Below are 121,828 nucleotides of genomic sequence, written 5' to 3'. Positions count from 1 at the left end.
AAATAATGTTTTGACGGTAAGTAGTTGTAGAACACTGAACTTATTGTCACTGCAGTGTTACTTCTGTTTGTAAAAAGAAATAAGGTTTTAGGGGACCCTGTGTTTGATGACAGGTTCATACAGAGGTAATCAATGTAAAATTGGAGACAAACACTGAAATACTCAAAGATTTCTGTCATCAACCCCGGATTTAGGCGTAGACTTACTGGGATGAAGCCCAGGACCTTACACTAATTAGGGGGCCTCAAGCTGTGAATGTAAGTGTAATGCACGTAGAGTTTCTGTCTCGTGGGGTCTTCGTAGGTTGAAAAGCCTAGAGCCAATAAACCCTTAATCCGGCCTTGCCCGTCATATAGATCTACAAACAACTTGTGTACACTAGATACGCGGTGACTTTTTAAAGTACGAGGACATTCAAATGCATACTTCTATCACAGACGCCTGATAAGGCCTATCGCTAGTACCCAAGTTTGTTGTATTGGCTGGAAATGTATCAAAGTATCAGTCAAAACAGTGTATCAGTTATAAACGTAACATCATTTATTAAGGCATTTAATTTAGGTGTAACATTTCCAGCCAACCCATAAAGTAAGAGTAATGAACCAGTAAAATTGTCATAAGTTTGCAAGTTAAATAAACGTCTTTTTCCAGGATGATAGATGATTTACATATAAAAGATGAGGAAAATGTAAAAATAAATAAATACAGAATTAATGAAATGGTGTTTCGTGGTGTCTGTATCAGGTTTAGCCATTGATTACATGTTGAGACACGTTGATCCACTTCGTTGATGTCATGGCAGCCTAGTAACCAAACCACAACAACACGTCTCCTGGTTAGGAAAAGGTAAAAAAAACAGTATAATTAAATAAAGAACCAATGAATTAGCGTATTATACCGACTGTATTAAATTTAGCCATTGATGACATGTTCAGACACGTTTATCCACCTCATGGACTTTCCTAACAACACGTCCACTGGTTCCACTTCGTGCAACTATGATGTCGACCATGGTGACATCGATGCATGACATTAACTGCCTCTGGTGCTACTATGTAGATGCCATTCTTTCCTTCAAATCCGACAAGTAAGTTTAAGAGTTAAGTGTTCATTTACTTCGAAGTTTCTGTTGAAACATTTTTTGAAGTTAGCAGTGACTTCAAGTGGGTACATCCTATAAAAAACACCTTACCAAATAAATCGTTATTATTATGTGAACTAAACATGCATTATTTTTACTAAATAATATAAAGAATATACCCAACAGTAAAACACGTTACAAAATCTTAGTTGCCCAGTATTTCTGAACAATTCGAAAAACCATCTAGATAATGGAAATTATTTAAGACAATTAAAAGACCAAAAAACAAATGATGAGAAACGTCATATATTAGATTGTTAACAAGACTAACATAACCAAACGAAAATAAAATCAAAACTAATTTTTAAGGTGCATCAGCATGATATAAAATAGTAAGACTTTACTTTGGACAGATGTCGAATATTTTTAAAATTATAATGGGGAATTTGATTGAAAGAATGAAAATGTATTTTTTAGCACAGTTCATTCAAATTATGTGGTGAAAATAATTCAGTGTTCATTGAACTAGTAAATGTAAAGATAATAAATTATTTTCTATATTGATGATTCTACGAACTTCGTAAATTTCTTTAGACCTATGTAACAAATAGCGTAAATTATCTCAAAACTAATTAATTTACTTATACAAAGTAACTGCAACATGTAATACACTGACTAGTTCACTGTTTATCTTAAAATCATTCTTCACTCTTTTAACTATCTTGTATTTGTAATTTAATTTTGAATATGCTAGAAAGCTTTGTTACACTCTTCGAAATTTCTGTTAGGATTCTAGGCCTATCTTATTACTCCTTTTGATCTCAGTGTTATCATTACAAATCTACAAGCTAAAATTTAAACTATAATATCAACAATATAACATAAAACATTGCTCTCTTCCTTGATTGTAAAGTCCATGGAACAATCTTTATAAAAAAAAATTATAAAACGTTACAGTAAATTGTCCATTCACTAAATTTGTTTTGGTAGTACATTCTCTTCAGAGGCCTATGATACATAAATGGAATGACATCTTGCTCTTTATTGTCGCCCAGGTGTGAAAGGTAAGGGTGGAGGCATTCCTGGTTAATGATTGGGTGAATCCACTGGTAACACCAACTTCAATGGTTTCTTGGAAGAAGTCTCAACAGGAACCCCAAGCTCTTCAGTTTTTAGTTTACACTCACAAATCTCTGGAGCTATCAAGATGACCATTCCCTCACCAAAGATGGTCAAGATGGATGACTATTTCTTGTATTGCCTAGCCTTCTGAATTCTGTAAACCACATCATTAACTATTTTCAGTACACTATATAGCCTCTTTCAGCTCCTGCTTAACCTTAAAGTTTGTCCTTTCTTGCAGTAGGGATTCTACAACATGTCTTGTCACCAGGAGAGAAATCAGTCATAGCAACATTACACGATAGCAAATTTTATTTTATCACCGTCTAAGTTTTCTCAGGTAAATTCATATATGTAAAACATCAAGCACTCTTATTTTATATTTCTTTATTTCAAAGGAATACCTATTTTTCCTATATTTTACATACTTAAGAAATGAAATAAGCAAGATGTTAATATATTTTAAAAAGTGAATATACTTAATGCAAATATTTTGCAGAAAAGTTTTTAAAATTATGTCTTTTAAGTCTTTACATTTCTGCACTTGACCTCATTATATTTTTATGTCTTACAAGTGTGATGCCCCTTCCCAGCGCAATCAATAATAGTCTCAGTTTTTGTACATATATAACTGTCTGGATCCATTCACATTTTCCTTTTAAATGACTGTTTTTGTTTTCTTTTGATAGAAAAATTAAAAACATTGTTATGATGATAAATCCATCAGCATGGGGAAATGTGGTATTAAGTTTCAATGTGGTAATAACATAATAATTTGTTTAATAAATAAATTCTTCAATATGCATCATGATCCTATTATAAACACCAAATTAGACAAAACTAACATTTAAAAGTCAACCAACCACTGGCATGTTAAAGGAAAGTGCAAGTACAAAGTTTGCAGAAGAAAAAGCAAGACCTTTTAATAAGATATCTGGACATTGAATTGAAAAGAGAAATTCACAATTCTGACTTACACTGTTAAGAGAGGATACCTTGTGTGTGAAGGTTATTTGGGTAGCAAAATGCGCAAAGTCTAACAGAAGTTTTAGAGCTAGTGATGGTATTACTGACATTTTTAAAGAAATGTTAAAATGTCTAACAGCAGACAGTTACAGTATGAGCAGAACAAAGTTATCTTACCTGCTATCAGATGGCTTGGGTCAAGGTTTTACTTCTGCTTTGATAAATAGTATAGGAAACTCAATAAACTCTTTTTTACCATTAAAGTGTGATGAAACAACACAGGCGTAGGTAAAAAAACACATGGATCTCTTGATTTGATATTTGTCATCACTACATATATAGTTAATTTATTTAACAGTGTGGTTTTATCTTTCTACTAAAAATCAGAATATGAATAAAAGGCCATTATATAACATAAAATTTTGGAAAAACGTAGGATCTATTGGTCAATCTTAGCTATTTTTCTCCTCTAAACTAAACCAAAACTAATAATAATAAATTTAAAAAGGAGAAAAATCTTACATTTCAGTCCTTATCATCATATAGTTATCAACCTTTCTGGTAAATACACTTAAATGTACTGTCTCTATAACATTCAAATACAACTCATTTCGAAGATAAATCACTTTTTAGAAAAATAAAACTGTCTTAGTTGAAGATATCTACTACCCTTGAAAAATCTATACTCGTGTTCCTGTAGTCCTACTATTGTCATTGTCAAGTGTGAGAAAAGATAATGCTTTCTGTATATCCAGATACACCAAATCTATACACTTACCCTCATCCATATAAGCAGAAACTTTTTCAAAGAATGTTGAAAGATTTGTAATGTAAGACTTTGCCCTGGTGAAACCATGTTAACTATCCAGTAAAATTCTAAACTTTATTAAGTGACTTCGCAAAACATCTTTTATCAGACTTTCTAAAACGTTTCCCACAACTGATGTAAGACTAGTAGGTCTATAATTGCTGGGACAATTTTTCTCACCTCCTTTAAAAGAGAAATTACAATACCTAACTTTCAATCCTCTTGAATGTGCTCATTTTTCAAGGACTGGCAAAAAGTAGTAGTAAGTAGCTCACATATCCAATGTTGAATTTATTTTGTTCTTTGAAACTTCATTCAACTTCCGGTAATCCAAACAGAACTTTGTGGATTGATCATTTTGCTTTACAAGTATAATATGTAATGTCCAAAGACAAGTAGTTGGTTCTGTCACTCCCCGCTTCTCATGGCTCCTATCGCTTTGAAAATCTCAGCCTGCTTTGCAAATAGAAGCTGTCTAGGTAAATGATATATTGGGATTACACCTCTATCTTTAGTATTAGTCTTGTGTGCTATTTTACTTGCCTAGCTTTAATCATGAGGTCCACCAGAAAAGGTGTCTAGATATTCCATGAGCAAATTCTGTAACTGCCAGCATTGATCAGCTGTAATACTTCTTCAGTTTCTGTCATACATTTCTTGTATGTGAGGTTATGGGCTGTTCTTATATAAAAATTTGACATTTTATATCCCACATCTTTTCTTATAGGTAACCATTACAGCTTTACATTCTTGAAATATTATATTCAGATTTTACTCCAATCTTATGGCTTGCTGTGTTCATAGTACAATCATTAATTCATCAGGTACTTGGTTCTATTATGGCCCAATCGCTAGTGTCAATTTAGTTTTTAACAAGCTATGGTGTAAGGACTTGACTTTTCATTGGTACAATGACAACATTCTTCGCTGTTACGTGAAACTCAACTTCTGGTGTAGTAATTGCCATGTTAATAACAAGGATTTATTGGTAATAGACTGTACAGTTATTCATATTGAGCCTAGTTTTACATCCATCCTTCTCATGAAGTCAATTGATATTATATGTTCTTCTACAATACCGATTACCCACACACCGTGAGAAGCTTCTTACAGTAAAGGCAACTTCTAACTTTTCTCCTTCTGCAGTTATGTTTACTCAGTATTTGCACCACTATTATTCTATCTTTATTCCTGGAGGTAATTTCTCATCTTTAATATTAAATCAGGGTAGAGTATCGTATGTAGTAAACGCCATTGATCAGCATATTGTGAATTTATTTTCTTATTTGGGGAAAGTGGAGTATACTCAGCTCTATAAGTCCAATAAGCTCCTTTTTTCTCAATCTCTATAACCTTTTGTTGTATCTTCAATGCAGTGAACTCGAAGGTTCATCCTTGAAATACTGTTTCTTTGGTGTCTTAAAGGCTGTTGATTGCTCATAGATTCACCTGTAATACACAGGTCTCCCATGTATATAAAAATTCCAACTTTCTGGTATTTTCGAAGAGTTATTATTTTCTATAATTTTTTTGTGTTCAAATCTTGGCACTATACTTTCAAGTTACACCTGAAGTATCTATTTTATTGTGGTTTAGTCCCTCCGTTTATGTGTGACTGTATGTCAAACCAATACTTTCAGTTATTCTATGCTATCATCAGTAGGATTCATTTTTTAAACTCACAATGAATACTTCATCTTAAGTGTTAATAATTAACCATGCTGGCTTTCATGTCTTTAACTTAATGCTTCCGTTTGGATTCCATTCCACTTATGTTTTTGAGAAGAGAAAGAGCAAATGTCTTCATATAACTGTCAAAATGATCAAACACCAATAAAATGTTTATTTTAGGATATTCCGCTGATAATTGTAGATCTTGCGATGGAAACAGCTATAGCAGAAAGTAGATGATTGTCTCAGCTGAAGATGACTCCTAACCCTGTCAAAATGTATATTTGTGTTCCCTAGTTTTACTATTTTCAATGTTGAATATGAAAAAGATGGTTTATCAACTCTAGTAATTCCTTTATAATCTTAAACACCTCAACCAGAAACCCCCTAGCTCTTTGAGTGATTTCAGCCTTTCCTCATAAAACAACCCCTTTATCTCAGGCACCATTCTAATAATTCTTCTCTGAACCCTCTGCACAAGTTCTTCCACAAGAACTCAATAGTCTTCTTATTTTCCTAGAAATTGATACTTAGTTCGCTTGAATTTCAAAGTTGTCTTCCATCTTTATAAAATGCATGTCTTAATCTTTCTAAGTGTTCTTTGAAAATTGCTGCAAAATTATTATATCATCTAAGTAACACTTAGAGTCTTGTAGTGCTCATAATACTACATCCATTAATCTCTGTATTGTTGAAGGGGTATTATATAACTAAAAGGTTGAACTGATATTTTCTTGTTTATAATATAAAGACAATTTTAGCTTTATTTTCCCCAATATCAATTAATCGATAGCCAATTTGCAAATACTTTTCGCTCAAGTTCATCACCTAAGGTCTCTTGTATATTTGGTAACAGACATGAGTTCCTGGCAATTACTTGATTTAATTTTCTAAACTCATTATTCTCATCAAGACCACATCAAAGTCGGCAGTGATAAACAGAAGTTTATATTGCTTTCAGATTAACGTTGGCACGGCAAAAACAACAAACATCGCAAGAATGTTTATGCCAACTTTAACTGAGATTGAACTTGAGAGCTATATCGACAAACCGACACCAGCACAGCAGAGAGAAAGATATGAGATATGTTTACATTAGCTCGTAGAAAACTTCCAAATAAGGGGTAGTCGAGCTTTAATGTAGGATTTTTGTTCAGAAGACGAGGGTAGATACATGTAAACAGGTAGCCGAGTTATTGTCTTCTACTACGGCTAGTTATTGAAGTATTTTTGTTTTTGGTTTCGAGAATTATGACGAGTTGCGAAAAATCATCCAATTAAGTGACAGGTTTACTTGCGGGTGGACATGTAAACTATTTAGTTGGTCCAATTTCTCCTTTATGGCATCCTCTCACCACAGACTGTTGAATTCTTTGGGTATTGACAGATAGTATTATTTTGAATTTTCCTCCATTATCTACAGTTCCCATATTTTTTCCTTCTCATCAGGATCCACTTTTTTGTCAGCATTTTTTAAGCACGTTTGTATCTCTTGCAAAATCATACTATCAAACATGCACTCTTTCAATTTTCAGGATTTTCTCCTGTTTTTTCATTGTTTTTAGGAAGACTAATGATTGACATCCAATTACTAGTCTCTTTAACCTAACCTGTTTCATTGATTTTCCTCAATTCACCCTGGAGTCTTTTCTCAACTCCAGATGGTCATTCACTCAAAAATTTTAGATGATCAAGGTCAATGTTTTAAATGCTCACTTTTATATCACTATTTTTTAGTATTCAGACATTATCTTTAGATTGTTTTTTGGGAGACAGGTGTTTCAATCATGCATACAACCATACTTTTCTTGGCTCCATACATCATCAGTCACATAGTCAAAGCCTTTCTTCATCATATTCATAATATGGGGCTGCAGTTTTACCATTAATGGAGAACTGACTTTTTGCGCCTTCCCAGCAAGCTTCTCACAAAGATACCCATCTTCTTCTTCAAAAGGTGGCTCGAGGGGGTAGGTTGTCAAATTGAGGAAATTATATCTTACCCTTGCTCAATACCAAGTGGCTTGACAGAAACACCACCTGGATTAGTGTTCCTCCTTATCGCCTAGATCTTCAGCTCTTTATGGAAACATCTATGATTGTGTGAGTGGAGTATGTTTTGATTCTCAGGAGCTTGCTGGTTATTGAATATACTGACTCAACACATCATCTTTTGGGATTCATGGCTGTTCAATGAACACTGGATCATTTCCTTCGGCTGTTGTCTCTTATATCAGTCATTAACTTGTTTACTCTTTTTTGGAATATTTGCTCTCCTTTTCTGAGTTCAGCTGCATTATAATGGTTTATTGATTGTTTCTTCATTCGTGCTCTAAATCATTTTGCAGATTAGTTTTCTCGTTTTGACAAGATTCTACTAACATGCTAGTCTCTTGCTCTTCAAGTATTCCAGTAGTTATACTCCAGCTGATATCCCTCTTCAGGATACACTTATTAGCCACCTGAATGTTAAATTTCTTTTGTTTTGGTTACCCGCTCCACATTCTTCTGCTCTTGTTATAGATGTGTTCAATAAGTATTGGTTCAACCTTTATCTGTATGCTTACCCTTCTATCTGTCTTTTTCCCCTACTCCTGTCACTTATTCAAATCGTCTGGCCCTTCTCAGCACTCTGTTACTTTAGTCAAGCCATGGTTCTCAGTTTGAACCTTCTTCAGTCATTTCTTCCCCTGCCACTTCCTCTTTTTAAATCTCTTCTTTAGCAACCTCATTTATCCCTTCTTCATTCAAGCACAACTTTTGTCTAATCTTTTGCGAGGAGTTTCAGACTTTCTTTACATGGAGCCTTTTTTGAGTCTCATTCTGTTTGTTTTAAGGTGGTATTATCCAATAGTTGTCATTTTTCCCTTGTCGTTTTTACTCCTGTCCTTTCTCTCGTTTTTATTCTCCACCTTCTTTGTTCTTACATATAAGTTGTTCCACTATATTGCAATCTCAATGTTGTCTATCAAGCCCTTATCCTTTCTCTCTCTTTCAGCCTTTAGCTTTTATTGTTTCTACCATAACTTTCTCGTTTTTTATTGCCATGCTTACACTACATTCCCTCTTCGTGGTTCCAGTTACCAACTTTTTATTCCTTGAAATTTCTCTACCCGTGATATTCTTCTTTACTGGTCGGCTCTGTCAAGTCATCATATGGCTTATGTTTCATTAAATGAAGATTCATGTCACTCCAAGTTTTCCCTGAGTGCTCACTCCTGCAATCTCATAGAGGAGAGAGGTCATGTAGGCTGGTATGTGGACTATTCATCCCATATTTGCATACTTTTTAACATGTCAAGATCGTCAGTCAAAACCTTCCAGTTTAGTGAAATTATTGCAACAACATTTGAAATGAAAGAAGGAAAGGCAGAATTATTTTATTTTTAGCAAATGTTAATCCATTGTCATTCCTGGTTTGTTTTGTTTTGAATTTCGTGCAAAGCTATACGAGGGCTATCTGCGCTAGCCATCGCTAATTTAGCAGTGTAAGACTAGAGGAAAGACAGCTAGTCATCCCCACTCTCCGCCAACTCTTGGACTAATCTTTTACCAACGAATAGTGGATTGACCATCACATTATAACGACCACACAGCTGAAAGGGCGAGCATGTTTGGTTGTAATTACTGTTCGACCTTTATAATATTTTATAATTATGGTATTGAATGAAAGAAAATTCTTGCTCTTGATGTAATCATTAAAAGGTTTGTTTAATAAGATTCTAAACTTTATAGACTGTGGAAGGTACAACCCTAAGAAAAGTAGTCTGTTATTAAACTAGGAAGTTAGGTGTAATTATTGTGTGAGCGTGTAACTCAAAAAATGTTTCGCATAATTTTAGTAGTCTTTTTGTGTTTATTTATTTATGTACTATTCTAATTACATCTACAAGTCCTAAATCACTGTATTATGTAGAAGCTGCAAATAAAGTACACAGTAGTCATAGCTGTTACATTCCCTTCTTGTCCTAAAATGTTATATGTATGTCAGTTAATACTTCTTACCAAATGTTAACTTAAATCATATGTAATTTTATTACAAAACTTTTTTTTTTTCCTAATAGGTGCATGGAAAAAGAAAAGAAATATGATCAGAAACCAAACAGAGACTGCTTGTTTATAAAACAAAACTTTCAGTTGCCTTGTGGAGAAATGAAGAAAAGAAAACTTTGTCTCCTTCAAATGGAATGTTCTTAATATTTTTAATTTGGTCGAAGTTAATGGATTATATGATCAATTATATTCTGTGTGTATCCTTTCATCACTTTGCACAGAGTTGTATGTGAAAAAACTTAAAAGTGCTCAAGTTTTATCTAGGCAAATGAAGGCTTAATAGTATTCAGACTGTTAACAATTAAGTCTCGCTAGTCTGTAATAACAAGAAACCCACTTGTAGTAAAAATGTATCTCAGGACTACTAGTCTGGATATTAAACACGTTCACGAATAGTGGGATTGACCGAAACATTATAACGCCCACACGCCAGAAAGAGCGAGCATGTGTGGTGTGATGGGGATTTGAAACCGCGACCCTCAAATTTCGCGTCGAGTGCCTTAACCACATGAAGTTTGCCTCTAAAGGATAAAGGTCCACCCTTCGAAAGCGCTCAGGTTATAGGGTTTTTATTTAATTTATTTCAAGTTTCAAAATGTTCCCCTTTTCTAATAAAAACATTAAATGTGAATGTGTATTTACGGCTTATAATGAAAAGCACCATCTTATGTTAATATAAATATTAACACATTTTTCTACTTACCATATAAGATTAAAGATAGTTCGTCGTTAAGTTAGCAAATTAATTGTTTTAATTAAAATATTTAAGACTCATTAGACTCGTTTTATGGATTTAACTTTGGTTAATAGGAATTCTGCCTTTTGTTTCCAATATTTAGTCGTCAGTAGATAATTTCCTAGAGTGGGCTGGAAAAGGAGTTAGTAGATGATCGAACACAGGCCTGATTTCGAAAAGTTTATAATGCCTAGCATCAATTTTAAGTAGATTATTAATAGTTATTGAAATGCAGGAAACAAGCGATGCTTACGAATTTTTCTTTAAAAATATTGAAGAAAACCACAGTAAGAGAAATGAAGGAGAGATAAACCAGTAACCTGTAAGTGATGGTAAGCGAGATATCCTTATAGCAATAGTTATACTAATAAAAGCTAAAACTGTATTCAGAATTTTTCTTTTATTTCTGATATTCGTGCCTCCTTTGCTGATGTGCAAGTCTATTTGTTTCTTCAGCAATTCAGGTAACAATACCGATAGTAAAAAAATGGTTCGTAGAAATAGAGAAAAGTCTGACACACGTTGTCATTGGATAAAGTCCCTCAACAGTTTAAGCTGCTCATCTTTGAGAACCTACATGCCATAGTCTTTTATTGTGTCTTTACGCTTCTAGCCATATTTGAAATTAATGTAGTTCTAGTTATTGGAGAACCAGTGACAGTATCTTCAGATTGGTGGACACTTTCAATAAGAGAAACTGAATCCATTAATACTGGTTTTTCTCGAAAGACTGTTACAAACGTTGTTGTTTCCTTCTCTGAATCGGAAGGAAAAAAACCTTTTCAGAGGAAGAAACAAGAACAAAACGTGGTAATGCTTCATCCACAGAAAGGTTATTTTTCTTCTTCTTCAAAAAATCTATCATATCTCTAGAGGCCATCTGGGATAATTTTAGTATGTCATTAATATTACTGAAAGAAAAATATATGGTATACATATCCATTTGAACTATTCAACCTAGACTTTAAAGTTCTAAGGGTATATTTAATAAATTTAATTAATAACTAAAGTTTTACTTTTTGTCACAGCCAAAAGTAAATAGACAGGCTAAACAAAATGTATCAGTTGTTACAAACTATCTATTATGTATAGTCTGATAGAACGGAAGTATACATAGTGTACACATTCTGTCTAAAACTCGACCCGGCATGGCCAAGCGTGTTAAGGCGTGTGACTCGTAATCTGAGAGTCGCGGGTTCGCATCCCCGTCGTGCCAAACATGCTTGTCCTTTCAGCCGTGGTGGTGTTATAATGTAACGGTCAATCCCACTATTCGTTGGTAAAAGAGTAGCCCAAGAGTTGGCGGTGGGTGGTGATGCACTAGCTGTCTTCCCTCTAGTCTTACACTGCTAAATTAGGGACGGCTAGCACAGATAGCCCTCCTGTGTGCGAAATTCAAAAAACAAACTGTCTGAAACATAAATTGTAGTAAATGATATTCATAATGTCTGGACGTTTATAACGTGTAGGAAAGACAAGTACGACATTATAAAATATAGAAGTTTTAGGAATTAAAAATAATTTTACATTACAAGGCTTGGAAACCTCATCCAACAAAAGTATACAAAATGCGTTTTCTGTATTAATGGTTATGAATATTCTGGAGAATTGATAAACACAACAAATTAATATTTTGAGTGAGTGCCAGGTACAACTAATATATAGGAGTAACTTATTCATTTTGTCGTTAAAACTGTAAATGTTTCATCACGTTGTAAGTTATCACTCCTGATACTTTTTATGTGAAATCACAAAATACACTGAAAATAAATTTCAATGAAATTAGACCAATGGATCCTATTAAACTAACAGCTGAAGTGCCCCACCTATGTACGTGATTAATGAAAGATTATCATAGGACATGATAAGTTGCTACCTTTAAATACAATTGCAATAAATTCAATAAAAAGCCCATAAAATTTGCAAAACAAAAAATGTGAAACCAAAAATTTGTATGTATCTCCGTATGCTCCTAATGAGCCTCATACCAAAATCGATGAAGGTCCATCAATAGGAGGTGACGTAATGGTAAAAACCGCAAAACAACAACAACATTCATCACAATCACAAAACACAAAATACAAAACTGAAAATTTATATGCACCTCTGCATGGGCTTAATTTAATTGACCTCCATACCAATTTTGGTGAAGTATATAATTTAACTTTTGACTGTTTACACTCTAAATAAAAATTCTTTATTTGTTATTGCTATTCTGGATACTTAATAAACACACGAAATTAATATTTTGGGTAAGTGTCAGGTAGAAATAGAACAACATAAACCTTTTCTTTGTTTTGTATATAAAATTGTGAATGTTTATGCCATTATACTTCATTGAAGGGTATCACTCCATGTATGTTTGTGATACATGCGTTTATAGACTAAAACTCAGAATGTACCGAAACTTAATTTCAGCAAATGAACATTCTTTAAGTATTCATGATAAGAAATATGAATATATGAATATTACACATAAAAGCATATTTTACCTTAGATAGGATTTCAAGTACTTAGGTATGTGTACCACAGGCTCTCAAATAAAGTTGGTATAAAGTACGGTTCTTGTAAAAAAAAAAAAAAAAGAAATAAGCTGGAGACGAGCTCTTTTAAAAATCAAGTTTGTAGGACTGGCTTTAGTAGACTAAACGTGTTCTTATACACATAGTTTGATAAGAGGCATGGATATATTCGAAACTTATGCTGCATGTGAAAACATATGTTGGTTGTAAAAATACTAAACACATTCGTGTCAAAAAGGAAGAGAAAGCTTTGAAAGAGTTCTTTAGAAGACCATATACACTGTATATTTACACAACAAAGTTGAGAATACATAAGGGAGCTTGGGTTTTGAATTCTAGTGCAAATATTGCCTTCGGACAGTTTGACCTCAACTTACCTTTTAATTACCGGAAAGTCACTTTCTTTGTAATTTATTGCGAGTGTTTCCTTTAGTAGGCTGTTGTTACATTATGTACGATGTACCCAGAGGTCAGGCGGTGCTGTACAAACTTTCTGTGCTGTGAACTTTGATATACATTCACTAGGAGCAGTAGTTTAAGTTGTACTTTGTATTGTAAGACCACATACATACAATCACGTTTGTTAAACAAAACTTGATTGAAAGTTCAAACAAATTATATTCGAGTACCGTAGACACAATATCATACGTGTAGTTTCTTATTATTATTTCTAAATTAATGTTCTAAAAGTGTCCGTGCTTAAGTCTGTCAAAGGAGATGACTATGGGGTATGTTGTTGTTTTGAATTAAGCACAAAGCTACACAATGGGCTATCTGTGCTCTGCCCACCACGGGTATCGAAACACGGTTTTTAGCGTTGCAAGTCCGCAGACATACCGCTGAGCCACTGGGGGGCCTATGGGGTATGATTCCTTAAGTTAAATCGGTTATAACAATGTTGATATCATGATTTCTTCGGCGCAACAAACAAAATCATGGGTACAATGATACATAAACTTCAAATAAATATAAATACTTCTATCAAACACCATTAAACAAGACTGAAGACAAAAAAAAATGTAGGTTTAAGGGAACGATTACATTTTTAGAGTTTTTTTTAGAATAATGAGCGAAAATATAAAAGTAAGAAGCTCAAATCTTAAAAATATTTATTTCTTAAGCTAATGTACCACGATTTCAAAGACAATAATGTATAAAAATAAAATTAGAATATTTTACTATTCTGAAACTACACGTTTTATGGAATGTTTCTATCAAATTTTAAATAATCGAATTGACTGGTTTAATTTTTGGAACGAAACGTGACGAAAACTACATTACCCTCGCACCATGTACGTAGCCGAGTTTATAGAAATACATCCAAAGTAGTCAGGTCTATAGGGATTCGAAAAATTAAAATACATAGTAGGAAGAATATCTCTTCACTCATAAACTAATGAATAAACATTAATGCTAAGCTACAACACATGGAACGCATGCATAAAGATATCGAAATACGCTTTAGTTTTCTCCGAACTGTGATTATTTTCAAGAAGAAAATGGTTGTAAGAAAAGTCTTAATTCTTTAGTTACAACATATTTCCGCTGATGTTCTTGACAAAGACTTTAAAAGTCGTCCAAGCCTAGTTTTTCACTGCAGTAACTTAGCCAGCAGTAAATATCTGTGCAACTAAAGCCCAGTCAACATACTGTAACAAAATGATCAATTGTTGTACTTCAGAAAACTTTCTTGTTACTTTATAACCATTCTTAATTGATATAAACGATGAAAGAAGGGCTCGATGTCAAAGAGAGTTTTTCCTGCATTTATGTCTTGTAGGGGAGCGAGAAGATTGAAAAACCCATTCTAGCTTGGTTTCTTGAATACAAAGATTCTCTAAAAAATGAGATCGAACCCTTATGTTTTCGATATACTTATTTCATGCATAGAGATTTTAAATGTTACACTGTGTCGAATGCAGTTAAAGCTCGGACAGTAGGTTAGAACCTATCAAACAACTGTTCAATGCAGTAGAGTTACGTCTGGTATATTGTACTAAAAATATGTTTTACAAATATTTGAAGTGTTGAAGGTTACTGATTTGATAAATTAATACAATAAAACTGAACCTATATTGTTATCAATTTAAGTGCTGTTGTTCCACAACGAGTCTACTACGATGAATCGAAATCTGTATTTTAAGATACAGAACAAATTTAGTAATGCAAAATTGTGAACAATTTTCTTATAATGCTAGATCACGACAGTCCAATACCAGGTGCTAAACACCATAAGATTTCTTATTTTTAAATGTATTTACTTTGGAATATTTGAAAGTCCAAATCAGGTTGTTCGACGTGTTTTATTTTATTTTTTGGAAACAACGTTTAGAGCTAGTGTACAGCAAATCTTAATGGTGAAACTCAAAATATATCAATTTATCCAAAACGTCTTGGTATGACTGAGGCCCGTGGTTATCGCGCCTGACTATGGATTGGTGTCCACATCTGTTGCAATTAAAAGTAAATAAACGCACTACACACTTTGCGCCTGTTGGTGCTTTATATTAATGCTAATCAAATCCCACTTTTTGATAAGACAAAAATAGTCCCAGCCCAATCTCTTGTTCAGCAATTATAAAAATAAAGTGGAGAAACTGTTATTTACATAATTAACAAGACTTTACCAACACCAAATACTTTATTCATAACAGGTCGAATTATTTGCAGTTGAAGCTCTTTGTTGATTGTACTTATTATTTTGAAATATTTTAATGTGACAAGCATTTCATATCACCTCAGTTAATGTCAGTAATGTGAGAATTTGACTTTGATATTAATTTAGATGTTGAAGAACAGGCACATTTCTCGTGAAAGAGCATATAAAAATATACATGAAAATTGCAAACTGTATTAAAAACAAAGGTTTAGCTTTATACTTAATAACAAACAACAACACAAAATACGAACGATGAAACAGCGGAATATACAAAAACTAAACTGCTACAGAAAACGAACGTTATGCAGAAGACGATTTCCAAGATTTAGAAGAAGATAAAGAATTACGCTATGTAACACAAATTTTGTTCCTGGATAGTATGTGTTATTTCTTAATTGCTTATATTGTAAAAGTACAGAAAATGGCCATTATTCCCTTCAAATTTTGCTTTTGTGACCTGGATAATGAAATTTAGAAATTAACCTATTTTCTATGTAAAAACGGACAAATTTGCACATTTTCATTCACATAAGGTCTGAATAAAACAACATATGAATCAAGATTTACATGTATTTATACTAAAATTATACAAAAATGAACAAAAATGTTTAGAAGTGAGTAGTTTTTCGAGATTTGCGACTGTAATGTAAATCACTTTCACGTATCGGCCCCCAAATATAGTTTCCCATCATGTTTTCGTTATACGCTCCCAGGTTACAAAAGCAAAGTTTGAAGAGAAAAATAGGTCTTTTCCATTTACTTTAGGCATAAGCAATTGGGAAATAACATTTTCTACCCAGGAACAAGAAAAAGTAAAAATTTTGTTACATAGTGAATTATTAGCGGATAATTCGATCCATGGCCGAATATTTGTAACAGAAGCATACACAATTATCTAATATAAAAAGTACTTGTTCAGAGTAAGTATGTGTTTTTCTTATAGCAAAGCCACATCGGACTATCTGCTCAGCCCACCGAGGGGAATCGAATCGATGATTTTAGCGTTGTAAATCCGGAGACATACCGCTGTACTAGCGGGTGGCTTTGAGAGGAAAGTTAAATAATTTACACAAAACGAAAGATTAATATTTTACTTGTAAGAATTAATTTTAAAACCAAATAAAATTTTTATCAGACTATGGCCAATCTTCTCGAATCAGAAAACAAGGTGTATAGCTTTTGCTCTAACCTATTCCTGCCGTTCAATTAATTACTCTATCAATAACTCTTATTGTTTGTTTGTTTTTGAATTTCGCACAAAACTACTCGAGGGCTATCTGTGCTAGCCGTCCCTAATTTAGCAGTGTAAGACTAGAGGGAAGGCAGCTAGTCATCATCACCCACCGCCAACTCTTGGGCTACTCTTTTACCAACGAATAATGGGATTGACCGTACATTATAACGCCCTCATGGCTGAAAGGGCGAGCATGTTTTACGCGACGGGGATGCGAACCCGAGACTTTCAGATTACGAGTCGCACGCCTTAACACGCTTGGCCATGCCAGGCCCAAGAAATCTTATCTGATTGGCAGAATTTCATTTCTTGAATAAAGAACAGAAAATTCAATTCTTCATTATAAAGAATGAACAGAAATGGAAAAAATGTTTAACAGAACATTCAACTCTTTAAAATGAAGTGAAACCATAATTCAAACAGAGCAACAGGGTGTGAGGTTAAATGTATGCTTTATCGCAACTTGACTCCTGTAAAGTCTAAGCAATGGCAACTTTTAAAACAAATTGAAGAATTGAAAAAAAATTAATTCTATAATGGAAAGAACGCTTAAAAATGAATTAAACAAACAACCACAGTCTATGATCATTATTTAGCACATTATCTTTGTCTAAAAAATAATAGGAAGATTAATTGTCTTCGCCAAGGAAACATAAAACCCTTCTGTGGCTTAAGGTTGCGTAAATTTTATCCATAGGCAATAAATTATCTTACATCTTCCTGTTGGTCAACACTAAACTCATGAACTCTGAAGTTTCTGATAGTGTTGTAGAGGCCACAAACATACTATATAACCATTTATATTTACTTTTATAAGTGAATAAAGAAAGGTGAGCGACTTGGGCTTAAAATGCCAATCTATGAGAATGCGTTAAACAGCAACAAGGCTTAGATAGGGAAGAGCATAGCTGAAAAGTAGAGAAGAAAGAATTAACGAAGAAAATGAGAGAGAACAAAGAGACTGGAAATAGAGAAAATAAGAGCACAAACTGAGATAACCAAGTTCATGCAACAGAAACATGGAGAACTCGATAATGACAATAGGTTCACATCCAGTCAACCCAAGTTGCCCAAATTTGATACACAGAAAGAGGGCTTAGATGCTTTCCTGTGCAGAAATGAAAGTCGGAACTAAGACAAAGTGACTAAGCAGAATATCTCAGCCTCTTCTCAAAGAAAAATGCCTACAAGTGTATCTGGCATAATATCAATAGATATCAAGTTAAGAATAGTCATGCTAAAATGCTAAGGGCTTACTGAAGAAGGTGTTCATTAAAAGTTCAGAAAACTCAAACCTGACAATAAAGAAACTGTATTTCAGTTTATAGCATGCCTACAGCTATATTTCATAAGGTTGATTGACATGGTCAAGTGTGAAGATAGTTTTGAAGAACTGGCCAATCTAATAATATGTCACTAAATAAGAGAGTACCAAATGATCAAACTAAGAGAACAGCAAGTGAAAGCCCGTGGAGGGAAAATAATTGTTAGGCTCAGCAATACTAGTTAAAATTGAAACCAGGGAAGGCTGATCAGAAGCAAGGTGCTATCAAAGGTGACAAGAAATTAAAAGAAAAAAAAGAGAAGAGATATTATGCTTGTAACAAAACGGTGTACATTTTGAGTTAGGGCAACTGCATAAATATTATCTTTAAGCAACTGAAGCTACCCACATATTTGGTGATAGCAAGACAAAAAAAAAAAAAAAGAGTGAGTGTTCCCACTAATGCTGCTTGCCAAATGAAACAGTATGCAGACAATTCGTTAGGTCTACTACAAGAAGGATATTCTAACACTACGATTAAATAGTGTATGATTGATGGTAACTCAAATTATAAAGTGGGAAAACAGTACTAGTAATTATCAGAGCACATGACAAACATCAAGAAATGGCAAATATCAACATCATGCCAGTAGGTGAGGACTATGTTGGGGATAAGAAAGTGAAAGTCCTATAAGACACTGGGTACAGTAATGTAGTAGTAAAAAGCAGTTTGGTACCTGATGATCAGATGATAGGCAGAGTACATTTCTTTGTGATGATTGATGAAGCAATAAGAATGTTTCCCACAGGAAGTATAGAAGTGGACACTCCTAACTACGTGGGAGAACTGAAGGCCATATGCATGAAGACACTCATCCGTGATATGGTGATTGGCCATATATCAGGCAGTAGAAGTTTGGAGAAGCCAGACGGAAAGAAGACTGATGAGGCATCTGCCTTCACTATTAGGGCTCAAAGAAACCAAGCAAACAATATATCAAGTTCCAGCAAGTCTCAAAATGTTATATCCTAAATGTAGGTATTTGGGAACGCAAGGAAGCACAGAAGAAATAACCTTCACTATAGAAATTTTGGGACTGCGACTGGGAGATAGTAGAGCACTGGAAGGAAGTGCTGTTCCGGATCTATAAAGGCAGTTCTACTGGGGTGTTAAATAAATCTTAGTCGCATCAGAATACTGAACTCAAGTGATGAAATTGACTAATGCTTTAATTGTAGGAGGACATCTAGAAGGAAAGAAGATGGTAGACAAAATAACAAGCAACTTCTATTAGCCAAGAATCACTGGAGATGTGGCAAGATTCTGCTGGTTACGTGACATTTTGCAAAGGACAATATCTAGAGAAAAGGTAGCCAAGGTGCCACTGGGTGAGATACTTCTCATAGAAGTGTCATTCAGCAGAATAATTGTGAACTTGACTTGACCACTAGCACTGTACCTGAAAAGAGCAAGTGGTATATACTGACAGTAGTCGACTATGCAACGTAGTATTGTCGAAAATAGAAACAGAGAAAGTAGCAGAAACTCTCTTGGAAATGTTATATGTCGTAGGCTTCTAAAAGAAGTATTAAGTAACAAAGGAACCTAGTTTACCTCAGAACTGATGCAAGATGTGTGCAGACTCATCAGCACAAGACACCTCTTTACCACCCCATACAACTTCAGTTGTAATTGGCTTTGTGAGAGAGTCAGTGGAGTCTTAAAGAGCATTCTCATAAAAATGTGTCAGGAAAAACCGATTTTTACCCTTTGTGTTACTATATGAAAGAACAGTGCGAAATCCAATGCAGATATTAAAATAACAGTGATCAGGAGAAGAAGAGTCATGTGTGAGGAATACATATCAGAATGTGTTATGCCTCAGTAACTGACTGTAGGAGACCTGTCATCTCGCGCAAAACGTTTGTATACAGTTCAAGGCAGTCAGATGTATTTCTATAACAAGAAGGTCAAGGATTGACATTCTAAGGTCCTAGGAGAAGTTCTTGGTTCTGCTACCCACAGAGAACAAGAAACTAATCTTGCAGTGGAAAGGACTTACTATAAGGTGCAATGGATGGGAAGACCAAGATCTATTATGCCACTGTTCTGAAAAAACTCTAATGATCTAAAGGCATAGATGGACATTGCAGTTGTGGCTGATATAGATATAGAACCAGAAGACTGTGAATTTGTCATAAAAAATAAAGACTTGTTAGACATAAGACCATGACCAGGGATCCAGTCAAAGTGAAGTCCTGCCGTATTCCTTATGTGGCGAGAGATTTGATCAAGCACTAGCTTGTGACAGTGTTAAAAACTGGAATCTTTGAGCCTTCTAATTTGACTTACTGTTCACTAGTTATAATCGTGAAGAAGCGAGATGGCTCAAACTGTTTCTGCATGGACTTCCAGGAGCTGATCCTAGTGACAGAGTTTGACTTTGAATCAATGGACAACCTAGAGGTTATCAGTGTAGCTTGATGGGCACAACTTCTTTTCTCCAAATCGACCTCAGTAAATGTTATTGACAGATCCCAATGAAGAGAGGATCTAAAGAGAAGAGAATCTTTGTGATATCAGACATATGGTACCAGTTCAAGAGGATGTCATTTGGATTAATCAATTCATCAGTGACATTTAACTGCATGATGAAACGTGTGTTGCACAAAATTACGAACATAGAGCCTTATGTGAATGACATTCTAACTTCCCGAAGCCGGATGGAAAGACCACCAGGAGAAACTCAGAGAACAGTTCGTATGAGTGAAAACAGCAGGTCTCATAATCAGATCATCTGAGTGCTATGTCAGCTATTCTGTGCTGGACTTTATTGGACACAAGGTGACTGACAGATAACCATGGAAGAGGAAAAGCTAACCCATATGCAAGATGCACCAGCTCCAATGTCCAAGCAGAAAATCAGGTCCTTTCTGAGGTTAGCAGGATATTATATAAAGTTCATCTTAAATTATACAGAAGTCACTACACCACTGACTGAATTTACCAAGAAAGGCCAATCCAACAAGGTAAAGTGAAAAAAACACTGTAAATGACATTTTTGAAGTTGGAGAACATGTTAGGAAACTCACCAATTTTTAGCATGCCAAAATTCAACAGGCTGGTGCATAAAATATTGTAATTGGAGTAGCACTTCTGCGAGAACAATAATATAGACTGTTTTCAGTACTGTACTTCAGTAAAAAGCTGCTGAATCATGAAAAGAACTATTCCGTGATTTGACACGTATTAATATTTTAAGTAGACTGGAACAGAGTCATATGGTAATCAAAGTATTGAAAATATCTGAGGATTAGAATTCAGAAATCTGATGAATATTGATATCTAGCAAATTTATGGTATTCACCAACAGACTTGATGTATACCATTCTTGTTTTTCAAATATATTTTAATGTACACACAATAACATAAGAAACAAAAAAGTTTATTACAAATGATGATAAATATAACAGTTTTGGAATCTTATAAATAATATTGAGTCCTTTATCTAACCTGGAAATTCCCCAATATCTTGTCAAATATCCACTATGATCAGATAAATTCCAAATGATAGTAGATAGCGATAGCCAAAGTCTTGAAATGTTTCCATATATCTCAGTTCTTTGAAGCTAAATAGCCTGCAGGATTTGAAAATTGTGAACGATACTGGTAATGTCTTCAAAGTACTTGAATGGTATAGCTTCCGACATTAATAAACGTAATGATACTATGAAGCTGTATGTGAGTAACGTAATTCTTCACTGATAGAACACTTGGTTCATCTTATAATTCTAGAGGTATATCAGATATTTTAAGTTTTATATTCTTTAATATTATCATATCGCAATGGAGTAAACTTTGTGATTGATAACACTTTTAACTGGCTATTATCTACAACGCACCTTAACTTGATGTGAAAATGTCATTGTCAATTAGGTCTTCTGAATAATTTCTATTTAATAATACTCTTTCAATTCATTTAATTTGAAACTTATTTTATGGTTACTATTCTCTGGACCATTTAACAATTAATATATGTTTGTGAAGATTACCGTTGATCCATAGAATCTAGGATTTTCAACATACTCATGGAATAAATACGATGTTCGTTATATAGATACAATAAAACCACAGCCCAGGTTATGTAAGTTGTAAATATGGATTTAATTTAAACAAACACCAGCATTAACAGATTGAAAAAGAGTGTCCGACCATTATATTTGCCACCTGGATGTTATTATCCCCATAGTCAGATAAAAAGACCGTCTGAAGAAACTTAGAGAGCTGTTCAAATAAGTGAGAACAGCAGGACTGACAATGAGACCATTTAAGTGCCACATTAGCTATTCTGCGCTAGATTTTTTTTTGACACAAGGTGGGCAACTGATAGATGGCCAAAGAAAAGGAGAAGCTAACCCACATATAAGATGCATCAGATGCAATGACCAAGCACAAAATCAGGTCCTTCCTAAATTATACAAAATCAATGTACCATTGACTGAACTGACCACAAAAGTCAATCCATCAAAATAAAGTGGGAACAGTCACAGCAGGTGACATTCCAAAAGTTGAAGGACATGTCAGTAAGCTAGCCAATTCTTAGAATGTCAAACTCTGTTCAGGCCGATGCATCAGACATTGGAATTGGAGCAGTACTTCTGCAACTACATGAAGACTGACTGTTTCCAATAATTTACTTCAGTAGAAAACTGCTGAGAAGTGAGAAGAATTAGTTTATGATTGAATAAAAGTGTTGGTCATCATATTTGCCATCTGGAGTTCCAGAACTACCTATACAAGAAGACGTTCATCATCCAGATGGAACATCAACTCCTTGCTTTCATCTACAGGCTCAAAATCGACAGTGCAAGCATCATGAGTTGAGCATTGTACTTCCAGAAGTATAGGTTCCACATTAAAACCATCAAGGAAACTGTTGGTACAGACTGTATGAGTAAAATGTGGGCGTAATTGAAAGTAGTATTTGCATATAATATAAAAGTATTGTAAATATTTTTCTTGAAGAGACGCATTTTACTAGATATAAACAACTGTTTTAATTTAAATATAGCTCGAGTGTTAAATTCAGTAATTTTAGAATCGATAATTTATCGCAGATTTCTTTACGTAACTGTGCAAATTATATATTGTGTAGTTCCTTTCTTCTAAACTAGCGATGATTGTGTTATTTCATTATGTTACTAGAACCTTCTAATTTTTTTTCAAGTATTATTACATCATAATATCTTATAGCATTTGGAAAGTTCTAAGCTTCAATTAGACTATTTATAATTATGTGTCCAAAACTATAGTTCAAGTAAGAGAAAGTAAGACAAAATTAATGAAAGGTATAGTCAAGTAGATCCAGACTGTGTGTTTGTAAGTTTATCTGCAAATACCATGTAGTGGCGCTTTTTTAAATGAAATTATCGCAGATTGTATTGTAACAACATTGTAGAGGAGAATGCTCTGTCTTGTCAATTTTATTCTAAAGAAATTGAAAAAAAATGTTTGTGGACTTTTGACAAAAAGAGACAATTACGTAAAGTTCTGGTTACACGTGTGGTAGAATCGGCATGGCCCGGTGGTTAAGACGCTCGACTTGCAATTTGAGAATCGCGAGATTAAATCCCCATCACACCAAACATGCTCACTCTTTCAGCCATGAGGGCATTTAATGTGACGGTTGGTGGTGGGTGGTGATGACTAGCTGCCTTTCCTCTACTCTTACACAGGGACGTCTAAAGTAGATGGTCTTCGTGTAGCTTCGCGTGAAATTCAAAACAAACAAACAAATGTAAATGTAACGTAAATGAATTTATCACCGACTGTTTTGTACTAACAGAGTAGAAAATAATGATTTATCTTGTCAGTTGTGTTCTAAAGTAATTGAACAAGTCTGTGTGGAATTTGATGAAAAAGACGATTATTCAAAGTTTGGGATACAACTGTAATAATTGACTATGAAACAAACTTGTGTATATACGTTTGACTTGTTTTAATAAATTATTTTAAAACAAGTGGAGTGTTTCCTATTTGTTTATAGTTGAAGTTTATCTCGAACAAGTCACACCTACAATAAAGAATCCTGATTACATATACACAAAAACCTGACACTGATGTGTACGAAATGAATTGAATCAAATTATCTAAAACCAGAAGCAACTTAGTTATTCAGTATGATTTCTTGGTACAAGTAAACAGAATAAGTAAATTGAAGTTCTAAAATGTAATCAAACAAAACTACAAAACTTATGTTTTGTATTTTTTTAAGTACAAAACTGCACAGTAGACTATTTGTTCTATGCTCACCATAGAGATTAAACCAAAATTTTAGCGTTTGAAGCTCTCAATCATCACTGAGCCAATAATTTCATTTCTAATAGACTGTTATAAAAGTATAATTACATCAGCCTTAGCATCAGCGAAGGAACTGAAAGAACAAATGAGCACAGAACATTCCTTTTGATCTATTCATTTGCATAAAAGAAACTAAAATTTACCTATATAGAGAAAAAGATGATTCAATAGTAGATATTTAGAAATCTATCGTAACTGAATATTTTATAGTTATAATTTAAAATGCCACATAATCAATTCTCCAACTATTGGGGCTTCACAATTTCACAACGAAAGTTGTGAATTTCTCTACAAAATGAGCTAACTTTACTGTGATTACAACGGTTATTAAAACCCGTTTTTTAATGTTGTAAATTTCAGAATTACCCACTGAACCATTAGGGGCAATAGATATGAATAAAATAATCTGCTTAGATATTACCGAGATCTTCAACTTGTGCTCAAGACGTAGATTCTCATAATACAGGTAATATGAAATTATGCAAGTAGTTTTAAACATTTTAAAAAGTGCTCCAGAATGTTAACTACTCTTGTTGCCTTGAACTTACGTATAAAACATTAAAGTGTTTTTAGAACTTCATCCAAACGTATATGTGACCATGAACGTGATTGTCGTGTCTGTTAAGAAAGCTTTTCAAAGTTAAAATGAATCAAAAACTCTTTAAGACCCATTATAAGTCAAGAACGTTTTGTTGAATTTTCAATTACTTTTATAGAAAACTGAAAATACAGATTTTCAATTTTTTAGAAATTATCAAAATATTTAGACTTAAACAGCTCATAAAACGTCAGTGTGATGTACCAATGTTATTTTCATCAGATGGAATCAAATTTAAAATTTAAATAAGTATTAGCTTTACTGACAGCTATGCATGTAAATAATTTTAAGTGTTGTATAATTAATATTAGTTGTTGTTTTTTACATTTTTATTAAATAACATGACTCGTATATTAATATTTTACATTTGATAAACAAATATTAATAGTTACAAACACTTTCACTCAAATTCCATTTGTGGTCCTCTTATTTAAGCTTGTATAAGGCTTTGCAAAAGCTGTGATTTATTCTAATAAAAATCAAATGCATTAAAATTGAAACAAAATAAATAAGTTATAGGGATACGAAACAAAGAGTCAATGAGTATTATTTTATATCCTACAATGTTGGAGTGAATATTAAGAGTGAAAATTTTAGGATAACCTTCAACTTTCGGACTAAAAATGAAAGTTAAAAGCAATTTTGAAAATAATTTGTAGCTTTTAATTTTTAAGTATATAAACTTGCAGAGGAAATATTCGTAATTCGGTCATATTATATGGTCTGAAACAATGTAAATCTAAATATAATACTTTTTCCATTTTCAGAAAATGGTCTTGTTTTTTTAGCTTGAAATTAAACAGTTATTAATTTAAAATGAGTGTGCCAGGCAAGAAAAAAATCTATTTTTCTCCATAATGAAGCACTTGATGTAAAGATTTCTATTTGGAAACGCTTCGTAACACACAATATACATATAATAGTATTACCTTCAAGATTTTTAATGATTTTCTTTAATAACTCAAGTCTATATATTTAGATTTTATTAAATTAGCGGCTTTATCAGAATATCACTTTATATAGATTGTAAGGGAAGTTTGCTACATCCAAATATGTTTCCCTCTTCCATTTTCAATTACATATGTGTTATTAATAAATAAGATCAAAATATTTCATATTTACAAGTAGAAATCTTTCTGGGTAAATATTGTTTAATGTGGTGAGGCACATTATATGATTATTCTTGTGCTTTAAATAAGAGTCTAAGCTTCGCATAGAGCTATGCAAACTACATGTTTTTATAACTTACACTTCTAGCAGTAAATTATCCACATAACTGTTTGTTGTTTCCTTTAACATTATTCACATTTCAAATTATTAACTAAATTCTAACCACATTACACATCTTTATATGGACTCTTGTTAAGACTTTTGTAATTCAATTATATTTAATATCATTCTATTTTCTTGGTGTTCTATGTCTTAACATTTTATATCCGTGTTACAAACAGTAAAGCAAAAATTAAATTTATATGTAATTTTACTACATATTTATATGTGTTAAATTTTAGTTCAAATTTTTTTCTGGATTTCCTTGGATAATTGAAAGATTAAAAAAATATGATTTTATTCGAATTTCAATTACTTTTCATTAAGAGAAAAACCTTTCTTTTGAGGAATTTTTGTTCTGGTCACCTAGTGGCACTGTGGTATGTCTGCAGAGTTATTCTGCTCTAAACCGGGTTTTGATACCCTTGGTACCTTTGTGCAGCTTTGCGTATAAATATAAGCAAAGAAATATCTGTTCTGATAGGTGGGAACGAAAGGCAGGTTTTTGAAACGCTAAATTTTTCCTCTGCTATACTTTGACTGCAGGATCAAAATATTTGAATACTGAGAGACAAATTAATACAAGGCTAAACAGTCTGGTTTATAGAAAATATATGGATATATAGGTATATATAATGTTAAATAGGCATTTTTCTGGCCAGAAACTTACATAAACTCTGCGGGGCCCGGCATGGCCAGAAGGTTAGGGCGCTCGAATCGAAATCTGAGGGTGGCGGGTTCGAATTCTCGTTACACCAATAAGCTCGTCCTTTCAGCCGTGAGTGCGTTATAAAGTGACAGTCAATCCCACTATTCTTTGTTAAAAGAATAACCTAAGGGTTGGCGGAGGGTGGTGATGACTAGACTAGCTGCCTTCTCTCTAGGCCTGGCATGGCCAAGGCGTTTGACTCGTAATCTGGATCTGACATAAAACTGGGTAAATGATATTTAACGAAACTCGAAACCTTTCAGATTACTGGACTTACTTGTACTGTTTTTTATGTTTCTTTCTTAGACTGGTTTAATATCAAATTACTTATACTGAGAGTGGAGGTAAAATGTTCAAAATTTTATATGTCATATCATTGTTATATTGATGTTAATTCAGTTCCATTTAAATTAAGTTCAGGATTTCTGTAGTTGCAAGAAAAAGGCAAAACTATAAAAAATTGACAAAAATAACATTTTGACTTAAAATACATCAAAACGAAGAGCAAATCCCTTCTAACTTTCTCTAAAAACAATGACAAATATTCGTGTCAGAAATGTCTAGGTTATATCGCATTTTCTTATTAAGAATTTTTTTGTTAAGTATTAGGTTAAAAATGTTCCCCGGTGGCCTAGCGGTAAGTCTTTGAATTCACAACGATAAAAAATAAGGGGTTCGATTCCTGTTAAAGGACACAACAGATAGCTCTGTGTAGCTTTACTATAACCACACATACATACGTTTGAAAATTCAATAAAAATAACCTTTATTTTCCAAACTACTTTTTTTTCTGATTTAGAAATTTATTATACCCTTCACGTAAAATTATGTATTGTATCAGGAGTATCCTGTATGTGACAATCTTGTAATAAATAAATTACAATTTTGGAAGTAAATATCTAGTTTAACAGTTATTTCAACGTTTAACGTATATTTCAAGTAGTTATAAGTCACGAATAGTTTTACGAGGCAAATATTATTTTGTGATACTACAAGTGTAAGTTGCTAAATATCATTAGACAATACTACAATAGAAAGTGGATAAATATTTTTACATAATATCACAAGAGAAAGTTGATAAATATAACGTACTCAACTGATAACCACCTATCTCATAAGCCAACAAAGCCTCACAAAGGGCATTCACTTTTCAATGTTGAGGATCCTACAAGGATGTAACAAATGACGAAGCTGTACAGAAGCGCTTCTGGTGGTAGTCTCTATCAACTGTTCTTTCTCACGGAGGGAAATGGCGGATACGGTCGAAGGATGAAAACGTAGTATTTAACTTTGCTTCAGTGGTAGAGCGCCACTAAAGCTGGACTTTGTAGAGAGCATGAGCTGTCGTTAAGAGGCAGAAAGAGAATCTAACCCTGCTAGAATTTTATCCTCCTCACGAAAATAGTGTGCGAGCCCAAACTGCAGTACTGAAGACCCGTATGTATTGAGAGAGAAGTCGTGGTGTAGAAATACTCAGTACACAATATAAAAACACAGCCTTCAGCAACGGAGAAGTAGTTATACTAGCAAGGTGAGGTGTTTTGTATATTTCGTTTCCTTCGTTCTTCCAGATAAGGTTTATTGTGTTATTACGATGCAACAACAGAAACTGAAATATTCCTCGTAGTTTTCATAAAGGAAGGGCAGAGTTTCATTGCACGTGTGCAACAGTCGTGACAATAAAGTTATTTTTTTTAATATCAACAGGAAACTATAAGTTTCGATAAATGTATTTCGTTCAAGTATCTTACATAAACAGTCAATACGTCTCATAGTTTTCAGAATTGAGTATAATAACTCAAGAAGTATTATTTAAGTGCATTAAACTGAAAATATTGCAAAGCAACGCAACTTTATAGTGTTATTATTATTGAAAGTGACCAATCTATGTGTTATTAATAAAAATGTTATTTTTTTCTGTGATCTTATTACCATTAACGTTTGTCTGGAATCTTTTTTTCTTCATTCATCCGCCTGTCTACTCCTTTGTGTTATTTATCCATCTGTTAATTCTATAATAATTTGTCTGTCTATCGGCTGTCTAGACTTATGTAGAAAGCTATCATGTGTTTCATGCAACAGGCGATATAGCTTATATTATAAAAATATATATAGACATTTATTTTTTCTTTTCTTCAGCAGTTATATAATGTCTCAAAAAATAATAGAAAACCGAATTTCAGAAATAGTGTGAACTAGTTATCAGAAAGACGTTTTATCATTGTTCGTTATCAGTCAATATTTAGTCAAGGATTATTTTAGTGGTTTATGTTGCTGTTTCTATGAATTTACATTGTAGTTTTTTCATATTCTGAGTAATAAAGGTAATGTGTAGCTTTATCTAGGTCATATTATAAGTTATTATCGATGTGTATTATGTAACTGCTTCTTCATATAGCCTCACTTTTCTATTATTTTAACGATAACAGGTTCTTTGTTCTTTAAATTTATTTATTTACTTATTTTTAAGTGTAATGAAGTAGTGTCAAACTTGAATCAAACTTCTAATCCGCAACAAAGCGAGCTTCTTCTGACAGCTCTCACGTTTCTTGTAATGGCATAAGGGTTGAACGTATACTAGTTTTGCTAAAGGTTTAACGTTGCCTGAACTAAGAATATATAATGAATGGGAAATACTTACAATAGACTTGGAAACATAGGCCCTCTTGGGAAATTAGTTCCATTTATTTATCCCTGAAGAAAACGAGTATACCGTCCAAAAGAATTCAGGTTATTGGGTTTCTTTACTAGTAATAAAACAATGGTGATTTTTAGTTTCAATGAAAAACTGTTAATGATAAATTATATTTAAATGAGAAGAGGCCATGGTTGACGTTTTGGCAGAAACGTCAAATTAAGAAAATGTCTATATTCACAGTGACATCTAACAACGAAAGTTTGGTTGATTTCTTCATGACATTCACTGAAAACTTTAGAATGTCAGGAACAATTAAAAAACATAAGAAACAGATGATTTAAAGCAAAAAATAAAAAAGTATTATTTATATCAAAGAAATATTAACATGTGTTGTAATACATTACATCTTCAGAAGTGTTAGAAACATATCAGATAGAGCCACAGTGTTTTGAGGTCTCCATGCTAGAAACATATATCACGTTTGACTCAAAGTAAATCAATCTGATTATTGTACCAAATCCAAGACATTTGGTCTGCTTACGAATCGCTGCCAAAATTAGTATAATGTTTATTTTAAAGCTTAAATATATGCGAAATGTTTGTGTGTGTGTGAGAGAGAATGTGTTGGTGAAGTTTTCGATACAGAAATCAGTTGAAGACACTTATCAGTAATAAGTGTTTATCAAATTTTGACTTAAGGCAAGGAGCAAGATAAGAATAAATTATCCAATCCATTCTCCTTTGTAGCACAGTATTTTATTAATTCTCTTCTTCGAAGAAATATCAAGTATTAATCTTTCCACATCATAATTCAAATGATTTTTATGTCTCTAGAAACAGATATGGTTGATATGAGAATTAATTAGCTTGTTTGTTGTTTTTTTTAAATCGCGCAAAGCTATTTGAGGGTTATCTGCGCTAGCTGTTCCTAATTTTGCAGTGTAAGACTAGAGGGAAGGCAGCTAGTCATCACCACCCACCGCCAACTCTTGGGCTACCCTTTTACCAACGAATAGTGGGATTGAGCGTCACTTTATAATGCCCTCACGGCTGAAAGGTCGAGCATGTTTGGTGCGACCTTGATTCGAACCCGCGACCCTCAGATTACGAGTCGAACGCCTTAACCCACCTGGCCATGCCGGGCAATTAATTAGGTGACTTATGCTCGCTTGTCATTTACTATGAAGTAATTATGTTGAACGGTTAAATAACATTTTTGAACATCTGTTTTTTCTTAAGCAACACAAATGCCCTTCAGTGGCTCAGCGGTACGTCTGCGGACTTACAACGCTAAAAATCGGGTTTCGATACCATTGGTGGGCAGAGCACAGATAGCCCTTTGCGTAGCTTTGTGCTTAATTCAAAACAACAACAATAAGCAACACAATTACTAGGTGGCGTTTATCTTAGCTAACTTTTCAAGGAGATATAGTTGTATTTTACTTAATTAATTTAACACAGGACTAACTAATAATAGATACAAACGAACTTCTTTATAGTTAGATGAATAGACAGATAGACAGTTAAAAGGAGAAAGAGACAAATGTATGAATAAATCAAATTAAAGACGTGAAAACTGTAAAATAATACGAATAACAATATATATATGTATAGATACTGTGCCTAGAATTCTCTCCATCGATTTCCTTTACTTGAGCCTCTGGTGTAACGTAGAAGTGCAATCAATAACATCCTGACTACATCATACGTCTAACTGAATGATTGTTTCTTTAAACTAAGCTAAACTTATAACAAAGATCTCGAAGTTTTGTGTTGATTGAATGTTAACACTTCAGAAGATTCTCTCGAAGACTCGAAAGTTTTTATTTTTCTCTCAAAAATATTTCGTAATATCTTACCAGTGAAACGCAAAGAAAGAAATTTTTCAAACAGATGGTTTCAAAACAGCCTCACGCGTATAAATTATGCTAACTTTCTACATCACAGATCTACGAATGTGAACACAATCCTGTAAGATATTGCCAAGTAAGGAGGACTGGAAAATTTATCGTCAGAGAAAACTTTAGCCTGAATATAAATCCACTAAAAAAACGTTAAATCGTATAAGATATAATACCTAATATCTTCTAAATTTTAAAGGGAAATCGTGCCATTCACTTGTAATTTATTAATGATTACCACGAGTAATTAAACCATGACAGAAGACATTTATTTGTGTGAAGCACGCGAACTCTTGACGAATTAGGTGTTCAAACACTCATTCTGTGCTATTATTCTCGGTGTGATCATATTGAAAAATCGTCTCCTTATAAACTTGACAGATTAATCATTTTTGAGATTTCATTATTAACACAGCCCAAAATTAGTTTATTGATTATTGCTTTGCTCGTGAAATGTCTTCGATAAGCTAGAACCTAATTTATAGTTTTATAAATGTAACTCAAAAATATTAATACAGGCACGCAAACAAGCAAAAATAACTACAGACAGTTCATAGATCGATAAATAATAATGAGAGGGAGTGATATCATTCAGCGTTTTTTGTTGGAAAATATGGTATGAGGGCGCCACTTGAAAGAAATAGAAATTATATATAGAAAAGAAAAATTACTAGCTAGATTTTTAACAGAAATCAAAGAGACTGTTTTGTATAATATAACATTGTTCTTAGCAAAAAGCTACGCAACGGGCTATGTATACTACGGGGAATCGACTCCTGGATTTTAGACAGATGCAAGTTTGTAAACTTACAGTTGACCCGTTAGGGCATTTTCTTTTTTTTTAATAATTGATGTGTGATGTGCAGTTTCCAACATTTCTGGTCGATATATTACCGTAATGTAATAAACAACAACAACATTGCGTTAAAATTGCAATGCTTAAAATACGAAAAGCACTTTGTATAGAGATGTCAGGACACGTGCCAGTTTTTTAATAAGAGCATCATTATTGTTACCAACTTTTATTTGTTAGTAAAATGTAAAACAACAGTTTATTATCAGAGATAATACAAATCATCTTATATAATATTTTGTAATTAAATAAAAGATTCTTACAGACGAACAAACAAGTCAAAGATGAATTTAAATATGTAACCACATTTATTTGTAATATAATTATAACTTTCTTAGTCATTATTAAGGCTGATACACAATTGATATTTTATTTATCTGGATGGTTATGACTTAAAACGATGTGTGGTATTGTGTTCTTGTTACTTGAACATGATTTTTTATGTTTTTCTCGTTAAACTTTGGTTTTCCATTTAATTTTCGTTTGTCATATTTAATTAGATATGTTTTACATGAGTAATAATAGATAGGAAAATTGTATATTGTGAGTGCTAATCCAGTAACATATCTTATTTACTCATCTTTGTTTCTACAATTTTGATGCAAAATATCAACTTTGTTGGATCATTAGTTCTACCTTATGTTTATGAATAGATTTCATTTGATCAAAGCATTACTTAATTTGGGTTGTTGAATTATTCCCGTTAAGCTTAAGTATTGAAACATGCCGGCAAATATATTTACATTTTATTAATTAATACCTAATGGCAATTTTTCCTTTTGTTTTTTCGTAATCCTTCACACCATATTTAGCAAGACTGGTGTGTTAATAATTTAAGGAACACTTAAATGTTCTAATACTACATTGCAGAACAATAGTTAGATAGATATTTCAAATACTGACGATAACACAAACTGAATGTATTGTGGTTTAATACAGCTGCAAATAGCCGCATTACATTTTACAACGTCTCTACGTATAACCTTCCCCCGTCCCCCGAATGTTTTTGAGATTTTTTTCTTACCAATTAACGTTTAACTCATTCACCCACTTTTTCATTTTTACCACGTTAAACTTCACTTTCTGGGATGCTTTACCTCTCGAACGATGAAATTTGTATTTTCAGTTTCTATAGTTCTTATGGAATTTTTTAAGCAATTCCTTAAAACCTTGATTTGTTTTTTTCTTCTTGATACGTTGTTGAGTTATTAAAAGTCATGTTCCATTCGCATAAAATCAAACATTTATATCAAGTGATAATAAGGTAACAAAGAACACCCTACGTTACAGATTTAGATGAAACAAAATACAGCGACTATAATTGGTTTTATCTCTGAAATGTATTATGACGTGTCTAATTTAATACTAGATTTAATTATTTAAGGTATACCAAGAAACCTTATTATTATCTAAATGTTGTTTTTATAATGAGTTTCCCCCGCTAATACAGCGGTAAGTCTACAGACTTACGACGCTAAAATAATGGGTTCGATTCCCCTCGGTGGGCTTGGCAGATAGTGATTAGTTAGGACTAGCTTACAGCAATATGTGTCACATTTAGATACGGAAATACAGCTCCAAATTATTTTTATATATTCTTCACAAAGTATAACTGACTGCAAGGTTTTTTAATATTGTGTGACCAAAGTGTATTTCCGCTATCTCTTTTGTGAAATATATAATACGTTGTGTTCTGAATTTTATATCCAGTTTTTATCCTACATTTTATTAGTTTTGATGTATTAAAAGAAGAAATACACAAATCTTTGCTTTGGTTTTTGTAGAAACAACCTGCTTTATTACACATTTTGATGTCATAATCCGGACTAGTTTAAAAAATATAATATATGGAAACCTGAAAAAATATTTAATATGTTCTCCCCAACAATAAATCACTTTGTCATGCTTATAAATCGTTGTTTGCCAACTTGTTATTATGTTATCATAATGTGCTTACATATTTAAGCTTAACTTGTTTGTTTTGGAATTCGCGCAAAGCTACACGAGGGATATCTGCGCTAGCCGTCCCTAATTTAGCAGTGTAAAATTAGAGGGAAGGCAGCGAGTCATTACCACCCACCGCCGACTCTTGAGCTACTCTTTTAACAAGGAATAGTGGGATTCACCGTCACATTATAAGTTCCCACGGCTGAAAGGGCTAGTATGTTTGGTGCGACGGCGATTCGAACCCGCGAGCATCAGATTACGAGTCAAACGCCTTAACTCACCTGCCCATGCCGAGCCAGGCATAACGTACAAGGTATATTTTCTAGGACTTTTTGTTTTCCATAGTCGCGTAATAGCAGATCCCAGTTACAATTTGGACTTTTTAAAAATATAATTCTTTAATATCCAAAGGGAAACATCTTAAATATATTTTATGCTAAAATGTATTTAAAGCTTGTTTTCTGAATATGAAAAAGGGAAAGAACATAGAGGCAAAAGGTAAAAAGAATTAATATCAGGGAATATTACCAAATGTCAGAAAACATTTCGTATTTTTGTATATTATGCTTGAACATTTATGTCTAATAAGTAATTTTTTTAACTATGAATTTCACAGTGATTAGCGATTTTAAAAGTTATTTTCTTTCACTCGGATCCAAACACGGTCGTGCTTGCTGAGGTTCCGAGTAAATACTATACTTAACAAAATCTGGTTCATTTATATCTGCTCAGACTATAGAACACGTCAATTTAGCATCTAACAGTTTCCGATCTCGAGTAGTTTTCATCTGCTCACTTTCAGTAAATAGAAACAAAACACCAGATTCTTGTTGACAGATGTAGGGAAACAAATACGGTACTAACAGATGTTTTATCCAATTATGTGCGCTTCCGATCCGAATACTGAGACATGTATATATATATATATTCCAGAAGAACTAATCTAACGAGTTACATACACAACTAAAGAAGTGTAAGTTTATTATCTACAATAAATTGAAATTTCTGTTAGAATTAACTGAAACAAGGGTTACAACGTTTTTCTGTGTCTGTACGAGGCTTGAGTCTCTCTGAGTTTCCGTCCATAGAAGCATAGGACCGGAGCCATGCTAGGAAGTGGATCGATTTGCTCAATTTTAAATCAAACTTTCAACAAAACTTCTATTTTGTGAATTACGTGGAGAGTTTTTAATCAAGTTTTTTCAGAATAAGTATTGTTTTTTTTTATTCGTATAATTTGCTACTTGGCAGTGGAGCTGATAAATAACAATAGTTACTAGTGATACTGCTGTACTTTCCTTTCTTCGACTTAATTTGATGGTTTGTCTGCAATTAAGCATAGAGCTATACAATAGGGTACATGTGCTGTGCCAGCCAAGGGTATCAAAACCTAATGTTTAGCGTTACAGACGTTGAAAATGTGTAATATTCTATGACAAGTTTATAAATATTGATCGTACATCAGTTACGAACTGCATTAAAGGTATTTTAACGTCAAATAAACTTATGTAACATCTTAAAACTTCTAGACGTAAAACATAAAGCTCTTAGATCTTAAGAAATATGATAAACGTCAGATTGTCGTATTTTATTTTTCACGCTTCTTATATATATATATAATTGTAGTAAGTTAATTTGTATTGTTTAATAACTAAAGGTCACTAACCCTAAGTTAAGACAGAGACACACAGCAGTCAACGTTATAATTTAAATATTCTATGTATGCAATACTAAAATCTAAGGCCCAGCATGGCCAGGTGGTTAAGGCGCTCGACTGGTAATCTGAGGGTTACGTGTTCGAATCCCCGTCGCATCAAAACATACTCGCCTTTGCAGCTGTGGAAGCGTTATAATGTATAGTCAATCCCCCTATTCGTTGGTAAAAGAGTAGCCCAAGAGTTGGCGGTGAATGGTGATGACTAGTTGTCTTCCCATTAGTCCTACACTGCTAAGTTAGGGACGGCTAGCAGAGATAGCCCTCGTGTAGCTTTGAGTGAAATTCAAATACGAACAAAACTAAAACCTAAACGTGGCAGTGTTAAAAAAGTATTCTAACGTAAGGTAAATGATCGGTCTTTTGGCAGTACAAGTTTGGCAGGTAAAAGAAATAATATTATGAGAAATAAAACTGCTAGCTTGTCCGACGCAAAGAGCTTTTAAGGCTTTGCCTACTAACGTGTTTCACACCATCATATTGGAATTTTTCAAAGTGCATACAACTAACATTTCGCGCAGGTTTTTCTTTCACAGGTGCAGCTTAGTTGATTGAGCTGTAATATTCAACGTAATAATACGTGGTAAACATAAAACTAATTTGAAATACTTTTTCTTTTCTCAAATTTAGATTAAAATTGCATTTGTAGTCCAACGGGATGTTTCAACGCATTTTAATTCTGGGTAAATCCGCCATCAGATTGATTAAACAGTTCATTACCATCCTTTGCACTAAATCCTGTAAAACAATATCAGTACTTTATGCGATGATTGGAATGTCTATATGATTCACATATTCCCCTCACTTTTTCATTAACAGGGTATTGTGTCCCTCATATTTCAAATCAATAATATATTTCTCATTATAGGTTTAATTATTTGGTCACAGTGATGTGTCCACCATGCCATCAGTTTAATTATTATACATGTATAACAGTATTCTATACACACACACACATATATACATGTATGTCTACTAATTTTGTTTATTTTTCATCCCAGGTGTCCAAAAGTGAAGATGACTACCAGCTACCGACAGAAAGTTAATAAAAACATTTCCTGGTGCTATACTTACGAACTAATTTCCGTGTTTTTTCTGGTGGCCTATATTTTAACAGTAGGTGAGAGACAAGGCATTTCATTTTTCATGTAAAAACCAGTATATTTTAACATTATGCCAAAGTAAAAATGTGCGCACGTTCTTTCCATTGAAATAGTTAAATAATAAGCATTTAAAATATATGAAAATACTCAACGATTAACGTTCTTAAAAAAGTAACTCTGCATGTTTCGAATTTCGTTTCGTCATCCAAGAGTGTGAAAAACAAATGCTTTGAAGTACAGTAATACTAAAAGATTCATGGTCATCTTCACATATTTAAAATATCACGCCATCTACTTACTTTTTGACTATCTTATCCTTCACCCTTAATTAATATAAAATTATTTTTACTGTACTTCATTATTACTATGGTTTATCTGATATTTATGGTCGTTATTCATATTAATAAATGTTTGACAGTTAAGATTAACATTTGAACTTATTACTAACTTCATTTTTACTTAAACACAGTCTGTATTGTTTTATTAATTTGTGTATCATTTTATGATAAGTTACAGTTTGATTGCTAACTCTGACTGACTTTTGTGATAATCTATGATTTAATGGTTAATTCTACTTGCTTTTTATGAAATATATGTTTGATTGTTAACCCTAACTATTTTTGTTTCTCATTTCACAGTGTCCGAGTCTGCAGCCGTCAGTGTAGTCACTTCTTTTCCACCTACACGTGCCCCAAGTAGGTTGGTTTTTAATTTTTTTTGTTGATGGGTTTCAAACTTTATCTGACTATTTATCTACTTCATTTCTTTGTAATATATACATGTAATCAAACACATCTTAAGTGTAAAGAAAAATGTGCGATTTAAAGGAGTGAAATTAAAATTGGCATCCAATCTGGTAGCTACACTTATAGCATTGATAAGAATATTACATCAGATATTAATTCATTAATTAGTTAGACATATGTTTTCCTCTATAAAACATTGTTAACAAGAGCAGTCTGAGAGATTGCATTCCCTCGCCCCTCCACTCGCTTCTTTTCGAATATGCTTACTTTGATATTGGATAATGACAAATTTCACCTTCAAAAACTCGGAAACTTCTTCTCAGATCCACAATGATCAAAGATACGGGTCATTTTTTGTAGTGTGATTAGAAATATGAACCTTAACGTTTTCATGAAATCGGATACAAATCCGATAATACCTTACATAGTAATAATAACTATGTGACTCAAAATCACGAAAATGTTCTACCTCCTCCATTATAAAGAATGCTCCAAATTGATCCAGAATCTGGATTCGAAATTGTATTCGAATCAAATTTGGGAAAGACTGTCCCGTACTCACTTCCCATCTTTTCGTGTACATCCATTTATTAGTTTTCGACATAAACTTGCAAAAACCCAGACAAATGTACACCACTCACAACCTGATTGCAATACCTTTGCCTCCTCTGTCGTAGTGAGGGTAATAATTTCATTTAAAGTATCACCATGGAGTTTAGATTAACAGTTTTATGTTAACATTTAGCACGTTTGTGCTGAAAAGTTGGCACTGAATATTGAATAATAACCGTCCACCCATAAGATTCTTTGAAAAGTTGAGCTAGAAACTGCTAATCTACTTTGCTTGGCCTAGCAAATACTTTTGTATCTACACGTGCTTTCACCCTATAGTTTTGCTGTTTCAGACCAGCTGTCATTAATCCGAATTACAAAAATTAAAAACGCTCTACTTTTACTCTTGGCTGAAAGAATAGGTTTTAGACTGAAAGCTTACTTGACTTTGCATAGACGTACGCAAAATGTTTGTCAAAACGGAAAGGTTTTTGTTCATTAAATTTGCACATGCGGCCTACTCTTAAACCAAACTTGACAACTAGTTATAGGTTTTAAAGATATTTCATTTCAGTGTACCAAGGTTTGAGAAAGATCAGTGAAAGTTATGTAAGTTTTTCTGTCAAATGAAGTTTCTGTGTTTTTGGTGTGAAGAAACAAAAAGTAATTCAATCAAAACTAGTGATATGTGTATATCTTAATGTATTACCTTAAAATCTGGTATGTGAAGTAAGGGCCCGGTAGAACACATCGATTGAAAACATGTGATAGTGTAAATTACCACAGTCCGAACTACAGAAAGTGAAAAACTGTCACTCGTGCTGATAACACAGTGTGGGTCTTCCAGGTTGTTTTGGCCACACAACACTCTACCGCCTGTGTAGATTATTTCTTTTTACTAAACGTCCAATATTGGAGATGCGATTCGTCACTGATGATATTCCGTATTTCAAATTTGAAAACGTAGTGAATGGGACGTAAAAATAGCTATTAGGTTAAAAGTAGTTCATAGGTGGCAGGTGTTGCTGACTGGTAGCCCTCTATCCGGTCAGCAGTGCAAAATTAAGGATGACTGTACTTGAATCGTAAGAGTCCCAACCTGACACGTTTAACCTTTGTTTCACAAAGAGCTTTTCAGGTTTAAAATGCCAAAATAGTGACTCTATACAGTTAAAAATATTTTAACTTTTTTAGGTTAAAGAACAAGTAGTTTAAAGGAAGGGAAATATTAAGATATCAAATGACAAAGTCCAAAATTTTGATTTCGGCTATTGTGAAATATTATAGCGTTACATCTGATGCACATAGTGTAGTATCATGTCACCAGTTTCTGAAGTCCTGGTAGTGGTACAAGTAAAATGAAGATATTGAGTGGGTAACATTGCTCTACTTTGATCAGGTTTTACTGGGTTGGTAATACAAATGTGGTGTTTGGTTTGATACGACAGCTACGGTACTGAGAATTTGGCATAAATAGCTTATTTTTAAGCATTAGTGATCCTAAACAGTCGATTTAGTATAATTAACTGGTATTGCTGATCCAGTACTACTAGGACTGCTGATTCGATTTTAATACCGTGATATTCTGACTTGATATTATTAACTCTCTACTGCTGACTATGTACTAATGACCTTGTATTACTGTCTCAGTATTCCTATTCCATAACAGCTCAAACACTGTTACTCACTATATAAGCACTTCAAATGGAAGGCTTGTTTGTTTGTTTGTTTTTTAATCTCGCGCAAAGCTACACGAGGGCTACCTGCGCTAGCCGTTCCTAATTTAGCAGTGTAAGACTAGTGGGAAGGCAGGTAGTCATCACCGCTCACCGCCAACTCTTGGGCTACTCTTTTACCAACGAATAGTGGGATTGACCGTACCATTATAATGCCCCACGGCTGAAAGGGCGAGCATGTCTGGTGCGACGGGAATTTGAACCTGCGACCCTCAGGTTACGAGTCGAACGCGTTAACCCACCTAGCCATGCCTGACCTTAAAATGTGTAAGAAAAAGTCAGAAATGATCAACGCAGACAAAATCAAGGACTGGATATATGGATAGACTGATACTGATAATAGTAAAGAACATTTGAATAGTTAGATACATACTGGTTGACCAGTAACAGCAGAGATCGAGGCAGGATCATGTCCTGAAAAACTCCCTAAATTTCACCAAGGATTGAAGAAAGGTTTTATTTAAAGAAGTTGGATAAGATCTTTGAAAGATTCGAAAGCTCATCTGATAGACTTATATCTCAGACCACTGAAGTGTATCATTCAATAAGAAAATAAGTCACCTAACTGACCACACACAGATATTGGGAAAACTGGTAAGATTTTCGAGTAATGCCGTGAATGAAATAATAGTTAGACTGACGTAACAAAACTCGCGTTGATCAACGAGAAAACTGAAGGAAAATGAATTAAAGTGTGAACATAAAGAAGCATGAACGCACTGATGTTACTTAAATGAAACTTAATTGGGTGTTATCAGTAAAAGAGTCCTGTAGAGATTACTGGAGAGAGAGGAACATTTGTACCAAGGCCGGAGCAAAGGTTCCTAAAGTAAATTAATGATATGAATCTAATCTTATTTACATTGGATACCTGTTGTTAAAAAAAGAATTACAATAAATCTTAGATGATATCCAGTATTTATTTGTTTGTTTTTGTTTTTGAATTTCGCGCAGAGCTACAGGAGGGCTATCTACGCTCCAGTATTTAATAATAAAGTAAATACTAAACTTCATAATGGTAAAGTGTATTCTAAAAGTAGGGGCTGCCGGCGAGTTATCTCCCCGTGGTTGGTGTTTCAAAATTAGAGATAACCCTTCACTATCTGGACTGCGCATGCATAATAACTGGCTTTTATTGTAACCAGTGTTGAACCCCTATAGCGTGTAATTAAATAAATATATATATATAGTAAAGGACATTATAAGATATTAGATTAACTACTTTGCTCTTTGTGCTAGCTGAACATAAATAGTCCGACATTAGTGGCAATGCTACTATCCACCTCATATCTTCGGGCGATAGTCTTTATTAACAAGGTTTAATTTACTGTAACCATCTTCTAACATACAATTTTGTAATCATACATTTCATATCTAGTCATAAAAGAAATTAGACAAAATAAATAAGGTCAAGTAAGTTATTTAATACAAAATTGTGGATATATTTGGCAATTATAGTAAATGACGAAGGTTTGGTCTACGTATACATAGGCTGAATACGTTAGATTTAAACAGTTCAAGAATTTCACCACGTCAAATCTGAACCACGTTGCCATGGAGGGGGGGGGAGGTCGTGCTCTATCGGACGACCGGGCATTTCGGTAATAATGACTATTAGTAGTTAAAGTAGTTTACATTGCAAAACGTTTCGAAATAAAGCTTTAATATTCAAAGTGCACCACTCCTTTTCACTGACTTTTCATAATCTATCTAATGCATGAGAACGATGATTTATCAGCAACTGTGTCAACAGTCTTACCACACAGAATACGAACACTCTTTTCTGTCAGCAGCTCTTGATGTGTATGGAATGGTTAAACAGAAGGTATGATTGGTAGGTTTATCTTTGTGAACCCACACCCAGTTGGCCTCGTATACAGATGGAAATCCTTCTTGATTAATATTACTCCCTTTTGGCACGCGGACTGCTTCTACCACTGACTTTTATGTTCGTGAATATTTACCTGTTAGAAGATTCTACACTTTACCTGCCATGTTTGGGGTACTGGCTTATTATAGGGCTCTTTTTGGATAGTTCGTGTGCCCCAATTTATCCATAATCCTTTGTTTTCGAATGTTTTAAGTACCCCGCTTCCATTTAGAAATTGTAAAGCCTCGAATTCTGAACACATTTTTAAGACCTATGTGCATTAATATTTCACGTCGAAAAGGGTTGTTACAGATCCTTCCCCAAAACAATGAGATTTGTTTGTCGTGATATTTCCTATGAAATGCAGTTCAATGTCAAAACACAGCACTGATAAATTCCACTCCACGGCGACTTTACATCGACTGTGATTTTCACGTGACTTGCTGATTTCCATATATAAAATTATTTTAATATAATTTAACTTTCTGTGGTATAATCATTCTTCTAATACTGAAACTAACCAATTTGATGATTACACTAAAAAACATAGAATGAAGACATAAAACTTAAAACAATAGCATAAATAAAACAGCAATGGAAACTGTATAAGTCGCACGTTAACAAACAGGATGGATCATACCCAATGTTCTCGGTGAAAAAAACTGAATCTCTTTATATATATTATAGTACTATTTGTTGTATCTCTATGTAACTACTTATCTATATAAAATATTATAGTACTGTCTGTTGTATGTCCATGCAACTACTTATCTATATAAATGTAATAGTACTGCCTGTTGTATGTCCATGTAACTATTTATTTGTATAAATATAATAGTACTGTCTGTTGTATATATATGTAACTACTTAACTATATAAATATAATAGTACTGTCTGTTTTATATGTATGTAACTACTTATCTATATAATATAATAGTACAGTCTGTTATATGCCCATGTAACTACTTATTTATATAAAAGTAACAGTACTGTCTGTTTTATGTCCATGTAACTACTTATCTACTTAAATATAATAGTACTGTCTGTTGTATATCTGTGTAACTACTTTGGAGTGTCAAAATTTGTTTGGAAGTTCATTAGGCCCATACAAATGTTCAGTTTTGCATTTTGCAGTTTTTATGTGCGTTTTTGTGTTTTTTATTATAACATAACTTCCTCTAGATGGATTTACACCACGTTTATTATGAAAGTTCATTGGGTCCATGGAAAGGTACATGCAAACTTTCAGTTTTGGGTTTTGAGGTTTTTAGGGGCATTTTTTTTTTTACAACTACTTCGCCTTCTGTTGATAGACCTTCGCCAAATTTACAGTAAAGGTTTGTTGGATCCAAACTGGTATACATGCAAACTTGCGGCTTCAGATTTTCAGTTTTGTATTTGTTTACAAGTATATGTAAGGGAAGCAACTTTTCATATCCTAAGATAACCTTTCATTAATTATAAGTTTACTTAACTTCCGTTCAGAGGATGGATACTGCAAACAGTTTACAAATAACAAAACAATCAAACCTTTGTTTCTGGCGAAGGATATCCAAATTCGGAGAGTTCGTTACCTACAGTTGATCAGGTAAATTTCTACGCAAGCAAAATAAAACAAAACTGATATGTTGTTCTTAGTTACTATGACCTATTGTGCTTATTGCAACCAAGAAACGCAAAACAAACCGATTTAACTGGTCATGTCTTATTCATTGGTTTAGTTCCTTAAGAACACCCTTTACAGCTCTATAAGCTATTTAAAAACGTCATAGTTTCCAGAAGCTCAGTTGCTATTTGTTTTTGTTTTTATTTACGTAGTAACGTTTTTGTTCCTGCTAACGTTTTTAGAGGTAAAGAGAATACTCTGAAGATATTGTACTAACAGCAGAATGTCTTCATTCAAACATAATGTAAAATACAATGTGTCTGCATGTGTCGTGTCTGGGTTACAGTAGGTTAATTATAGTAGGAAATTGTCTGTAATATTACATGTTAATATTTGATTACAATGTCCATAAGAGGTTAATAATGTCACACTTATTACGACTGTCTTAGCATAATAAAAACCAGTTATACCTTGTTAAATGCAATAAATTGGTCGTTCAGCATCCTAGCGTGTTAGGAATGTTATAAACTAGAAATTGCATCCCATTTATAACAAAACCAGATACGCTGTTTCTACACTGTCCCCATGAACAAACCGCGCAGATTGTTTCTGTGTTCTAACATGTTAACAATATTAAACACATCGTGTTTGGGTCCTAATATAATATAAATACAACTCTGATTACGCTTGTGCTTTAAAGTGCTAACAATGAATAGCATTCGATTGAAGATGAGCCTCTTCACTGAGCATCAGCAACTTTACAGATTAATCATCTGCCCAAGATATCAATTATTTCGAGAATAATTTGGAAGTGGATTTAAAGGATTTCTGTTAGGGGAAGTAACGGCTTATTTTATTTGGTTTTGAAAGAATTAGAATTATTTAGGTTGATAACATTCGAAACTTGTTTTCTACAATTACCTAAAACTGGACGTATGAGATGTTAGTTAGAAACTGACTTTACACATATGATGTCATTGTTGGAAACAGATATTAAAGTTTAGATGAAGCAGACTTTGGCCCAGTATGGCCAGGTGATCAAGGCGCTTGACTCCTAATCTGAGGATCGCGGATTCGAATCACCGTCACATCAATCATGCTCGCCCTTTCAGCGTGGGGGCGCTATAATGTGACGGTCAACTCCACTATTCGTTAGTTAAAGAGTAGCCCAAGTGTTGGCGATAGGTAGTAATGACTAACTGCTTTCCCTCTAGTCTTACACTGCTAAATTAGGGACGGCTAGCGCAGATAGCCCTCGTGTACCTTCAAATTCAAAAACAAACAAATAAGAAGCAGACTTTATATCACGTAGAACATTTACCAAACTTTTGTTGTTCTTTTTAGAATTAGCTGAAATTCTGTTTATTTTGATAAGCTTAACGTCTTTTTTTTTTTCAGAATGCGATCGCTTGTTCGTCAGTAACACTGAAGACACGAAGAATGGAACATTCGAATCGCCAGTCGTATCAAACCTCATGAACCACTCTCGTCAGTGTATCTACGTTTTCATAGCGGCTGAAGACGAAAGAGTTAAAATAACATTTAACAAGTTTAACCTCCGAGGAGCGCCACCAGAGTGAGCTACTTTCCGGTTTTTTCGTTAATTTATAGATTATATAGGAACAAAATAATGACTTGTTCTTAAATATTTATTCCAGTTAGTCTTTGAACATAAATAAAACTTATAATAATAATTATCAAGAAAAAGGATACTGAGTACATTTTGTTAAATCACCTGATGTAAAATGTCATTTTTGTGAATATTTTAAAAATCTTGCTTAAAAATGTTTTTCAAGTATTATTAATTTCTATCCCCCCAATAACCTATTGTTATCGTTACAAAGCTAAAAATTACATTTTTTTATCCGTGGTGAGCACAGAGCATATAGCCTATTGCGTAGTTTTCACTCAACAACAAACAAACAATGAATCTGTAATATTGTTGGGTTTTAATAAAAATAAAAAATGAAACAAATTTATAGATTTTTTAAAATCTGTATTACTTTAATGAACAAACTTGCTGAAATATTTTTAAAAAATAGTGAGAAAATCACAAAATATAAAAAATGCTAATTTACCAAAGGTTGTGATAAGTTTGTTGTTAAGCGCAATGAGCTATCTGTGCTGCGCTTACCAAGAATATCAAACTCTTCTTTTTAGTAGACTTACCTCTGAGCCAGTGGGGAAGGGGTTGTTGTAATAAAAGATGTGTAAGGACAAAAGGTAACAAAATACCAACAGATTAATGTTATCTTCGTAAAAAATAGAAGTACTAACAGTGCATCTACAAGTCTCATTTCATATGTTCTAGATGCAATCACGAATTCATTGATTTATACACGGAGATCGACGACCCTGGAAAGGAACTTATTGAAACCCCCTTTGGAGGGCGTTACTGTGGTAAGACGTTACCACGTACCCGTATCTCTATGTATCAAACACTAACCATCAGTTTCTATAGTGATGCCAGTATGATAACACCAGATGCTTTCCAAGGAACTTACGAGTTCGTTAATGCTTGTAAGTAGGTTGTACGTTTTACTGCGTTAGCTTGGATATATAATATCACATTTTTCAACAGTCAGATGATCGTTTTATTTTCACTTGCATAATGAGCGTAGCAAGTAATATAAGTATAACAGTAAAAAATACAATTAACAACTAAGACAATTCAGTACCGTGTTTTATCTTATAAGAAAAATGGTAAATTATTTTGTAAAATGTCAACATTTTTATTTTCTTTAAAGTATGGACCGTGTGTCAAACATTTTGCGTAATGTAACTTATTAGCTTATGCCCCATTTGTTAACCTATCGTGTAGTGTGCTATTAAATTATATACCAAATGCTAACAATTTCGTATAGTGTGTGCTATTAGATTTTGTACCATGTATTAAACATATGTTATGTATTATTAGATTTGTGTCACGTGCTAACCATATCATATATTGTATGTACCACGTGTTAATCATATCGTGTAGAGTGCTAGTAGATTTTGTACCATGTATTAACCATATCATACATTGTGTATTCTTAGATTGTACCATGTGTTAATAATATTGTGTATTTTGCTCAATTTACATTAACTTCATTATGTTGACACTAGGTCGAATTTAGTTCAAACCATCTCCTGCTTATACTAACCTAATTGTAAGATATATATATCTAAATTGTGTTTATTATTTTCATGTGTTCATCGTATAGAGTTACTTCACACTAACGAATTTTTTTCAGTTTATCAACTTTGTTGTATATACTCCACTTGTAAAACAATTAACTAAATGTTATCCTGTAATTAGTATTTGTACATAATAAACTGTACTTTTAGATTAAATATAATTAGTATTTGTACATAATGAACTGTACTTTTAAATTAAATGTAATTACTATTTGTATATAACGAAGTGTATTTTTATTTAATGTAATTAGTATTTGTATATAATGAACTGTACTTTTGGGGATTTAACTCCTTTTTATTTCATCTTCTACTAACCATATGAGGAGACCGTCGCATGTTAATTAATTAATTCTTGTATTATTTGTAAACTATACTTATAAATATTTTACTTCCTTAAAATGGTTGAAATTCAATTTTGTATTAAAATTGATCAGCATGATGTTGACCCCTCACACACTACGTTATATCTCTAAATAAATGCTGATCTGATAGACTTACACTGTTCTTTTTTTCTTTTGTTATATAATACTTTGACTTTTGTATATACATCACTTTAACTCTTACATAAACATTACTTTGATTATTGTATATACATTACTTTAACTCTTGTATATACATTAGTTTGACTATTGTATATACATCACTTTAACTCTGCATATACATTACTTGGCTCTTGTGTGTACATCATTTTGACTCTTGTATATACATCACTTTGACTCTTGTATATACATCACTTTTACTCTTATGTATACATTACTTTGATTCTTGTATATACATTACTTTGACTCTTGTGTATACATCACTTTGACTCTTATATATACATTAGTTTGACTCTTGTATATACATCTCTATCAAGTGGTCTCTCGGTTTATCTTTTGTCTCTTAGTCTCGTTTCGCAGAGGCTCATTTAAAACAAGTCAGAAGTTAGTGTTAGGAAAGAAAGTACTACCTTTCGTTGGATACTCATATAACGTTTCATTTTTAAAGACGATTATCTATCTTTATACCTCAATATTAAATTAAATTAAAGTTTAAGATAGGAATGTATATTTAGTATTTAACCTGTGTTAAACTACAGAAACTACCTGTTCCATGTTTAGTATTCCTTCCGTTATTCAACCTGAAACTTATTTTTAAACAAACTTTCTTTTAGCCAAGTATTCAATAGGAACGCCAGCACCCAGCTCTGTATGTACTTTTACAATATATCATGACAGAAAAAAAGAAGGCCTTTTTGTTTCTCCAACTTACCCTGGGGTATATCCTAAAAACCTCCACTGTCAATATCGCTTTCTTGGCAGAGCAGGTCAAAGAGTTCGACTCGAATTTATGGACTTTGATTTGTTTTACGGCGGTCCTCAGTAAGTTAAAATTACTTTTATAATTTGTTTTTAGATATACTATTTTATATTAATCATACTTCAGTTTTGTATTAGAATATAAATTCTTCGTTTTCTTTAAATATTCCTTGAAAGCTCGATTGTTAAATATTTTAAAAGTAATTTGATTTGATTTTTAAAATAAATACATTTCATCCAGTACTATTTATATTACATTCTCTGTCTTGCCGTATCACTAGGCTCGGCATGGCCAAGTGTGTTAAGGCGTGCGACTCGTAATCTGAGGGTCGCGGGTTCGCATCCCAGTCGCGCCAAACATGCTCGCCCTTTCAGCCGTGGGGGCGTTATAATGTGACGGTCAATCCCACTATTCGTTGGTAGCCCAACTAGTAGCCCAAGAGTTGGCGGTGGGTGGTGATGACTAGCTGTCTTCCCTCTAGTCTTACACTGCTAAATTAGGGACGGCTAGCACAGATAGCCCTCGAGTAGCTTTGTGCAAAATTCAAAAACAAACAAACAAACAAGCCACATCACTCTCTACCCAAACATTAAAAGCTGTGAAGAAGTATAACACGTGTTCTTTTTTTTCTGGTTTTCTCACTATATATGCTATAGATATTATGAAAAATTAAAGCCATTTATTCCTATTTTTTTTTAATAACTGAAATACTTATCAACTAAGTAGAGGAGCTATAGACCTGCTGTTTGAAAGTTGTTACAAAGAAAAAATCGGATTTTCATTTCATTCATTACGTAAAGGCCAGTTTTGACGTCAGTGAAGTGTTAGAAACCTCGTGAGATATGCAAGCAAGCAACAAATATCCATTCATGTTTATTATTAACAACATAATTTCTTCCTTAGCTGAGTTATATCAATCTTAAATTAACACAGTAGAGCTTTTCCTAAGATACCTACGTGAACCTGAAGTGATAAGACATTGTATAACTATGCACGCGCTACTCATATATGGAAGTCTACTTAATTAATAAACGCTCTAAACTTCACTTTCGAATGTAATTACGCAGCTGTTTCTTTACTCTAGGGTTCTTATTATTTGATTAATTAACGAAGTTATCTAGTTATTAAGTAAAGCTACCTTACTGTACACGGAAGTAATTTTTACACACACTTTTGTTTTCCACGTCTCCAGCTGCCCCTTCGACCACGTGAAGGTATTTGATGGCAAAACGAAAAACGATCCATTGATTGGGACTTACTGCGGGCAGCGGCGTAATCTCATGGTATATTCATCCGCCGAAAATCTGTATGTAGAGTTTAATACGTTGAGAAGGACAGCCGATACTCAGAACCGCGGGTTCTCTGGATTCTTTGAATTTAGCGAAGGATTCGTGAATCTAGGTAATTAAGCTCATGTAATGCTTTATCTTGTATTGCTTTTATTATATTAATTGGAAATTTCTCAGTCATATCAAGAAGGAGCGATTGAATGAATAATTTATTTTCTTATACCACGTGATTAATAAGTTTTTTATACTAGCGGATTAAGAACTTCATCTTGTATTATTATATTTACAAATTACATCAATAAAGATATAACCAAACCTTCATGTACAGTCCTAGTGAAAGTCGTGTTATTGTTGTTAAAACAGTACTTTTTTAAAATTGTGTTCAATTATAAAGAAGTGGCAGTTGCACACACCTTAGTTATTTTCCTAGTAGTCTGAATTTTGAATACTAAAAGTGTCAAATTTTTATGAATGTTTGCTTCTGGTGTCATCCAGTAGATTGCGCTACGTTGTATTAATTATTTCGGGTCACAAGTATAGATAAATACGTACATACATGCAACATGTACTAGAGCAAGATTTATTTGCATTAACGCTAGTAAAGAAGGTAAAACAGATTATACATTTTTACCTAATATATGTTTCTTTTTCACCACAGCTTTCATAGGAAAATATGATGCTCAGCACATCAGAGGGACAGGTAAACTACAGTGTAGATCCTCTATCTTTGTAGAGAAGTATTGCCATGAAATCTTTTTATTTGTAAATTGCACTTCCAGTACTAGAAATAAAAATAAAATAGTAGTCACACTTTCGTTTTTATTACGATTAATCATGGTATAGACTTTGACCCAATTTATTGAATTAATATCGCGTGAGCTTTGTAATTTTTGTTACTGTTGGTTGGAAAAGTTTATTGGATAGGTTTGGTTTACTGGAGGGTACACGAGGTCATTTGATAATATTATTTTGCAGGGAACTAAAGTGACAATTTGAGTGGCTGATAAAATATATTCGACTCTGTGTTGATATATATATATATATATATGACTGGCTGTGACTTTTACACATGTTATTAAAATCGCTGTTAAGTTGGCTGGTTCTTGTAATTCGTCTAACAGTTCCTTGCTAAGTGTATTTTCTTCACATGCACAGTGTCAAATTATGTAACACATATAAGATTGTTTTCGATGTTCATGCACGAATCTACAAAATGATAAAATGCACTTTCCGGTTTACACAAGCAAAAATATATGAAAAAAAAAAGTTAACTTCAGCATCTTTTACTGACCGAACGTTTGTATTATAGGAAATGTAATACATGAGCTCAAATGTTAATATGTTAAACTAAAGTACTGATTTTTTAGCAGAATAAAGTTGTTTGTTTTAATTGCACATTATAAAATGTACTTAGATGTATAAAAAATGTTGATGGCAGAAAAAGTGGTTAGTCTTTCTTATAGTAAAGTTATATACATATATATATATATAAATGTATATCAGTTAGACTTTTCTACATCATGTTATTTTATTACCTACAGAATGTGATCAGAAAATACTAAGTAAACAGGAATCTAACGGAACAGTTTTCTCTCCTAACTGGCCATTTCTTTACTATGCTAACATTGTGTGTCGTTACTATATCTACGGCATGAAGGACGCCCAGTACTTGGAGAAAGTTAGACTGGAATTTGACAAGTTTGAAATCCCTAGCAAGGACGAGGAGTACGTAAAAATTTGGAATTATAGGAGTCGTATCAATAGATGAAGGTCGTTCAAAATATTATGTTATATGATACCAATAAGTTAATTTAAATTAGACTGTCATTACCGATTGGGCACCATTTTTGTATAGAATGACGTAAGATTAGCACCGTATTGCACATATAGAAATGCGTTGAGAAAAAATTATTCTTTGAATTTCGTACTTAAGTTGGAGTATATTGCATAAACTTTTCTGAAATATATTTTGGTAAGTTATAAATGGATACGTTACCTACAAGTAACATTCTTCAATTGAGGAATCAACAGAAATAGTTATATGGTTTATTTATACTAGTGCCTGTATGTATGTATTTCTTTGTGTATTAAGTAACAAAGATTAATATGTTACCTGTACGTTACATTTGATAATAGACAGTTAAACGTAGGATCACCAAGGTAATCGTTACAAACATATTACATATTTCGAATTTTTTTATTATATTAAATTCGCCATCTGCAACTTAAAACAGAATTCATCGAGAATGAATAGTATACACGTACATGCAAACAGGTAATATGTCATCATTTTGAGATATTCAAACTAAATCATGACTTTCAAAACATTGTTTTATTATATTCTAATTTACAAACTAGTAAGGACAAGCTCCGGCTAAAACTCACAATTTCCAACCTCCAGAGGCCCAGCATGACCAGGTGGTTAAGGAAATCGACTCGTAATCTGAGGGTCGCTGATTCGAATTCATGTCACACCAAAGATGCTTTCCCTGTTCAACCGTGAGGGCGTTATAAAGTTACAGACAATCGCACTATTCGTTGGTGAAAGAGTAACCCAAGAATTGGCGGTGGGTGATGTTGACTAGCTGCCTTCCCTCTAGTCTAACACTGCTAAATTAGGGAAGACTAGAACAGATAGCCCTCGTGTAGCTTTGAGCGAAATTCAAAACAAACCAAATCAACCTCCAGTACAACATGTTCTTCACTGTGTAAGTCAGGTAGCGTGGCGCCGACCTATAATTTATAATCACCGAGCACAGGGAGTCAACTACTTTTACTTTCTACACCAAGTACCCAGTGTAACTAACATTATTTTAATACCATTACTTCTGTTACTATTATAAAGTTGTAAAGTGTGGGACTAATCTTCGCACCAGTCCTCCTCTTTCAAGGGTCTTCTAATAATAAATGCTTTATTCGATTTAAATAGCATTTGACCTTTATACCTGTTTAAATGGTTGTGTTATGTATTAAAAAATGAATATCTGTGTGCTGAGAGAATAGTTTTTGTTTGATGTTTTTGGGTGGAAAACCCCGAGATGTTGAAAATTGTACAATCCTCCTTCGCGGTGTGTGGTTTAAATGGTTAACAGAAAGAAAGTATGTAAACATGACATGTATATAATGTACACGTGAAAACACATACAATTAAATCGGTGCACGACAACATGTCAGGGGGATACAGGAGAGGCAAAACCATAAATTAAGTCAATGCCAATCTTAATAAACTTCTTAACAAAGGGGGTTTGTTTGTGCACTAACGGGACCTTTCCATCTATCTTCTTAACAAAAACATTAAATTACTCAGCTTCCATTGATGACTTAAGATGGTACTGTGATATTTTAAAACACGAACTTTTCATGAACAAAATGTTAGAAGTTAAACTACGATAATAATTATTTAACGCTTTTCTTACAATACATAATGATATATTCTTAATTATACAAAATTCGTTACAATTTAAAATTAACGCATAAATTCATGAAGGAAACAAAAACCGTTGAAGCGTGTTAATTTCGTCAAATATATATATAAAAGTGGGCCCGGCATGGCCTAGCGCGTAAGGCGTGCGACTCGTAATCCTAAGGTCGCAGGTTCGTGCCTGCGTCGCGTCAAACATGCTCGCTCTCCCAGCCTTGGGGGCGTATAATGTGACGGTCAATCCCACTATTCGTTGGTAAAGAGTTTGCGGTGGGTGGTGATGACTAGCTGCCTTTCCTCTAGTCTTACACTGCTAAATTTGGACGGCTTGACGGTGGTGATGACTTAAATACAGCTGTTCAAAAATACGCGGACTGACGTCATAAAACAAAATGTACTTTATTTAGAAGTTACAAGTCTCCTTCAAAGTCTTACTTATCCCAACGGTGTTTCCACTTGTTGAAACAGTTCTGGTACGCTTCTTATGTCCTCCAGCTCCTTCGTCGCATTTGCCTTAATCTCGGGAATCGTCTCAAATCTTCTTCCTTTCAAGGGTCTTTTGAGTTTGGGGAACAAGAAACAATCGCAAGGAGCAGGGGTGGGAAAGAACAGTGATCGAGTGTTTGGCCAAAACTCACAGTTCTGAGGCACAAATTTCACAGCAACGCGGTGCATCTTCAATTTTCGGTCAAAATCTCGTAACAAGATCCAACTGATATACTTGTTGCAAGACAGTCAGACATTGATTTGCCCGCACCAGGGTGTTGATTTTGTCGACGGCGTCCGTGGAAGGACGTCCAGGACGCTCATCATCTTCAATGGACTGTTCCTCAAAACGTTATGGAATCTAATGGTGAGTAGACTAACTCACAGCAAGTAATTCTGAAATCCGCCAAACGAAAAATCGCACTTCTTTTAGCTAATACACAAATGAAGATATCTGCAATCGGGAAATGGCGTCGTAAAGTAAGCCTAAAAAATGAAATAAATCGATACGTTATCGTTTAAAATGAAGATAGATCTAAATCACTTGAGCTATTTCCTAAAGTTGATAACTAAATAAAACTGAAGAAAATTTCTCTTCAACTTAACACTTGTTGTACAGCAAGTTGGGTAACATTTTATTCTAAGGGTAGGATCACCTAGAATATATCTTGCAGTTAAATTGTGGAAATGATACTAAACAAGAGTATTGCAGATTTTAGAGCAAATTGTTAACTGTAAATTAAATTATGGTTTTTTAATGATCAATGTTTCAACGAATATTAGCTATTTGTGTATATTTTGTGTGTTCCTTGTAGCAAAACTACATCGGGGTATCTGCCGAGTCCACCAATGGGGATCGAACGGTTGATTTTAGCGTTGTAAAACCATAGACTTACCACGGTACCAACTGGGACCATATACTGTAGAGAAAACAAATAGTGATAAAGTTAAGTAAACAAAATCAAACGGAAGTACTGCGCTAAAGACAACAAATGCAAACCTCTAACTAAGTATATCAGTTTATTATAACCTAAAACAAAAAACCTATAACAAAAAATAATATACAAAAAACGCTGCACTAATAAAAAAGATCCTAGGGTAGAAGCTATAATGTGAAATATAAAATGTACTATAGGTTTTGGAGGTGACTGTTTAAGTAGGACCCACACTACGGGTGGAGATACATTGTTTATATATATTAGGAATGTTAGATAACTAGTACTGCAATTGAAAACAGCTTCATTCGTAATGCGTTTTTAACATAAAGCATTGGATGTTCTATTAAACTCCGATATTGATTTTACACGAACAGAAAACTTCGTCAATTTGTAGTGAAACATATAATGGAACTAATAACGTCCTTCACTGGATAAAAGTAACGAAGGTTTTTTATTTTACTTCATTTGTATGTTTTTTAACTTATTACTGGATATAATTTTTTTGACTTTTCTTCTATCTTTTACAGTTAGCTTTGTCACATTAAGCATTGATTGGTTTGCATCATTGTGTAAGATAATAGAACATAATTTCTTTAGTACTGAAATTCTAAAGATAATTATATGACTTGAATTATCAATAGAAATAAAGAAATCAACTCACATGATTTTTAACTTTCTTGTCAAAGAAGCATCTATTTCAGAAACATTTCTGATATATACATCTTTACACTCTATCATGGTGTATTCACTTTGTCACCGAGTGGCGCAACGGTATGTCCTGCGGACTTAACATGCTAGAACTCGGGTTTCGATATTCGTTGTGCAGCTTTGTGCTTAATTACAAACAGCAAACAACAACAACATATTTACTCTCATTTTTATCCCCCGCTGGCACAGCGGTAAGTCTACGGATTTACAACTATAAAATCAGGGGTTTGATTCCCCTTGGTGAACTCAGCAGACAGCATGATGTGACTTTGCTACATGAAAACACACACACTTTTACATCCTCTCCACCATTGCGATCTCTAAATAAGGTCAAAACACCATCATCAGTAGAATCCACATTGTCCTTTTCATCATGTACAGTTTCATCATTCATGTTCACAATCTTCTCGTTGCAAGTTTTTCAACAGTCGTTGAAGCAGCCGTCAGCAATTTCGATCCATCGATTTGGAGCAGGCAGTGTTCCACTGAAGCTAAACATGAACTACATCATCGTTTTTGTGACTGATGATATAGTTCAGAAGAGGAAACCGAAACTGTTATTTCTTCAATGAGTATTTTATTTTTTTCTGACCAATATGAATTTACCCAATTTGCAGATAAGGCGGTGTCAAGATCCAATGAAAAATACAGCATCCTAAGGATCAGGTATTTGAGTCTCATTACCGAGTAAAAAATAGAAAAGAAAGAGACACGCTCTGAACTTCATCCTCTCCATTCATAACGGAAAAGTATTTTAATGCATCACACTATACACCGAATGCTTGTGCAGGAATACATATTTTGATAATATTTATTGCTTAACCATGAAAATGGTTTGTTTTGAATTTTGCGCAAAGCTACACTAGGGATATCTACGCCAGCCGTCCCTAATTTAGCAGTGTAAAGCTAGAGGGAAAGCGGCTAGTCATTACTATCCCCGCCAACTCTTGGGCTACTCTTTTAACAAAGAAAAGTGTCATTAACCGTCACATTATAACGCCCCATCCGGCTGGAAGGGCGAGCACGTTTGGTGTGACGGGGATTCGAACCCGCGACCCTCAGATTACGAGTCTAGTGCCTTAACAGCCTGGCCATGCCGGGCCTTATCATGACATAGTTTATTATATATACATGCATGTATTCTCCTTGGCAATTAGTAACTTGTACATAATTTATATGTGAAAATGCTTTTATTGGATGAATGTTGATTAACCGAAAATGCTATTGAAACATTTATTAATAAGTTGTTAATAAATTACTCTAGTCCCTTTAGAATGAAAATCTAATACATCAAGGTTTATCTACCACTTAAGTAATATCTCATTTTACTCCGTACGGTTACAAAGACTGTACATTCGATGGTTTTGTAATTTCCCAGAGAACATTATTTTAGTTCATTTTTGTCCAAAATTTTCAGTTTTCATTTGCTTATATGTAAAGTATTGTATATTCATTTTAACTGAGAACATCAGCTCGGTGTTCTACGATATTAGAGGTATATTAGTTTAAACGAAAAATATTTTTTGAGCTTTTCTCTTGTAAAAATTTCATGCAAATACAACATTTGCTTGAAAAGTATGAAATATACCTTTTAAGTTTTAAAATAGTTTAACAATTTTGTAAAATAGGTGAATTGTATAGATTGGTAGTTTGTTTTGAAAGATAAAACCTATGTTTCGAATTTGTTTATTTATTGAATTTCTCGCAAAGTTATTCGAGGGCTGAATGCACAGACGCCCCTAAATTTGAAGTGATTGACTTGATAGACAACTAGTCAATATCGCCCACCGCCAGTTCTTGGACTGCTCTTTGCTAAACATTGTTGGATTGAATATTATATAATAGCATCAACGGCTGAAAATATAAGCATATTTCAAAACAGGGTTCGATCCCGCACCCCTCAGGTTGCACATCAAGCACCATTATCACCAAAGCTTTCCAGACCTCTAGGTTTCGAGAATAAGTTTGTTAACTTTGAGTACATCAAATCGTAAACGATATAAATTATATAGGTGTTATTTTACACCGGGAGATGCTAACGAAAAATAATGTTTAATAGATATCAAATCATGTGAACACATTCCGTCAACATTTTATGACGTTTCTCATACCTTAATAATATCTAACAACTGCGATTACACAACTATCAAAGTTTTATTATTATTTGTCTTAATATTCACTTTTATTCGAGTTTTTAAATATGTTATTTTATTACAATATGAAAATAAAAATTGTAATGTCAAATAAAGTAGCAAATGAAATATATTGCTAATTTTCCTGGAATTAATTAATAAAAATAATAAGTACAATATCACAATCAAAACATTTTATTCGTATAATTATTTCATCTTAATTCTTGAATAAATAAAATGCATATGAAAAATAAAAGGGAAAATTTTTCATGTCAGCAATACCTTACTGTTAATTTTCATTGGTCTACAATTCTTTTAATTCAAACCTTTCCTCATATTAGGTGTAACGAGGCCTATCTTAAGCTCTATCTGCAGGGTCAGGAAGAAAGAAATGCAGTAGACGAGTATGATCACGTGTTTTGTGGAGAAACGACACCTCCCACTCTTGTGTCAGATGGTCCCCGACTCATGTTGATATTTAGCAGTGGTTCTTCTCAAGGAAAAGGATTTAAAGCAAGATATACCTTTGAAACTGGCAAGGCTTTTAATTTGTTTTTATTGACTGCATAAGTGTTACTCGCATTTATATAAATAATGTTTGTAACTATGTGTGAGCCTCCCGCTAGTACAGCGGTATGTCTTCGGATTTACAACGCTACAATCAGGGGTTCGATTCCCCTCGGTGGGCTGAGCAGATAGCCCGATGTGACTTTGCTATAAGAAAACACCCACACGAGTATGTCTAGGTTTTTTTTTTTGCTCTCTGTAATCTACTTATACAGTCATAAGAATCTAAACTGAAAAATTGTTCCAAGAGAACTTTTAATTTTCAGTCACCTAATACTACTTGAAATACATTGCATTAGTTCATTTTGTCGGAATTACGACAAAGAAGTGATATTAATCTCATTCTACACAATAAGTATTATAATGTAAGCCTCACTCTTTTCACGCACTCCATTTTAGGGTAGACAACACAATTTTATTTTATAGGCTAGGCTTACTGTTTGCTTTTTTCACACACGATATTCTAATTTTGCAGAGCTTTTTTGTGTGTGAGGTTAAATATATGATGTATTAATGAATAATCTGTAAATAAATAGGCCCATCATGCTATGTTCTAAATTAAATGTTAATTATCAAACAATTCGTAAAGTCTGCGTAGAATTTATTCCTGTAACGTATAAATTAACGGTAAGATTGCTGGTTCGATTAGCAGACTATGGACGCGTATATCAACGAAAAATTATAGTTTTACTCACCTACAAGTAAGTGTGACCTGCGCATTGAATGCAGCGAAAAAACAAAAAAACAGATAGATTTTGAGTTTTTTATATATATATAGATGACATGCGCGTAAAGCTTAATGATGTATCTACTAAATTTAAAATCAAAATGACATTGTACCTGCACAGTATGAGTTATACTAGTGCTATTAAATTTCAAATAAAAATTACCATATAGATATTAACCTTATATGTGAATTGGTTGTACTTGAGATTGTTTTTGTATAAAGAAAATGTAGTAAAACTTGTAGAAACTTATGAAATTTATCACAATATTTCTTTCTTTGTAGTTAGTACATAATGACCATGGTGAAAATGTGTAATTCCAACTTTAAAATATCATTTACATGCGAATAAAATGACTAATCATCTTTATACTTTACGTTTCTGGGACATACACTCGAGACTTGAAGTCACGCGGCATAGCTTTTGATCCTTCACCAAACTTTTCTAAGTAAGTGATTTTTCCAGACAAGTAAGGAATCTTATCGCTCTAATTCTCTCCAGAAACTCTTATACCTTTGGGTTCCAAATGACTCCTTTCTTCCACCAAAAAGGATACTAACGTATGTGTGTAAACGGACGATGCGTTACTTTGGGTACAAGATTAAATCTGAAGGTATTTTGGTTGGCTTCTTATAACAAAGCCATATCGGGCTATCTGCTGAGCCCACCGAGGGGAATCGAACCCCTGATTTTAGCGTTGTAAATCCGTAGACATACCGCTGTACTAGCGGGAGGCCTGAAGATAAGTTGGTAGAGATCCTGTGGAATGATCAACGGACAAGGACCTTTCTGGGTAGGACAGGCAGTATAATAAGGAATGGTACTTCATACATTTCTACCAAGTTTCGTCAAAATCCGATAATTTTTGCCTAGTTTATAGAGCACAAATAATGTGAAAAATTGGCCTCCATATTAACAGAAAGAGACATTTTGGATTTTCGTGATCTTGCTGTGACTTTGACACTCCACAAGCTAATGACTTTTAGCTGGATTATAGTCCAAAAATATACTGATTTTCGTCCAAATTCATATAGTCCATTTTGAGAAATCCTTCCGTTTCGTTAATAACATAGACCTGCGAATTCAAATTTCATAAAAATTATTTTGGTTCTAATAACAGTCTTTCTTTAATTCTGTTATAAATATTTTTTTCAAATAATACTTTTGTTTTTCTATTATGTAATTTTTTTTTACAAATTCGAACAAAAAATCTTACTTAGATCAAATTTGCAACAAATTTTATACAAATATAACAGAATGTGTTTGAGTTATTTACTTAACTTCTTGTTGCCACAGCGACGAATAACTAATACTGGAAAGTTAAAACACGATTCCAATATGCACACTCAAACAAATACTATATATAAATGACACGTCAAGTGACCTGCTAACCGTTTATGTATTAGCAATGTGTTTCTCGTGGGTTCTAGAATGATCGATAAGACTCTCACTTCGCGTTTGTCTAAAGAAATCTATAGTCAGTGGTTCTCAACATTTTAAGCATAACAAAAACCCTACAAGAGTGTTTTCTCAGACTAGTATTTTAGAACGCTAATCTTGAAAGACTATTATTTTAACATTTTCTATTCTTCTAGATTATAGGGTTCCTGGTACTCCATCTCCTAATAGAACCTGCCATTTTATATACAAAAGTGAGAGCAAGAAAACTGGCGATTTTAACTCTCCAAGATATCCTTCCAATTATCCTTCTAGTACTTATTGTCAGTATGTATTCAAGGGTCTTCCAGGGGAGCAGGTTCAGTTTGTCTTCAACTACTTCAAGACCAAGAGTTCTTTGATTTCTTCTCACGGGTACAAGTAGGTATTCACTAGATTACACAGTACAGAAAAATCTTCCTTGCATTCTGAGCAAATTAGAATTCACAATCTAAATATAGTTATGTATTTCAATACTGGAACGATTTTTAATAACATTTGTTTAAAAATATTTCTTTCTGTTGCACTTGTATTTTAGCACTCTCTTTATCAGTGTAGACAGCAGCTTATGTTTCTCCCTAATTCGTTTTCTTACAGCATTCACCAAGTAACCTCATTTACCAATAGTTTACATTTCAAATAAAGATTTTTGTACTTGTTTTTAGTGCACTGTTTTGTTTTTTTCAGTCGCTTACGTTTCTGTTTCAATCTCATTCACTGGTGTGGTATTGTATACCCAGAAGTTTACTTTTCGAGACCAATTGTCATTAAAACACCCTTTCCTTATACTTTTATACACTATCGTTCTTAGTAAATTTTACTTATTCCTATAACTCAGTGAGTCCCGTTTGCTGGGTCGTTCAGGTTTCTGATTGACTTCGTTGTAGTTGTTTTAAGATTCGGTATCTGGATGTAACAAGTCGATTACGTTTTTCTTCAGGTGTCTATTACACGTTTTGTTAAAACGCATCTCTTATTAATTTCACGAACTAAGTATGCTACACGTTTGTGTTGGAAAGCATTACAGTTTTCTTAGGGCACTATTTTATCAGTTTTGTATATCAAGTTATTTTATTGTACTCTTAGTTAGAACACACTCTTCTCTTGGCCTCGCCTACCCAGTTCCTGGTATTTAAGTCTATTATATTCTTTCTTAGAAAGCTTTTCCTATCTTCCCGCGTAACTAGTCCTTTACTTTTTGGTTGGAGTCAGTTGTACTTTGCTTTGTGAACATTTCAATTGGCCTTGGGTATCTAGCATATTAATTTTCTGTCGGGATAAGCTATAATTGTTTTAGACGTTCTTTGATTAGTTTCTTGGAGTAAGTTACTTATATCTTTGTAGCATTCTTTTTTAATTAACTTTAAAATATTTTTTCTACTCATAAAACCTGTTTCTCCACTTTTCTCTTGAAGTCTCGTATTTGTCGTGAGAACACTGTCCTGTTAATCACGTGTATAATAACTGCTTTAATACTAAAACAAATATTTATATCTTTATTTATGCTGGAATATGTATTTAACTAATGCAGTTTTCTATTAAAATTATTTGTATTTAAATTTATGGTACCCTTTTATTACTATTTTATTTCCATTGTTATGTTAGAGCTAGTGTAACTGGACACTTCCTTTTTTACACCCAATCATGAAAAATAAAATAGTTCACTTGATATAAGATCATTTGCAACTTGTGATGAAATATATTACAAAAACGAGTATAGGAGAGCAAATTTTCAACTTGGTAAACCTGAATAAAACTTTGTAATTCAAATGAAATATACTTAAATTATATACTTAACAATTAAATAACTCTTATAATTTGTAAATTTAGCCCACAGGTAATTACTTTATGTTTAGTTTTAAAAAAGCTGCCAACCAGATTAAAGTTAATATTAATAATGTAATTGAATCCAACAATATAAACCTATAGAGAGTGTAATGTATTGATTTATCAATTGGTCACCTCGTTTCAGCCTTGTGTAAATGTTTATAGGTTTGTCATTTTTTTCTGTTATTTATGCTTACCGAAAAAATAGGTATGTGAATATTTCAAAGTATAATGGGACTTTTTATTATTCATTTCGCATGAAATTGTTTATGGGATAATATCTTGACTACATTAATCGTTTTAGTGAAATGTGTACAGAGGACTGGATTGAAATATACGAAGTGTATCCTAGCGGTAGAGAAAACAAGTTTGGTAGATATTGCTCTAGAACTGCTCCTGGACCTGTAGTCTCCGATGTAGGCGTACATGATATGAAAGTCATGCTCAATACAGATAACAGTGATGTTGCTAGCGGTTTTAGCGCCACCTACTTATTCTTCCCGTCAAAGCCCAAGTTCTCTGGTTCGTGTTTTTCTTTAAGATTATTTATTTGGAAACTTAATGTTTGTATCTTTTTTCATACATAAGTGCAACATTAGGTATTTTTAATAATATAACTTAATCCTTAAAATACTGTACATTAAATTACATATTATTTCTTTTTTTATACTCTGGTGGTTTGGCGCAACATGTGTGGTAAAAGTTTATTTCAAAAGTTAATTTTATGCGATCATACTCTAATCTACATTATCTACAGAAATATTGAAGGCGAGTCTAAAGAGGTTATAACTTCATTCTACAGGTAAGCCACATTTAGAATATTGTGTTCAGTCTTGGGCTACTTACCATAACAAAGACATTGACATGTTGGAAACGGTTCAGAGGATGATTACTAGATGGTTTCCTCGGATGAAGGGTCTGTCATACGAGGAGAAGCGCAAATCTCTCAAATTTTGTCTTGAAAAAAAAGAATATTTAGGGAGAATCTGACTGAGGTGTTTAGGAGAGGGAGAATCTGACTGAAGTGTTTAGGATTGTAAAAGGAACCAATAATGTTGATCCATCATTTTTTTATCAGTGAGAACAGTAGAACTAGGGAACACAATATAAATTTCGACAAGGTAAAAGTAATCCTTAGCTAAGAGAGTTTTATTTTTCTGAAAATAGATGGTTGGCCTTCAGAATTGATTGCCTTTAGATATTGTAGAGGAACTAAATTTAAATGAGTTCAAGAAAAAGCTTGATAAGTATATGAATGAATGATAAGGGTGATCTTAAGATATATCTTAATTACGTTAATTTAATTTAGAGAATGGAACAGCCGAGGTGGACCAATAGGTCCTATGAACGCCCAAATATTTTGTGTTATGTTATTGTTTGTGTTCACGCTATATTTTGTGGTACAATGTTATACTGTTTGTTTATTTATTTATCGGGCTAAATTTTGAAACGTACTAATTTCTTTTTTTCTCACTTTATTTTAGGCCACATGTAACTGTCATTCACATTTCATGTTTACTTTTGTATTACATTACAGTAAACTATTTTTGACCCGTTTCGTATGTTTTGTAGCCTTACGAACATTCTACTGCTTCTAACGACTGTCAATAATTATTTTTCATATCTAAAGTGTTATGAAAGCTAAAAACCAGACTAAAATTTGAACTTTTTAATGGCTCAGCATGGCATGATAATTAGGGCACTCGACTCGCAATCTGAGAGTTGCAGGTTCAAATCCCCATTCCAGCAAATACGCTCGTCCTTTCAGCCGTGGGACTGTTATAATGTGACTGTCAATCCCACTATTTGTTCATAACACTATGTAACAGTTTTTTACTTTTTTTATACCTCGGCGGAAAGTGTTATTTCCCAATTGCTTATGGCTAAAATAAATGGAAAAGACACATTTTTTTTTCAAACTTTGCTTTTGTGATCTGGGAGCGTATAACGAAAACATGATGCGAGACTGTATTTGGGGACTGATACGTGAAAGTGATTTACATTACAGTCGCAAATCTCGAAAAACTACTTACTTCTAAACATTTTTGTATAACGTTCAGTATAAATACATGTAAATCTTGATTCACATGTTGTTTTATTCAGATCTTACGTGAATAAAAATGTGCAAATTTGCCCGGTTTTACATAGAAAATAGGTTAATTTCATTATCCAGGCCACAAAAGCAAAGTTTGAAGAGAATAGTGGCCATTTTCTGTACTTTTACAACATAAGCAGTTAAGAAATAACACATACTATCCAGGAACAAAATTTGTGTTACATAGTGTAATAGAATGCTTTGTCGCCTATCCAGTTACATTTTGTTTTAAGTCCATTATATTCTTTCTTAGAAAGCTTTCCTATCCTAAAATCAGGGATTCGATTCCCCTCGGTGAACTCAGCAGGTAGCCCGATGTGGCTTTGCTAAAAGAAAACACACACACACGCTTTCCTATCTTCCCACGTAACTAGTTCTTTACTTTTTGGTTGGAATCAGTTTGTTTGTTTTTTTACTCTGTAAACATTTCAGTTGACCTCGGGGACCTGGCATATTGATTTTCTGTCGGGATAGGCTAAAGTTGTTTTAGACGTTCGATTAGTTTCTTGTAGTAAATTACTTATGTTTTTGTAGCATTCTTTTTACTTTACTTTCAAACATTTATCAATTCGTGAATCCATTTTTCCACTTTTCTTGGAATCTTGTATTTGTTGCTTATATTCCAATATAAAGCATGTGTTTTATGTTTTATCTACAATATTTCATATTGCCAAAAGCTGGCAGTGGTGGTGGAGGTGATAACTATTTGCACTCTCAGTAGTTTTTCACCATTAAATTAGAAAGAACTAGCCCTCGTGCAGCTATGTGGGAAATTTAAAACGACCAATCAATCATTTGTTTATGGTAAAACTGCTAAGGCTATCTGCCGCTGTTCGTAATTTGGAACAGAAATTGGTTAACACCCCACCGAAAATTCTTGAATTACTCTTTACCAACGGATAGTGTGGTTGAACATCACACGAAAACGCTTCTATGACTGAAAGGGCAAGCACGCTCGACTCTGTGTTTCCGTTTTTTGACCCAACGCTGGTGAGTCAAATACCTTAACAACCATCAAACCAATAGGTCTTCAACACTCAACTTATTTTTCTTCACATTTAATTCTTCTGAGAGGTTTATTATTTGTCTGTTTTGTACAACAAATTATGCAAGTGTTTCTTTTATTTTTGGTATTGTAGATTGTGGAGGGAATATGACGGGAACCTCTAATGGAATAATTACCAGTCCCGGATTCCCTTCCGCATACGAACCACACCGACAGATATGTAACTGGCATATTACCGTCCAACCGTTTCACAAGGTTTTGCTATCGTTTAATTACTTCTTGATCGAAGGAGACCCTCTAGGTAAGAAACGGTGTTTTCGCTTTATCTTTTTTTTTTTTTCAGTTCACTTAAAGCCTTTGTATGTTTTTTACTTAATAGTAACGAGGAAAGTTCTGCCAGGTTTTCCACGTATTGAGAAATATAATACGTAACTTAATGTACAAGAAGTAAATTTATTAGATTGATCACGTATTAAAGAAATAATGTTGATCATAATTCCAAATTTACAAAGTATATAGTCACGATATGTGTCAAGCTTTCAGTCAGTACAAGTCTGTTGTACATACACGTGGAAAAACAGATACGTTACTCAAGAAATGTCCACTTCGGTTTCACTTTGGCTCTGACAAGTCAGAATGCAAAGCGATGCTCATGTAAAGAATGAAAATACTTTTGTCTACCGTACAATTTGCAACATGCACAACCTTCACAATCTACAGTCTTCTAAATACGTATCTAAAATTGTTGTTTTTTCAGTATCCCTGTGTATTTATCTTGTATTTTCTCCACTCTAACAAGAACTGTTGTGAAGTTAGTAATGTATTTCTAACTTGAAAATTTTAACTCTGACACCAAGTTCATATATCATGTCGAATAGCACTCTGTGAAAGGTTGTGACATGCACACTTTAAATCCAGTCGGTGCAATGTAATTTATACGTATAAATAGATACGTAAAAAAACCAAAGTTGATAACACAATAAAATATACAGTAACTATTCGGAAATAATATATATATATATATATATATATAACCATCTATAGAATAGATTCTTCTTGTTTGTAATTAAGCACAAAGACACACAAGGGGCTATCTGTGCTCTGCCCATCAGGTATCGAAATCCGGTTTCTAGCGTTGTAAGTCCGCAGACATATTGCTGTGACATTGCGGAGCCTATTGAGTAGATGAGTCCTTCATTGTCGTTGTTTGAATGAAGTGAGAACAAACGTTAATTAACGATAAATAATTATTTAAATAGTCTGTAGAAATAAATACATAAACGTTTTTTGAGAATGTACTTTTTCAAAGTACCTAACAACATAATTAAAACTCAGAAACTTATACAAATAACCACATCTCTAATTCTTCACAAAATGTAGAATGACAGGTTACTCTTTCCGAACCGTTAGATCTCAATATTTTATTCAGCCCAAAATGTAAAAATAAAAGTCGTCGATATGCTTTTCTTCCACTTCAACGGTTCCATTAGACGATTACAGGTAGTTCTCGATTTGCCCGGCATGGCCAGGTGGGCTGAGGCGTTCGATACGTAATCTGAGGGTCGCGGGTTCGAATCGCCGTCGCACCAAACATACTAGCCCTTTCAGCCGTGGGAACTTATAATGTTACGGTTAATCCCACTAGTCGTTGGTAAAAGAGTAGCCCAAGAGTTGACGGTGGGTGGTGGTGACTAGCTGCCTTTCTTCTGCTAAATTAGGGACAGCTAGCGCAGATAGCCCTCGTGTAGCTTTGCGCTAAATTCAAAAACAAAAAAAAAGTTCTCGATTTATTCGATACTTATCTCAGGACGGCTGGTATGGATATATCTTTACCAAAATAAAACAGAGAACAACACTTAGTCCTTCTTAAGTCATCTTCTGAAGATAATCTAGGAAGGTCGAAACGTTGTTCTCTGCTTTATTAGTAAAAGTGTTAATATCTATGCTAGTCGTCCTGAGATCCAAACTATCAATTTATTTACGGTGCTATATCTACCGCCTATGTCACGTAGTCAACATAATATATCTATAGAAAACTTCAACTCCACCGTGAAACAGGATAAATTGATTTTAATGACTTTGTTGTATGACCGAATGGACTCCATCACCTTCTGGCTACTGTACAGATAAGCGTAAATATTATTGTAATTGTAGTGTCAGTTCAACTATCTTGTGTCGCGTTTCCGCAGGTGTTATCGTAATAAATTGCCTGCATCGGCTAAACTTTCAAGCACAAAGCGAGTAAATGTTCCTATTTGTACAGTCACAATAGACAAATTGCTCGAAAATCGCGCGAATCCGAATTTGCAAGCGCGTAAATCGAGAAATGATATTATTCCATCGATCGCATTAAACAAAAAATGCTTAAAACGAATTCGCGTAAATCGAAAACTACCTACACCCTTGTGCAAATTAACTGAACCAAGTGGTCATTTTACAACATTTTCAGCATGGCGGCCGGTGTAGGCTCGCTGGACCCGCTGATTTCCTTTAATAGTAAGTTTTTCACACAGATGGCGTCATTAGCTGTGTTTTGCAGTACGGTTGATCTATTTTTGGGATATATGACGAAATTTTGAGGAATATTACGTCATTGGAAATTCCGTTACAAGGGCAAGGAGACCAGTCAAAAACAACTTCTTACCAACTCAATGAAGAAAAAACAGTATCAATGGGGTCTGAAATACAAGAACTGGACGCAAGAACAATAGAAGAAGGTGTTATTCAGTGATGAGACTCATTTCTTCGTACAGGGTCAAAGAAGTCTGCATGTTCGCAGATCTCCAGGTGAGAAACTTCGAGAATCTCACATCATTCAGTTCGTAAAACATCCCTTGAAGAAGATGTTTTGGGGCTTTTTCAGCTACTATGGCGTCGGAGGCAAACATATCGCAGAGGCAAGAGTCGTTCCAGAATTGAAAAAGAGATTTCCAGATGGATCTGGCATTTTTCAGCAAGATCTGGCTCCGTGCCACACATCGAAACTTTTGAAGAATTTTATGACTACAACGCGAATAAAGGTGCTGGAGTGGCCTGGAAACTCTCCGAACTTAAATCCTATTGAAAATCTTTGGGCGATTTGTAAAGAAAGACTTTGGGGAAAAGACTGTGTTACGAAAGATAAGCTAATTGAGGTCATGATTGAGGTGTGGTACCGCGATCCAAAAATGACTAAAGATTGTAGTCAACTTGTGGATTTGACGCCAAAGCGGATTAATGATCTTCTGAAAAATAAAGGCGGTCATATGATGTATTAATTTGTGAGTAATTTTTGAATTATCAGAAATAAAACGCAAAAAATTGAAAAATCGTAATTTTCTGTCTTGTTTCAATTAATTTGCACAAGGGCGTATATTTACAAAGAGCAAAATACAGGATGCCCCAAAATTATTTTTCTCATTTTAGAATTTAATAAGGAAATTAGTAAAGAAACGCAACCACACAATTTTAACATCTTGTAAGTTGTATCCCAACACAAACAGTTTTGTTAACACGCTTTACCTCATAAAACGACAATCTTGCAAGAAAAGGCTTATAATGTAGTTTGATATGAATGGTGGGCCAATACGTACTGATCTTTGTAGAATAATCTTAGAATATCCTTTTTGTGTCATATGCGTAATTTCATTTTTTTTCAATATGTTGATTTTGATATTTTGTTTTCCCTTCCTGTTATTTAATGATAATCATTTAGCTACAAGTGAACCAGTAACTGCGGGTGATAGAACGACATGAAAGGCAGAGAAACTTTAGCCTCCGGCAAAACAGATTTGTATATGTTTTGTGTTCTAAGGTTTGCAGGAACGAATATTATTCTAGATTCTAGAATAGTGTTTCCCAAAGTGTGGTCCGTCACCCAATAGTGGTCCATGAAATAAAATTATAGTCTGCAGTAAACTAAAAAAATTAAATTAAATTATTTTACCGCTTTCACTACCATCTGCCATTTTTAAACTTTCTCCAAAACCTTGTTATATATTAAAGAAAAATGTAGTTAACCCAGTTAATATAAATATATTCTAATAAAATTAATATTTTCAAATATATCATAATTTAAATTTTCATTTCATTGAACTTGGATTTCTCAGTATTTTATCTAAACTAATATAATAGAAAGGAAAAGTGAAAGTTTGTACATGAAACTACGAAACTACAGAATTCACAAGTTGGCAGTTGCCTTTATACCTTCACTCCCTCAGAAATTAAAGTGTTCTCACACAGTGCGATTTAGAGATCATAAGATTAAGTTTTACTGTGTTGATAACTTTGATATTCTTGTGAAATGCCATAAATTTATTCCACATGTTAGCTAGACAGGTCCCCTTGCTGAGTCCAAGCCACAGTTTACTATAAAACATCTATATATTTTATAATCAATGATGTATTGATAGAACTATTACTTCCAGCTTGATTTTAAAGACTTAGCCATGTCTTATCGGGTTATCTAATTATGTATTTAAGGAGGCAGGCTTCAAGAAAAATTACAAAAAAAAATCAATCCCTCGTTGGAAGAGTTTGGGAAACGTTGCTCTCGAATATATTTAGAAATTATCGAACCTTTCATTTATTAATTTTGAAACGCAAATAATGTATACTTAAGTAAAACATAAATGTAAGACTTAAATACAATTTAACTATATCTCTAACTATAACATTAACAGAAAAAACAACTGTAAGGGCTATAGTCGATCTAATAGCCAAATATATTACTGGCAATTACATGTACTCCGTGACATGACTACGAGACAGTTTCAAAATGATTTGGATTATCGTGTAAAATGACGCAGTTTTGAATTTACAGCTTCAATTAAGCAGAATGAGAGAATATTTCCAAAATAGAGAATTAAAAATTACCATATCGAAAAACCAACAAGTAACTTTCGGAAAATTAAAAAGAACCATCAAAGCTATATATGTAAGGAACTCTCCTTTATACTGCCACATCCGTCAAATTTTTAGCACTAATATATGATTCGACTCTGATATGACTAAGTAATTTAAATAATATCAGAACCAAAATTTGGAAACAAACTAACTATGCTAGAAGTCTACTTGGCATTTCAGTAAAAACTGTTTGATTTGGACTACAAGATGTTGAAAACTGCATGTTTGTATTTCTTTAATTATTAAATGTTAAAATAGAAAAGATAATTTTGGGCCTGTACATTTAACTACTCATTCCTAACTCCAGCATGTCTCAACATGTCTTTATTCCCCAAATATTAAAAGGCTTAACTGCTTTCTTCTTTCGTCCTTAGAGGGTTTAATTACTGCTATTTGAAACGCAAAAATAAATTTCGTCTATCTTTTTTTTACTAACTTAAAAAAAAAATTAAATATTTGGTGACATTCGTCTTCGACCATTCACAAATGTATCACTAATTCTTAATTCCATCGTCCATAATAGAAACTTATAGTGAATGTCTTTCTCCACAGAGAGAGGTTGTCCAGGAGCTGTAGTAAGAGTGTGGAGCAACCTAAGCCTACCACCGATGGAGCTTTGTGGTGAAAGAATGTCAAACCAGACCCATCAAATACTCTCGTCCTCAAGTGAGTTAAAACTCCAGTAAGTGTTCTCAACGGCTCAACAGGATATTTAAGATGACAAAGATTTCAAAACCCAGACCATATCTTTATCCACCTCAAAGGGGAACATAAAACACAATCTCTTTCTTAACCTGTTAATACACAGTATACTTCGGCAAAGCGTTCTCAAAAAAGGTCAGAAAATATTACCGAAATTATAGCGTTCCTATTAAACTACGAGTGCTGTTGAAAATCAAAGTATCATATCATATATACAATACTGTGTTAAAGATGGCAGACTAACTTCAGGATACTTTTGGGTTTGTTTGTTTCGATATATTTTTTACTCCTATGGTCTGAACACCAAAAGCTGGTGGAGCATTAGGAACCCATTAGCTTAATAGTTTTGACAAACATTATGTTAAACAGCAGCTATTCTTTACATTATTCCTATCTTGTCATTACAAATTTGAAATAAGAGGGAGGAAAAATAGCGTTTCAGGTCCACATTTTGTTCACTGTAATTACTGGATTTGGTTTGTTTGGAATTTCGCACAAAGCTGCACGAAGGCTACCTGCGCTTTCCGTCTCTCATGTAGTAGTTTAAGTATCATCACTATCGACTGCCAACTCTTGGGCTACTCTTTACTAATTAATAGTGGGATTGAGTGCCACATTATAATACCCTATGTCTAAAAGGGCGAACACGTTTGGTGTGATGGGCTTTCAAGCCCGTGACTATCTAACTGCTAGTCAAGCGCCATAACCACATGGCCATGCCGGGCCATAGATCTATGGACTAAGAAGCCAAAATTTACCTCAAATACTATTTATGTAATTCTTGATGAGGTACACGTTCGTTCTGAGATACACTATTTATGTAAGTAATAAGATTATAAAATAAACACCTTAAACACCTAAAGCTGGCAAAGTATTGGAAACCGAGATGTTTGACTACAGGTTTTGTTATTGCTTTGAAACATTTTCTCTTAATTTGTTGAAATCTCCAAAAGAGAAATTAACAGAAAATGTGAAAAACATCATATTTTATCACAATCTGTTACTGCGTTTATTGCACACATTATTGAAAAATATCTTATTTTAAGGTCGACCTCAAATATTTCCGAGTTGGCTGCTTACAAGTTAAAATTGCTTAGCTCTAATTTTTTCAAATTATTAGCTTCAAACCTTTTGAACCAGCTGAGAAATGTTGGTCATTTTTGGTTAACGTGATCAGTGTATTTAGGTCAGTAAATATGTTTTTTTAAAGATAACTGAAACAACATACGATAAAGTGTGTTCTGCTGTTTTATGTGACATTACTTTATAAGGTTACTTGTACTTTATGTGAACAATTTATATATACAGTACAGTGCAAAAGTGTTAGGATAAAGTCAAAAATTAGATATCAGGCTACTTTAAAAGAACAATGATAGGTAAATCACATGTGAAACATCCAGTTTCGTTAATCTCTGTATCTAATACAACAGAAACTCGGTGGAGCTGCTTGAGTTCAGCAAACAGTTAATATATTCTGTGTCCTCCTTTTGCTTCATTAACTGCAGACGGTCTTTCAGGTTTCATATTTAATCAAAGTGTCCTTGGAGATTTTACTCCAAATATTTTTTTTATGCATAAAGTTTTTTTGGAAGTAAGTTTTGATTTTTCACTTTTTGATCTATAACACCCCAGATCTGCTCAACTGGGTTGAAACCAGGACTCTGTGAGGATCATAGCATCATTTAAGTGACTCCAGTAGCTTCTCTCTTAGCCATGTAATGTTTGCATGTGTTATATGAGTGTTTGGAGTCATTATTTTCTTGGTAATAGTAGAATCCTTATATATGCATATCTAGGGTAAAACAGTGTTTTTTTATTAAGGTTTATTTGTGGAGTGCTTTCTATATAGTTAAGACACTGTATGGAATACCATGACATTTATTTTATACCCTAAATTTGATCAGTGTGTTCTTTCAAGCAGAGACTTCAGGAGATGACTTTAGTACAAGTATATGGGAGCTCTAAATAATTATAAGTATTATCACCCTCGCTCATTCAGTTGCCAACAGGAATCAATAAAGCATTGCCACAGTGTTGAAATTTACATATAAATTCCTATAAAAAGGCAGCTAGCCGAAAGAAGGAAAGATTATTATTACACAGCTACATTCGGTACACTATAGGCCTAGAAAACTTTAAACGCGCTTGGCGTTTATCAATCGGAAAAACTATAGAATTTGACTAGGAGCATCGTAGATTTCGAGTAGTACTGGCCGTTAAACGTCAGCGAATTACTTCGGACGTTATTATTTGTACGAGGACATTAAATATCTTCCTCATTAAGAAGTATGCTTTAACCGGTTTGGGGCCAGCCGAACTAGCTAGCCTAAGAGAGGTGTGACAGTATCAATTCAGAATTGGATTACTCAGCGTGGACTTGGATCGTCGATAAAATATTCAGTTCTAGGCTGGATATACGATTCAGTATTGTTTGTAAATTTGTGAAACTATTTTATATAAACCATCCCTTATAATAACTATTAGTAATAACCGTTATTATAAATTGTATGGTTTTTATGTTTGTATATTAAACTATATTTTGTTAAAAAAGGAAATTGTATGCATCAGTCTTGTTAGCAGTAACATGAATTTAATAGATATTAACATTTAATTAACTGTTAAGCTCAAATTCAAATTTCCAGTTATTTCAGATAGTAATGCGTAACGCATATAACGTAAAAAATCAGAGAATCATCCGAAATAAATACTAATACTTAACAAACGTTACAGGCGACATGATTTGTTTAGTTTGTTTTTGTTTTGAATTTTGCGCAAAGCTACACGAGGGCTATCTGCGCTAGTCGATCGTAGCTTAGTAGCTAATCAACATCACCAACCTTCAACTTTTGGGCTACTCTTTTACCAAAGGATAATGGAATTGACCATCACATTATAACATCCTCACGGATGAAATGACAATTAAATTTAATGTAACTAAAATTCGAACCCACCTACTGGGATTTGAGCTCACTAACCATCAAGCCAAGCGACATTATAAGCACCTACAGTGCCTTGCAAGAGTATTAATCCTTTACAGATGATGTCACGTTTTGGCGAAATACAAATAACGTAAACAATTTTAATATTTTTTTTTAAACACTTATGTGTGAAGGAGGTTGAATGTCAGCAAACCCTGCAAAGAAAATATATAAACTGAAATTTGCTGATTGCATTAACATTCAGCCCCTAAGTCAGTACTTTATTCTAATTAAAGTTTTAATACCCATACCAGCCGTCTTGAGAATCCATTTTTACTTCAAATGGGTTTCTCGTCATCACGAATTTGGCAGTAATTATTGCTATGAGCCTTTTTGGATAGGTCTCTACCAACTTTGTACAATGAGATGGTGTAATTTGTATCCATTCTTTCTGGTAAAATAGCTCCAGTTCTGACAAGTTTGTGAGAGATTGTTGATGGACTGCAATCCTCAAGTCTTACCATAAATTTTCTATTGGATTCAATTCTGGACTTTGACTGGACTACTCCAGGACATCCTCTTCCTTCTTTTGAAACCACTGCATTGTAGCTTTGGCCTTATGTTTTGGGTCGGTGTCTTGCTGAAATATGAATTTTCTATACAGCTTTAGATTCTTGGTTGACTCAATCAGGTTTTCCTTTAAGATTCGCCTATACTTGAGATGGTCCATCATCTTTTAATCCTGGAAAGCTTCCCAATTCCTGCTGATAAGAAACATTTATATAACTTGAAGTTACTACCACTATACTTGACAGTGTGGATTGTGTTGACTGGATCATGTGAATTGTTGGGCTTGCACTAGACATAGTATTTTAAATTTAGACCAAAAACCTCAATTTGTGTCTTGTTTGACCATAAAACCTTCTGTCACATGTCTGTAGTATCATTAATATGCTTGTCGCAAACTTCATAGGAGATTGAAGATGATTATTTTTAGTAATGGTTTCTTTTTGCCAGTTGTCCATATAGACCAGCATTGTATAGTGTTTGGAATACTGCTGATGTGTGAAAACTGACTCTCATTTCAGACAGAGAACTTTACAAATTTTTCAGACACTGTTGGCTTCACAGTGGCATCCCTTATCACATTTGTGCTTATTCGACTGCTTAATTTGGAAGGGCAGCCTAATCCAGGTAGTGTCTGAATGATATGAAGCACATTCCACTTCTTAATGATGGACTTCATACTCAAAGGAATAATCAGTGACTTTGACATTTTTTTGATAACCTTCTTCTGATCTGTGTTTCTCTCCAACTTTATCCCTCACTGGTTTCGAAAGCTCCTTGATCGTTATGATTGCCCTGTCGTATCACTATGTGAGTTGTAGCTTGAGCAGATGCATTTATTCTGAAATCAAATTAAACCACTTTGATTACACAAAGACAGAGACCATCAGTGGCGGATTTAAGGTAGTGTAGGCTCAGGGGCTAAAAAATTTTATTGGGTCCTATATCCCACGTAATTTTACATAGAATAAAATTATCAGTGGAACCCCACTAAGACCATGGGCCCTGAGGCTGAGTCCCCACTAGCCCCCTACCTAAATACTCCACTAGAGACTGTTACATTAATTTTATGACTTTTCAGACTAATCTTTTTTCATCTAAACTAATTTAGGATTGCAGTGGGAAAGTGGCTGATTATTTAAGCAATTAAAATTTTCTAAATTTCTATGAAAATATAATTTGTGTACATAATATCGAAGTTTTTATTCTTTCATAGTTGAGAGTAGATGTGAAAACTTTGCAGGGGGGTGAATGCTTTTGCAAGACACTGTTTTTATTTCATTTGTAGTATTTTTGGTTTAGAAGAATAAAGAGAAACACAGGTAAACCATACCCGCATAACAAGAGGTTCAACGATTTGAATAAATTGAATGATATATAAGAAAAATGGAGAGAAGAAGGAGATTGCCAAGCAGAATTAACTGTTTTTTAAATTCTACTTCTGCGACCTCACATTTTACTACCTATTCTGTCTACTGTCAAGAAAACGAACGACGTGAAGTCATAATGGCCACATTTCACGTTAGGAATATGCTATTTTCTTTTGTTATGATTTTTCAGCTAAACATTACACTGTGGGCTTTGTTCACCACGAGAAATCGAACACCGGATTTTAGCGTTATAAGTACGTACATATAGAGTCGACCCAGTGAGACATACACCAACAAAACTAGACATTACGTCGCTAGTTTACAGGGGCACATTACTAAATAATCTCCTGAGCTGTTAAAATATTAAATGTCATGATTATTACTTCATTCATACTACAGTACGAACGTGAATCTTTCACGCTCCAAAACATTAAAAATAACTGCGAATACCCTCACAGTGTGTTTCATATTAGAGTAAGCAAAAATGAAATTACAATATCATACAGTAAAACCTGTCTAAGGCGGAATCGCCCGGGACCGAGTAAAATTTTCGACTTGAGCAAGTTTACTGGCTTAGACATAGTGAACATGCATTTCCTTAATTATATGTAATTTTTGAGCGAAACGTTATACTTGCTTGACTCAAGGGAAGTAAGTCGTTTGTGAATAAAGTTATTATATTGTTTATGTTATATTTATTAGAATAAGAACAAAAATAGACATTCAATATATACATAAGTACAGAAAATCAAATTTATTTGAAGAAAGTGTCCAATTTCAACTGTTTCCTTTTTTTAATGGGCCTTCTCATGCGGTTAAAAGAGAACACCAATTCTATGGCTTTTTCATGAAGTTCATTTTACGCCTTCATTTTTGCACGCAATTTGATAGCGTTAATATAACTTAACACTTGCGATGAAGTAGGAATTTCTATTTCCTCGCTATCTTTTCCATTTTGTTCATCTTCTGAATCTCTCACACTGTTACCATCTTACGATTCTATTATAGATTTTAATTCAATTTCATCAGTTTCTGTTAAAACATTCTTGTCAACGTTCACAAAACCTTTCACGTTCAGAGAATCATCTGTATCAATCTTTTCAATCAGTCTGGATTTCACTAGAATCGTCATAACAAACAACTTCTCCACAATCTCCGCCATTATCAAAATTAAACCCACAGTTTCGAAAGCACTTTATTACGCATTCATCTTTTACACATTTGATTGAATGACTTAAAATAAAAATGCAATTGCATCTAACACGTCAATTTTCATGGTCATTTTAGATGCTCTCTTACAGTCGTTCATGTTTTCAATAATATGCGGAAGCATCAATTTTCTATATTTCAATTTTATACACTGTATAACTCCATTATCTAGTAGCTGTAGAACTAATGATGTACATGGAGGTAGAAAGACTAAACGAACATTTAAAAGTTGAACTTTTGGGTGACAAGTTGCATTATCAAGGAAAAATAGAATATTCCTATTTTTGGTTCCATTATTTTGTTTAATCTCCTCAAAAATTCCTCGAATATAACACTTGTCATCCATGCTTTATTATTCACTTTCCATTCCACAGGAAGTTGATTCTTCCTTACATTTTTGAAACAGTGTGGATCTTTACTTTTGCCTATTACCCATGGTAAATTTTCCCTAAATTTTAAAATTAGGGAAGATGGGAATTTATTTTTCGCGAGAATTATTTAAAGAGTAGAATTTTGCACTTAAAAGATAAATATGATTCTACAAATCATGAATCTAATTTAACTTTAAAAATAATGACGGCAGAATAAAGAACAGAATATATTTAACCAATACTTACTGTAACAAAATGTCTGAGAAGTTATTAATATTTAAACAAATTATTAATTAAACAAAATGTTTTTTAATTTTTTAATATTTAAAGAAATTAATACTTAACAAAAACATTTTTTCGCCTCATTCAGATTCTAATCTTACTTGTTGATAGACGAGGTAGGTGAAAGATAGTTTTCCGTTCGTGTTACGCAGGTTCCACCATATAGACCAAATCTAAGAGAATGCTGCAAAGTGTTGATATTTCCGACTTGTACAGGTTTCCGCCCTATGCAGTTTCCGGCTTAGACAGGTTATATGTCACAGAAATATGTCAAGTATTTAATCTATACAGTATAATAAAACTGAATGCAGAAAAAATAGTTACATATTACGTCCTGTTACAAAGTAATATTTCAAAATAATTCGGTTTTATTGATTTGTATTAATTTTAGTTCGATTTACTGTTCTTCATTTTTAATGTATTATTATTACACAGGTGTGTATATATATATATACACGCACAGACATGTATATAATAAGAACTTTTGTTCTAAGGGTCGTGAGTTCAAATTCCAGTCACACTAAACATGCTCGCCTTTTCAGCTTTGGGACGTAATAATGTGAAGGTGAGCCTCACTTTCGTTGGTAATAGAGTAGCCCAAGAGTTTGCGGTGTATGGTGATGACTAGTTGCCTTCCCTCTAGTCTTACATTGCTAAATTTAGGATGGCTAGCGCAGATAGCCCTCGTGTAGCTTTACACAAAATTAAAAAAAAACAAAACGCTTTTATTCGTGCTAATCTGGTTGCATCTAACTACACCTCAAGCCAGTTTGGAGAAATTTTCACATTGGTAAAGCGAAGGCTATGGCTACTAAAGATAACTTACGTTCAAAAAGCGATTGTTATAATGTTGAACTCAACTCCAGTACTGTTAACATAGATAATAATTAAACAAAGATCCGAAACTGACAAACGCTCACAAAGAGAAAGTTCAGAAGCTGCCAGACAAAACTCAAAATCAAGAAATACGGTGGTGGTAAAATTACATCATAACAACTAAATTCCTGTTAGATTCCCTGATGTAGTTTTAACGGATTTTTGTGCCTTTGACTAGCTTAATTTAATGTAGTCATATGAGGCATGTCCATGCATAATGGAGAGTCTTGGAAAGTTTCTGAAGACGAGCATTCTTAGACTAGCCCTGTCGTCATTCCCAGAGGTTGGTGAAGGCCTGGCATGGCCAAGCGCGTAAGGCGTGCGACTCGTAATCCGAGGGTCGCGGGTTCGCGCTAAACATGCTCGCCCTCTCAGCCGTGGGGGTGTATAATGTGACGGTCAATCCCACTATTCGTTGGTAAAAGAGTAGCCCAAGAGTTGGCGGTGGGTGGTTATGACTAGCTGCCTTCCCTCTAGTCTTACACGCGCTAAATTAGGGACGGCTAGCACAGATAGCCCTGGAGTAGCTTTGTGCGAAATTCCAAAACAAACAAACAAACAAGAGGTTGGTTACCATGGTAGTTACGGTATCAGACAAAAGTACATAATTATGGCCATTAGACTGCATGTAACCGGCAAGAGTTGAAAAAGTTCTTGTATTATGTTTTTATTGTTAGCGTAAAATTACACAAAGGACTCATAGCGGTACTCGAACCCCAGCCATAATCGCAGGAACAAACTGACGAATAATTTATTAATGTGTAATACGTCAGCATCTGAGAATAGATGATTTAAATGAAAGATTGTGTTATTTATTTTTCTAGGTTTGTCACGGCGGACAAAGCGGTCGGTTCTGGGGGGTTTAGAGCCGTCTGGACAGAGGTGAAAGAAGGTAATTGTGTGTAAAGAATTATATAAATAAATATGTCAAGAAATAAATTTGTTTTCATTAATCTCTATCTTTCTAACTATTTACTTGGACTTATCTATTGCTGTACGTAATTAGTTATGTATTTCTTCGATTCTGTTGTTTGTTTTTCCTTATATAATTGTTTATCTCTGATTCCAAAAGTGTTTATTATTTATAGCTCCGACCACATGTAAACACTTGCTGTGTGAACGTAGTAGGTTTTGTATTTCGTCAGCTTTGAGATGTAACGAAATATCCAACTGTGGCTTTGACGACGACACAGATGAAAAGAATTGTAAGGATGTTTCGGACATTAGTACTGAGTATTTGTTTGTCAGTGGTAATGTCAACTGAAAGTTCTGTATCGTGGTAGTTTGTTAGTTTTATTTATGTAAGTTATAGGAATATTTTTGTGATATCGAGTATTGTTAGATAGATTTAGATGTCACAAATGATACTGATTATAAGCCATCTTTCCCTATTACCTTTTCGTGTTTTTTCTATAACGTGCTACTGGGAAAAATGATCCCAAGGTAACAAACAACGCTAGTTTTTATGAAAGGTTGATTTACGTGTTATATTAACAATAATTAGACGCAAGACGTTGAGTAAGGAACAAAATAAATAATATATAGTACGTTCTCTTCCAGTTTTAATTGTGTGACACCTTCTCGGTGTGAGTGCTATCAGATCTCTCACAATTCCAACTGTGTACTTCTTACTTTTGTTTATTACTGTATACTCTCCCACAGTTTGTTTCTCTCTTGCAACATTAATTTTTAATTGATGTTACAAACTTTACATTGTATTACTATGAGAAGTTTGCAGTGATCATTTCATAACTTTTATAATATATCCTGCTTTATCATTCTTTTCTATATATTTGTTATTCATCAGGATCGTAACACTGCGGATATTAAAACCTTCAACAACTGGGTGTTACATGACAAACAGGATGTCAATGTCAAACTTACCTTTGTTTGTGATACCCCAAATTTCTCTCATATCTTATTCGTGTAGCAAGAAACCATCTCCATACCATTGAAGATCCATCAACATGTTTTACTCACACATCTACATGGTTAAGCTTCATAAATACTAGCCACGTTTTTTAAAAAGACTTAATCTTTGTTTCATCAGTCCATAACACATCATCCAATTCATTCTTATAGTATATAGGATGTTTCATAAAGTGTCACTGCTTAACCATCTTTACGCTTGAAATATCCATATTTTTAGCTATGTAACCAATTCATTAAAACGTATTTATTGTTGCTGACTTAATGTGTGCCCTAGATTTTTATTTATTTAAGGTTGGCGCTGTGAAAAGATTTAATGTTGACATTTCCAAATAAAGCTATACATAAATGTGAATAGGTTTGGTTTTTCTTTTTGTTTGTCGGAGGACATTCCTCTCTCATTTGATTTTCAATTCCCTATTGAAGCAAAACACTCTTAATGTACTATATGCCATACACTTTTTTCCTCACCGTTTAATTCAAAATCATTCTTTCAATTTTAGTCATGATTAATTCTGTATAGTCTCAACAACACGTTGAAATTTTGCTGATTATTCACTACAATAAATTTAACTTAAATTAATGAAAGTTTTGATCCGTTAGAATAAGCATAACATTCTAAAAAACATGTAACTAGGATAAAAAAAGAGTTATGTCGTTATACTATTTATGAAACAATAAATGATTTATTGTAATGACAAAATACTATGTGGATGTAACATAAAGAAACAGCGCAAGAGACTCCATTAATTGTTTTTATTTTAACTATAAAACATTTCCACATGACACAAAGCTAGATATATATCTTTAATGATTAATTATAATTATCCTCATTCTTGCAAGGTTTCTAAAAGCTAGCCTTTTCTTTTTAGTTCTTGTTGATTTGGATATCGTATGTTCTAAATAAACAAGATTGTTTACGATGCCTATTAGTTATGTTTATTTTTTTATTCATAAATATGTTCATCTATTTTTCTCTCTTGCTTCGGAGATGATCTCTATAAAGGTTTAAACTACAGAGCATCAACTACATTTCTCATTACCAGGTACCAAGGAAGTTTCAATGGACATATACCTTGTTGTTGGGTTAAGTGTTGGAGCTGCAGCTTTTTCCGTGTTAGCTTTATGTGCCGCCTGCCGTCGGAAACGGAAACGAAGAGGTGATAACGTTCCTGCTTTTGAACACCGCCCTCAACCACCACGCGAGGTTCCCAGCATGCATCTCATTTCCATGGAAAGTGTTTGAAATTAATAATTTTAATTCAATGTTTAAATCCTTAACTGTTATCAAATGTTTCGTACGATGATATTGTTATCTACTCTAGATAATACAGGTGACGAAACGACTTACGTGTTTTAAAATACATAAAAATAGAGAAAACATCACCGCGTGTATATATGTATAAACTTTTAGCTGTAGATAACGTAAGAAGCAGTCTTCAGTTTTATTTGCTGGAGAAACTTATTATTATACTTTAAATAGCTGCCTAAATGTCTCCCAAGTGTATAGCGATGGATGCTCAAAACATGCATTACTGTGTATTTGTTGGCATATTTATACAACATTAGTCGTGTGTCGTCCTTCAATGTACATAACTTAGTGTCGTTCAATCAGAGAACATAGCTAATATAATATATGTATGTTATTGAGAAATTTGTCGGAAATTTCTAAAATGTTAAAACATTCAGAAATCCATGTCTGAGAATATGTTTTTTTACTAGAACCAGGATAAGAAATTACTAATAAAATAATATTTAACGAACATGTTTTTATATGTATTTATTTGAGTTTAAATAATTCTCATGGATATATCTTTTCTTTTATTACCATTTTTATTATTACTGTATTCCTCTACTTTGTGTTTTATATATTTTCATAAGATTAACTTCAGAAAGGAAAAAGTACCAATATAAAACTATCTATTTTCTGTTTCAACATTTAGGATATCAGAGGTAACACTTATAACACAGTATGTTTTTGTCATTTTATAGTAATTAAGTAGCTCCTACGATTCAACATTTTGGTGAACAATTAATAACTCCTACAAGTGAAGCGTAGGTAGGAAACTGTTAATAATAAAAAATTGTTCTCTCATGTAGCAATAATAAATCCCTGGAAATCAATCAGCACTTTGGACAAAACACCTACTCTTTAAGTGTTTTCCTTAAAACAAAGCCACGTGAGGCTATCTGCTGAGTCCACCGAGGGGACATCGAACCCCTGATTTTAGAATTATAAATCCATAGACTTACCGCTGTACTAGCGGGTAACCTTAGTGTTTGATAATTAAACCTTTTACATTTTTATTTGTTATAAGTAAATCTTTCATGGTGTTACTAGCTTCCAGAATTTTAAAGAAATATAAACTAAACAAAATTATGATTTTTTTTCTTGAAACGATCTGTCTAAAAGAAATGCTTAAGAAGTAAGTTGACTAATCTTATCTACATTTTTTAAATGTATGGAGACTGGCGTTTCTGCTATGGTAGAAAACTTTTCAAAAATACGTAAACTGGTGCATAAAAAAGCCAACACTGAAAGAGAAAGTTTTGAGTGGAAAGTTGTTTGTTCATGTTACGGGCAAAACGTTGAAGTTTCTGAAATTGTTGTTTAGTGAATGTATCGCAAAAGGTGCTGAATCAAAAATGTATTTGATCTGCACTTCGATTATAAGTCTAAGATACTGAAAAGTAATTTCACTTTCCTGTATCGATATACATAAAAACCAAAATATAATGCTTGATTAAAAAGACTGAAGTTTTCCTGTATTGAATTGTCTGTTTTTTCTAAGGTTGTTGACATACAGAAATGTACACACACACACACACACGTACATTTAAGGAATTTTAATTGTTTACTCCCATAACCAAAGATACAAAATGAATTATGCCTAACGTGGGTGTTTAAGTCGGATCTCTAATGTTATAAACCCTCAAGAAGAACAATGGATGTTTTACTATATTACTGTGATTACCACCAGCAAGAATCACAAAACAAATAATTCTACTTTTTTGAATAAACCCTTTTAAAGACTTAAGAATTGTTTCCACGTGCTGTCATAAAATATCTGAAAATACCAAATTTGATTTAATTGTTTCCCGTTTGTCTAAAAAATGAAAATAAACTACTTTCTAATAATGTATCGCATTATCTGTAAACCCAACCAGAAAAACGCTATAGCAACTTCAATTAATCAAGTTTTGATAACCAGTACTTTTTAGTCTCATATATTAACTAAAAACATCCATAACTGTAATTATGTTAAATGTATTTTTCACACTTTACTATACATTTTATTTGTTCAGTAATTACATAAAAAGCTGTCTTATGGTTGAATTAGACGATGTCATAGATCCGTTAATGACACCGTTTCTAAAATATAATCAGAGAAGAAGCATTTCATAAGGAGTTTAAAGTTTTCAATGTCAACCAGTCTAGAATGATAATAATTCATAATGGTAGCCTCTCCAGTGGCGCAGCAGTATGTCTTCGAATTTACAACGCTAGAAACCGGGTTTGGGCAGAGAAGATATCCCATTTTGTAGCTTTGTACTTTACCACAAACATCATCATCATAATGGTAAAAATCTTCAAAATAATGCTCTTTCTTCTACATCTGAACTGCTCCCTAGTGGCAGAGACTATGTCTGTGGACTCGCACTGCTAGAAATAGGGTTCCGATATCCGTGGTGGGCAGGGGCGTAAATTTTTTTACACCCGATGGGGGATGATTTTTGCAACCACTTATGTGGACTGTTCAATTTGCAAATAGGTAATCTCTGATCACGTGAACCTGAAAGCTGTAAACATGCAGTCACAGAGTAATCTTGTTGCCACTATCCTTCAAGGTTTCCATGTAGGTTTGTATAAGTGAGGTGTTGTGAACAGTTTTCAAATTGTTAATGGAATAAAAACAAATGTGTCATTAATTAACTGCCACATGAATTTATTCCTTCACACTGCACAGTATAAAAGATGGCCATTATACTTGACAAGGTTACTTATAACTTTCATTGCATGAATTACGTTTTCAAATATTAATAAAATTAGTAATTACTCTTGATAAGTTTATATCTACTGAAAAACTGTTCATGTTTGATAAAATTAATTAAAATGTCTTTTCGAACTCTTGAAAATTACACATCAATACAATGTAGCACATAATTATTCATACTTTCATTGAAGTAAGATTCATTTAGTCCTCTAGTCAACATGTTCCCAAACGTAGACCTCCTTTGTGATGATATGTTTATGAATTCTTTCATAAGCTCTTCTATGTTTATCCTGTCGACCTCATCTTTGTGAGTGTGACAAACTGCCACACGGTTGAGGCGGCACTGAGACGTAGTTGACCTTAACCACGTTTTCAACCGTCTTAATGCAGAAAAACTGCGTTCACATTCGCAGCTGGATACTGAACATACAAGCAAAACTTTCATGAGAAGAAACACTTCACTAAACATCTGCTGGCTTGTTTCATGCATTTTACAGTAAGCATCCTTCGCACCTTTCAGAGATACTGCTTTTGTTGTTCCTTTGAACATGAGCAACTGAAACTCGAGCCGTTGTGCAGAGATTTCTGGATAGAAGTTTATAACCGAGTTGTCAATCATGCCAGATATTATCATGTTCTCAATTTCCACATATTGCCTCAAGTCATTGTTGTCTGCATTGAATCTAATGGTCAGATGTTCTATGACTCTGTCCACAAATTCAAAATATTGGCTTCTGTAGTAATCTCTAGCTGTTGCAGAATGGTGTGCTGAGCCATCACCTGTGATCCTTCTGGGGGGTTCAATAGGCACCAGATCTAGGGAAGTTATCTTTTTCTCAGCTTCATCAAATATCTTGTAATTTTCCTCTGTTCGCAATACCCGCAATTGCTCAACTGTCATTGCAGATGCTTCAGTCATGCCAGATATTGTCGCTGATTTTGCTTGGAATGCACGGTTTAGTTCCTCTGATGTAGCTAATGGATGCTGAGCCATCAACAATCCTAAAACTGTCTTTCCTTTGCCAAATCTGTCCAGCAGGCCTCGTGCTTTCACTGCTACATCTGATTTTTCATTTACTAATTCAGACAAAGAATCAACAGTCACTGTAGTGAACATTAGCACATGTAATTGCAGATAGGTGGCACAACCAGCGTGTTGGACACAGTGAACGGATGTATTTAACTGGACCATTATGGCTGTCTGACGATACAATATTTTGAAAGATTGTCTTGTATTTGCCTGACCTCTGAAGCAAGACACCAAGTTCATGTACCCATTGGATAAAATCTCAAACACATTCACAAGCTTCAACTGCATGTTGCATTATTAAATTAGGCTTGTGTGCTCCGCAGTGAAAAACAAAACTGACGGTTGCTTCTCTTTAATTTTTGCCTGGCATCAACTGTACGCACCACTCATGTTAGCGGCTCCATCATAAGTTTGTGCTCTTAATCCTGACAGTGGTAAATTGAGTCTAGTCAGTACATCAAGTATAGTCTAGGATGTTGTTTCACTAGTTGTATTGGAAACACTGTACATACTAAGAAATATCTCATGGACGTCAAGGTTCTTATCTACGTATGGTACACATATTGCTTCCTGTTCGGCACCTGTAACATCTTGAATGACATCAACCATTAATGCAAAGATTTTACTTTGCTGTACTTCGTGTGCTATGTTCCTCAGTATTTGATGGTTGAACATTTCCATTATTTCATTCTGAGCCTGGGGTGATGTGAATGTGGTTTTCTTTGACAAGTAGGCCATCAACTCAGGATTTTCCTCTTCCAGGAGCTTCATTAACTACAGGTAGTCCATCGAGTAGCTTTGTGCTTGATTCTAAACAAATGTTAAACATTAAATTTATTTTGATTTTTTTTCCCTATGATATGCTCATAAAATGCTTGAGCTCTAGTTCTAACCCTTGAAAGACTATTTGGTTACATAGATATGTATTGTTCAGCATTCTCTAACATTGAAGATGTGCATATTGTCTATTTTGACCATATAAACAATTAACCAAAAAATTAAAATTATCACCCTAGTTGACAAAATGCTATAGTTATTTTGAACTGACATTATCTAAATAATAACAACAGAGAAAGATTCACTCTCTTATTTTTTGCCATTTTATCCACTTGTTATACCTCGCAAATGACACAAAGCTTGATTAATTGAAGTTTGTTGTGTTATCTGTTTAGTTTTATGTATATATATGCACTGCTTGGAAAATGAGGTTTCTATAAACCATAACCACATGGTTTACATAAACATTCTGAAAAAAACAAAAAAATTCATCCTTACCAACAAAATCCACGATACATACTAAGGAGACAACAGAATCATGAGGATACTCTGTTACAATATGTGAAAAACCAAGTAATATATAATATAAAACTGGATCTGACATTAAGCATCCACCAAGAAACTTGAAGTAAAAAATGTTATTTAACAAGAATTTTTAAAAAATGCAATTCCTGTGACGAAATATTCAGCTTGCATAAATTAACACTGCATTTGAAAAATTGTGTGAAACAATCCTTTATACAGATATCTAGTTTCATTTGGCCGTTCGGTTCTTAAAAGCAAGGTTTGGTGTTTGTTTTTTTACATGTATATCAATGATCTTTCACTAGAAAGCCTAATAAAAATAAAGATGAGCCTATGCTCAGCATGGAAAACATCCTACATAACATCGAATACAGTTATTATTGCTGCCTGACATCAGATAGCCAATGCAACCTTCAGTAAACAGGAGTGGAATGTGTTCCTATGTTTTTTTATCATTTTGCACGATAAATACAACATTTGTTACAGATGAAAGATATGTATAGGTAGTGAAGAAATTTGTTCGCAAATGGCAGCAGTGATTAGTTCAACAAAAACACTGCAAATGCAGAATAAGGCAGCTCCACATTCCTATTTAAGTCTGCTCAAATCTCATTTGGTAGCACAAGTACGTATTTGTCAAAGAAAAAAAAACACACAACCCCTAACAACAACAGATGGTCTACTCACACATAAGTCCGAGAACTTAGAACTCCAAAAATTGGTTTTCTAAACCCTGCAATGAGTTCAATGTAGATAGCCCATCATTTCATTTTGTGCTTGACAATGAACAAAAATATATATACAACTTGGTAAATAGAAATAGTTCTCAATGAGATTTCACATTTTCAATGTATAAAATGTAGATGTTGATTTTATATATATGATTAGCTGTAATATTATAGGAAAAATTGTACTCTTTATATTGCTAGAATTTTATTGTACATGTGATACCAACTCTGGCAGGTTACTGCATCCTTAAAATATACACAACCAAACTTCACTCAAATCATAATACATTTCTTCCTTCGGTTTCATCAGAAAACAAAACTCACACACACACACACACACACAAAGACAGCTATTCTTTAGCAAATGCTATAAAACTAAATTACTTTAATTATTTGTTTAAAGTAGACAACACATAATTATGAGTAACTGTTCAAGAAATTCAAAAGATATGAAAGGGCTTTTGCAAAAAACAGACAATACTATAAAATGCTAATTATTTATAAATGTCTCTAATTTTCAGATAACTGTGTACCTCTAAGAGGTTTTATGTGCTTAGAAGAACAAAACAGCCAAAATTAACCTTTTGAAACATCTGTCAACTTGTTTGTCCTAATCCTTGCCAGGCAGTATTCAAGGAGCCTCAGTAACCTTTATAACTATTATATATGCTTTATGATGACTTATAGTCTTAGAAATGCTTAAATGTTCTTCACCTAGAGGCTTAGTGTAGAAAAACAGTGTAGCAAACAGCATGTATTAGTACAGTACTATTCTCCATTTCAAGCACCAACTGATCATTTAAGCACATGACAGCATCTGTGATATCATTTCTTAAACATTCCAATATGAACTTAAAAGAAATTACTCAGATATCTTTAACTTTTAAATAAGCAAAGTCAAACATTGTTTATTAATTTCCTTGGTTATAACAATATTAAAGAACATGAAGTTTTTAAGAAATTGTAAAACCTTAAGAACAAAAACCATAAATCTTGGCATAAAAATCAAGTTTTAGTTTTTTACAGAACATATATTCACTTTCTATTGAATGAATAGTGGTTTTTTTTTTAATCTGAGAGAACAACTTAAAATGCAGTGAGTACCACATGATGTAAAAGTTGAAATATCAGTTTTTTAGATGTTAGAAAACATGTGCACTCTCTTTATAATAACTAATACAATATTGCACCCATATGTATGGATAATATATGAAATGGTACAGAAGAGAGATACAATTATTATAAATAGTATTTTTTTTTCTCTTAGATGTGTTGTAGAACATATCTTTCTTTCAGGTGTACTGTAATATATACATATGTATATACAATTAAGTTTCAAGCTTTATAAAACATGAAATAGCACAGACATTTCCATGCATGAATACTAAAGCTTAACCAATAACCACTGCAGTAATAAAACAAGTATTGTGCAAAATTACAAATGGTTTCAAAGCAACGCTAAAACTACTTGCACTTGAGGAACAAATTTTTGTTTTTTCTCCAAAACAATTTATTCACAAGTTACATGCATTTTAGAATGAATGTAACTTTCTAAGCTTCCAGGAACAATATAGTACTATAGAATTTTATAGCAAAAAACAAACTTATGTAATTATCTTAACCTTGAATTGGTATTTCAACCTCACATCTAAGTAAAATTAAGCATGGAGTTTAAATATGTACAATATATAAAAATTTTACAAGAGAATGAAACTGAGGACCTTTTTATTACCATCTGTATCACTCATATCTATACAAGTATTCCTGTCAGGAAGGTATTTATATACACGTAAATGTTAAAGTACTGGATAAGGCAGAATTTCTGAATCTATAAGACATATCTGCACTATAAAACAAACTGAATGACTTGGAACATTGTACAAATGCACCTGCAAAGTAATTACATATAAGTATTTATAAAACATCCAAGTTTGGGTGAAGAAAAAAAGATATCTTAAGGTGCAATATATTGCACATTACAGGTAAGACAGTGTAACAAAAATTTATATGCAATACATATTACTCTGAAATGCTACAGAGAAACTTTGGTATACTTGTATAGCTAGCATCAAACATTGAAAATCTTGCAGCTACAGCTAGTTTTCAAGGTATTTTATATAGTTCTTTAAAATCAGTTTAGTTTTTTAGTATTTATGTAATAGTATATTTTTAGCTTCTATCACATAAATGTTGTACATGCATATAAGACATTATATAGTTTATATGTTCTTTCAGTTTCCTGAATTTCTTGAAGTTGGGAATCGGTGAGAAGAGTAGTATCTTCATCACTGCTTAGGCCAAGATAAAATTTATTAAAATTCAGAACTTCTTGTCTGGCTTCACTAAGGTTTTCCAGAATCCTTTCAACTTCTGTTTTAATTGCATGGATTTGTTGATTGTGTCGACTGTATAAGTTTTGTCTCTGCATATCCTGCCACGTTCCAAGATCTGCAAGATTCTTATTGAGAGTCCAGTACAACTGTTGGAATCTATCGTTTGGATACCTTCTGCTATACTGAGCCATCTGAATTTTATAAGCACGTGTAATTTCATCACGTTTAAAATGTAACTGGTTTTCTAAAATATCTTCAGATTTTTTCATTTCAGTTAAAATTTTTCTATTTTGCCAAGCTAATTGTTCCTGGTGTTCTTGTATCTTTTCATCGAATAAATCAGTGCAAGACTTAGTCTTAGTGCGAGATCGCTTTAATGGCAAAACTACATCATCATTTGTTCGTTCTCTTTTCCTTACTGACTTTTCAACTTTTCCCTTTATAAACAATGCCTTTTGAAGCCGTTTTTTCCTAAATGAATGAAAAGTCAAATCCCGGTTTGGATTGGGAACAGATACGTTCTTCCATAGGCTTTGGACTTTTCTGTAGCGTTCCTCATCAGTTTTCAGCTCTCGAATTTGATCCCATTCAGGGTTTTCTATGTCCTTATTCTCCTGGGGGTCCTTACTCTTAAATGGGGCTGATACATTTTCAGTGTTAGAGGAATTGGTATCTAGGATTTCAGAAACTGGATGCAAGTCTGGAACAGCCTCTGTCACAGCAGATTTTGTTTTAACATTTTGTTTATCATAATTTTGGACAGGGCTTATAATTTGAGCAACAGCGAACCCTACCTTTGCTTCTTGAATTTTATTAAGACAATTGTCTGGAGTGCTATGTTTGAAATTTGCTTCATCAATCTGAAAGTTAACCTCTGACAAAAGAGCTTCTGAGTGTGATACTATCGATGAGTCTCCAGAATTATTTTCAGTAAAAGCTTCAATCAAAGCTTCATTCAAAGAAGTTTCAAAATTGTGGTTTTCTTCACAAATTATTTGCATGGCATCATCAGGAACATCTGACGATAATTCCATATCCGATTCCCAGAGTTTATCTTCATCATCACTACGTGCTATATCATTAAGGTCTATTTTGGAATTGCATGTCTCAATGAAATTCTTCTTGGGCATTTTAGGGATATCTAACCACTGCTCAGGATATTTCTGCAAATTCTCTTTGAAACTATCTTTTAAACCCTTATTTCGGTTTGACCTTTTTCTGTTTTTTTCTGAAGTATTCCTTAAAATGTTGAATGGTTTTTTTCTTTTACTAGATTTCACAATTGAGCAGTCAGAACTGTTAAACTGGATATTATGTGTATGACAATCATTATCTAATTTTAAATTTTTGCTTGAAGTACCTGTTATGCCAGAATTTCTATTATTTGTTATTTGTGGTTTAAATCTAAATGTTTCAGATATCCACTTAGCAAATGATGAAGCAGTTGATTTTAAAGCTTTATCATCTTCAGTTGAACCTTTCTTACAGTGCAAGATGTGTTGAATCAGAGAGTCCCCATCATCAATACAATTACAGGAGTTTTTAGCCTTCCTATCTATCAGTTTAGTAAGTAATGAAACATCTTGTTTTTTACAGTTTTCACAATGGCATTCTTCACAGAAATTGTCATTATTACAATCTTTGACAAAAATATCACCAAAGTAATCATCTTTGAAGAAGCTGTCATTGTTGTAATTTTCTTTATATAAACTGTTATAATGGCAATCATCACCTTCGCACATGCTTATCAGTGAGCTTTCAAGTTCTTCAAATGAAAAATTCATATAGTTTTCAGACATTTCTTTCTCAAGTTCATCCATTTAATAGTTGTCATCTACTGTTAAAAATATATCTTCATTGATTTCATTGACCTACTTGAAGTAATTTAAGCTTCCCTCTTGAAATTCATATACAAAATTTCAAACAGTACTTTAAATGATAATCTTCTTTGATTTTGTTTCTACAAAAAATCTAAAATTCACAGATATGTAACTTTTAAACTTTATTTTGGGCTACTACTATTTTTTTTTGGTTTTCTCTTCACTTTTCATGAGATCTGAAATATAAAAAAAAATCTAGATTTTATTAAAAGAATCATGAAAATCATTCCAAAAGTGAAATGGTCCAAGTGTTTGCAATAAAAACAATTTTAAAAATTATAGTTTTTAAAAATAACTTATTTTACATCCAAACAGTTCCAACTGTAACAGGTAAGGATATTTACTAAGGTGAGATTACTATCTTAACAGCAGCAGCATGAATAGAAAATGGTTGGGATTGTTTTGAATTTTGCTCAAAGCTATATGAGGGCTAACCTTTCTCTAATTTTGCAGTGTAAAACTAGAGGGAAGGCAGCTAGTCATCATTACCCACTACCAACTTTTGGGCTACTCTTTTACTAATGAATAGCAGGATTGACCATCACATAATAATGCCACTACAACTGAAAGGGCGAGCATGTTTGGTGTAATGGGGATTCGAACCTGCTACCCTCAGATTATGAGTCCAGTTCCTTAACCATCTGGCCATACTGGGCCAAAATAGAAAATGAACTTAAGTCTTCATCAGAGCCTGCAGAAATATCAATACACTCTTATGTACATCTTTTCTGGATAGTTTTACAAGGTTCTGCTTGTCCATTTACACTAACTATGACACGCTTTTCCAAATGATCCTTTTTTTTTGTACTTGTATTGTTAAGATCTACATAATCAACTTACATTTTATTGTAAATTAATAATTCAGGTACTTAATATAACAAAGAATTCTTAATAGGTTAAAACTAAACTGGTTAATTGAACTATATCTTTACAAATTGATTTTCAGTAGTAACAAATCTAAGATTATTTGTTTGACTAAACAACAATGACCACTTTTATGAGAGTTTAATTCAATTTCACAATGTGTATGTCAGGATTTATAGGACTGCAATTTTTTACAGTAGGTGTCTGACTTGTTGGCAATAAAATTCAACAATAAACAAATGGCACATAGTTCACTTGTTTCAAAATATATTAAATCAAGTCAAGTATATATAGAATGTTCATTGCACAGTTGAATTCAAAGCTTTAAATAATTCTCTTTTTCATCAAAAGTACACAGATTGGTTCAGTTACTATACAACACACCAACAAGACAAATTCTTCTTTACTCAGTTATCACAATCAGTGATAAATTCACTAACATTATTCACTGGGTTACTGCAGTTGTATCTAGAGCTATGAATAATTATTCTTTTATGTCAAAGGTCCACATAGGCTGACTCGATTGTTTTAGAACCCAACTGACAAGACAAATATTCCTTTATTCTGTTGTTGCAATACATTGTGTGAATATTACACTTTAAAAGTCACCGCTATACACTCTTTATGCTAAATTCATGATTACCAGTCTATATACATCTCCTTTTCTTGTCCTTAACTATCCATCATATTTTATATGCATATTTGTAAATAATCCAAATAAAGAGCTTTCTATGCATTACTAGGTATAAATGACGCAACAATACTTAAAGAAATGAGGAAAATTCAGAAAGATTAGTAATATGACATCAAATTCACAACTGAACTACACAACATGTAATTCGTAACCAAAAGGAGCTTATCCAAACGTTTATAAGGCTGAAACAAAACATATATCATTTTTTCTTTGATTTAGAGGAGAAACCCAAAACTTTAAACTTCTGTTTCAAGCTTAAACTGTCTCTGTATTTTATAGCTAACATTTATATTACATGCTATCAATGTTACTTTCACACAAAAACTAAGGCCTTTTTCAACTGACCATATTACAAGTGCATTATTTTATACTTCACAATATTAAAACTTTTTTCATGTTCTGGCCTTGTTAATAAGGAATAATAGATAAATATTTTTTTTTTATGATAACAGTATCTGTTATCAGTAAGTTTGACAATTTTACTGGCCAAGAAGCTATACAAATTCTTGAACAATAACACTTGCAAAACAGGTTCCTCCCCTAAAGAGGCTCCATTACAACTTGCACTTAAACTGAAATCTTCACAATTCTTTACTTTTGTACTAATTCAAAAGCTTTTTCGGTTCTTTCACAACAGAATGTCACTTACATCATTCACCAGCTTATAACTGTGCTACATAGTGTTTCCATGTTACTGTATTGGTTACAGTTCTAGCATTTAGTCTTAATTCTATTACCTACTGTGTTGAATTCTTGGCACATTGCATAATCAGTTAGAGCTAGCTTGGCTTAGTGCATTTTTAAAGCATCACATTTGAGACAGGGCACTGTATTGGCAAGATCAGCATCAATGTTAAACCACCAGATGCTTGGTTATAAACTACAGTAGGGCAGATCAGTAGGGGATAAATGACATACATACTTGGTTCTGCGGGCTCTAACAAATGTTGCTACACATGCTGGATAGGTTGAAAGGTTATCAAATAGAGGACACTTCACCACTCTGTTATTAGAGGGTGGAAACAACATGGAGATGCCTAGCTACATGTTATAATAATGACTGATCAGCAAATAGTCCTGCAAAAAGGAAGCTTCTAAATGATAGAAGTATTGTCATACCATATTCATCAATATGTGCACACCTAGAGATATCTTTTATCTGTCAACTTCACCAGCTGCATCAACACCACAAAATTACCAAAGGCACCAGTGCATTGAAGAATGTCACCTGCTTATCTTCTACCAGGCTTATCTACTTCAACATGGATTAAGTATTACCAATGATCAGTATGAGTGCTGTACATCTAAATAACAAGAAAATACAAAAGACCAATTGAAGACTGGTCAAAAGATGTATTTCACCCTTCTAACCAGTCAAGATATTAACATCACATCAGCACTGCACTTACTTTAAATGAGCCATTCCTGCTAAACAACTATCTCATAGACATCAAACCAAGCAAATTGTTTAATAGGTTCCACAGAAGAGCAGACAGACTGAAAGGTGCCATATAGCTATCACTAAGATAATCCATCTTCACAGATTAACATTTGGAATCGCTAGGAACTATAGAAATCAGCCTATGCAAAAAAAAAAAAAAAATTGAGCAGAAGGCAAAGCAGGAAAAGCCTGACAGTACCTATTTAAAGCCTATGTCGATATGAGAATACATATCCACAGATAACGAGAGTTGATTAGACATCGAAGAAACAACACTGAATAAGGCTAGTGGAACATCCAAACTTTCTTCACACAGTATAAGGATGGAACTGGAATACATAAAACAAGCTCATCTCTAGAAGACCAAAGTCAATGACCCACAAACAGAGTAACATCAACAACATATTGATTGCTGATTCACTAGCAGTACTGAGTCAAATTCAAAGTAACTAATCCTTAGATAAACAGCAGAAAAAAAAACAACCAACGCAGTAAGACCATTACCTAGAAATCATATGCTATTATATACCATAGTAATGATGAAATGAAGCTGGCAAGCCACTTTATCAAATTATGCACAACTCGGCTACCAAGACATCAAATCCTCTACACACATAGCAAAAAAAGAGTGGCAATTGTGGAAAATTTGTATCAACATTTAGAAGAAATAGGATTGCTCGTAAACAAAGTACTATATGGCATTTCTAGAAAAAGCAAAAAAGGAAGAACCAATAAGGCACTAGTAACATCAGTAGAGAATCTCTCATCTACTTTTCAAGTTACTACTTTAATAATTTTGTTCAATATATTCAAACATATTTCTAATAAAAAAGACTAATAGGCCTATGAAAAGCACAAGCTTTTACTTTTGTTCTTGGGAAATTTAAAACTTTGTACAAATACTAATTTCATTTTATGAACAACTTGTTATTTCACTAATGGGAAAACTTAATTTAAACTCTAAGAGCATGGTAAAAAAAACAATTTATATACAAAGTACAAGCCATATGTAGGAAAGATGCAATTTTCTGGGGATTGTTGATGAAAAACCTATAATGTTATCACTCATTAGAATAATTTAGGGATAAAGTGCTCCACTAAGCAATTGAGTTTGTTTTTCAAATCATGGTATACACAAACAAAAACGATAATAAAAAAGTGCAGTGATAGATGTTACAGTTCAGTTGTCTATCTTCTACTTCTAGTCAACAGTTCAATGTCAGTGGCTGACAATTAGTCTTAGCAGCTGTTGCATGAGAGAAAACAGCAAGCAAGAATGGCAGTAACTGTACTTAATAAACTTTAGACCTTCAAATTAAGATTCCCCATACACAAAATACCTAATATAAATAAACTTATGTGTGAAATTGGCTATAGAACAGATAGCTCATTATGTATATTTGACTTAACAAATAGTAGATAAGCAATAATTGAAATAATTACGATCATAAATCCTAACTTCAATGTTGATGAAACCAATTTAACTATAACTTCAGTTAATTCATTAATTTACATGACACAAGTCAATGTAATCACTGCTCATTTATCTTTGGTAAATAATTATAATTTATGTCGATTAAATCGTCCAGCTCTATAATATTAATCAAATATTTTGCAAATCACACACTAACTACTCTTTCCACTGACTAAATTAGTTAGTAATTTCTCTTCGTGATTTCTGTTATAATGTAGTTAACATGCACTTTAAACTAATGTGTTTCAATTTCATTTGTACTAAACTCTCATTCGTTTATAACTTGAAACTCATACTGGTACTAATATCTATGTACTACAAAAATCTAATTTAGTATCTCAAATTAACACTTAAAATTCTAGTTGAGTTGCTTTAAACTACGTATAGAAACAATTACATTTAAAATCGCAAATACCGACCTGAAATTCAAATTCATAACCACCTCTTTCTTACTTAAACTCAAACCCGTCACTGCGCGTAGCAGTTATTGTCACATGTGGAAGAATTCTTCCGATGCGCTATCTACAACATAATTTAATAGCGAAACAATATTTTATTGTTTTTTTGCCGCAAAATTATTGTTAGTAACTACTGAAACTGAGAAAAGTTATCAAACATGGAATCAATTTTCTTTCTATTTTACACTACTATTTCTTTAAGAATGTACGTAGTTTAATTTCGCTAATGTTCTAATGACATTTTTGTTGCAAACCAGTTTCTTCCTCTTATTTTCGGTTATTAATTTTAAGCGTAATCTAGACGGCTCAACAAATTTTTTTAATTTCTTTATGTATTACGCCTTGCGATCTTCAGAGTTTTAGAAATTTAAAAATAGGATGTTCCAAAGAGAAAAAGTTTTAAACATAGTTCTTAATTTTCATCTTCTCATTGGCACAATACAAATCCACGTAAAACCAATTTATTTAATAAATATCAATATATTTCATTTGATATAGATTTCTGATGGCGAGTCTTTTATTTGTTTATTTTATAATAAGCTATATTGGGCTATCTTCTATATCCACCGCGGGTACTTGAGCCCGAAGTTTAGGTGTTGCGAGGCAGTAGGTTTACAAATGTCACAGTGGGAGAATCTGGAGAAGAAAACATTTGCCGAATACAAAAGGTTTTCAGACTAATGAGTCACTATATGAAATAAAGCTTTGGTAAAATATATATAGTTATAATTTATTTTAACATTAAATAGTTTCAATTCATTTACCTAAGTTAACTATAATTAATGTACACGGTTAAGTTTTATGTATAATGGATTTTAATGGAGTCACGAAATTTTAAGTGCTTAAAATTACCGTTTGTTTGTTTTTTTAATTACGCGCAAAGCTACTCGAGGGCTATCTGCGCTAGCCGTCCCTAATTTAGCAGTGTAAGACTAGAGGGAGGGCAGCTAGTCATCACTACCCACCGCCAACTCTTGGGCTACTCTTTTACCAACTAATATTGGGATTGACCGTAACATTATAATGCCCCCACGTCTGAAAGGGCGAGCATGTTTGGTGCGACTGCGATTCGAACCCGCGTCCTTGGATTACGAGTCGAACGCTTTAACCCTCCTGGCCATGCCGGGCCCTAAAATTACTGATGACCTTATTTTCCTACCTGAAATATCTTTAGTTGCCAGATTGTGCATAATACAATATTTAACTTGATGGTAAATTATAATTTGACAGTAAAAATGTATATACAATTATCAACAAATTATTCTTAGAAAATTGAATATTTTAATGAATGGATCTGCGAAGTGAAATTTTGTAAAATATTCTACTTTAGTAACATTAAGTATGATTACGAATTCTTCATATGATTGATTTCACTATCAAAACATATCCTTTACATACTATTTCATCTTATGTTTGTCAAGTTTTTTAGTTTTTTTTGTATGGGCCGAAGACAAATCTCAACAATAAACAATCAGCACACAATTCACTTGTTTTAAAATAATATTTTAAAACAAGTGAAACATGTATACAAATTTTCATTATATTGTTGATTATTACAATTGTATCCAGATCTTTAAACAATTTTTTTCTTTTCCGTCATCACACAGGTTGGTTCAAGTATTTTAGAACACAACTCACAAGATGAATTATTCTTCTCTGGCCTGTTATGACAATACAATCTGTGACAATTTCAATGTTAAAATTGTCACTATATATTTTTTATTGCTAAACTCACAATCAAGCAGTTTAGATCTAACCATCGAAATAAATTTTAGGCGCGTATTTATAGCTCGGCACAAGTATAGAGCGTTACACGTAATAGTAGATATTATGATACGATAATAATCTATTATAACAACAAGAAAAACACAGAATATTTAGTAACATGAAGCAATAATATAACAACCATCAATTCATAACTATTGAATTACACAATGTATTCATGTTACAAACAAACTTGTGATAAACTATCGCTTCTGAAAATAACTAAATTTACTCCTAATACTATATAACCAACAAAATAATATCTCTCGCAGTAATCGTAAACGAAAGTTGTCGTGTATATTTAAAAGTGTTATTATATAAATATTACTTTCAACTTATTAATCGTCCTACCTCTTTCACCAACAAGTTTTACAAGGTTCTTCATTTGACACAAATTGATAACTGTTATTCTTACCTCAATGTAGTAATCATAATTAATTTAGGGACGTTAGTACTAACACAGACTGTAAATTCTGAATTATCATATGTATAGTTCTGTCCCTATAATTTTATGTGTAAAACGTTGTTGGAAAGTTTGATACGATAAATTGCTTATTTCAGAGTAGAAAGTGTATCACTGTCAAAACTTATACTTGAAATTCAATAGTGGATAATTTATTTAGTTTTACACGTATCCAAAAATCAAACATCTGTGTCCTATTTATTGTCATCAAATTTGCAACGAAGCTGTTAAAAATGTTAAACGATCCCCTAGACTACATACAGAAACATGTTTTTCCACTGATGCAAAAAAGGATTTCATTTATTACCATATATAATAATTTTATAATCTCCTAATATTGCGATATTATAGGTTCCACATTCGTATTTATGATGTTTCTTTATCAAAATTGTCTATCAAGATTCTTATACAACGTATCAGAGTAAACTAACATGAAAAAAACAACTCTTTAGAAGAAGCCACTAATGATTTAACTTGCAAAAATGAGTATTTATTCAACACCTAGTGTCATTTCTTTCTGATTTATTGATAATAATTTAAGTTCAACTTGCAGTATGCTAAAATTATAAAGGATGTAATTTAAAACTAAAAGATACATTCTAAAATACTCAGATGCCATCGTTATCTATACTTGTTGTTTTCTCTTCAACCAGCAGTTTTCACTTTTTTCTTCTTTTTTTGTTACATAAATATGGCCGAAAAATTTTTTTTAGATGAACATTTAAGGTGTAATAGGCAGCAACTGTAAGAAAAATCTTCGAGGGCTAATTTAAAAGGTGTGTCTCAGTTAGAAAGGACGATTGACAGAAGTGAATGTTTGCAAACTCAAAAATTTATCAGAGTATTATTAACTTGAACATAATAAAGGAAGATATTATACTCCCGATGTTTCTCTTAATTTTGATTGGCATATGTTACTTTTTTAGAGTTAATATTTTCATAAGTTTAGATATTTTAGTAAATATTTCCTACTCTTAAGATTTCTTCAAATTCCACCATTTAAACATACATTTTTACGATGTTTTGATTTGTAATTTGAGACAGGCATGTACATCAAATACAATGTTGTTTAATTTCTAAGCTTTTTACAGAGACTACAGGATTGGAATATCAGCTTCGTACTAAATAAGGGAGACAATCAACGTTTATGCTTCTCCAATTGGAAATTTAACAGGTCACTGTATAGGAAATCAGAAATGTCAAGAAATTGTGAAGCGTATATTAAACAAGTAGCCATGCTAATAAAGAAACTGGACTAGCTAAGCAAACTGCCCAGCGAAATTGGAACAGTATAATTAATACGTTATTTAATTATGAGGCCTGGGTTCAACTGAAGTGAAACGAAAGTTTTTACTATTGTGTAATAAAACTATCAAAAAAAATTTTGTTACCGTGAATCTGTAGACAATGAGAATTTTCACAGATTACCAACTAATAAAGCTCATGTAGGAGTCGCAGAGACAGAGTTCATAGCGTTTAGTTAGAACTCATATAAGTATCAAAAGACCAGTTACAGGGAGTGTTGTTTATTACTGTAGAAAAAAAAAAAATCAACTTTAATATTTTTGCTTATAAAGACTTCTTTAATCAGTTGTATTAGTTTTATTCAAGCACTTAAGATTTTAAGTTATATTCTACAATCTCTTTGTATAAATTTACATTATTAAATGGAATTCAAAAAGTCATGTGACTTATAAAAACTAAAAACATTAATGTCTTGGACAGTATTAATGATCAATATTAAAAGAATGTTACAAAATAAAAACGTTGTAGCCAATGCAGAGTGTTGTAGTTATCATTTATGGCAGAAATGGATGCAGATGGTTTTAGACAGAGTGAACTTGTTATCTGTAACCTGCTTACGTAATTTAATGAAGGAACTTCATATCTGCCAGGTCGACGTACCTATTTAATGACCCAAACTAAACCTAAAAGTTATAAAGATGGTGTTTACAACTATTGGAGAAAGCTTATTAGTGATGGTTTTGAGTTTAATGTTAAAACATGTAATTTTCACAAAACGGCCTGAGGCACTCTTAATTCTGTGTGGTTTGAGTTTTGCGCAAAGCTACACGAGGGATATCTGCGCTAGCCGTCCCTAATTTAGCAGTGTAAAACTAGAGGAAAGGCAGCTAGTCATCACCACCCACTGCCAATTTCTCTGATGAAAAAGTATACACAAAATGGGTAATATATATACAATCCACTAAAACAGAGATCATATAACATACTGAATCTTTAAATGTGTTACAAACCTTCTGAAGGAAAACGAAACATCGTAAGTATATCCTTCCTCTCAAAAAAGGCTTCCCTAGGTGACGTTTCAAATCAGGGAAAATGTCTACGGCGAACAGTTGTTAAAGGAAATTAGACTCCGTGTTAGAAAGGATTTATACGGCTCCAGGAAAAACAAAATAAACCTTAACTACATACACCATAACGTTATATAGACAGCTGGTCAAGTCAAAGCAATAGGACTATAATTAGAAGGAATTTTGAGGATATTTTTCGAGCTTTAAAAACGGAACTGCAATAATCAAATGACATAGATGGGAAAACCTTTCTTCCTTTCAACTCTAATTCAAAAGAACAAAAATACCAAGAAAGGGAGAAGAGAGATGGTGCAGCACCTTGTAATGCATATGTTTGACTGAAGTAACATCAGACTAGTGGATGACAGGTTAAGCAAGTTTCACCAAAGTGTAACCATGGGGAAGGTCAGGCAAAAATAATATGCAGTTATTTCAGCTTATGTTTCAATGGCCAAGAAGGTATGGAAAATATTAAAGTTGCTGGACGAGGTATTGGTAATATCCTAAGCGGAGAAGAAAAATTATCCGAATATTTCGTTTAGTATTAATTGCTCCTACTGTAAGGTTACAACTGAAGAAAAGAAAAATAAGTGTTGTTTATCCTTATATAGTACCTATATAGAACTGTATTGTCCAAATTCATTGCATCTGGTAACATATATTTCAAAACATCTACCGCCCTGCTACTTGTGCTTCAGTACATATCCATTACAAGTTACTATTCTAAAGAGCAAGTGCCACTCTGTTATCACTAAACAACCCTCGCCCCATATAAAGACAAAGTTGGGGCTACGATTTTTAAATTATTTTACACCTTACAATATAGAATCTTATTTTTAAACTTTGAGTGCTGATTGAAGGATGGAAGCCATTTTTTTATTGAGGCCGACAAACAACATCAGATATATTTTTATATATTCTACCCAACGTTTCAGGTTACGTCATTATCATGGAACAATGAATGTCACAGATTACATACAGAACAGACTTGAAGTGGTTGTAATCGAGAAGGATATAAAACTATTGCAAATATACTGAAATGGTGAAATGTACTATAATGTTGAACAGGCTAGACTAATCGCAGATCAATCAAAAAGGAAATGTTTAAAATAAATAGATAAATGATAAAATAAATAAATAAATGAAAGCATAAATAATAATAATATTATAGGTGCCAGGCCCCCTATATATTGCTGTAGTTTTACATTTTTTCGGTAACTATCATTTTAAAACCTGTTTTGTAACCTGAGACATTCATAGACCCTTGATGAAGACGTAACCCAAAACGTCAAGTAGAATAAATAAATAATTATCTGAAGTTCTTTGCTGCCTTCACTGAAAATGGTGTACAATAATTTGCATGCAGTTTTAAGAGGAATCTACTTAATTAAAGAGTATGTGTTTCTTAACTGTGTATTGTGATGGTAAATTCAACCTGCAATTTTTGTTTAGTTACTCTTTTTCGAACAATATGTTCCTCGTGAGTATATACACTCAATGTATTACAATGTTACAATTTTAGTAAAGATAGTTTACGTGAATGTTTAATGGACAATACTTTATTCATTTCTCAAATAATTAATCCATCTTTAAATTAATTTGTGAGTACATCTTAAGATAAAAAATTATTTATTATCATAAATTTCAGAAAATAACTTTAAAATGCTAACACAGCTTTTAAAACTACAGCATTTTCAAATATACAAGCGATTTCCTTACCTCGACCGAAGTTATTATCATGCAATAAACAAAGTTTTGTCTTAATATGTATCCCTTTTAGGTAATTAATTCGTTGAATTGTAAATTTATGTTCGTGGTTTGGTCAACAACTTTGTTTATGTTTTCCATCGACTTTAAGAGTTAGAATGCGTAAAGAAAACGACAAGACGATACAGGTGTAATATTTAAGATAAGATAAAATGAGCTGTAAATAATATAATATTATTGCTTTAATATGATGATGTAAACGTGTAGAATGAGTTGCCATCGGTGGTAGTGGAAGATGGCACTTTGAAAACAATTGAAAACTAAGTAGTATTCACGGTTTCTTGGAAAAGGGAGACAAGAGCTAATAAATATTTCGTTTTCTCAAAGAAGCGTGTGTAGTTCTGTCTTATGGTTATTTGGGTGTTAGTGTTAATATACCCAGGAGGGTCAGGTTTAGTCGACCTCTTCCTCCTTCCTTTGTATTTGTTTCAGCATCTGTTAAGTGTATTTATACATTGTACACGAGGGCTATGTAACCCACACTTACTCAGCCCCCTACCAGGGCAATGTTCATGCATAATCTACACATACACTTCGTGCAAATATATCATTTTTCTTTATAGTTCCATGACAGTTTGCACTATCATTAGATAGGTATTTACCATAAAACATTCACATAAATCTCTTTCAATGTTTAATAATTAACTTCTAACCTAATGTGGAGTCTAGTTTATATGTGACCTTTCTCTTTTGTTTTGAAAATATATTTACTGGGAAAAGTGTTTAAGACTATCCTCATCATGTATGCAGTACCTATCTAGTTCGTTTTTTCTCAAATTTTTGTCAAAATAATTTATTGTACTATGTTAGAGTCTATCTGTTATTGTTACTATGTTGGCATATTTATGCATGAATTCTGATGAGGTAGTTCTGGGTACTTTATAAGCTGTTGTAAGTAGTGTATTTTGTAATGTTGGTAGTTTTGTTGTACTAGTTTTATACTTACATTTATCCATGCAGGGGCTGCATAGTCAATGACGGGTCTAATGTAAGTTTTATATATTGTTATGATGTTATCTGCCGTTGCTCCACTATTTTTACCAGTTAAGATCCTAGCATAGTTTGTTCTTCGCCAAATTTTTGTTTTAATATTACTTGTGTGGTTTACCCATGTTAGCTTTGAGTCAAACGTTAGTACTAAAAATTTTGCAGATGTAGCAGTCTGAAAGAGTGTTCCATTCATATAGATCTGTGGTTGTGCTTTTTTATGTTTAGTCAACTTTGTGAATACTACTAGTTGTGTTTATTTTGATTCTATATTTTTGACAATATTCACTTATTCTATTTAATTGAGGTTGTATGTTTGTGTCTGCTATTGTTGGTGTTGGTGCACCTTTCCAGATTGCCACATCGTCAGCGAACTGTGAGGAGTATCCATTAGTTGGATCTTTTAGTGATATATTATTCACCTACATGATGAATAGGATAGGGCTAACCACTTCTCCTTGAGAGACACCAGCTTCTGGAGTAAAACACTCTAAGAAGATTCCTTCAACATTGACTCTACATATTTTGTTTTCCAAAAAGTTTGATAACCAGTGAATAATTCCCCGCGGAAATCCAATATCATTCGGAACCAGAGACCATTATGTCATATACTGTCGAAACCTTCTCAATATCGAGAAAGCAGGAGACAGTGTTTTCTCGTTTATAAAACCTATCAACAATTGCTTCTGTTGATCTAACTGAATGGTCTGTAGTTTGTCTGAATTCAGTTTGTTCTGGAAATTTTGATGTTATATTCAGGAATGTGGAGAGTCTATTACTGATTATTCTCTCAAGAATTTTGCCTACACAGCCGGTCAGGTAGCTATTTGGGTTATTGGCTGGATTTCCTTTTTTATGGAACATTAATAAATTTGCATGCATCCAAGAAAATGGGATATAACCGGATTATAATGATAAATTAAAAATTGCTGTGAGATGTTCAAATAATTTCGGAGTGCCTTTTTTTAAGAAGGATGATGCTTGTATACCGTCTTCTCCTGGAGATTTATTTTTAGTATTCGTTATTGCTTCTATGAGTTCTTGTACGGAAATTGTGTTTGTATATTCGTTTGTGTTGTTGAATTGACAGTTATTTAAGTTGATTGGGAAGAGTGGTTCAAATACTTCAATGTTATTCGTTATAAAGTTGTTTACTTTGTTAGGCTCGGCATGGCCAGGTGGGTTAAGGCGTTCGACTAGTAATCTGAGGGTCGCGGATTCTAATCCCGGTCGCACCGAACATTGTCGCTCCTTCAGCCGTGGGAACGTTATAATGTTACGGTCAATTCCACTATTCGTTGGTAAAAGAGTAGCCCAAGAATTGGCGGTGGGTGATGATGACTAGCTGCCTTCCCTTTAGTCTTACACTGCAAAATTAGGGACGGCTCGCGCAGATAGCCCTCGAGTAGCTTTGCGCGAAATTAAAAAAAACACAAAACAATTAACTTTGTTATAAAAGTATGCGTTCATGTCTGGGTCGTTGTGTGTTTTAAACGTTTTTTGAAGTTGTTGTTTGAATGCTTCGGCTTCTTCTTTATTTGTATGTGTTGTGGTATTATTTTTCTTGTTGCTGTGTCTCCGTTTGCGAGTCTTTCTAGGTGTATCGAAAATTGTTTCGGATCTGTTTTGTCACTTAGTTGGGAGCAGAAATTGTCCCATTTTTCTTGTTTTTATAATTTTACTTCTGCTTTGATTTGGTTTCTTATTTCATTTATTTGTGTTTTCAATTCTCTATCTCTTGTCTCCATGAATTGTCTTCTTAATTGACGTCTAAGTATGATTAGTGTTATTAGTTGCTTGTACGGTTTCCTTTCATGCATTATTTATGGTTTTATGTTGTTGTTTTGGTGTTGCTTTATTTGCTGCGGTTTGAAGGCACTCCGTGATTGACAGTAATTATCGATATCTATTTTATTTTTAGCTGTTTTTATAATTTTGTTTGGTAGCCGATGGTCAAATTCTTTTTGGTATTCCTTCCAATTTGCCTTTTTGTGCCCCCCGCTAGTGCAGCAGTAAGTCTACGGATTTGCAACGCTAAAATCAGGGGTTTGCTTCCCCTCCGTGGGCTCAGCAGATAGCTCAATGTGGCTATGCTATAAGAAAACACAACATAGCCTTTTTCTAGTCAATATTTTTCTTTTCTACATATTGTATTTTTATGGGGGGTGCGATCGAAGACACACCACATAGGTAAATAATCACAGTCTACATCTTTTCCCACATGAAATTTAACTAGTTTTTGGCTCATATTATACGAGCTTAGACATATGTCTAGTATGTCATTGGATCCAATTAGTATTTGTTTTTTGAATTTTGCGCAAAGCTGCACAAGGACTATCTATCTGCGCTTGCCGTCCTTAATTTAGCAGTGTGAGACTAGAGTGAAGGCAGCTAGTCATCACCACCCACCGCCAACTCTAGACTATTCTTTTACCAACGAATAATGTGATTGGCCGTAACACTATAACACCCTCACGGCTGAAAGGGCCGAAGAAAGTTGAAACGTTGTTCGCTCCTCTGCATAAAAAAATTTTCTCAACCCAAACCAGCCGTTTTTACAAATATATTTTTCTCTACAAGTGAGTTTTCTCGTCATTACTGATTATTAAAGTGTCGTCCAAGATTTTGCGGTGTTGATTAACTGCGTTCCCCCTAATTTACAACTTCAAAATAAGGGACAGCTGTTACAGATAGCCCTCGAAATTCAAAAACAAACTGTTATTGAAATTACTGGCACTAGAAAACGGATTCCGTAAATCTAGAGAAGCCACGGATTATTTACTCTGACTTACCGAAACTGTTGTAACAAATGCACCTGCGTCTGCTTTCTCAACGCTTAGCAAACCTTTTACAGTGAGTGCCATAATAGGATAAGATTATAAATACCTTACATGAAACTGCCGTGTTCATGGCTTTCCAACTTTCTCAGTGAGAGAAAGGTAGGACATTCCCAAAGTATTTTATCATCGAAACAAGTGTCCCGCCAGGAGGGTTTTTTTCATTATGCATGCGAGTGAAATACCACTACTCGATCCAAATTCTTGTTTTTGTTCCCAGTTTCCTGTTAATGATGAAATAACTGCGTATAATTTACAACCACTATTAAAATAAAATAAAGAACTTCTGTCATAAACGGAGAGTAAAAATATACGCTTTTAAAACACAGGCGACCATTTTAATAATCAAGTAAAATAAGTGACACTTCCCAGACTATAACTGAATGGAACACTTTCTGAGTAGCTACATAAGCTAAATTCCTCGGCTTAACTTATGATTATAAACGCAACAACTCAAAACACGAAAATATCATGAGAACAAAAATATGGCAAAGAGCCAATTAACTATATACAATGTCTGAATAGCAACAATAGAAAAGCGACAATTGAAAATATACCTGAAATTTATAAAATGTTTGGTTTGTTTTGAACCTGGGAAGGGGAATTATCTATCATACCAGGAAACTGATAGCGGGTGTCTTGAAACAGTGTTTGATTAAACAAGTAATAAACAGACCATATTTCTCAGATATGAGTTGAAATACAGAATGATAATATTTTTTGAAATATGATATATGAGTAACATTTGTCATTTTTACCTTTCTTATATACATAAAACCAACTCTATGTTGGTATAAAAAAGTGGTATTTCTTTTATGATAATTCATAACCAATTATTTTATATTTCAAGTATTCAACACTGGAACCTCAAAATATTATACATGCATATATGTATTTGCACTTGTAATAACTTGTTTGTGAATCATATTTAAACATGTTTATGTTTTGTTATTATTACTGTATGTTCACGTATAGAGGTTTTGCGTGTGACGTCACTCTTGACCTAGTTACTGCTGACCGCCATGATGGGTGGCACGCTCGGTGTGTTTATATTCCAACACAAGGGTGATTCATAGTCAAAAGTGCGCGATGGTACACTCGTGTTGTGCATTTAACTGTTCAAATCGACATGGACAGGTGGAAAATGTGTCATACTACAGATTTCCTAAAGATCCCGACCGAAGAAGACGATGGATTGCAGCTGTCAATAGGAAAAACTGGACACCCACAGAGCACAACAGACTTTGTAGTAAACATTTTGTGTCAGGTATGTATAATTCATCTATAGCCAGGCTGAATAAATTGAAACGTACATGCATGATTTATGTATAGCAGAACACACTGCAGCACCAGTGAAAGAAATTTTTTTGCACACTTTTCTTTTACTTTTAAATAACTGAATAGTAAATTTACTGAAGGAACAATATCATTCATGATGAATAGGTTATTAGTACCATGTACTAATTAGTATCATGATGAATAGGTCATTTGTACATTAAGACAAAATGTTAATATCTCTTAAAGGACCAATTTAAGTGATTCATCAGAAAACCACAACTGGCACAAGATTAAAAAGTGTGCAAATAATTACTTTGTTGGCTGTACATTCAGTTGTTAAACAATGTTCAGCATATTCAGTTATATATATATATATATATTCAGTTAAAAGTGTACAGTGTATCTGTTATATATATAAATATTATCTGATGATGCCTTTAGATCTATATCTTAACTAAATTATTGTACTCTGTTTCAGGGACGAAGAGTGATGATCCCCTATCACCTGACTATGTACCTTCCATATTTCATTTTACACGTTCTGCCCTGAAGAGAAGGAAAGCTGCTGAATTGTGTAAATGTGAAAACAGGAAAGAAGTTACCAAAAGGAGAAAAGAACAACAAAAGAGACATGAAGCTGCTGCTGGGCTGCTTGACCTTGCTTTCATAGAATCTGCTGGCACTGCTGCCACTGATAGCAGCTGTACTGATTCTGCTGATGAACTTGAAGCTACATATAATAATTTTGACTTGTGTACATCACAATATACAACTGAGACATGTATGCAGACGGAAATATCATTCACAGACGTAGTTGGACTTGAATCTGAATGCCAACAGTTGCGGAATGAAGTCCTCCACTATAAAAGTATAGCAAAAGCGAACTGTTTCGAAGATGCTACTTTTGCAAATGACGACGAGAAGGTCAAATACTGTACAGGTATGCCGTCATATGCAGTGATGATGATCATATTCAACCAAATTTACAGATATTTCCGAGATACACAGTCAGTCTCTAAATTTCAACAATTCATATTGACACTCATGAGACTGCGAATGGATGTGGCGGGAGCATATATGGGTCTCCTACACCCAGTTCCTTCACTTTTTCCTCATACCTGGCTTTTTCAGCACCTGTCAGGTGTGCTACAAGTGATGAAAAGCCAGCGGCAGCCATTTACATGTGAATAGTACTGAATACAGCAGTTGTTAACTCGTTCAGTCATGCGGGACACTTGCCACCCAATATGGCGGTATGTTTACAAACCTTGTTGTGGTCACGTGACACTAATAGGTTCACGCAAAACCTCTATACTTGTGCATTTAATTTATAAACTGAAGTTTCTCGTTAATTTACAATTGATGGGAAAGTGTATCCATGTGAATAGAAACAATGTATATCGTTTTCAAAGTTCTGGTTTAAACTTTAAAAGTAAAAACATGTGTTAGGGTTTAGACGACTTATTCGATGTAGGTTTGTTTGTTTTTGAAATTAAGCACAGAGCTACACAATGGGCTATCTTTGCTCTGCCTACCACGGGTATGGAAACCCGATATTTAGCGGTATACTTTCGTAGACTCACCCTTTATTGGGTGGGGGCGGGATTTAGTGGAGGAACGACAGCCAATGTTGTGCTGATATGTATTGGCTCCAAAGTATAATAATGCAATGAACCAATGGGGACATCAAATCGTAGTGTGATATGTATTGGCTCCAAAGTATAATAATGCAATGAACCAATGGGGACATCAAATCGTAGTAGAAATAACTACAGTATAGGCCTTCAGCTCTTTATTTTTTGTCTGAAAAGCTCAGTCAAGGTGATGTTAATAGTAGCTTATCGCAGCATCTGAGGCTTAGTGTTTGTGTTAAAGAGGTCAGACATTTTAATGGTATAGTAAAACAGTGGGACGACTGGAAATATAAGTAGTGTCGAAAAATCCAAAACTTTAAAGGATCCATTTTCGATGTATGCGTATAATTCTTTGGAATAGAAAATGGTGGTCAAAATATTGGATGCGTAAAATGTAAGATACGATCAAAGGTTTGATAGGTACAAAAAAAAAAGGTAATTGTTACATGTCCCTTGATCAGACAGAAGCGGTCAAAGAAACAAACAGGACGTTATAAGGATCGATTAGCAGATCACGTAAGCATGTGACCTGATTCTTACGACAGAGTGACACGCAGAAGTCAAGGTGAAACTGCTCACTGGTTATGACACTCACAAAGGGGAGAAACTTGTATAGTACGTTAGTAAAATGCTTATGTAAGATTGACCTGCTGTTTGTGTGACTGTATTAACTGGTATGATTTGTCATTTTAGCTGACAACATGGATAGCTGTATATTAATTCACAATTATATATTTAAAAACAGCTGGTATGAAAAGAGAAAACACTAGTAGAGGAGCAAACAAAGTTTCGACCTTCGGTCATCGTCAGGTTCACAAAGAAAGAAAGGGTTACTGACCGGTAGCTGAACACATGTTTGAAGGGGGTTGTGTAATTGAGTGTAGGAATGTAGAGGGCGTGCTTAGATGTTTCTCTACATGTGGGTTTTCTCGTCGTTAGGGATTAATTCCAAAATTTAAAAAAATAAGTGTTATAATATTGTTGTAATCAATGGAAAGCTTTTTATACATTCATAAAAGAATATTTATAGGAAATAGTTAACTGTTTTTGTTTTTTGTTTAATTTCGCCTGAAGCTACATGAGGGCTATCTGGGCTAGTCGTCCCTAATTTAGCAGTGTAAAACTATAGGGAAGGCAACTTGTCATTATCACCCACGGCCGCCTATTAGAGTGCTCTTATATCAACGAATAGTGGGTTTGACCGTAACACTATAACGCATTTACGGCTGAAAGGGCGAACATGTTGGGTGTGACGGGGATTCGAAACCGAGACCCTTAAATTACGACTCTAGTGTTTTAACCACCTGCTATGGTGGGCGTCGAATGTCTTCCTAGGAATGATCAATATAATCTGTATTTATCAGGATCTTAGCGCAAAGCTACACAAAAGGTTATCTGCACATAGACTTCCATAGTTTTGGACTAATATGATAGAGAAAAGGCAGCATATACTTCCAGACCTAGAATTGTTCCTGTTTGGTCGAATAGTAAGTAGTATTTGACCAGCATACTCACGGTCCCAAAATGCAAAGCATTTTACTTGTAACTTGTTGCAATCCTTAAAGTCTCAGTTCACGATCTTAGCGGCCTGGCATGGCCTAGCGCGTTAAGGCGTGCGCTTCGTAATCTGAAGGTCGTGGGTTCGCGCCCGAGTCGCGCCAAACATGCTCGCCCTCCCAGCCGTGGGGGCGTTATAATGTTACGGTCAATCCCACTATTCGTTGGTAAAACAGTAGCCAAAGAGTTGGCGGTGGGTGATGATGACTAGCTGCCTTCCCTCTAGTCTTACACTGCTAAATTAGGGACGGCTAGCACAGATAGCCCTCGAATAGCTTTGTGCGAAATTCCAAAAACCAACCAACGATCTTAGCACCATAATCAATATTCGCGTCAGGCCCCTGTGACGTTTGAAGCATTCGTTGTGAACTTCATGCGAGACATTTCCTATTTACAATAGCGCCATCTATTATTGTACAAATAATATAACTTTTTTTAAATCAGTTTTAAAATCTCTTTACAGTTTTGAATTTGATCACACGTTGACCATTTTTTAATACTTGATCATGTTGCTATTTATATGAAATTGTAAACAATTTCAAAAATCATATTCTTTATTTATTCAATCGTGAGCAGGCCTGTTGGTTAACATGCCGGATAAGGGATCAGCGACTCCAGTATTCGCATTTTGTTGTCGAAAAACCCCATAAAAATGCCGCTCGACAATTTGAATTTTTTGGTTTCTTGTAAAAACGACCGTAAAATCATGGTTTTCGGTCATACAAGAGTTGCCAAAGAGCTGACGATTGGACACTATTAATTATTTTCTTTCCCTCCAGTTTATCAATTCGAAATTAGTGACGGCTAGTACAGATATCTCTTAAGCAGCTTTGCTTGAACATACGAAAGAAATAAAAAAGACAACTGTTCCACCAATAGCGTCAGTTTGGTGATATCATGGTTATTAATACTGTTTCTATAGGTGCAAAATAGAATGTTATGTATATATATGAAAATATATACGTATTAATTTTGTGCGTAAAATACCAACAGTACTCACTTTTAGCATTAGTGAACTATTAATTACACGCATCTGTCCTCTTTTAACACTAATTCCTTGCTTAAAATAATACCGCGTTTTCTACTATTCCTTACAAACCAATGTGGCAAGGTGGTGGGGTTTAGTTTAGAGACACAAAAACGACTGCTTATAAAGATGTTAAGTGGAGAAAAATGGCATTAGAAAACACAGATATTTAAGCCTACACTGTATTTAAGCCTTATGATTTAATACAATTGTGAATATTTGTAAAAATACTATTGACTGAAAGTAATTCCACGTCAATCATGTAGAAAAACCATAATAAAATATTAGTAAATAATATGGGATGTTAACCCGCGTTGTCATCAATATATCAACAGACAGCTGAAGGGGTAGTTAGTGTCAAGATGGCCATGACAGTGGGCGACCACGGCAACCGACTTGAACTGTGTGGGGAAAATAAAAACACAATTGAAAGCATGTTGTTTGCAGTCGTACCCGGTAATTAGCACGCATGTGCTAAATTCGCATGAGAATAAGTAAACAAATATATATATCTTTTGTTTAGTAAAGTCGAGTTTGTAAAATCTTGTATGTAATTTTGGAATAGATCTGATGGTTCGTAACTACCTTATCATTTAGAATCGACGGTTGAACGAAATCTATCGATGTCAGACAAGTTGTTTGACTTAAATGAAATACATATAGTTTTACCAAATACTTCAAAAAGTGGCTAAATGTACAATTTCAAGGATGAAACCGAAGAGTTACACAAGCAAATAAAGGTTTAAGAAATCATTGTTTTGGTCAATAACTTGTGAGAACACATCAATGGTAGCTTTATGCCAGTTGAAAAAGTCGACTACTTTATATTTGGCTGTCTGTTGTTGGCCCGGCAGGTTAGACCATGTTTTAAGTATCACGTGAAAAGAGAATATAACATTCTAGAAATAGCCCGGCATGGCCAGGTAGCTAGGGTGCTTATCTCGCAATCTGAGGATTGCGGGTTCGAATCTCCGTCACACCAAACAAGCTTGCTTTTTCAGCCGTGGAGGCGTTATAATGGGACGATTAATTCCACTATTCGTTGGTAAAAGAGTAGCACAAGAGTTGGCGGTGGGTGACGCTGACTCCTTGCTTTTCCTCTAGTTTTATTGTGCTAAATTAGAGACGGTTAGCGCAAACAGCCCTCGTGAAGCTTTGCGCGAAATTCAAAATAAACAAGCCGTTTGTTGTCAAACACAATGATATGCAATGGGCTATCTGTTTTGTGCTCACAACGAGTATCGAAACCTGATTTTTAGTAATATGAGCCCCTCAGACTTACAGTTGAATCATTGAGGGGCTATATTTATTTGTAATTTTATAACTGTTCCAGATACTTTCTTTCTATAAATCATCAACGTGTGGTTAACATAATGCTTGTTAAATGTTATAAAGAATAATAAGGTGGAAGGTTATCAGGTAGTTTATTTATTTTGCCATCACAGGGAGATGATAACGACAAGCTACCAACAGATATGAGGGTGTGATTTGGAAGAGCATAAAGTAAAGATTCGTTGTATAAACAAATTCTCTGAATTAATACAAACTAGGTAGCCTTTCCAAAAAGGTGAATATTAATCACTTCGTTTCTTACCCACACTATTTTATAATTATTTATAGGGTCTTGTAACGTGTTTGTGTTTTCTTATAGTAAAACCACATTGGGCTATCTGCGGAGCCCACCGAGGGAATCGAACACCTGATTTAAGCGTTGTAAATACGTAGACATACCGCTGTACTAGCGGGGGGCGGGTCTTGTAACAAATTTACATAACATTTGAGTTTCACGCGTTAACAAAGTTTCTTTGTTTGTAGTTAAGCACAAAGCTATACTATGAATTATTTGTGCTGAGTTCACCATCAATATCCAAACCCTGCTCTTAGCATTGTAAGTTAGGGCATATTCACTTTTGTACCCGTGGGCGTCCGTAGGAAGGCAAATGGGCACATGACCCCCTGGAACATAAGAAACATAATTATTTCTTTATTTAGCATATGTATATGAATTTACAAGTTTATATTTACTTCACGGTTTCACATTACTTATTACACATAATTTTCATTTTTAGTGAAAGTCGCCAGGTGTGTAGGCAGGTTTACTTAAAATCTCTAGATATCTATCTTGTAGCTAAATATTGAAAAATGTTGTTATCTCAACAGTTTCATGAATACTGGATATTGAAATTCCTACTCAGGTAATCAAAGAGATCGACGCTATTTTGCCAATATCATTTGAGACCCGAGACACAGTGTGATCGGGGTCAGCCTGTCGCCACCTGCCGGTAATAACAGAAGCAGGTTATTACAGAGATACGTGGCTTTACAGACAGACATCTCATGAAACAGAGTCTTTGGGTTTAAACTTCTGCCGATGTGATGCACAGGAAGTATCAAAGTCATAAGCGCCGACACAACATTTTCGTGTCATGGGGTAAGGTCATATGTAATAGGCTTGCTACCTGCAGGTTACTTCAGATTTTGGACAGACATTATGTTTGACAAGCTGAGAATCTACTTCGTTGAAAAACATAAGATCATTAGGTAAGTAACACTAAAGGTAATTCTGTAAAATGTACTAAGCTTTACAAAGCTGTGCAGATAATTTTCGCTGTTATCGTTACCTACGAGTTAAATTCAACACTGTTTAATTTCGTAATCCAAACATAAGATTTACATCATATTTTGTAATTTTAGTTGTGAGTATCACCATGATGAAAATTAACATCATTCTGTAATGCAGAGGTGGGCAACTTATTTTTCATTGTGACTACAACTGTGGCTAATGAAAAAACGTTGGCCACACTATTAAAAAAAAAATGGAAATATATTGGTTTAATCAAAATAATTGCATTTCAACTAATCTTCAATGTAAAAATTGATGGGGTTTTCATCACCAAGTTTCGTGAAATTGGGCTTGATATCTATTCTGAATGAGCGTCTTAGCTCTGCTTCTAAATTTATGTAAGTAAACCGAGATCTGTATCTAGACTTGAGAAATCTAGTGTAGACAATGTTGACTCACACACCCATGTGGATTCGAAAATGATTTTGAAATTGCTATCTTTAAATTTGGAAGACTCTCAGTTTTCAGAAGAGTGAGCCACATCTCTCTGATAGAACATTTTGTTTACCTTTTATGTGTTCCACACTTTGCAGGGTAAGCATCTCGTCTTCAATTCCACACCTATCCAAAACAAAAAAGATGTAATTTTCTTACTGAAATTTCCTAAGTCAAACTGAAATGGATCATGCAAAAATTCAAATATCAGTTTCAAATTTTTAAATTCGGAGAAACGTCATTCAAATATTTGAGATAGATTTTTGATCCAGTTTACATAGAGATCATTTTTAGCATCAGAGAAATCATAGTCCTTATTATTTTCCAGAAAACTATTCAACTTTGCAAAATGTGTGATATCATTATTTTGTAATTGTTCCGCCAGGAGGTTTAACCTTAATTGAAATTTATGAACAGACTGTGATTTCTCACTTATTATTTTACCTCTTCTCTGAAGCTTCGTAATCAAATTATTCAAGTGAGCCATCATGTTGCACAGAAAGTGCAAATCACACTGCCATGACTAAGTTTCAATTTCAGGGAAATTTTTCAATCTTACCTTTTTCAACAAGATACCTTTTATTTGAGGAAATAAGGAAGTAACTCGTTTCAAGACTTTTCCTCTACAAAATCAGTAAGATCAGCAAAAGTACAGTCACTGATTTTCTTCAAAGTCTCAAGAAACTGTCAATGCATGAGAGAGCTTCCACTTCTAATATAATTCACAATTTTTACAACAATGTCCACCAGATTTTTCAATTCATCACTTTTTGACATCTGAGCACATAAATTTTCCTGATGCAAAATGCAACGGAAAGATGGCAGGGTGGACTTCACATTATTTTCATATAAATGCTGCTTCAAAAAAGAAACAAATCTTAATTTCGCCCCAGTCATGGCGGGAGCACCGCGTGTTGTGACAGAAACCTGTTTTAAAAATTCAGATTGAATTTTTGTGACATTTCAAGAAATTTTTCAAAGATGCTTTTTCCACATGATTGATCTCGTAGTCCACAAAGGCCAAGCATTTCTTCCTTACTTTTTTGTAATATAAATATGTAGATTAAGGACTATGAACCTTAAATGTTGTGGTTACCATACATATTAAATTAATGTATAGATTAAGGTATATTAGCCTTAAATGTGCTTACTTTACATACACGATAAATGTCATTGAAATGTTGTGTTTCATGTAACCACAATTTACTATATTCATATAAGCAGCTATTTTATGTAAAGTTACATTACCCTACAGGGTTAAGAACCTAAAAGGACAAACTGAAATTTAACATTACGGCATATATACATATATATATCTATATGTTTGCAGTATGGCTCAAACTAACCTTACAAATATTAAACTCATCTTGCTTATTCTACTAACTATAATTGCAAAATTTTGAAAAAAGGGTCTTCGTCTCTTGCTTTTCACTTTGTCCTTACTAGTGGCCCACAGTGGCTCAATGGTATGCCTCTGCACTTACAACGCTAGAAATCTTGTCAGTAAATATAAAGTATGTTTGATGTTTCAAAATAGGGAAAAAAAGCAACCAACAAAGATTGTGAGATATACCTTTACAATATATGTCACATCGATAAATTAATGTATACCCTACACAAGTTAATAAAATAATTCACATGTCTAACATCTGGCGGAACGAATTTCAGTCAGTTATTGACAGTGGTGGAGGACCACAACGATGTAGGTAGTGGACATGAGCTAGGATAATTTGGCTGGAAAGTAAGAAAGACTATAAAGTGAGTAAAAAGAGGAAAGGTACCTATTATGTAATTGAGAGGGAGTTTCAGATATTTGTGCAGCGTTTTACTTCATAATAAGCTACTGTACAGGAGTTTATAAATTCCAGAAGTGATTGCCATCAACAACAAGGGACACCCGAAGCCCATGATTTGTTATTGAGATGAATACATAAAACTGTTCATGTGGTTTTGATATATAAGAAGCAACGCTGATATCTTTTATGGTTTACGTTTTGGTAAATTCTTAAAAGAATATGAAAATATTGTAATTTTAAGAATGACTCAAATTCTCGTAAATTGTATGATTCACCTAAACATGATAATGACATGCATATCCAAGAGAAAATCTCCTCAGCAATATTAACCTGCCGTCTTTACAATGCCTATTTATTAAAACATGTTATAAAATAAGCACTACGACATAGAATGAAATGCTGTCCAAATCGTAGGTTTTAATCCCCAAATAAAATAAAAGAACTATTGTGTTCTGATATACTGACACAATTTATATCTCTTCACTTTTGTGAACTGCTTTAGAGATCATCTTAATTAGTTTTAGGTAAGGTAGGATACATCGAAACAGAGACTTCCCTTTACAGTAAGACTTTTTTCTGGCGCTAGAATCAATTTAACATGCAAATAAACTTTTATAATAAAAAAATCTCTTTTTATAATAATAATAACATGGATTCCTAGCTAATTTGATTAAAAAGTATTGTCAATGACGTACACAATGTCAGCTTCTAAATTTAGGCGAATCTTCTAATGGAAACAGATGGTTGAAGATTTCATGAGACCATCTTCATCATCATCCAGACAGGAAAAGAAGTTAGTACATTTTAATGTGCAAATTATTAGTGCAATCATTATCCCATCAAATTTGAAATTGTTGCTTAAAAAAAGGTGTATTATAAATTTCATTTACAATATTTACGTTAGTAATAACTCAAAACTTGGTTCTTAGTTTGTAGATTATATTTTTGTTATTTCTAGAGAAGAATTAAAATGTGATGGTGAAAGGGGATGAACAGGAAAGCGTTTCTCGAAATTAAACGGACTATTCCTATTTCTAGCGTTTTCCCCACTTATATCAAATTGAATAAGAAATTACATCGGTCAAAAATAATTCCTGCAATTAATGTCCAATGGCACTTGTAAGATATGTTTACATAATCAGGCATCCATAAAAGGAAGATCTATATGGGTTTATTATGTTTCTTCATTCCACCGTTTCGTTTTTGAATGATAACTTAGAAATACATGAGATAAGCTCCAAAGTTATACAGAAGATTGGTCTGAACCATTAATTTTGAGCCCAGACCCATTTTCAAATATTTTTTTTTATAATTATTGCAAAAAGTTGAAAACGTCTCGACAAATCATTGTGAAAGTTGGTATGAGTAAAAAAACCTTTCATGTAGGGAGAAGCCTATTGATTTTGAACCTGTTCTGAAATATTATTTGACCATCTAATAGCCATCTTCAAACGATTTTGGATTTTCATGTTACAGAAGTCCGAAATGCCTCGACCAGTCATTCTTAAATTTGATATGTTTGCCACGCGAACACTGGAAGTCTAGTTATACTATAAGATTGGCTTCGGGTATGTCTCTTATCGCATTTGGATGACCAACTAATTCTCGTTATATCGCAGAACATATAGATGTATAATACTAACAAATTAAGTTCCACTTTTATTACACTGTTAGGCTCGAAGTTATGCAACTATATGATTAATGAAAGGTTATCTTAGGATATGAGAAGTTGCTTCCCTTATATATAATTGTACAAAACGCAAAAATACCCATAAAAATTACGAAACACAAAATGTGAAACCACAAATTTGTTTGCATCTCCCCATGGACCCATTGATCTTCCATACCAAGTTTGGCGAGGATATATTTATAAGGGAAGAAGTAATGGTAAAAATTGCAATATGAAAAAACTGAAAATTTGTATCTTCCCCCACATAGACCTCATGAACCACCATACCAGTTATGGTGAAGATTCATCAATTCACTGTGAAGTAGTCACATGTACGTACATTAAATAGTATTATTATATTTATATAGATTAATTTTATAAAATACTTATTGTAGAAACCTAATATCAAAACATGGTATATAATGATTTGCAAGTATTGAAAATAACTTCATATAAAACAAACACTTCTATTCCATATTTTCTTTAAAGATAGCTCTTGAGCATGGGAATGCATAGATTCCATTTAGTTTCAGTTACCATGTAGCACACTACTGAATATGGTGCCAAATAATGAAACCAGGTGGCGCTCTCGAAAATTATTTTTGAGAAGTAACCCAAAAAATCCAAACGGCAACTCTTGTAGCTTTAAATATTGCTAAAACTTGATGCATCTTTACATTGAGAATTGTGAGAGGACCCATTCACAGTTAATTTAGTTAAAGCTGCACAATAATCTTATCATACATGCAAGTTGTATTTGAAAAAATATTAAGGTTTTAAGGGACTACACATTTTGTAAAGATAACAAATTGGGAATTTTTTTAAAATAAAAGATTTTTCAAAATTAATTTTCAAACTTTCCCATACTATATAGGAACATACAGGTCCGGGATAGTCAGGTGGTTAAGGTGCTTCACTCGTAATCTGAGGGGAGCGGGTTAGAATTCCCATTACACTAAACATGCTCACCCTTTCAGTCGTGGGGGTGTTATAATGATCGGTCGGTCCCGCCAGTCGTTGATATAAGAGTTGGTGGTGGGTGGTAGTGACTAGGTGCTTTCCCTCTAGGCCTGGCATGGCCAAGCGCGTAAGGCGTGCGACTCGCAATCTGAGGGTCGCTGGTTCGCGCCCGCGTCGCGCTAAACATGCTCGCCCTCCCAGCCGTGGGGGTGTATAATGTGACGGTCAATCCCACTATTCGTTGGTAAAAGAGTAGCCCAAGAGTTGGCGGTGGGTGGTGATGACTAGCTGCCTTCCCTCTAGTCTTACACTGCTAAATTAGGGACGGCTAGCACAGATAGCCCTCGAGTAGCTTTGTGCGAAATTCCAAAACAAACAAACAAGCTTTCCTTCTAGCCTTACACTGCTAAATTAGGGACGGTTAGCGCAGGTAACTCTCGTGTTGGTTTGTGCAAAATTCAAAAAAGAAAATAAACCCTCTAGTCTTACATTGCTAAATTAGAAACGGCTACCGCAGACAGCCCTATGTAGCTTTACATGAAATTCAAACCAAACAAACGATTCTAGAATAAAATCATGACAATACTAAATTTGTTTTAATTCTAATTTTTTTACTTTGCCTCAAGAATTTCAAGGCACTCTTCTGAAATGTCAGTCTTATCTGTAAATGTTCTATCTACTTCTTCTATTTCTATAACTTTGTACTAAAAAGATATTCGTTGCTTGTGACATTCTGTAAAGACTTAAAAATATCTTTCGATATCAAATTCAATGAGATTTAAATTTATGATGTAAATTTTAAAAATCTAATTTTTTCGACATTAAAAAAACAATCATTTACTGCATATTTTAGCATCATCTGTCCCTTGACATATGGATATTATAATAAAATTCTGAGTTTTACGTTTTTATTTATCATAATATCGCTTATGTGAATCTTTTCTCTATCTAAAGTTCTCTTCAGTTCAATAGCATATTGTTTAGTACTAGTAATTTTGCTGTAATCTTTCATATTTTTCTTGCCATCAATAAGTTTCATTAGTCTAAGATAAATCTATTATTTTCTGCCTTGACTTTTTATTTTATCAGTTCTATTTCAAAACTGCCTTACCATCAAATTGAATTAAGAATTGTTAATATATTTTTTGTCATTTGATGAAGAAACATTAAGCTTCCAGCAGCTGTGCTCTTCCATTGTGAGTAAAAAAAAACGAATATAAAAATCAATCTTACATTCTTAAGATCAGGGTCTATATTGCAGTCGTCAACTTGTTAGAAAGTCAGCCAAAAGTCAATACGAGAAACATCTAGAATTTTAATCAACTAAGTAAGATTTATTTTAAATGATTTCTAGTTGGGCCAATACCAAGAGAAGCAAAAGATTTTATAAATGATATAAGGATAATGGTGCTTTGTTAGTGAGAGAATTACCATATGATCTGGATTTATTGATGTCATGATTAAAAAGCAGTATTATTAATAGGATGAAATTTATGACTAATCAAAACAGTGGCATAGTAAAAATAATGGTTTAGTTATTATAATGGTATGAAATTTATACATTAATTAATAATTCTTATCATCAGTTTCGAACATTAATTTCAAAACATCTTTCTTCCATTCAGAGTTAAAAAAGACCAGGCATGATTATTTGAAATCGAGCACAAAGCTACACGCTGGGATATCTGTGCTCTCCACATCAGGGGTATCGGTGAGTCCGATACAAATATACCTCTGTACCACTAGGGGTCGTACATCAGCCAAATTCAAAGGGCATTCATTCAACTAGCAGCATTTTCTTTTCTTTTTTTTTGCCTTCCCACGTAAAAAAATATTAAGACAAAAATAAAAGATACAGAAAGAGTAAGAAAGAAAATCAACACATACGCACGTAATATCCATTAAAACAAATCCTTATGTGTATCATCACAAGTAGTTTACTTCACAAACAACTGCATTATTAATTATTCATAAAACTGCACTAATGTTAAAGCACAAATAAACACTGAACAACAAACACTACTTGAAGAAAATGGTTACGGTTAATTTTCTAACCACTTGTTGGATTTGGAACTCATGATAATTTAAATGTTCTTAGAAGAAAAGAGAGTTTTTAAACTGAACGTTGCATATAAAGTTGCGTTTCGCAATATCTACTCGAAAAACAATTTATTGGAATCTTTGAAGCATATAGAAAATGTACTGTGTAAAAAATATAAAAGTGTCAAATTTTAACAATAAAATTATTCTAAAAACACATAAATTGGCAAATACAATTTTCATATGTTCAAAATTAGATGGAGAGTTTATATGAACTAGAAAACAGTGTTAACAAATAATATCATGCTGTTAAGAAAAAAAAAGTATATCAACATTGAAGAAAATCATCTTAAACGTTATATATTATCTTAAACGGCCAAGTGTTTGATTGGTTAAGACTTAAGTATAAGAACCAAATACAGAGGTTTATTCAATAGTACGTTGAATTTGTGCAGCTGATCAGCAAAGACACAAGCTATACATTAACTTTACCTTAATACAATGTAGAAGATTGATATAATATATTGTGATGTTTCTGTAATATGA

At 33.5% G+C, this 121,828-nt stretch overlaps 3 protein-coding genes across 11 annotated transcripts; 2 read left to right on the top strand and 1 right to left on the bottom strand.

Annotated features, from left to right (window-relative positions):
- The first annotated feature begins 28,261 nt into the window (after positions 1 to 28,261).
- Positions 28,262 to 82,703, top strand: LOC143247670 (cubilin-like). 8 transcript variants are annotated; one of them, XR_013026666.1, is made up of 17 exons: positions 28,262 to 28,584; positions 37,108 to 37,226; positions 37,848 to 37,904; positions 45,118 to 45,295; positions 46,031 to 46,239; positions 48,050 to 48,257; positions 49,388 to 49,596; positions 50,143 to 50,184; positions 51,026 to 51,209; positions 57,511 to 57,704; positions 60,057 to 60,279; positions 62,030 to 62,247; positions 64,960 to 65,127; positions 70,263 to 70,376; positions 78,830 to 78,897; positions 79,094 to 79,210; positions 80,981 to 82,703. XR_013026666.1 is itself a non-coding variant. In XM_076496057.1 (17 exons), exons 2-17 carry the CDS (start codon positions 37,124 to 37,126, stop codon positions 81,178 to 81,180), a joined length of 2,508 nt encoding a protein of 835 aa, XP_076352172.1. In that variant the 5' UTR covers positions 28,262 to 28,584; positions 37,108 to 37,123; the 3' UTR covers positions 81,181 to 82,703. The 8 variants fall into 8 exon arrangements, 6 of the variants coding, with proteins under 6 accessions (XP_076352172.1, XP_076352181.1, XP_076352206.1 ...); XM_076496057.1 differs by having other exon boundaries at positions 70,263 to 70,392; XM_076496079.1 differs by having other exon boundaries at positions 28,284 to 28,584; positions 37,848 to 37,908; positions 70,263 to 70,392.
- A 5,161-nt stretch (positions 82,704 to 87,864) lies between these two features.
- On the bottom strand, positions 87,865 to 96,299 carry LOC143247704 (uncharacterized). Of its 2 annotated transcripts, none has more exons than XM_076496117.1 (2): positions 96,095 to 96,299; positions 87,865 to 91,378 (listed from the first exon to the last, which is right to left on the bottom strand). In XM_076496117.1, the coding sequence occupies exon 2, from the start codon at positions 91,140 to 91,142 to the stop codon at positions 89,169 to 89,171; it is 1,974 nt and encodes a 657-aa protein (XP_076352232.1). In that variant the 5' UTR covers positions 91,143 to 91,378; positions 96,095 to 96,299; the 3' UTR covers positions 87,865 to 89,168. The 2 variants fall into 2 exon arrangements, with proteins under 2 accessions (XP_076352232.1, XP_076352241.1); XM_076496126.1 differs by lacking the exon at positions 96,095 to 96,299 and adding an exon at positions 93,880 to 94,065.
- A 10,942-nt stretch (positions 96,300 to 107,241) lies between these two features.
- LOC143248957 (uncharacterized) lies at positions 107,242 to 110,248 on the top strand. Its single transcript, XM_076498049.1, has 2 exons — positions 107,242 to 107,530; positions 108,020 to 110,248. Exons 1-2 carry the CDS (start codon positions 107,353 to 107,355, stop codon positions 108,730 to 108,732), a joined length of 891 nt encoding a protein of 296 aa, XP_076354164.1. The 5' UTR covers positions 107,242 to 107,352; the 3' UTR covers positions 108,733 to 110,248.
- The last annotated feature ends 11,580 nt before the right edge of the window (positions 110,249 to 121,828 follow it).

The sequence above is a fragment of the Tachypleus tridentatus genome, chromosome 1, assembly GCF_004210375.1.
Source record: "Tachypleus tridentatus isolate NWPU-2018 chromosome 1, ASM421037v1, whole genome shotgun sequence".
Lineage (NCBI taxonomy): Eukaryota > Metazoa > Arthropoda > Merostomata > Xiphosura > Limulidae > Tachypleus > Tachypleus tridentatus.
Note: the sequence above shows the minus strand (reverse complement) of the source record. Positions and strands in the feature narration are given on the sequence as shown.

Bases quoted from the DNA above. Each gene is read 5' to 3' on its own strand.
- LOC143247670 (XM_076496057.1), top strand. From the start codon at position 37,124: ATGACTACCAGCTACCGACAGAAAGTTAATAAAAACATTTCCTGGTGC. The intron at 48,258-49,387 runs GTAAGTTAAAAT...CCACGTCTCCAG, and splicing joins TTGTTTTACGGCGGTCCTCA to CTGCCCCTTCGACCACGTGA. The intron at 62,248-64,959 runs GTTCGTGTTTTT...TTGGTATTGTAG, and splicing joins GTCAAAGCCCAAGTTCTCTG to ATTGTGGAGGGAATATGACG.
- LOC143247704 (XM_076496117.1), bottom strand. From the start codon at position 91,142: ATGGATGAACTTGAGAAAGAAATGTCTGAAAACTATATGAATTTTTCA.
- LOC143248957 (XM_076498049.1), top strand. From the start codon at position 107,353: ATGGTACACTCGTGTTGTGCATTTAACTGTTCAAATCGACATGGACAG. The intron at 107,531-108,019 runs GTATGTATAATT...ACTCTGTTTCAG, and splicing joins TAGTAAACATTTTGTGTCAG to GGACGAAGAGTGATGATCCC.